Genomic DNA, 124,208 nt, shown 5'->3' on the forward strand with positions numbered 1-124,208 from the left:
AAAGTTTTGGCCATATCTAAGTAACGTATCTTATAAAACAAAATTAAGAGGGAAGGAATATGATGAGCTAATGAAATTGTTGTGTTTGCATCCAACTTCACACTTCAGGATCAGGACCTATCCTGTTCTTACAAACAAATAAGGAATATTTTCCCAATAACACTTCAGGAAGTGTTGCTATCCTAGATAATCACACTTCTGGGAGGGCTGATGACACTTGGTAATCGGCCTAATGATCTAAGGCAAGGGTGAGCAAACTTTGTATGTTGGCCCCACTTTTCAGTTAGCAGGACCCCTCTCCTCAACCTGTTTAATGTAATCCAAACTGACAGAAATTTCCATTATGTTCATATGAAAAAAAAAAAAACAACCCGACACTTTCGGCACACATAAGTCTGTAGAATGTAAAGACATTATTAATCAATAAATAAATATGAATATACACATAAAAACAGTAACATATTTCAATAGTTTTAATGATGTGGATAAGCCTCAGATCCAGCAGCCAGTTGTGCTGCACCCTTATGAAATGACATGGGGCCACCCCACTTTGTGTACCACTGCAGTAAAGCATATGCTGTTATCCAGAATAGCTGGATAACTTGTTTTATCATTGACATGCCATACACTAGGACGGCATGGAAATCTCTAATCTATGGGTAATGCATCTAGATGACAGTGTGACAAGCATATGTCTTTTTAAAATCTAGAGTGAAAAACACAATCGGAAGGGTCATCCCCCGTCCTGCTGCTGGGATTTCCATCTGGTGCCTGAGTGGGATTTCAGGCAGAGACAGTATTAAGAGTTGCCTTGTGTCCTCAGAGAGTTCACTGACACCAGCAGAAGAGACCCTCCTCAGATGAGCTGCAGACTCAAATGACAAAATGAGTGCAAATTTCCTTATGCATATTTAAAGCTGCAGTAAAGGTCATTAGTTACCATCAGCATCATAAGCACACCAGTATCCCAGGGAAAGGAACATCTGCCCCCTCAGGTTTTTGAACAAGGCCATTGAAAAAGTAGCAACAGCAAGGCCAGCTACATTTGCTTTTTGCTGTTGACCACATCTTGATCTCTCTTCTCCAATTTTATTTTTAAAAGATGTGATTTTTCCCCTTGCAGTCTTCTTGATCTTTAATTTTACATAGATACCCCCATGAAAAGCGTCACATAAAAACCTTGAGAGGGCATGCATAGAGAGAAAGGGGTGTAACAGTTCAAACCACTAGCAGATAATCAGAAACTAAAGAGGAAAAATATTATTTTGCCTTTGTTTTCATATATTATATATATTGTTTTGTATTATATTTCCTCCATTCGTTGCAGTTGAAAAAGTGAAAGGTACTGCTCTCTGTGCTAATGGTGCCCACAAACAATTCTGGAATGAAAATCTTATTTACAATTTTAGAGAGACAAGTTGCGTAAAGTGCTATATTTTTACAGGACCAACTTCTGTTGGTGCAAGAGGCAGCTCTTGGCTAGCGACACTATATCTCAACCAATGTTACAAAGGCCATCATGTGCCTCTCTCGCTCTCTCTATGCCATCATCATGCCCCTCTACTTTGTACATTGGACAAACTTAGCAAACATTTTGCCGAAGTGGGCACAGAGCAGACAATAGGAATCTTAATACCCATCTAACAAAGCGGGTCTTTGCCCACGAAAGTTTATGCTCCAAAATATCTGTTAGTCTTTAAGGTGCCACAGAACTTCTTGTTTTTGAAGATAGAGATTAACCTCTCTGACACCCATAAGCCTGTCAGTGAGCATTTGAATGGAGTGGGCCTTCTGTTAAAGACCTGAGAACGTGTTCTACCACAAAGAACTTTAACAGCAGATTACAAAGGGAAATGTGTGAACTGGGGTTCACACTCAAATTCCATACATTAACACTTGTTCTCAATAGAAACAGCAATTATCTCAGGCATTACAACGACTGTTTCCATTCCATTGGTATTGGCAATGATCTCACACAAGAGACTTGTATCTCCTAACCCTCACCCCACCCTTCAAGTTCCATGTATTTGACTGGTCAGTTTTTATTGCAGGTTTTGTGGACTCCTGGGCTACATCGTTGTCAGCCTGGACTGGAAATGCGATGGATCTGAAGACGTGGGTCTGTCCCACGAAAGCTCATCACCTAATACGTCAGTCATTACATGAGTGTTGAAAGTGCTCCTGGACTGCTGGTTTGTTTTGTCAGAATACAGACTAATCCGGCTACCTCTGTTACCAGTGACACTCTAGCGAGAGAGCAGCTGGCGCAGTGGGTGTGTGTAGGGGGGTCGCCTCATACCAAACCCCAACCTGCCAGGGCCTCCCTGGCCTGCTGCAGTTGTGCCCAGGGCAACCATAGGCGAGGTTCTCCCTCCTGCTCGTGCCCCAGTGCCGTGCATAGGGCGCAGAGCCTGAACACTGACCTGTCCCTCCCGCCAGCCCCCAAAGAGCTGCAACACGCCCCCCCAACCCCCAACGTTGGCCGCTTGGCTGCAGAGCGTGGGAGCTCCGCGCCCCCCGCCTTGCGGCAGAGAGAGGACCGGCTTGTCCCCCCCCGCCCCTCTCGCTCCCAGGCCCTCCCTCCGCTCTGGCGCTCCCGCCCCCTCGCTCCAGTGCCTTGTGACACGCTCGCGGGCCGGGCGAGCCAGCAGGGCTCTTCCCCGGGCTGAGTCTCCCCGCCGCCGCCGGCGCCGCACAGTCATGGCTGCTGACGGGGTGGACGAGCGCTCGCCGCTGCTCTCCGCGCCCAGCTCCGGCAATGTCACCCCCACCGCGCCGCCCTATTTGCCGGAGAGCAGCCCCAGAGGTGAGTGCCCCGCGCGGGGCGAGGCAGCGGCTGGCTGAGCAGGCGCCTCCCGCCGATTGGCCTGGCTGGGCCCCGCGGGGTTTCCCCTGCGTGCCCGGCGGCGGCAGCCCGATGCCTTTGCAGCCGGAACAGCAGCCATCGGTGCATTGTTACCGGCGAGTCCAACGCGCCTCGCTCCCCCGCTGCTGCTTGGCCTAGGCAGCGCCGGGGTCCTCTGCACACATTGTTCCCGTGTCCTTGAGAGGCTGTTGCTCAAAAGCAAACAAGGAAAGCCTCGCAGCCGGGCTTGTTCCTCGGTGACAGCCGCAGCCCCCCGCCCTCGCGCTAAGCTGGGGGCGCTCTGTGCTTAGTCAGTTTTGGCTCGCAGTTCGGATCTCAGGAATTATTGCGCTGATCATCAGGGGAAGCCCTGCCCGGTGGGCTCCTGCATGTTAATTAGCCTTCCTTTAAATCCCCACGCGCTCTTTGGTGCAGTTGGGGGAGGGGGGGTTGTACCCTTTAGCGAAAAGTGACACTAAACTTTTTGGGCGCTGAAAGTACCTTTTCCCTTTCCGTATCTTTTGACTTAAGAGGGAGCAGAGCTGGCGTTGTGAGGAGATCGCCTGTGATGGTGTGTGCCTGATTGCTGCTAGCTGCTTCTCATGGCACTACCTTGCCTCGAGGAGGGGGAAGGGTCGTTGCTGGGCCTTGAGACCAACAGGAGTGCGTTTAGTTTAGTGAACAATAGGATTGAGGGGGAAAGGATTAAATAACTGACAGCTTCTCAGGTGGCAAAAGTAGTCTCACTTTTTTCTTTATTGCATGGAAATGTGGGCTGCGAAGAGAAACAGTGGGTAATGCTTTTAAAAAAAGCAAGGGTGAGCATGTTTCTGACAAGGCATTCACGTTTGAGCTCTTTAAGCTGGGTGGTCACAGCTGCAGAGCAGTCTTGAACAGGTATAATAATTGCATAAAGTGCTGGATTTTAGTGCTCATGTTAATTGAAGTTGGGATTAAACCAAAAGATATTTTAACTATAAATAACTAAATGCAGTGTGGTGAACTGTAAGACACAGAATTGTACCTGCAAACATATCTTAAAGAATCAAACCATAACAAATGGGGGAAAAAAAGTAGAAATACCCCCCATTTAATTTCTAATTTCATCAAAGCAATAAATGCCAGGTAGTGGAATTCTAATCTGATGAGCAAACTGGTACTAGAGAGCAACTCTCTGTACAGTAGCATCTATACAGAATAAAGTGACTAACATAATTGCAAGGCATGCAGAAAAGGCAGGTTTGATATAATTAGTCAGTAACTTGTGAATGTGAGACCCAGATTAATGCTGTGTTAAACTCTTTTCTATAGGTGTATGAAAATTGGCCTGTTGGTAAAGGTTGTTTGTTTTATTCGAGGGTGTTAATTTTTACTTAAGTAACTTAGATTTCGAGGTAGGAATAGCAATAAATTTGGCCTAATAATAAAAATAACTTATGAATCTGTGATCTACAATACACATTGCAATAGATGCTCTTTTAAACTAGTTAAAACAGAATGTCAGAAACAGCTCAGACTGTCTAAACTAAATAAGATTAGTTAAGCTTTAGCAGCAGCTATGCAGATATGAAGTTCCAATCCTTCTCTGGCTGGCTTTTATAGGAGCAGCTTTGGGTCTCTATTTTCACTAGTCTTGTTATGAATTAGGATCTCTAGTTTTTATGCACAGACTAAACAATGTTTAAATCTAAACCAAAAAGAGATTTATGTGTGAATACACTGTGGATGGGAATATTAAAGATGAAAGACACATGCTATAGATGATGAGCCAATATATATTGTGTAATCTTTAAATTATCAGAAAATCAGGGTTGGGTGTGAAAATATAGCTCTCCTGTGTTCTTGGTTAACATTAACCAGGATCTGGAATTCTTAATTACACAAAGTAGTAACACAAGCCTCAAAACAGAGGTCATGGAAATTGGATTTTCCTTCTATAGGATCTAATTATACAGGACTGCCTTCACTCCTTATATTTATAACCTCTTTAGCTTTAACATATATTGGTTTCAGGCACTTTGAATTCTCATTTTTAGTTACTTTTTTCCTAGTAGTTATTGTTTTGTAACTGTTACTCTAGGTACACTAATGAATATTTTAAAAATGTGATGGTTAATTAAGTAATGAGAAAGAGACTCAGTGCAGTGACTTGGGTTTGACTTCAGATATAAGCCTATGTTGTAGCATTAGTCTGAAACCTAACTTTCCACGATAACTGATATTATTACTTAATAGTTTCTATGATGTCATCAATGAAAATTAGTGATGGAGCCTAGCACTTAAGTTTCATATTCAGCTGGAAGTAGGAAGTAACAAGCTTGAGTGATTTTTTTTGATGTGTAATATTTTATTAGCACACTTATATTAATCCCACTTAAAAGGTACAGAATCTATGTGTTAATAGGGTCCTTAAGCATTTTGTTATGCTAAATGTGTATGCCAGATGGCCAGTAAAAGTCACTTAAATGAAGGTGCATATGAAGCCATACTAGCAAAACAAAATTAAAGGAGTAGTGAAAATTTGCTGGCATACAGCATATAGGCTAAATTGCGGTACAGTCAACCCCCAAAATACGCAGCTTCATGTTGTGCTTAAGTCACTTTAATGTGAGTTAAGTGCAACTTGAAGCTGTTCTGTGGCTGTCTGCCTGCCAGGCTCTCCCAGCTGGGGGAGCCTTGTGGGTAGACAGACACACCACTGGGGGGAAGCTAGGGAGAAACAGCACCTAACTCCCAGAGTGGCAAGGAGCTAGGCTGCCACCTGGTTCCCCCTACCCTGCCACTCTGGGACCCAGGAAACTGACCAGCTGTGGTAGGTTGGTCAGTTCCCTGGCTCCTGCAAGCCCAGGGGAGAGGGGAACCAGTCTGCTGCCTGGTTCCTGTCTCCCTGACTTGTGTAAAAATTTGAGTAAGTGGTGTTGCAGGTACACAACCCCTGTGTAACTCCGGTCTTTAGTGTAGTTTTAGTTAATTACCTCTCCACCTCTGTTACTATTGAGAGAGGCAATTTTCTAGTTTAAAGATGTGTACTATATAGCTGTCGATTAATCTAATAAACACTGCATTGTAATGCATATCCACAAGGGGCAGAGTTAAGGTTGAAAATGCTGGAGTCTGAAACTGTTTAGTTATACACCACTAGATAGGCTGTCCCATAAATCTTTGGAAATCTTTTAGAGGAAACGCCCCTCTTTTACATCTTAGAGAGCTAGGGAAGCAGGAGGTCTTCAGTGGTAAGGTACCAAATGTAGATCAAAGGGACACACTCAGTGGATATTACCTGCTAGTTGAGTAAGCAAGAAAATCTATGGATCACTAGGACCTAGCAGGAAAGTGGGCAGTGGAAAGAAAGAGACGTTCCCATCTTCGGCTTGCACCCCATTTCACCTAGCACCTATTCTGAGAGCAGTGTCTGTGTCCCTGCCTGCCCTCGGTTCCAGTCTCAGGGATGTGCTGTGTCAAGGAGCAGTGGAGCTTGCTTTGATAGCCCCTTAGAGCAGTGTTTCCCCAGCCTCCAGAGCCAAGTGCAAGGCTGCACGGAAGTTTTTGGGAGGCAGAGGCAAAATCAGAAGCTGAAGCCCCACCCTGCCCACCCACCCACACACACATTGCACACATCCAGAACCCCTGAAGGGTGCAAAACAAAGAGGAAAAGCCTGGGTGGGGATGAGGCAGGGAGTAATTGATAGGTGCCACTCCAAATGGTACTCCATTTATCTTCCCTGTTGCATGGGAAGGGGCCCAGCTTCCTGCTCAGTGCATTGTAACTTTAATCACAGCATTTCAGTGCCACTCAGTTTGTTGGCCTTCTTAAACAGAGGGCTCTGGGCACTGCCACTTTTGCCGCTTGCTCCATGAGCCCTATCTGAGTACACTAAACGTTTGGACATGTATTAACTGAATAGTGTACCCAAAGGATAGCACACAGCTTATCCCATTAAGTTGGAAAAGATGTGGCTTGCAGTTGCAGCAGCACCTACCTTTTGGTAAGGAAACTACTGATTCTTTCCTATACCTTTTACTCCTGGGGGAATTCTGTGCCAAATCACGAAAAACTCTCCACCCAGTAGTTTAAAATCCTGCAAAATCTGCCATTTTATTTGTTAAAATAACATGGTATAACCATGCCAGTTTAAATGGTTTTGCCAACTTAGTTCAAAATACCTCTCAGCAATTATGTCTGTAACAACAAATGCACAAATTCCCCTAGGAGCAGAGAGTTAAAGAAACCACTACAAGAGAGGCGGGTAAGATGCGGCCCACCACACCACAGGATGGGGCCCGTGGACTTCCATGCTGGGATCTTCAGGCACACAGCAGGAAGCCATTTCAAGCACAATGGAGCAGCTTCTTGCTCCATGTAGCTCTCTGCTCCAGACTCCTGGAAGGAGGGGGAGGCTTCGGGTGCCACCTCTGACCCCAGCAAAAATCTCTCAACTCTCATTGGGTGGTTTCTGGCCAATAGTAGCTCAGAAATTTTGCTGGAGATCGGGAGCAGTACCTGACACCCTCCTGCTCCCCTTAGCATCTATAGGAGAGAGCTACATGGAGCAGGCTTGAGCTATCTGGAGCTGCAGCAGGAAGGGAGGCTGCCTCAGAGGGCTGCTGGCTGACAGCTGCCTAGGTGAGGGCCTCTTTAGCGAGAGCCTGCCCCTGGCAACCCAACTCCCTGTCCCAGTTCTCCACCCAAACCCTCTGCACGCCCCCTCCCCCATGTCACAACTCCCTGCCAGGCCCTGCAAACCCTCCTAGAGCCCTCCCCCAGGCTAGAAACCTCTCCTGCAACCATAGTCCCTCCAAGAGCCTGCCTCCCAAGTCTCTGCCCTAGTCCCAACCATTGTTCCCTTCAAGATAAGTGCTTGGGCAGCTGCCCAGAATACATTCAGGTGCCACCTAGTTGATTAGCAGAGCACCCACAGTGGGCAGCATGTGTTTCTATTGTTGGTAAACATCTGTACATTTCTTAGTGCACATAACAAATTTAGTCCACTCATAGAGGAGAAAAAAATAGAGGGAACACTGGGCACAACTCCCTTCTTCACCCAAAAACTCTCTCAAACCCCCAACTCTCTCCTGCATCCCATCACCTGCCCTGAGCTCCTTCCCACCCAATCTCTGTCTCAAGCCCTGCACGCCTCTGTAGAAAGGTATGACCCTTGGCCACTTTCCAAAATCTAGAAGTGGCGCCCATCAAAATTGTTGCCCACCCTTGCCCTACAACAACCTAGTTCCTGTGTTCCCCTTCCCACTAGAGACCAGTTACGGAGTGCTGTGGACCTCCCCAGCCCAGATATCCACACCCTCCTCCTTATCCTCCCAGAACCCAGGAACCAGAAGGAGAGAAAACTTGATGCTCATTCCTGGGCTTGTATGGAGTTGCCAGATTCCTGCACGCTGCCTCCTTCCTTCAAGGTATGCTGAGAACAGCAGCTCCCAGGAAACCCCCAGCTTTCCTCCCTCTCCTGGCAGTGTCTTCTATTTGTGAGTAGGACTCTACTGGCTCCCGTGGCCCATACAGATGGCCTGCAGCATGTATCTGGGGGCAGCAGAAGGAAATTTTGCATGCACAACGTTCATTTCTGCTCAAATTCGGCATGCACAGCAGCACAGAATTTCCTCACAAATAACATTTTCTCCTGTTGGGTTCCAGCAACCAACATATTTTACATTTAGGCTTAGTTTTGAGGCTAGTAGTTATGGGGTGCACTTTCCAAGTGATGGGAATGTTATAGCTGTGTTCTTATTTATGAAATCTTCTAGAGAATAACTGCCTTTTAACCACTGAGGGGTACGTATCTGGGAACACAGCTCCACAGCTCAATACGATGCATTGAAATACCCACTTATGTACGGAGAATATTCTCCTCACACAAGCAGCACTCTCTCAAAAGCACACAGGAGTGTGGTAGGGATTGTAATATCCCAGAAGGGCTTGTTGAGTTACAGAGCTGTAAGTGGCTAACCCACAGGCATACGCACTGTGGTGAGCAGACAGTAGACATGCATATTCCTACTGTGGCCTAGTCTACGCTAGGGACAGACGATCCCAATATGCAATTCTAGCTACATCCCTTATTCCATGTGTCAGTGTGGAGTTCCAGGGTTGATGGGCAAGCCCAAAGAGATCGATTTTGTTGCGTCTTCAGACACACGGCGAAATTGATACCTGGAAGATCAATTGTGGCGTACTGACCTCCCTCCCACCCCACGTAAGTATAGACATACCCTGTGAGGAGCAGTAGAATATACTCCAGAAAAACAGGCATGCGACTGGACTATCACAGAGGACTCATTGGGCTGAGGTGCTGCTGGCCAGGGCAGGATTTATGTTATTACCTCTGAATGACAGGAGCTAGTTTGTTTGTAGTACTCTGGTCATCTAGCTTTGTCATTCTGCAGAGCACATGGAGGGGGACCTTCTTCTGGACTTCCTCCCTGCTCAGTCACTAGCCACTTTCCTGTCTTATTTTGTGAAGCATCATCCATTGTTTTGTGGGCCACTGGATGACTGTGGACTGTAGTTTTATAGCTGCTGATGTAGAGCAATAATGTCCTTTTCTCAAAGTATTCTTCATTACTTCCATTTACCTTACCCATTTCATGCCCCTATTAGTCTTCAACTCACAGTACCTGTGTGTAAGGAAACCTGGATGCAGAGTCCTTTAGAGAGAGTCTCTGTCTTTATGAATATCAGGCAGGGGAAGATTTTCAGAGTAATGTGAAATATGGCTTCCGAGGAAGGCAGTGTATTACTCCATCCACAGCATTCCTGTCCTAGGGAGGAGGGGCCCCATCCTAGCTTGACAGCAGAATTGCACTGCTACGCAGAGTGTCTGAGTTCACTGCTGTTCTGATGTGGCCCTTGTTTTTCTTTTGTTGTAAGTAACATTGATAATGTAGCTATAAACCATAAAGTCAATAGCAGAAATCCGATTTCTTGTCGTGTGCTCTAACAGGATCTATGGCTTGCTGAAAATGGCTGGCTATCAGACATACTAGGTCTATGTATATGAGTTATTTTATTGCTGTACGTTTATTTTGTTTTACAAATGCCACTAATAATTTAGTCTGAAAATCAGGCTGTTTTAAAAAAGCCCTGTGTACATACTACATTAATGTATTTTGAAAGCTGTCTGCATTTCTATTAAGAGTTAATGACTGCTGAAATTAAATTCCTGGTGCTGATTTGTTTTTGGAACCCCTTTACATACATTATTGTAAGCATGCAAATGACAGTCCCAGTATTTCCTTCATTTTTGAGGGATATTTTTGCCAAGTTCACAATCAGGTTTGTTGTTTCAGCTCAGATGTGAAATCAGGTCCAGCCCCATTCTAGAAGTTAATTAAAATTTCTCCTGAGGTATCTTGCTACATCAGCTTCTTCCAATACTAATCACTGTTAGAGCCAAACAGCTCTAATAAGGGGCCATCGTAATGATTCTTTCCTTTATAAGTCTTATTAGACCAGTCTCAGTTCTCCACCAGACTTCTGCTGCAGTGGAGGATTGGCAGTGATGCCTGAATGAACCTCACACAAGCAGCAATATTAAAAAGGGCATTAAAGGACAGTCCTCTAGGCCAGCAGCAGTTCTGTGGGCTGGGAGGCTCCTACGCACTGGGATCTCCAATACGTCTTCTGTTGAGCATCAGGACTTAAAGCAGGGGTGAAGGATCTTTTTGTCTATCATGGCCACTGAGTTAAAGGGAAAAAAAATCATTCCTGAGCAACACACAGCCCCATGCTGGGGAGGCACAGGGCTCACTCTGGCAGTGGGATGAGCTGGTGCTCAGTGCTCCAGCCCTGCTGGGTGGGGGAGGTGGGGAGGCCCAGAGGGATCAGAAATGAGGAGTTCAGATGTGGGAGGGGGCTCCGGCTGGGGCAGAGGTGGTGGTGTGGAAGGAAGAGAGAGCTCTAGATGGGGTTGTTCTCTGAGGTAGGGCTAAAGGTGAGAGGCTTGAGGTGAAGGAGGGGTTTCCAGCCTGGGGCCAAGGCGGGTGGGCTGCAGGATTGGGCTCAGGGGTAGAGCAGGGGGTTTGTGTGGCATCTGGAAGGGAGTTTGGGTGCCTTGGTTCTGTGCTGCTCTTGAAAGCAGTGGTATGTCCAGCCTTTAGACGAGGGCTCAGCAACCCCCGGCACGCATGCCAAGAGTGGCATGTGAGCCAGTTTTCATCAGCGCATGAGGTGGGAGCAGAGCCCCACCCCTCCTCCCTCATGTAGCCAGGAGCTTGGTCAAAGCCGGGGTATCCAACCCGTGGCCTGTGGGCCAGAATCCGGCCCATGAAGCCTTTTTATCTGGCCCACTGAGCTGGCAGCAATGTCGTTTTGGAGAGAGGCGACTGGGAGGCTCTGATATTAGAAACAGCAAACCGCTGGAGCCGCCCCAGCCACCTTTTGTTGCCAGTGATAGGTGGGCGCGTAGCACAAGAGAAGCCTGCAGGGGGCGCAGCAGCGGGAGGTGGGGAAGCTGGGGCAGGACAGCTGCCATCACGGCCCAGAGTCCATCTCCTCCTGCCACCCTGGGAGCCTGGGGCTCACATTAGGTCACACTGCCACCCACAGTTCCCTACCTCGTTGTTGTTCTCCATTTGAGGGGAGGGGCGTGAGGGAGAGAGAAGCTGATTGAAAGGTAAAAAAGCCCCGGGGGTTGCAGGGAGTGGATGGCACCGCCCCCCCCGCCGGGCTCCTCCCCCATTGAAAACCAGGAGGGATTTACCTGCTGCTCTGGGAAGCTGCCACCTGCATCTCCCCTTCGCGCTGCCAGGGCAGTGCTGGGCCAAGTCACAGCACAGCCGGTTTGGGGGTCGGGGTGGGGTTGGAGCTGGGAGGTGGTTTGGGGTGGAGGGATAGCGGATGGTTGGGACCTTGTGTTCAGCCCCTGGAACATGTAAAAAAAAACAAAAACGCTGCCATGTGGCCCCCCTATGGAAACAGGTTGGGGGCTCCTGGTCAAGGCCAGGCTGCCTGTGGACTAACAAAAGACTGGCTAATGCTACCAACCACCACCTAAATGGTAAAGCTCTGCATTTTTCTTCCTTTATTAATGAAGCCGGTGTAAGCAGGACTGTCAGTAACTTTAGAAAGTATCACCAGCCCTGGACTGTACGTAGAACAATCTGCCTCGGAAAAGTTGCTGACCCCTGCTCTAAGCAGGGACTGGCGGCTCTGTGTGGTGTGCACTGCCTGTGCCTGCAGGCACCCTTGTCCACGGCACCCAGCCAATGGGAGCTGCAGAGCTAGCACTGTGGGGGTGAGGGCAGCACTTTTCTGATTTCCCTGCACCTGAGGACCGCCGTGGCATGCCTGGGCTTCCAGCTGGTTGTGCAATTTGCTGTGGGTCAAATGAAATTAAACAGTGAGCCAGATGTGGCCTGCAGGTTCCCCACCCCTGCCTTAAAGCATTTGGATAAGCAGTTGTCACAACACAATGGCTGGCAAGCATTGGCAGCCTCTTTTATGGAAGGGGAAAAAGAGGCAAATTCTGCGGCCTACCAATGAATTGCTGTTGGGACTAGCATTAGAAAGGAGGAGTCTCTTGTAGCTCTTCCCAGTAGCACCAGGATTGTAAGAAGTGTTCCTTCTGTTCCCACTGCTGAGTGGAATGAGTTTTCTTATGTGCACCAATGTGGAGGTGAAGTGTGACATATCACCTTAATACTGGTGCATATAACTAAATTCATGTGCAGGAGTGGTTCCAAGGGGGTCTGAGTGTGGGAGAGGGCTCCAGGTTTGGGCAGGGCCTCTGGCCTGGGTGTTGAGGTGCTGGAGGGCGTACAGGCTCTGGCCTGGGGGTGTGAGCTTTTGGGTGGGTCTGGAGATTAGGGCTTTGGGGTGCAGAAGGGAGCTCAGGGCTGTGGGGAGGAGAGCCTCAAAGTGGGGCACAAGATTGGGCCTTAGACTTACCTGGGTCGCTTGCTGCTGGGGTTGGTGAGGCAGGCCTTCCCCTCCACATGCCCTGATAATTTCAGGGCTCAGAGGCCATGATCTTTCCCCCTACAGCCCTGAGCCCCTGCACTGGGCTTAATTGGGAACTGGGCAGCTGCATGGTTTTGGGGCAGGGGTTGGCAACCAAAATAGGAAGAACCATTCTTTTTAAATTCAGTAAAAAACTCAATAATACAAAAGCTGCAATGCACATGAAAATGAGACAGTCCTTAAGAAATAAGGCCAAACCATACTTTCTGTAACCCCTATTTTAAGAGCAAGCACGCACACAATGATTTGTAATGTGATACATGTTTACTGCAGGATACACACCATTTATCAAAAATAATCAGGAGGGTTTCTTTTTGCTTTGCAATTATAGTGTCAGGAACCACAAAAGTCCTTCAATTAATGCATGTGGCTCTGGACCCATAGGGTGTAGACTCCTGCTTTGGGGGAACTTAGATTACCACCACTCGCCCTTCTCATGAAGAAGCCTTTTCTGTATGTACCAAGGGCCAACTACCAGTCACAGACAACATCTGCACACCCTTTTCAGCATCTGTGGGCTCTGTTCTCCTTGATGTAGGCTAACAGTAGGCACGCTCCAACCCCTGAGGCCTACAGGCTTACCCCCTCGTGCAGCCCCCAACCACTGGACGCCCAGGGCTTGTTTACACTGTTTTTGTTTTTGTTTGTTTTGAAAAAAAACTTTTTTTCTGAAAAGCAAACACCAAAATGTTCACACAGCCAAGCAGGGTAATTCAAAATAAGGCTTTTTTCCCCTGGAAATAATTACTCCAGCTCTGCAAAAGACTTTTGCCAAACCTCACCCTGCTTCTAAGGTCCAAAAGGAGTGCGTGTGCCCAAACCACAGCTATTATCGGCTCATCTAAGGCTCCTTTTGCAACGCTGTGGCTGTAAATGAGGTGCTCCATTTCCCAATGCTGTGGCTGTGTGAACGTGATTTTCCCACATTACTTATTTAGACATTAGAACACCAAAATAAGTGATATTAAAAAAAGAAAAAAAATCCTGCATTGTAGATACAGATCCACTCTTCCGAAAGGAACAGTACACAGTGACCCCTTACAACGCTGCTTTGCCTAACACATAGCATTCAAACAGGTTTAGCGAGACAGCGGTTATAGCAAAGAACAGATTTAAGTGATAGCGAACAGAAATGTTGGAAAGAAAGGATTACATGTAAAATACAATCAGAATGTGTGTTGCAGAAACTAAGCTTAGCTAACCGGGTGCCCTCTTATCTAACAAGGTACTGCTTATGCTCACACAGCGTTATTCCACCAGGATAGCTGAGATCTCCCTTTCATGGGACCAACCATACTGGCAGCTTTCCTTATCATGGATGCCCTGGCTTCTTTCTGCACCCCTAGACAGATTAGTTCTTTTTTTCCTCATCTGTCTACAGCTACCACCCCCAGCTGTTCAACACTTCCTATTAATACCTTCTCGTGAAATCCCCCACATCTTCATTAGCATTTAACTCAGTATGCAAATAGAAACCCATTTGTAAGGCACATAATACACAATGGTTAGTGAGGTAGAAGAGTGTCTTCCACTTTCTGTTTTGTGGAGCCTGCATTAAGGCACGCCCCCTGTGGGTGACATGCCTTTAATCGCAATGGCCTAAGAAGGTAATTTGCAACGTATGTGCATATCTTCCATCGTATTATCTGTACACGTATTTTACAAAGATAACAACTTCAGTAGAAACCTTACATGACCCTTATCAAAGGAGACTGATGAGAGAGGCTCCAGGGGGCATCGTCCTCATGCTCCCTCTCCCCAGCTCAGGGAAAGGCTGGAATAACACGCCTCTGCTCCAAGCCCCGTCATTCTTCCTCCGCCCCGGCTTGCCTCCTGCCTGCCCTTGCTCCACCCTGGTTCTTCCCTGCCCCTACCCACCTCTTCTTCTGCAAGTGCCACACCATGTCAGGTGAGTTCAGGGAGTTCTTCCACCCTTCCCCTGGAATGGTGCAGCCTGAGAGCAGCATGAGCTAGAGTAAGCTCGGGCTGCACCACTCTGGGAGAGGGGCAAGACCATCCCCCAGACTCACTGGAAGCAGCACAGTGGTGCTGGAGAAAGAGATGGGGTGTGGGTGGTCCTGCCCCTCTCCCAGAATGGCACATCCTGAGAGTAGTGTGAGCGAGAGCAGTGCAGCTCTAGCTTACACTGTTCCCGGGCTGTACCACTTGCAGGAACAGGACTGTCCCTTGCACTCACCAGAAAGGCGAGTGCATGTGGTCACTCATGCACTCCCTAGACATCTCCCCTGAATCTTGTGACAGGCTCAGTCACAGAGATCCCCTTGAGGCTGTCACTTGATGGGCTGAAGTACCTCTGAGCCCACCTGCCTTCTGGGGAGCCCCACCACCTTATCTACTGAGCCAGACCCTTCTGTCTCCTCCAGGATGGACACAGAGATGGGTCACAGCCTATAGCAGAGGAGTACAGACGCTGAGATCAGCTCAGCTCTGGGAAGGCTCAATTAAAGAGACTTGACAAAGGACCCAGGTGCACAGCCCCAATGGGACCAGAACCTCAGATAAATCCATCTTATTCTGTGTAAAGTTTTATATAAAGCGAGCTCATAAATTGTTCACCTCACTATCAGTGAAAGAGAGAGATGCATAGCTGTTTTCCGCAGCAGTAACAGTTATTTACATTGGGTTTATTAACAAACAAAAGTGATTTCATTGGGTGTGTCTACAGTAGCCACTACTTTGAAGTAGCTGGCACAACGTCGAAATAGCATGCGTCATATCTACACACGCTGTGTGCTATTTAGACGTTGAAATTGACGTTAGGTGGCTAGACATCGAAATCGCTGTTCCCATCCAAAGATGGGAATAGCGCCCTACTTCGACATTCAACATCGAAGTAGGGCATGTGTAGACGATCTGCATCCCACTACTTTGAAATAGCGGGGTCCTCCATGGCGGCCATCAGCTGAGGGGTTGAGAGACGCTCTGTCCAGCCCCTGCGGGGCTCTATGGTCACCTCAGGCAGCAGCCCTTAGCCCAGGGCTTCTGGCTGCTGCTGGTGCAGCTAGGGGTCCATATTGTGTGCACAGGGTCTGCAACTGGTTGTCGGCTTTGTGGATCTCATGCTGTGCAGGGCAAGTGTGTCTGGCAGGGGCCCTTTAAGGGAGTGGTTTGGGGCTTTGCTGGCCCCTTATTTCGACAGGGAGCACTTATGTGTGTGGATGCTCCACATTTCCTTCTGGGGCGGCTCCTTTCGATGTTCCCCGTTGCTACTTTGACATGGAACATCAATGGCACCAGCCCTGGAGGACGTGTAGACGATACACGTTGAAGTAGCCTATTTCGATGTCCTTACTTTGAAATAGGCTACTTCGACGTAGTGTGCTAGTGTAGACGTAGCCATTAAGTATAGAAAGTAGGATTTAAGTGATTGCAAGTGATAGCAGACAGACCTAAGTTACTAAGCAAAATAAAACAAAATGCACCAGATGAGCCTAATACTTGTTACATGCAATTTCTTATCCTAACAGCAGTTCTAATAATCTTTGCTCATAAGTTTGAAAGACTCCCAACTTGGGCCTGATTCTTCCCCTTTGCAGTCTTAGATGTTTCCAGCAGTCATTTTGGATGGTTAGGTGAAGTGTCTTGGCATCTGGCAGTTGTCCTATTGTTTGGTTTCCCACCTTTATATCTCTTCTGCCAAAGGCAGGAGTCCTTTGTGTTCAGTTTAAAATTTTCACACTTCCAGTGGAAATGTACAGCGTCCAAAATGGGCTCCAGCATCGGGTGACCACATATCTTGATAGGACCAGGCATAGTCTAGGGTTACAGCAGAAAAAACCAAAACCAAAACCAAAAACCAAAAACAAAAATGAAAACAAAAACAAAAACAAAAAAACCCAAGCCTATTCAGAGATTATTGTCCCGAGTACTGGGCCGTTAAGTTCCTTGAGTACTACTAATGGCCCTCACTCTGGCACATGTAGATTAGTAAACAGGTGTATACTTAATATTTCTAAGTTCAGTTACAGGAATGATACATGCACAGAAATAGAATGTACCCATGCAGCAGACTATAACTTTTTAAATAATGTGCTACAGGATGTATTTTGCTTAAAGTATCTTTTTAGTAGGCACCCTTCAGTCTATGTAGACTATGGATCGCGCCCTTCGTAGTTCCATTTGGGATCATCATTTGCAGCGAGGACTGTGACTGTGAAGGCCCACACAAGAGTGACAGTCCTTGCTGCATCTGTTGCATGTGTAACGGGTGTCTAGCAGGTCCTTACTGTGCTTTCTGTGGGATCGCTTCTCCTCTGCTAGCTGTCTGATCCTCATCTCACCCTTCTGAAGGCCCTTGTGTAGTTCCTGCCTCCATCTGCTGCGATCGTCTGCCAGCTCCTCCCAGCTGTCCGGCTCAATGTCTACCTCCCTGAGGTCCCTCTTGCAAACATCTTTGTAGCACAATTGGGGGCATCCGGGAGTTCTTTTGCCAGAGGCTAGCTCGCCATACAGGATGTCTTTTGGGATCCTTCCATCATTCATCCTGTGGACGTGGCCAAGCCAGCGGAGCTGACGCTGCCTGAGGAGGGTGTGCATGGCTGGGATTCCAGCTTGCTCAAGGATGGCGGTGTTGGACGCTCTCTCCTTCCACGATATTCCAAGGATGCGCCTGAGGCAGCACAAGTGGAAGACGTTCACCCTCTTTTCCTGGCGGGTGTACAGGGTCCAAGACTCGCTGCCGTAAAGGAGGGTGCTGAGGATGCAGGCTCTGTAGACTTGCATTTTGGTGTGGGTGTACAACTTGATGTTATTCCACACTCTCTTGCTGAGTCTGGACAGAGTTGTGGCTGCTTTTCTGATGCTCCTATTTAGCTCAGTCTCCAATGACAGGGTGTCAGTGATGGTGGACCTGAGGTAAACGAACTCGTGGACGACCTCTAACGTTTAGTTGTCAATGCTGATTGATGGAGGGTCAGCAACATCCTGACCAAGTACGTTTGTCTTCTTTAGGCTGATGGAAAGCCCGAAGTCCTTGCATGCTTTGGAGAACTGATCCAGCAGTTTCTGAAGCTGGTCTTCCATGAGTGACACTACAGCAGCGTCATCTGTGAACAGCATATCTCTGATGAGGACTTCCTGCACCTTAGATTTAGCTTTCAGCCTTGCAAGATTAAACAGTTTCCCAAAAGTATCTTTTAGTTATGCAAAATCATATTCATAAACATATTTCCATAAAGAATATGGGTTACAGTGTCACAATCCTCTTTGGTGAATTAGAATGCGAATACCAGACCCTTGGGGTCTCTGTAGCCTAGTGGTTCTCAATTTTTTGTACTGTCACATTGTGCGCCTTTTTGTGTGATCCCTCTACCGCACTTATACATTTATTTTAAAAAAGCACTTTAAAATATTCAACACCCTTATAAATGCTGGCAGCAAAGTGGTATTTGGGGTGGAGGGTAACTGCTTGCAACCTTCCCTACCGTATAGTAGCCTCATGACCCCCTGAGGGATCCTGACCCCCAGTTTGAGAACCTCTGTACTTGCCTTTTTGTATTTTTTTTTTCTGCTAATTGGCACCCAGATGGCCTTGGGGTTTTCCCCTTTGTTCTTAATTCTCTTCTTAGCTTGTGAGATGTGATGCCTTTTATGTTACTGAGCTATAGCCCTTCTTTGGTTAGAACTCACTGCTCAAGATGGGAGCTAGGTCTGCTGTAGGCAGCTTGCTCGATACTGGAAAGGTGTTTATGGGAGTACGAGCAGTAACAGCCCAGGCACCACCATCTGCCTAATTATTTTTGCAACTTTCAGTCACCTATTTTATGTTGTTTTTGTTTTGTTTTGTTTTGTTTTTAATTACACGGATCTGTTTAAAATGCACATGCAGTAGAAAATATTGCTGGTCTCCTGACTCTGAAAACATCAAGTTTGGATTCTTGTGGATTACAGTGTCTCCTTCCACTTCTAGTAGTGGATACCCTTGCACTGAGAAAGTGGACAACTTTTCTTGCATCTCTAAATAGAGACATGCCCAGGCATTAATCCAGATGGCATTGCAGGTCTTCAGAAAACAACTAAACACCAAAATATTCTGAAGTTATTCCAAAGGTCTGCAAGTGTGCATTGGCTTCTGCAAAGGCTGATGGCAAGGCTGATGGTATGTCTTCACTATGCAGAAGATCGACCAGGTCAGCGTTGATTTTCTGGGGTTTGATTTTTACACATATAGGAGGGATGCATGAAATAAAACTGTTGGAGTTGGCAGTTGACCCCTGTACTCCTCACTATCGCAAGGTGTAAGGAAAGTTGATTGGAAAGTTTCTGTGAGGATGACCAGATAAGTGTTCTCAGCTGTTCTGGTGTAGCTCCATATATGCCAGTGGGTCACTCCAGTATTTTGCCAGTGTGGTAGCAGACTTGAGTCTGAATTATTTTTTTTTTCAGCTAGACATTTAACATGCATGCACCCAAAAATGCAAACAAATTGAAGGTCTCTGGTAGCTTGTGTGCACACTACGTAGCAAAGTAACAGACTTTAACATACTCTTGGATGCGTGTGATTTCTCATCATTGGGAAATACATTGTAGGTTTTTTTATGTAGGTCTGTACCATACCTGTTCACAGGAATCAGGGGTGCCAAGTGTGTCATATTTAAAAACCAGATGCTTCAGCAGGAGTGCTGGACCCTTCCTGACCCACCTCTTCTCTCTAAGACCCCCTCTGCCCCCCACCCTGTTTGCTCCTTCACCCCACCATCTACCCCCAGATCAGGAGGGACTTGCCTGTGTAGCATGGGCTGGGAGCTTCAGGCATCTAGTGCAGCTAGGAGGCAGTCCTGGCTGAATGCAGACTGGTGCAGGTGATGCCCCATGCCTCCCTATTTCCCCTGCCTGCAATAACTACAATTCTGGTAGGTGTGACCAGGTTTTCCATTCAAAAAATGGAATGCCTGGGTACTCAGCATAGTGTTTCTGCAAGCTTAAACAAGTCTTATAGGACTGAAATTGGGCCTGCCAGCTCTAATAGTAGCCCTTTAATTCTTTCCAGCACTGCTTTTTCCTAGGAGTATGATGTGAGTCTTGGTTTCTTTGAAACATTTCTTGATAGTCTAGCTGTGGGCTACTACATAGTTTAGTCAGCTACTCTTGGCTCCAGGCTTTTTAATTTATGCTCTTTTCAGGCCTTGAGCTTCAGTATTTTTATCTCCTTCTCACAAATGCACATATTTAGTACTTTTTAGGTAAATTAGTCCCTGGAAATATAAGTGACTAAAATAGACTCAAGCTGTTTATTCCACCTTATTTGGACTGCCATGTATTCTAATGAATTTGGTAGTGTTACTGTAATGTGTTAGACTGTATTTTTTTTATTGCCTACTGCAATTTCCTGTTTAAGAACACCGGTATAAACTGTAGTGGGGACCTAGTCCTTTGTTTCCTTCCCAGCTTCTTACAGACACTGAGGTGAAGACTGGGAAATCTGGTAGTTCAAAAGGACAGAAAGGCTTTGTTTCCTCATCATGCTAAGCTGCTGTTTTTAAATGACTAAAATTTCTTTTTAGTCTATTACCTAAACTGCATATTCATTTACACTTCCAGTCAACAGAATGTCTTCCCCCAAAGCCCCAACAGTCTGTGTGACGGTTGAAAGTTGGAGTCTCAAGGTTGGTCAGTGTAGCCCATTACTTTTAGATTTATTAGGCTAACTACTTCACATCTGCTGTGGCCAAAAGCAGAATTTTTTCCCACAAATTTCCATTAAGCGACATTCTTAAAGGGCCTGGTCCTGCGACGTACCAAGTATTTTCCACTTCCTTTGTCTTTGGTGGATGTTGAGGGCTCTCAGAACCTTCAGGACCTTGCATGATTGATCCTGCAGAAATCACTCTAGGGGAGCTATTTTTGGGTCAGCCAAAATTTCCTTTCTTTTAATTTTATCTGATTTCTTCTAGCATTTCACAACTCATAGAGCTGGAAAGGACCTCAGGAGGTCACTGGGTCCAGTCCCCTGCCCTTTTGGTAGGGCCAAGCACCATCCCTTTTTTACTCTGTTTGCTCCAGATCCCTACACAGCCCCCTCAAGGACTGAGCTCACAACTCTGGGTTTAGCAGGCCAATGCTCAAACCACTAAGCTATCCCTCCTCCTTTTTATGTGCCACCCTGAATATATCTGTCCCTATCTTGCATCCTCTTCAGCTAACATAAAGGCTAGCCAGGAATCACAGTTACCCAGGCTATGAATATTTTATTTGTTTCTTTTCATATTTCTCTCCAAAAGTCAGTCTTTCTCTCCCTTTATCCTGGTTTTTGTCTCTCTGAGTTCTTTGGAATTTGGTCATGTATTTTTGGCATTTAAGTGCCTGGACACGAAGGCTGTTTCTACACAGGCCACTTCCTTTGAAAGTGGCATAGTAATACGTGGCCCAAAATATGCTAATGAGGTGTGGATGCAAATTCCCCGTGCCTCATTAGCATACGGTCACGTGATTTGGAGTCCGGAAGACCGTTCTTCCGGACTCCAAAATACCGTTTAGAAGCTCGGCCCCCGGGGGGTCTTCTGGAAGGAAGTCCTTCTTCCGGAGGCCCCTTCTTCCCAAAAATTTTCAGGAAGAAGGAGCCTCTGGAAGAAGGATTTCCTTCCGGAAGCTCCCCTGGGGCCACATTTCTACACGGCGTTTTGGAGTCTGGAAGAATGGTCTTCCGGACTCCAAATCACGTGACCGTATGCTAATGAGGCACGGGGAGTTTGCATGCGTGCCTCATTAGCATATTTCAGGCCATGTATTACCATGTCACTTCTGCGAAAGTGGCCTATGTAGAAACAGCCAAATAGAATATTCCAGAGGTGAATTTGCCTTCTAAATGTGTGATACGATGCTTCTGTTTTGTCAGTATTCTATAGCATAGTTATAGAACTAGGGCTAAGGTATCAATACTGAATATTGGGGAAGACTGTTTATAGTGTTACAGTCACTCTATATAAATAATAACACTAACCAACAACTTTCTGATTCTGAATCTTTAGTTGCTCTGAGCACAAGAAATACTTCCTGCAATAGAGTGATCCTGAACCCCTGGTTGGTTTGGCTGTTGAACTGTTTAATCCTTTCTTTGCAGCAGAACTTCCCCCGCCATATACCGCCATTGCAAGTCCGGATGCCAGTGGTGTTCCTGTAATAAACTGCCGGGTGTGCCAATCACTAATCAATTTGGATGGCAAGCTTCACCAGCATGTTGTTAAGTGCACAGTTTGCAATGAAGCTACGGTAAATGATTTTTTTAAAATTTGTCTTGAGTGTGGTTGATATCCTGTCTACATAACGTGGAACTGAGAGAGTATATGTCTATATTACTCATCAGCTAGCATGCTTATGAAAGGATTATTGACCCCAGGGGAACATGGCTATCTGTTAGCAATGCAAATGTACAAAACAATAAAGTTTTCAGGCTCTTAAGCTTGCTTATTTCAGGTGGAATGCATCTCACTTTCTCTCTTATTTTTAGCAAGTGGGAGTTCAAAGGGTTAAGAAAGAGTTATCAGTTCAAGCAGAAGTTACAAGCTCATGCTCTAGGAAGAGATCAGACAGCATGAGATGATAGGTAGATACAATCTGAAGATTTTTAACATTTTGGATACCGTTACACTAGTGAGTTTTGCTGACAAAACCAGTGGAACATCCTTAAACACAAAGCAGTTTGATGAGAAGACTCAGCATTCTTCCTCTCAGCTGTGAAGCGTAACACTGCCCTCAATATGTTCTGTCAACAAAAAAGCTGTGTGGATGCTCTGGTGAGGTGAGGCCGCCTCTTGACAGACAGGGCATCCAGAACAATGGGCAACCCTGTCTGCTGTGCTTCTGGAGGCCTGTTTTGTCGCAAGAGCATCTGGGGCAGTCCAGCCACTCTGTCGACAGAGTCGAGCATTCTTCTGATTGTCTTTTTGTGTGTGGCCACACTGTCAACAAAAGTTTTGTCAGGAAATCTCTTCTGGCAGTGATTTCTGTTTATAGATCGCTCTACTGTAACTGTAGCCTTTGGGGAGGCAAGGCAGTATTTCCAGATCTGTCAGGAAAAAAAAAAGGTGCCTTAATGTTAGGTGTAAAGTAAGGAACACAGTACCTAATATACCCATTAGAAGACACACATTCAGCAATGTACACATACACACAATTATGCTAAATAATACTCTAGCGACTTTAGTTTTTAGTATTGTTTTGAAAGATTTGTGCTGTATGCTCTACCTCTTCCCCTCTTATTTAAAAAGAATGTGTTTTCTCAGGACCTGAAAATCTATAATGCCCCCTTGACATACTTACAGTTAATTGGTTTTATAAGTATGGCTTTCAATGAATATGTGCCTCATATCCAAGTGTGCAGTGTTATATAGTGACAGACAAATGTGCCATTGTATTGAGGAAGCAAGATTTTTTTGATCCTAAATGGAATTCCCCAACTGAATAGAAATCACTTCCATACTCTTTAGAAGTGTTTGTCTGAGCTGAGAAGATTGGAAGGGCAGTGGAGGGTGGTTCCAAATAGAATAATTTCCCCCAGCTCCTCAAAGCTGCGTCTACACGTGCACGCTACTTCGAAGTAGCAGCACCAACTTCGAAATAGCGCCCGTCGCGTCTACACGCGTCGGGCGCTATTTTGAAGTTAACTTCGACGTTAGGCGGCGAGACGTCGAAGTCGCTAACCTCATGAGGAGATAGGAATAGCGCCCTACTTCGACGTTCAACGTCGAAGTAGGGACCGTGTAGACGATCCGCGTCCCGCAACGTCGAAATTGCTGGGTCCTCCATAGCGGCCATCAGCTGAGGGGTTGAGAGACGCTCTCTCTCCAGCCCCTGCGGGGCTCTATGGTCACCGTGGGCAGCAGCCCTTAGCCCAGGGCTTCTGGCTGCTTCTGCGGCAGCTGGGGATCTATGCTGCAGGCACAGGGTCTGCAACCAGTTCTCAGCTCTGTGTATCTTGTGTTGTTTAGTGCAACTGTGTCTGGGAGGGACCCTTTAAGGGAGCGGCTTGCTGTTGAGTCCACCCTGTGACCCTGTCTGCAGCTGTGCCTGGCATCCCTATTTCGATGTGTGCTACTTTGACGTGTAGACGTTCCCTCGCTGCGCCTATTTCGATGTTGGGCTGAGCAACGTCGAAGTTGAACATGGACGTTGCTGGCCCTGGAGGACGTGTAGACGTTATTCATCGAAATAGACTATTTCGATGTCGCAACATCGAAATAAGCTATTTCGATGTTGGCTGCACGTGTAGACGTAGCCCAAGTCAGGTTAATCAGCAATATATTAGGGGGTAGCTGTCCCTGTGCTTCGTTTATCCCTGTTATCCACACCTGGAGACTGTGGCTCACTGACAGCACAGAGCTGTTGAGACTCAGGAACCCTGGATTGATTCTGCATTTTCTACATACTGCTGCTCTGTCCCAGCCTTTTGTCTGCCTTGTCCCACTCCACGTCTCCTCACTCAGCCAGTCCCAGTCTTACTCTACCAGTTTGTATCCTACTCCAGCTCCTCAGTTCTTGTGCCACAGTGGTTCCTGCCATCTGAAACAAAGTCAGGGAAAGGCCACCGCAGCCCTGAATGGGAGCATACCTAATATAGATGGAATTTTTTGCAGAATTTAGCTACCAAACTGTACTCGGACTATAGGCATGTGTTAGCTCTGACCAATGTTCCTGCTAATCTTTTCCATCCATGTGCAGAATAGCTTTTATGTGCACCTAAGCATGTGCAAATGTGTCCCACCGGTAAAAACAAAAGACCAGGCTCTAGGTGCTCTGCTAATCAGCTGTGCAGCATTTGAATCTTTCCTGAGTGACCATGCTAGTGCACAACTTACAGGGAACACTGGCGCTGGCTGTGTTTGTCAGGGGCTTAAAGCTTGGCTAACTCTGAATAACTTCCCATGGGAACAACCTAAGGCGGATCACTGACGTTGAGCTTAACTTCCCATCATTTCCAAGCCCTTATGCTAAAGCTAAAACACTAGAGACGCTACAGTAGCTTGCCAAAATGTCTGTGATTTTTTTTTTTAACTTTTACTACTTTGCCTATTTCCCTAACTTCGTTTTCAGAAATGGCTGAACCAAGTTTTGCTGAAATTGTTTAGCTGGAGGTAGTCACCTGACATGAAAAATGTCGGCTCCAAAAATTAAAGTTTGGTAGAGTAACTGAAAACAGTGTCTTGTATTGGGAAGTGTTGAGCAACCTTAACTATAAGTGTGAGTTACCAGCTTCTGCCTGTCATAAAACTTTTCCATCACAAATATGTCAATTAATGTATGAACACACAAGAGGAAACTGATATTTCATTGCTTCATAGGCCAGGAAGGAAAACTATGATCTAGTTTCACCTTTTGGATAATACAGAAAAAAATAAGATAACTTAAAATATACCTTTAAGACCTTTTTAATTTGTTGAAAAGGGAAGAGGTATCAGAGTTGTTGTAGGAGTAAAAATGTACTTCATGTATCACCACTGATGGCAGGATCTCCGGAGATGATAAATTCAGTCTTGGCTTTAGGTGTGTATAATTATCTCATGGAGAACGAATAAGAAACCCGTTTCTCTTACTATCTTTGATCAATTTGTATTGCCATAGCACCTAGGAGTCCTGTCATGTACTCGGACTTTATTGCATTAGGCTCTATACAAACATAGGCAGGAATTTCAGATATTTTGTTCTAAATTATGTTGTAACTTCAGTCTGTCCTTTCTGTTAATTTTTTTGTCCAGATTCTCAAAGGTATTTAGGCCCATAATACCATAAGGGTCTCACCCTTTTTGACAGATTTTGCTCCCTTACATTTGTGAGTAAACATGCTGCAGTCAGCAGGATTAAGTCTGAGTAAGACAGGTAGGCTTTGTCTCATAAGCAGCAGTATTTGTTTAGAAAACAGTTCAGTTACTGTTGAATAAAACTACAAGATTGTAGGTTTTGAACTTCGTATTTCAAATATGTGAACTGAACACTTTGTCCGCCATGCTACAAAATCATTTTAATTTATAGGTATAAAATAATCTCAGTAGAGACTGTATATTACACAAGTGAAGCTGTGTATAGTAATGAGACCGTAGATAGAGCGAGAGAATAATGAGGTTATAAGTTTGTTAGAGATGGAGATATTTAAGCATTCCAGTGGCAGTGTCTTAAATGCTAATATTCTGAGGATTCATTTTATAAAACAAACATGAGGTTCTACATATTTTAAACAATATGCATTCACAAATTCATGTAAACATTGCATGGAACTGGTATTTAATTTAATGTTTTTGCTGCTTCAGCAAAAACTGAGGCACAAGAACTTTCCGAATGGTTACGCTAAAGTGAAGGTGCCAGTCAATAACCTTTTTGGTAATATTTGAGCCCTGCGTCCTGTGAAGTTCTGTCCTGTATAGAAACTGTACTTCCCTTTTCTTAACGTGGATTCTTATTGCATCAGTTACTCTGTTTGAGATACTTAAGAAATTAGCCCCAAAAATTAGCCGCAAAACCATACCCCACCCCCAAAAGTAATTTACTATGTTTTGATATTTCTGATTTTTTTTTTTGTGTAGCCAATCAAAAACCCTCCTTCAGGAAAGAAGTATGTTAGATGTCCATGTAATTGTCTTCTTATCTGTAAGGATACATCTCGGCGAATAGGATGTCCAAGACCCAACTGGTAAGACCTAAAGGTTATTAGTGACAGATACCAGGGTGATATGAATGTTACAAATATTGTAATGTCATTGTTAGTCATTCATTTATCAGTGTGTTCACTTTTATTCACACAGCATACATATTTGTCCACAGCTCTGTGTCGACCTAAATTTATTGCATTTGTTCGGTTAACGTTCAAAGAAGAAAAGAATATTACTTCCACCGTAATAACTGTTTCTGTAACATATTTGATATCTGTTTCAAGAACGTTTTTCATATATGTAATATGGAATAGTATATTGTGTAAATTGTATGAGAGTCACATGAAGTGAACAGTATACAATACAGTGGGGAAACAAAAGTTCTGGAAAATGTTGTGCATAGTATCTTACAAGGTCAGCTTTGTGGTAAATCCATGGGAAAGTAGTGAATGCACAACTTGCATTATAGTATCAGAGGGGTAGCCGTGTTAGTCTGGATCTGTAACAGCAACGAAGGGTCCTGTGGCACCTTATAGACTAACAGAAAAGTTTTGAGCATGAGCTTTCGTGAGCACAGACTCACTTCTTCAGATGCTGGTCTTGGAAATCTGCAGGGCCAGGTATAAATAAGCCAGAGCAAGGGTGGGGATAACAAGGTTAGCTCAGTCAGCAAGGGTGAGGCTTACTACCAGCAGTTGATCTGGAGGTGTGAACACCAAGGGAGGGGAAGCTGCTTCTGTATTTAGCCAGCCATTCGCAGTCTTTGTTTAAGCCAGAGCTGAGGGCGTCGAATTTGCAGATGAATTGTAGCTCAGAAATTTCTCTTTGGAGTCTGGTCCTGAAATTTCTTTGCTGTAGGATAGCTACTTTTAAGTCTGCTACTGTGTGTCCTGGGAGATTGAAGTGTTCTCCTGCGGGTTTTTGTATATTGCCATTTTTGATATCTGATTTGTGTGTGTTTATTCTTTTACGTAGAGACTTAGTAACTCTATTGCTTAATATTAGTGAATAACTTGACACTCTTGTAATCTTTTATTACAGAAATTCCTCCTACTCCCTTCTTAAAAATAATTAGCTCAGGAACGTATCTGCTCTTTGTTTAGAGAAACTAGTCAGCATAAGGTGACCTGAGGTTTATGCTAATCTTCAGAATTCTAAATTAAGAAAGAGGCATAAGACACACCAAATGCCACTGCATATGTTAATGCAGTAAGTGAAATTTTGGTCCCAATGAAGTAATGGACTTCATCCAATAAATTTAAGCAGGAATCTGTAATACATAATAATGTACTAGATAACCAGGAAACACAAAAATAAACCAGTTTTTCTAACTTTGTTAAAACATCAGCCTCAATAGCATGTGCTTCTTTAGCAGCTCTCCTTGAAGGACAGCAAAATTGGGGAAGTGTGTTCGGTAGGAAAGGGCCTCTTACGGAGAATGCTCTCTCCTGACACACCATGTCATGTGCATCAGGTGTGAGCAGGCAATTTCAGCCCAGCAGGATCCCAGTGTGTTTCAAATTGATTTTTTATGAAATGGGCTATATAGGACTATCTTAATGCTAACAGACTTAGTATACAGAACAAGTGTTCTTTGAAGTAGAATTTGCTCTTAAGTAGGCTTAACTGTACTGGATTCCTGATATTTTCTAATCTTAATTTGAATGACACTATGGGCTTGTCTACACTACCACCTTCCCTCGAAGGAAGGATGGTAATTAGGGTGTTGGGAGTTTACTAATGAAGTGCTGCCGTGCGTAGGCAGCACTTCGTTAAGTAGATTCCCCCCCCGTGGCAACTCCGAAGTTTTAAACTTCGAAGTACCAGCATGTGTCTAGCCGCGGCACACCTGCCGGTGCTTTGAAGTGTTGGGGCAACTTCGAAGTCCCCTTACTCTTCAAAGTTGCCCCAGCACTTCGAAGTACCGGCAGGTGCGCCGCAGCTAGATGCATGTTGGGACTTCGAAGTTTAAAACTTCAGAGTTGCTGTGGGGGGGCGGGGGTGGTGGTGGAGGAATTTGCTTAAGGAAGTGCTGCCTATGCATGGCAGCACTTCATTAGTAAACTCCCAACACCCTAATTACCATCCTTCCTTCGAAGGAAGGTGGTAGTGTAGGCGCAGCGTTATGTCAGCTCTTAATCCCATTGCTAACTCAAGGGTCGATGAAAAGGATGGCTAATGTCTTCTGAGTAACTGTTCAAGCCTCATGCTGTGGTGTTTACAAAATCTGGTGTTTTCTGCCATTGTGTGTGTATGTGAGAGAGACTTTGTAAATTGGGCATGTTCTCACTGCTTGCCAAAGCTGCCAGCTGAGCAGCCTTGGGTGAGTGTTTGACATCACCTTTGTGGGCAGAGACTTTGGAGGCAGTAGAGACAAGGAGGCTGCCTGGCCTGTCTTGGCTTGGAGTGTGTGGGAAAGAGGAAGAGAGTCATGTGGGAAGAAGAAATCTGCTTGGAGAAGGGGCGAGGAGGGATGCCTGATTTTGAAGGGAAAGGAGGATTGGCTCTCTTGGCCTTCAAGATGCTGGTAGGAAGTCCAAGAGAGAGCAAGTCCCACTCCTGCTGTGTGTTTCCCCAGCCATTGCCATGTATGTCTGTTCACAAGCCTGTATATCTGGCCATCTCACCCAGATTTTCTCTTCTTCACTCTCAGTACTTCCCTGTTCATGAGGGACAGTGTCCCAAGCTGGACTCTGCCGTTTGCTGGCTAGGCCTCTGTTCTTGGAACTACCGCCATTTACGTGGATCCTTATGTAATGACCTTTTAGTAAAGAAAATGGTGTCTTTGTTACCCGTTTGGAAAACACTAATGAGAGAGATCTAAATTTGATACATCTATAATAAGAAGTGGATTCCACTTTAGTAGTAAATTATCAGGTAACATCTTGCAGAGCTAATAACCTGAATGCATTATTCCTTTCTCTCGTTAGTTTAATGATATGCCATATGTATCTAATGTTCCTACCACAGTAGACGCATCATTAACCTTGGTCCAGTGATGTTGATCCCAGAAGAGCAGCCAGCTCAGCCTGCCTTGCCAGTTCAGCCAGAAGGAACTCGGGTGGTGTGCGGACACTGTGGAAACACATTCCTTGTAAGTAACCAGTGTGTATTATAGTGTAAGGGTTTATATGTACACTTGATTGGTAATTCCCAGCTCAGTGAGATGTGTCTGTGCTAACGCAAGCAAGTGTGCTAAAAATAGCAATGTAGTATAGGTAGCAGCTCAAGGCCAATTGCCTAGGTACGTGTCCCGACCCCTGGGGCTTGTGTTCAGATGGGTAGCCTGAGCTGTTGCCTGTACACTCCTGGCTATGCAGCCTGAGTATGTCTATGTCAGCTGGGAGTCCATGCCCCAGCTCTTAGTGTAGATGTAGCCAAAGGGCTAAATTCTCTTGTGTTACATGGGTGTAATACCACTCAAATCAATGGAGCTCCTTTCAAGAGCAGATCCCATTGATACATGGTGATGTGGAACCACTTCCCTTTGTGAGTTGACTAAAACACATATCACCTTGGATACGCAGTTTGTATTGGGGTATTTTCGTGCATTTCTTCAAGAAAATCCCCTAGTGTTTGCTCCATCTAGGAAAGTGTCAGGCTCATAATTAATATATTACTGTTCGAAAATTATAGTTAAAGGCTCTGTGGTTGTTATAATCCAGTGCATATTATAATCTGCAAAAGTTAAATTTACATAATTGTTTCTATTATGAGTATCTGAAAAGTGACTTATAACTTTCTGAAATTTTCACTCCTTGATAACATTCTCCATGTTTGGGCTCCAGTTTTGCAGACTTAAGCACTTCCATAAATTATATCATTTAAGTAGTCCTTTTTGAGCTATGGGGCCATGTAAATCTATGTAGCATTGGACCTTTACTTTGAGGATTAGAGCTAAAAGTTCGGCTGTTTTAGAATAAGAGGATTGGGGAAAATATTTTTCTTACTGTAAAAACATTTTTTCAACCACTTAGGACTAACTTGGTTGTCATAATGCTTGTATGTTGAAATTTAGTATAGAAATAGCTGTTGTAAAGATGCAGTGCCTAATTCTGGAGGAAGTTAACTTTGATTTTGCCAGCATCTTAGTGTTTGTAAATAATTTTGTAAATATGCATAGTAGGCTATGCATAAAATGTTATAATGATAAAGCAACATAAGAAATAATTTCTGCAGTTTAACTTGGCTACCTTATAATCCTCACAATATCTAAACAGTTAAACATAAGTAAAGAAAACAAAATCTAAACAGGAAAAGAGAAAAAGAGTGACAAGAAACTCAAGAGTTTCCCAACATGCAGGCGGAGTTCGCTTGAGTCTCTGCTGCTGTTGCTGATCAGCACAATCTTTACATTCTGCTGAGTCTAAAGAACTGCAACATCATCTTCTTTCCTCTTGCTTTTAGAAACTTCTAACTGGAATCCATGCGGATTCTTCCTCCTTTGCTGAAGCCCTCGGCTCCCCAAATATTCAGTTTAAGCTTTTTAAAAACCTTTAAAAAAATAACCTCAACGACCCTTTTACAAGAAATAGATAGAACTGAGAACAGCAAAATATAAACAACCCTCTCCCTTCTTCCCCCCCCGCCCCGCCCCGCCTTCGATTTCAGTTGGAGAAGAGTTGATGAGTCATAATAGTTGAGACAATATAACTAAAACTGTTTGGTTGAAATCATGCAACATTCCAAGTTTACAATTAAAATTAATTATTTCACCCCTGCAATTTTCCATTGATGTGGATTAATTAACACTGCCAGAGCTTCTCCATTGGAGGATTAACAATATCATTAACCTGCTGCAAAATGCTTCAGAGTTACGGAAAACTAGCCTGTTTTATGCTCTGTGGCTGAACTTCTCCCAGCCTGCACAGGACCGTGCTTTTTGTAAAGTCCTCCCAGAATCCCTGGACACATGGATAGTCTAGCTACAGCTAGCCTAGTGGAGTATGCTCAAAACTACAAAATTCATTTCCAGAAATTTCTGAGTGTGGAATTTTAATTGTGCATGTACCTAGCAAACAGTGACCCTGACATAACTCATTCCTGCCTACCACCTGTTTTGCTATAGGTATTTTAAGGAGTTATCTCACCATATTAGCCTTGTCGGTTACACTGGCACTTCTGCAAGTGTCACAGATGAAACCAGACAGATACAGTAAATTCTTTCTTATCCAGCATTCTGTCATCCAGGACTCTGAAATACCCAGCATTTTAACCATAACTAACTTTTAGTTACATTTTCCATAAGTACAGTACAGTGAAAGTAAATACAAATAAATACAGCCAATACAGTATGTTTACAGTGTACAGTACTACTGTTGGTGGTAAATGAAGTGCTCTGCATCCACTTTTGTTTGTTTCTTAATATCTAATCTTGTTCACTGCTAGGGATACCTCCCTGTTTTCTACAATGTTTGAATATCTGGCAAACTCTCGGTCCTTGGGCTGCCAGATATGGAAGAGTTTGCTGTATCTTGTAGGAGGATCCTTTATATGTGTAAATGATGCCTAAGCCCTCTACTTACCTCCTGGAGACCCAGTAAATGCTTCTTGAGGTCCAGTCTCTTGAGTAGTACCTGCTGTAAATCTTATTAATCAGAAATTTTCACTACAACTGGTTTAGTTCCACCAATACATGTCTACAGTCACGTAATTAATTAGCCAGATGTTGCAGTCAGTGTGTCCACTTGACTTTCTTTTAGACAACATGATAGACACACACGCCAGAAATGGCAGGAGTCTTTGTGTGCTAGTGCTGAGGCTGGTAGCTTGGGGAAGTAGGAGTCAAAGCTGGAAATCTGTGATCTCCTACTGTGCTCCCAGAGCAAGTACCATTTGAAATATTGTAAGTATTTCTTTTAATGTAGTAGTGGGAGATTACTTTATTTACAGCAGGTTAAACATGGCCCAGAGCTTTTTCTGTGAAATTAAAGGAAACTTTCAGCTTGATATTCTTGAAACTGACTAATTTAAATTTAAGTTTCTTACAGAATAAGCTTAACTAAAAATATAAAATTAAAGAAAATTGGGACATGGTATTTCAAGCTTGTGAAAGGATTTTTTCCCATGTAGGGATGTTTGAGGGTTCTTTCTGCAGCGAGAAATATAACTTTACCTAAAATTTATCAAATGCTTTAAGTAAACTAGAAAGGTTATAACATACCTTTTTCTTCTTTCAGTGATAGTTATCTTAGGTATTACTTTACTATACTGGATAAAAAGTTTTCTAGGCAAATGTGGTTTTTATGTTGGCTAAGCCCCTGTACTAATTTCCTCACAGATGTTTTTTTTTTCTTTAACATACATCATCTTTAATTGAAATAAATGTTCGTTGGAGTTCTTTTATAGTCCCTTTAGAATTGCAGTACATTCATTCAGTGAATGGGACTGTTGTCTCAGAACAAGTTTCTATTTTAAGGAGACAGATGGTATTTCCCAGCAGGAGACCAAATCTCATGAGGCAAATTATGGCTTAAAAGACCCAGGTTTTAATTGAATCTTGGAACAAACACTGTTTCAGTGTTGTTTTAAGGAAGAGTGTGATTTAAACAGTAAGCTTAACTATCTGCTGAAATGTCCAGTACACACGATGTTCCCTCTAATTTTTCCTCTGTGTGCAGAATAAATTTTGTTGTGCTCACCAAGGCCTATATAGATGTGCACCACTAGAAATACATTGCTGCCAGCTGTAAGTATTCTGCTAATCAGTTGTGTGGCATTTGACTCTCTCTTGGGTGGGCCATTCAAGTGCACAACTTGCAGGGAACACTGGCCACACTAATGTTAGAATTTACTTTAAAATAACCTCTCTGCATTCTCATTCCTCCATTCATTGGCTGCTAAGAATTTTGCAGTCTGAATCTTTCTCATGTCAGGATGTCATTTTTGTTTGATTTTAAAGTTACTGCAAACACCTTTTTGTAGCGGGCATTGACTGAAAAACTTATCCACAATTTTTCTTCAGTTTTCCACTTCCCACACGCTCAACTAAAATTCAGAAATGTGTGTTGTTTCCTTCTTATTTCTAACCAAACTGGAATAGCTGAACTATCGGATGGGAACTATCAGTTCTCATCATATGCTTAGGATAATGAGGTTTTGTTTTTAACTAATCTGATGTAAAACTGAAACCCAGTTTACTAGTAGGTGGCTCTATGACACGTATCTAAATGCAATGTGAAGAGGATAGTGCTGGGGAGGGAATGAAAATGTAAATAGCAAGAACTTTTCTTGAAAACAAAGGCAATCTTGTCAACATTTTTATGCCATCACAATACCTTGTAGGCTACAGTAATGATTTAAAATGGTATAAAAACATTGTTTTGTGCAAAAGAACCAAACATTACATTTCTTCATTAATTTCACCTTTTTTAAGCAGGCTTCTTCTCATTGGTGTGTTTCCAAGGGAAGTTTGTGTTAGCCATTCATAGTTGTCACTTTTGAAGAAGGTGTTTATCCAGTGGGCAAGTTTCACAACATATCCTAATGGTGGCAAGACCCAGGTCTTCTAGTCTGTAAAAATTAAGCTAAAAACCTTATGAGACTATCTGCATTGCAACTTTGGGTTCCAGCTGGAAAAACTCCCAAGAGCTGCCTTTTCTGGATAATATTTGGCACTTGCATTTCTGGTCTCTGAAGGAAAGTGGGTAGAGAGAGAGGCAAGTATGCGAATAAATTGGAAGTCCAAGTTTTTTTTTATTTAAAAAAAAAAAGCCATCTCCGCCCCAATGGATAAAAATTGAGGGAACATCACGTGTTCTTGTTTTATCCACACTCATGATCAAGTCTTCTGTATCTTTCACACTGCCTTGAGTCTTCTGCACCCTCATGGGAACCCTGAGAATCTCTTTGTCACAACCTATTCTCCTGACTTCTACTCCACTGCTGGATGCTGTTGAGGACTACTTCGTGGAATTCCATTAAAGGTCCAGCTGTACCATGGCTGAATCTGTCACAAGGACTGCTGTTCATGATGTTAGGCTTTGTCTACACTATATAGGGTTTAGCAACACAGCCATGTTGATGCAGCTATATTGCTAAGAGTTGGACAGAGTAGCCATGGGTTGGTTCTTTCACCAACAAAATACTTCCACCACCAGTGAGCAGCATTCGTGTAAGCAGGAGAGCGCTGTTCACACATGCTGCAGCAAAACTTTTCTCTCAGGTTTCTTTTCAGCTTCTCTGAATGAGAATTTTTTGTTATGTTGCATAGTGTAGGCATAGCATTAGATTAGTCTGTTTCTTCTTTGAGTGTTTGCTCTTATCTATTCAAATTAGGTGTGCACATGGCCTGTCAGAAAGTTTTACCCTAGCTGCTGCCTGCTGGGTTGGCTGTGGAGCCCCATGGTGGTGCAGAGCCCCATATACGAATCTGCCAACCCGACCACCCCTCGTTTTCTTCTTACCACCAGTGTAGACTGTTGGGTCTGAAGTGGACTACTTTTTGCTTCATCATATCTCCCTAGCTCTTTACTGTGTAAACAGCTGTAAATAGTTCTCTTAGCATAGTTAGTTAGTGTTAGGCAGTCATGGGGTGGAGAAGGATCTCTCTTCTCCTGCTGTGTTTACTCCAGGGACTGGGGCATGAAAAAGTCCCAGAGCTTCAAGCAGTGTAAATCCTGCTTGAAGTCTATACCAACGAGTGACCCATCAAGGTCTGTAGATGAAAAGTATTGTAGATATACAAGGGATTTGTATATTCTCAGCTTCCCTCCCCTCACCCTTCCAGAGACATTCCCCTGAGAGGGGAGACCCAAGACTAAGGCGGGTTCTCACAGCAAAACCCATTGACTGGACTGTGATGGAAGTAGCTCTGTTGGCTGTGACCCTTGCCTCCAGAAAAGGAGAGAGGATATGGTGAGAGTCACAGTGAACCTCGGAGGCAAATCTTAACTGCCCAGAAGCACAGGACCCCTGAGGCAAAAGCCAGAGCTCTGCCACTGATACATATCTGTTTAGACTTGCTGGATATGCTTGAAATGGAAGGATCAAGTGTTTTACATCTTCCCTGACTAATGTGCACAAGAATTTTTTTGATCTGATGAGGATGCTGATAAAACAATGCTGTAACACAGCAGACTCTTGCCATGGTGTTCGCGAGTACTAACATAGTTCACAGAAAAACAATTCCTATTTCCGCTTGCTGGAACCAGTCTAGTGGTTACAATTGCATCTGGGCATAGAATGGCATTGTAATTTCTGTTTCAGATCGAATATGTGAGATCTTGCTTATGTTATAGTTGAAACCACACTAGAAACAGCTATGTAAAAATTGTTTTCCTTGTGAGGGGTTGCAAATAGGATGTTGCTTGTATTTTCTGTGTGGAGCATTCTGAATGTACAGTGTGCTTCTCTTGGTAGTATAAAACCCATTTTTAAAAAATGGTCTCTATTAGGTCAGAGTTGGAGTTTATTTTCTCTCTCTTCAGAATGAGTCAGTTCTATTTATTTTCCTTTACTGTATCACTGCGTGCAAAAATATTGAAGCTGATAATCAAGAAAATAGGCTAAGAAAAAAATGGGGGAAGGGAAACTTCATTAGAACCTACGTGAATAACATCTTGGACAGAGGGATGTTCCAAATAAAAATACACTCGTTCTGGCTCAGAGAGTGCTCGTAGTCTTAGGATTGGGAGAAATGAGGTGATTAATTTTACTGCATTTGCCGCTGTTGTAAATGGAGCCCGTGCTACGTCAAACAAACTTGTAATGGTTCGGCAAGTCATGGGAAATGATCTAACATGGAAATCCCAATCCAAGAAGTGCAACGTTGTTGCTGGCAAAAGGGCATCCCATTTACGAAATTAAGCAAGAAACAAGTCTGGTTAAAGCATGAGAAGCAAAATGTTTTTACAGTGTTCCCCAGTGACATTTAACATGAAGTAAAATAAACACTTTCTCAGGCTAGAGGAGTTTTTAACTTTTTTTTCTTTCTTTCTCTTCTACAGTGGATGGAACTGAGGTTTAACACATTGGCAAAATGCCCACACTGCAAAAAAATGTAAGTTTCTTAAAAATGTTAAAATTGTTGAAGAGATGTTAGAAACAAATATAAAGTAGTTAAACTTATGCCAAATACTGTTGATGGAGAACAGACTGATATGCAAATATTTTGCTTTCTGCACCTTAGAATGTCAACACTAAAGACCATGATGTATTTCTTACAAGACAGTAACTGTTAAACATATGCAAGTTTGATGAGTAACTGCTTAAATTTGATTGTCATTGTCATTTGCTTTGATAAAGTATTTAGTATTTTCCCTCTGTTCCTGAATCAAGGGTTTAATCCATGTTAAGTGTCTTATTGCAATAGCTTGTTTTAGTATTCACAGTCTAACTATGGAATAATTTCTTACTTGTCTGTATGTGGTAAAGAATGAGAAATTTCATCAAGCCTAAACTTTGAGAAGGAAAGTTAGAGAACCAAACCACATTTGAAATGCATATGAGAAAGTAAATAGAACTTTTCAAACAATTCACTGGGCATCGTAATAATTTCCTTTAAATAGCACTAAAAATGGCGGATCTCAGTGTAGCCTAGAATGCGGGTGTGTGCAGCTACATGATTGCAATAAAGTGCACAAAATGGGAGGTGAAAATATTACTCTTGCATACTTATTTGCTAATGTTATTCAGAGGATCCTGTTTTCCCTTGATATATTTATATTTACTTCCAGCAATGGGAGTAGTATACATTGTTTTGAGAAAGGGAAATTCCACCCATACATCATATGAAAGAACAGGCAGATTCCTAGGGCAGTGGAGAGCTTTGGTCAAGACTTTCACATTTAGATACCTATATAAGTGGTTTGCAGAGTTCCCTGTAAGATGAGCTCTTGGGTGGCCACTGAGGGGAGATTTAGATGTTTCCCAGCTGATTAGCAGAGCGTCCAGAGCCAGCAGCATGTTTCTACAGGTGGTGCACATCTGCAGATTCCTCGGTGCACAAAAATTTATTCTGCCCATGCATGGAAAAAATGGAGGAAACATTGGTTGGTTTTTAAATTGTATATCAAATTGTAATAAAATAAATTGTGCCCACAGAATGTAAACACTTCTGAGTATTTTAAGAGAGTGTATATGATAACAGAACTAAAATAGTTAGGCTTCATAAATTGGAAGAAACAAAGCAAGCAGTTAAATTGGATTTATACACAGCATCTTCACAATACAGATGGTACTAGCTTTATATGTCTGGATATTGGGAAAACATGGGGGTATAAAAGTTTCCTCCTCTTTTCTTCTGAAGTCACAAGTTTTAACATTCTGTGGTTTCATTAGTACTTCAAATAGAGCAGCGTGAGGGGACCCAGTTACAACACAGTTTTGCTTTCTAGTGTGAATTGAACCTGCAAAGAGGTGTAAATGGGTATTACCTTTTCTTTTTGTTTCTATTGAGTGTGTTTTTTTTAAAAAAAAAAAGGCTGAAAGTTGGTTTTTTGTTTTTTTTTTTTTAATTTATTTATTAAGCTCCAGTCTGGGGAAGAAGTGTGTGTTTGTGAGGAAATGAACTTTCCTCTCCCTGTTTTTTTTTTAACATTATAAAACCCATGGTTGTCTAACCTCTTCTTCCTGGAAAACTCTCTGGACGCCTTGAGAAATAATGGGATTATGAGCTCAGATTTACCAAGGAAGAAGTAGGATTAGATAGAAGTTTTTTATTCAGATTACTTAAAACCCTTTAGTGGTGGATTTTGGCCCCTTGTAAAACCTGCTTAATCATGCACCTGAAGAATAGATCTTTGATTAAATCTTCTAAACTCTTGTCTCTTCACCTAACGACTCGGAATTTGCTTCTTTTGGAACTCCATCAAGAATGCCAGCAAAAATAGGGAAGACAGTTTTGAGACTCCTGCTATTTTGAAGTTGAAAACCAGATTAAAAATGAAACTAAGGCTGGTTTTGTCTATACTGAATCTCAAGCCTTCATAAAACAGAATACAGGTCTCCACCTTTTCTCTATCCTGAGCTGCTCTTTGCATGTCCTCCATCATTAAATCCCATAAATGTTCCTTCTCTAAATACCATTCAATAGAGGGAGTCTCTCAAAGATCCTTTTTGCATGTTCTCCAAACAGCCAATGGCATGACTGCCATGGCAAATGGTCTGGATTGATTAGTGACATGAATTAATATTTCCATCTTGTTTTCTAGCTAATGTTTGGACCTTGTTAGTTGTCTATAGGAAAACAACAGTATTTAACTGTTGTAAACTAGTCATGGGACAACTGTGAGGGAACTGATTTCTTCCAAAATTGTTGTGCATGCTGTGCTAATAGATAAGGGATTAAGTCAGCATTTTTAAATAACTTTTCAAAAAGTGTTATGAAATTGCTACTATTCACTTGGATCTGTAATTTGGAATATGTCAGTGTGTTTAATTTTCCTACATTTAATGCTTTCTAAGAAGCTCAGGAAAAAAACTTCTGTTTATTTAGGTGTTATAACTGAGTGGATAGGGCTATGTACTGGGAGTCAAGATAACCTGTATTTTTATTCCCATTGCTGGAATAGATTTGTGTATGACTTTCGACAAGTTGATTAACTTCTCTGAGCCTCATGTTTTCCTGGAAAAAAGAGCATGATGGTTATTCTTTATTTTCAATGGTGTAGAAAGATGTTCGGTTTTTTTTCCTCTGAAATATTGTATATGGTACTTACAGCCTTACCTCTTCTCCTCACTTCTTATTTTATTGGGTGGGAGGTGTGGGTCCGGGGGTGAGAGGCAAAAGCCCAACAACAATGGAAAACAAAAGGCAAAAGACCAAGGGTTGTTTCAGTGTTAAGTTTGTAAAATCAAACACAGAAGTCAGGAAAGGTTAAAAGTAAGGTTTTCTGCCACAGCATGAACGTAGAGTGTGAGTACATATTATGCAAGTGACTATTCAGTATCATCTGTTCCTGCCTTTTTGTTAACAAGAACTTTCATTTATTGTAGATAGTTGTTAATGGGTTAATTATGAAATATATAGAATCTACAGTGTGGCTGAGCCAATGTAAGAAAAAGTTTAATTCTTTTAGGGGGTTTCTGACTCTTGAATACCTGAACTTGTCAACTTATATTTCCTTGTCTAATGTTTTTGCCTTTATATAGGGGTTTGGTTTAGTTTGTTTTGAATGAAGTGCAGAAGTGTCTTTTATATGGAAGAAACCTTCCTATCATTACTACTTTCACACTGAGAAGAAAGCATAACCTAGCACAGGGATTGGCAAACAAAACAGCGAGAAGAGCTATTTTTTCAAATTGAGTTATAAAATCAATACTGCAAGAGCTGCAATACATGTGAATATGAGACAGTCCTAGTAAGTAACGTCAGACCTTACTTTCTGTCACTCCTATTTTAAGACCAGTGCACACACAATGATTTGTACTAGTTAGAAAATTTGTTACTTTCACCCCTGGGTTGGAGAGCAAATGAGGACAAGGAGAATGCTGTGCCTGGGGATAGTCTCTTAAGCAGGAGGGAGCAATGTTCACATCAAGCCTCCATGCCTCCCGTCCCCCCCATTCCCAGGCTCTATCCCCCTTTAGCCTGCAAACCTGTGCCTCATTTCCAGGCTTTACCCCACATCCTGCAAACCCTCCCCCCATCCCAGGATTTATGCCTCTCGGCCTCAAACCAGCCCCCCCATTCCCAGGATTAACCCCTTTCAGCCCGGAACATGCCCCCTCACAATTCCCAGTATTAACCCTCATCAGCTGACAAACTCCTCCAGCTGCGTGCACTGCTGCTCTTCCTCTGTGGCTGCCGCTGCCTCAGTGAGGCTGCGCTGCTCCAGCAAGGACAGCCTTGGCTGTCTTCCCCACCTGCAGTACGGGCAGCTTCCTGCCCTGCCGCTGCTGAAATAATTGAACTAAATGTAAGTAGCGTCATGGCCAGATTGCTCTTTCTGCTCTCCCGGCAGTTAAACCAATTAAATTGAGTTGCGTTATTTCAGCGGTGGCAGGTCAGGGAGCCACAAGAGGAGTCAGCGGCAGCAGTATTTGGAGCCGCAACTGACATCCTTAAAGAGCTGCATGCGGCTCTGGAGCCACAGGTTGCTGACCTCTGAGCTAGTATTTACTGTAATTTAAGATACTCTTCTGGGGCTCAGGAGACTCAGGTTCAATTTCCTTGTGGCTCACAGAATTGTGTGTGTGTGTGTGTGTGTGTGTGTGTGTGTGTGTGAGAGAGAGAGAGAGAGAGAGAGAGAGAGAGAGAGAGGCCCTAGGTCTTATCTTAAAAATTACTTAGAACAACCAAACCAATGCTTTGCACCCTGAGGTGTAGTGTTAGACTTACCTTTACTCTGGTTCTTAACACAGTTTTCTTTAGATGAAGCTTCTAGAGATGAAACATTCTTTCTGGAACAGCTAGGCTACGTCTACACTAGGACACTACATCGAAGTAGCCTATTTTGAAGTAGCAACATCAAAATAAGCTACTTTGATGCGTATCGTCCACACATCCTCCAGGGCTGATGCCATCAACGCTCAACATCCAAGTAGCGATGGGGATGAGCTCCCCCGGAACGAAATGCGGAGCATCCACACACACAAGAGCTCCCCATCGAAATAAGGGACCAGGAAAGCCTGCAGACGGGGTTACAGGCTGGACTAGCCCTTCCAGGGCAATAGCAAGCCACTCCTTTAAAGGACCCCTCCCAGACACACCCGGCCTGCACAGCTCGAGGTCTGCAGAGCGTTAGCCACGCTCTCGCAGTCCGATTCACAGCAGCTGTGGACCCCCAGCAGCAGCAGCAGCAGTAGCACTTGGAAGCCTTCTAGGTAGTCACCCAGGGAGCAAGCACCCTGCTAGGTGCTGCACGGGAGGCTGCCCAGCAGCTCCTGGTGGGGGGCCCCCCCAGGGGGCAGATGGGGACACCCCTGACCACCAGGCTCCTCTGTTCCTCCCCCGCCGGGTGCTCCGCTGACTCTGGAGCTACCCCACCGGCTCCGAGTGGTGGGAGCAGCTGGTCATGCGGGAGTGGGATGATGACCAGTGGCTGTGTCACTTCTGCATGTGCTGGCAGACCTTCATGGAGCTCTGCCAGTGGCTCACCCCTGCACTGAGGCACCAGGACACACGGATGCAGCGTGCCCTTCCTGTGGAGAAGAGGGTCACAATACCTGTCTGGAAGCTGGCCACTCCAGACAGCTGCAGCTCCGTGTGACACCAGTTCTGAGTGGGAAAGGCCACGCTTGGGGCCGTCGTCATGGAGGTAAGGAGGCCTGGACACGCACCCTCTGGGGGGTCAGGGGGGCCGGGGAGGGGGCCAGGTGTGGGGCTGGGGAGGGAGGGGTGCTGGAGAGGGAGGGGGCTGAGTGTGGAGCCAGGGAGGGAGGGGAGAGGGGGCTGGGTGTGGGGCCGGGGAGGGAGGGACTGGGCGGGGGTGGGGTAGCTGGGAAGGTGCCCGGGAGGGGGCCTGAGGGGAGGGGCCTGGGACACCCTGCACACCCTCCTGGGCACCTGTGTTCCCTCCCCACAGGTGGTCCGTGCGCTCAATGCCATGCTGCTCCAGAGGGTCGTCCGAGTCAGGGACCTGGATGCAGCCATCACCGGAGTTGCTGCCATGGGGTTCTTGAACTGCTTCGGGACCCTGGACGGGACCCACATCCCCATTCGTGCCCCGGACCACAGCGGGGGAAGATACATCAACCGCAGGGGCTACCACTCCATTGTCCTGCAGGCCATGGTGGACAGCCGGAGCTGCTTCCAGGATGTCTACATGGACTGGCCCAGTGGTACACACGACACCCATGTCTTCCGGAACTTGGGCCTCTGCCACCGGCTGGAGGCGGGGACCTACATCCCCCAGAGGGAGAGCCCTCTGGGGGACACCACTGTGTCCCTCTGCCTCGTGGCGGACGCAGCCTACCCCCTCCAGCCCTGGCTCATGCGCCCATACACCAGCCACCTCACCACCAGCCAGGAGCCGTTCAACACCCAGCTGAACCACGCCCACCAGGTGGTGGAGAGGACCTTCGGCTGCCTGAAGGGCCGCTGGCGGTGCCTCCTTGACCACCTGAACATTGGCCTCGAGAACGTCCCCCAAGTTGTGGGCGCATGCTGCACGCTCCACAACATTGTGGAGAGCAAGGGGAAGGCCTTTGTCCAGAGGTGGGCAGTTGACGCCGGCATGGGATTCTCCTAGCCAGCTACCACACCCAGTTGACAGGCCCACCGCGAGGGGGTATGGGTCTGCAAGGCTCTGTGGGCCCGTTTTGATGAGGGAGACCCCTGAGCACCTCCCCGTCCTTCCCTGGAGGGCTCCCCGCACACCACCCCCACTGCCCGCACACCATCCCCACAACAAGCACATGTCTCAGGTTCTTTGGAAAGTAAACCGTGGATATTGAAAACCAGTAAACTGAGTTATGTTCACAACAAAAACTGGAACCAATGTGCAAAGGAGGACAACTATATATAAGGGGGACAACTATGTACAAATGGGGGACCAGTGCATGGCTCGGCCGTCGGCCCATCAATCTGGGGTGGGTGTAGATGGGCGCAACCCCTGGCGGGTATGGGTCACGGGTCCCCCCTTGTCCGCAGTCCCCAGCACAGCTGGCTGGGGGCTGGGAGGACTGGCAGGTACAGCTGGGATGCCTCCACCGGCCGGTCTTCAGCCCCAGTGGGCTGTGGTCCTGGGGGGCTGGCAGGTGGCATGGCAGGTGGTGCAGCAGGTGGGGCGGCAGGAGGTGAGGCAAGCTGCACGGCAGGCAGGGTGGCAGGCTGTGACAAAGCCAGCATGGTGGGGGGGCTGCAGGGGGCGAGGCAGGTGAGGCGGCAGGGGGGGCATCGGGTGGAGTGGCAGGGAGGGTGGCGGGGGGCGTCGGGGGGGCAGCAGGGGGCAGGAGCCGGGTGATAGCCTCCCAGATCGACCTGGCTATATCCTGGAATACACCCATGAACTCCTGCCACACCGCCCAGCACCAGGTGGACTCCTCCCGGTCAAAGCAGAGCCTCTTCTCGGCCACCTCTGAAGGAGAGCCGCCAGGAGCTGGGAGTTCATGGGGGCCGTCCCCTGGGTCCGGTGGTGGTGTGCCAGTCCCGCTGGCCTTGGAGGTGCCTGACCATCCCCGGGGCGCTGGTGGTGCCTGACCTCCGGCGGGCTCTTGGGGACGACGGAGGGTGCCTGGTTGCCTGGGGCCTCAGATGGTGCACTTGCAGAGAGGGAGGAAGGGAGGGGAAGGCTGTTAGTACTGTGCCCTGGCCCGTGGCCCATTCCCCCGTCCCCCCCCCTTGGGTGCTCGGTCTCTGTCCCCATCTGTGGGTGTGATGTCCGTGTTGGGTGTCCCCATTGCATGGTCCTGTGCCGCCGCCCCCCCCCCCCGGGGTTAGGGCACAGTGCTGTCCATGGGTGTGGGTGCTGCTGATGGCCATGCTGCCGTCCTGGGACCATGCTGTGGCTTGGCAGTTGCAGATCAGGGTCCACTGCGGGTGTGTGGGGCTCCCAGTCGTGTCTGGTGCCCCTGCACTGTGGTCTGGAGGTGTGTGCCCTGTGGGGTACGTACCTGATCATCCGCTGCCGCAGTTGGGGGAACCCTGGTGAGTGGACACTTGGCTGGTGCTCCGGGAGGGGAGGTCTATGAGGAGCCCACACTCCTCACTGCTGGACCCCTCCTGCGCCGTACCGAGGGGTGGCTCCTCGGGTGGGCCCCGGGGTGAGGGGCTGGCCTCTGGGCTGAACCATGGCTCTGAGGCCTCCTGGGGCTCGTCGGCCGTGGTGTCAATGGTGGCCAGGGAGGACGAGGTGTCCCGGGGCCCAGGATGGCCCTGAGCTCCCTGTACTAGGGGCAAGTGGTGGGGGTAGCCCCAGAGCGGCTGGCCAAGTCCCAGGCCCGGGTGTAAGCCTGCCGCAACTCCTTCACCTTGCTCTGGATGTGATCCCGCTTGCTGCCCGGGGTCACCCTGCCCCCCAGGTCCTCGGCCAGCTGAGCAAACGCTTCTGCATTCTGCCACTTGCTTCCCATTGCGTGGAGCACCTCCTCCTCGCCCCAGAGCCCCAGCAGCTCGGCCTCCAACCAGGAGGGGCCCCGCCTCTTTTTGGCCCCGAATTTGGCTGCCGGGGGTGCCTGGGTCCCCTTGGGGGGGAGCCCCAGGGGCGCTCTGGGGGCTGGCTGGCTGCTGTGGGTGGTGGTTCGGGGCCTCTGGAGGGTGTGCAGGGCTAGCATGTGCATGTGCTGCTGCCCGCACGTTCTCAGCTTCCTGCCAGAGGAAATCTGGGTCCGTGGTGCTTTAAGGGCTGCTGCGCGTATGGACTATAGAGCCCCGCAGGGTCTAGACAGAGCGTCTCAACCCCTCAGCTGATGGCCACCATGGAGGACCCCGCTATTTCGAAGTAGCGGGACGCGGATCGTCTACACACAGCCTACTTCGACGTTGAATATTGAAGTAGGGTGCTATTCCCATCTTTGGATAGGAATAGCAATTTTGACATCTCGCTGCCTAACGTCAATTTCAACATCGAAATAGCGCACAGGTTGTGTAGACATGATGCGTGCTATTTCGATGTTGTGCAGGCTACTTCAAAGTAGCTGGCTAGTGGAGACACACCCCTTGTGTGTCAAGAGTAGGTCTATTTGATGGAGGAAGAACCATTAGCAGATGGTTTGCTACTGGTTAAACCTGTAGCTTCAGCCCAGGCATATTGATATGAGGCTAAAATTGCTTGGATCCCAAACAGTGCTTTAGCTTTAGGAGGCTTTTCCTTGTACTCAGAACATTTGGAAATTCTTTGTGGGTAAATACAAGTGCAGTAAAGCAGCTTAAACCAATTCATTTGACAACTTCCCAAGAATGCTGTTTAAAAAAATCTGGTCACATGCTACGTATGTGAGGCTTTGTTGGGTTTTTAATTAACTGTAGCTGGGAAGCCGCTGGTTTGTCCTGTGACAGTCTATTAACTATTTAACTTTTCTTTTTCTTGTTGTACATTTCTGTTGGGAATTTATATAGGTATAACAATATCCAGAGGAAGCCTCATTTTTCAGCTTCAGACACTTCATTATCACAAAATCTGTTCTGAAGTTTAACTCTTGTTCTTCTAGTGGGGAACGCTACCAGGTTTAGTAGGTGCTTAATTGAGGGTGCTATCATATATGCACATCATCCATAGTTGTGAGGGTCAGTCCATATGCTCTAGTAAAATATTTATCGTTCTTCCTTTCTGGTCCTCTTTGTTCTCCAAGTTCACTTTCACCGCCACACCCTCTGCCCTGTACCTCTTCAGGGACTCTTCTCATGAGCATCTGCCCGGGCAGGAGGTTGTTGAACTGGTCCTCACAGAGTTTTGGGGCAGGGGGTTTTACTCCATCTACTTTCTCACTCAGAATAAAAATGGCTGCTTTATGGCTCCAGAATGCCAAAACCTTATCTCCTGAGGGTGTAAAGAACATTTTTTTCAATAGCTGACGGGAATCTCCCACAAATCTTACAAGTGGCAATAGTTCTCCCGCTGGGAAAATGCTCATCATTCCATGCCTCCTCATGCTGCGTCCCTCCCTGTTCTCCAGAACTACTCCACCTACGTGAGTTGGGCTTAAGTCTTAGTACAGTCCTGCATACACACTGCAGCACTGGAGGCATTCCACCAGACAGCAGTTGGATACTCATTCCTCATCCATCCCATTAACAAATGTTTTTTGACAGGCGTCCGGAACACCTTTCCATCCATTTGTTCCCTGCTTCCTGTTTTTGACATGAGAACGGGCCTACTGGGTCAAGACCAAAGGTCCATCCAGCCCAGTAGCCTGCCTGCTGACAGCGGCCAGCGCCATGTGCCCCAGAGGACGTGGACCGAACACAATGATCAAGCGATTTTTCTCCTGCCATCCATCTCCAGCCTCTGACAAACAGAGGCCAGGGACACCATTCCTACCCTTGGCTAATAGCCTTCTATGGACCTAATATCCATGAATTTATCTAGCTCTTTCTTAAATTCTGTTTAGTCCTAGCCTTCACAGTCTCCTCTGGCAAGGAGTTCCACAGGTTAACTATGCGCTGAGTGAAGAAGAACTTTCTTTTATTAGTTTTAAACCTGCTACCTATTAATTTCATTTGGTGTCCTCTAGCTCTTGTATTATGGGCACAAGTAAATAACTTCTCCTTATTCACCCTCTCCACACCTGTCATAATTTTATATACCTCTATCATGTCCCCCTTCAGTCTCCTCTTTTCTAAACTGAAAAGTCACAGTCTTTTTAGCCTCTCCTCATATGGGACCTGTTCCAAGCCCCTAATCATTTTAGTTACCCTTTTCTGAACCTTTTCCAGTGCCAGGATATCTTTTTTTTAAGTGAGGAGACCACATCTGTACACAGTATTCAAGATGTGGGCATATCATAGATTTATATAGAGGCAGCAAGATACTCCTTGTCTTATTTTCTATCCCTTTTTAAATAATACCTAACATGCTATTTGCCTCTTGACTGCCTCTGCACACTGCATGGATGTTTTCAAGGAACTATCCACGATAACTCCAAGATCTCTTTTCTGATTAGTTATAGCTAAATTAGCCCCTATCACATTGTAAGTATAGTTGGGGTTATTTCTTCCAATGTGCATTACCTTACACTTATCCACATTAAATTTAATTTGCCATTTGTTGCCCAGTCACTCAGTTTGCTGAGATCTTTTTGAAGTTCTTCACACTCTGCCTTTGTCTTGACTATCTTGAACAGTTTAGTGTCATCTGCAAACTTTGCCACCTCACTGCTCACTCTCTTCTCCAGATCATTTATGGATAAATTGAACAGGATTGGTCCTAGGAGTGACCCTTGGAGGACATTACTTGTTATCCCTCTCCATTCAGAAAATTTACCATTTATGCCTCCCCTTTGCTTCCTGCCTTTTAACCAGTTCTCAGTCCATGAAAGGACCTTCCCTCTTATCCCATGACAACTTAATTAACATAAGAGCCTTTGATGAAGTACCTTGTCAAAGGCTTTGTGGAAATCTAAGTATACTGTATTCACTGGATCTCCGTTGTCTGCATGTTTGTTAACCCCTTCAAAGAACTCTAACAGATTAGTGAGACATGATTTCCCTCTGCAGAAACCATGTTGACTTCTGCCCATCAAATTATGTTCTTCTATGTGCCTGACAATTTTATTCTTTACTATAGTTTCAACTAATTTGACCGGAACTGACATTAGACTTACTGGTCTGCAATTGCCAGGGTCACCTCTAGAGCCCTTTTTAAATATTGGTGTCATATGAGCTGTCTTCCAGTCATTAGGTACGGAAGCTGATCCAAAGGACAGGTTACAAACTAGTGTTAATAGTTCTGCAATTTCCCATTTGAGATCTTTCAGAACCCTTGGATGAATGCCATCCAGTCCTGGTGATTTGTTGACATTACATTTATTTATTTGTTCCAAAACCTCCTCTAATGACACTTCAATCCGGGACAGTTCCTCAGTTTCATTTTCCACAAAAAATGGTGCAGGTTTGGGAATCTTCCCAAAATCCTCAGCCGTGAAGACTGAAGCAAAGAAATCATTTAGGTTCTCTGCATTGACTTTATCGTCCTTGATTGCTCCTGTTGTATTTGTATCATCTAGGGGCCCCCCTGGTTTTTTAGCAGGCTTCCTGCTTCTCATGTATTTAAAAACATTTTATTAATACTTTTTGAGCTTTTGGCTAGCTGTTCCTCAAAATCTTTTTTGGCTTTCCTTATTACGGTTTTACACTTAATTTGGTAGTGTTTATGTTCCTTTCTATTTACCTCACTAGGATTTGCTTTCCACCATTTGAAAGATGCCTTTTTATCCCTCGCTGCTTGTTTTACATGGGTGTTAACCCAAGGTGGCTCATTTTTCAGTCTCTTAGTATGTTTTTTAATTTGGGGTATACATTTAAGTTGGGCATCTATTATAGTGTCTTTGAGAAGCTTCCATGCAGCTTGCACAGTTTTTGTTCTAGTCACTCTGGCTTTTAATTTCTGTTTAACTAACTTCCTCATGTGTGCATAATTCCCCTTTTTGAAATTAAATGCTGGAGTGTTGGACTGCTGAGATGTTGTTCCCACCACAGTAATATTAAATGTTATTACATTACATTCTTAGTAGAGCTTGGAATTACTATCTGTAGTGATTCTAGGGAACATTTTGATTCATTTAAAATTCTAATTTCATTTGATTCTATGATATCTTTCACATACAGTGCCAGTCTGCCACCCGCACAGCCCATCCTATCCTTCCGATATATTTTATATCCTGGTACGATTGTGTCCCATACATTGTCTTCATTCCACCAGGTTTCCGTGATGCCTATTATGTCAATTTCCTCCTTTAATACAAGGCACTCTAGTTCACCCGTCTTACTAGTCCAAGTTCTAGCATTTGTGCAGAAGCATTTTAAAGATTTGCCTCTGCTTATTTGTCTTCCCATCCCAGATGTGTTAGACTCTTTTATACATGATTGTTTGTCTGATCTAGCCCATTATTTGATATCTCCCCTCCTCTCTTTTTTTTTTACTAAAGCCTAGAGTATCTCTATCGATGGATTCTCCTCTAAGAGGAGTTTCTGTCTGATCCACATGCTCCTCCGCACCAATTGGCTTTCCCCCATGTCTTAGTTTAAAAACTGCTCTACGACCTTCTTAATGTTTAGTGCCAGCAGTCTGGATCCCCTTTGATTTAGGTGGAGCCCATCCTTCCTATATAGGCTCCCCCTCTCCCAAAAGTGTCCCCAGTTCCTAATAAATCTAAATCCCCGCTCCCTACACCATCTTCTCATCCATGCATTGAGACTCTGAAGTTCTGCTTGCCTGCCTGGCCCTGCGTGTGGAACAGGAAGCATTTCTGAGAATGCCACCTTAGAGGGCCTGGATTTCAGTCTCTTTCCTAGCAACCTAAATTTGGCCTCCAGGACATCTCTCCTACCCTTTCCCATGTTGTTGGTACCAACATGTACCATGACCACCGGCTCCTCCCCACCACTACACATTAGTCTATCTAGATGCCTCGAGAGATCCACAACCTTTGCACGAGGCAACCAAGTCACCATACAGTTCTCCTGGTCATCACAAACCCAGCTATCTATGTTTCTAACAATTGAATCACCCACTACTAACACATGCCTTTTCCTAACAACTGGCGTTCCCTCCCCCGGAGAGGTATCCTTGGTGCGAGAGGATACCGTAACATCCTTAGGAAGGAGGGTCCCAACTATGGGATGGTTTCCCTGAGCTTCCAATGGCTGCTCTCTTCCCCTGAGCCTTTCATCCTCCTTAAGAGCACTGGGGCTCTCAGACTGGAGGTGGGATAGTACTACAGTGTCCTGGAAAGCCTCATCCACATACCTCTCCACCTCCCTGAGTTCCTGTAGTTCAGCCACCCTGGCCTCCAAAGCTCGAACTTGGTCTCTGAGGGTCAGGAGCTCCTTGCAACGAGCGCACACATACGCTACCCGTCCACAGGGCAGGTAGTCGTACATGTTACACTCTACACAATAAACAGGATAGCCCCCACTCTGCTGCTGGGCTTCTGCCTGAATTTTCTCTGTTGAATAATCTGAATATAAATGGTTTTTTATTTAAAAGCTTGGGATATATGTTATATGTCAGAAGGCAATGACACCTTCTAACCTCCCCCCTCTAAACTCACCTCTCAAAACTCCCTCTTGTTTGCAATCGCCCTGGTCGCTATCTAGCTGGGTTAATAAAGTTCTGGCCTTCCTGATAGTCCTGCCCTCTGGCTACAGCTTGACCAATGAAAAGAGAGTTTTAGATTTCAATCCCAATTATGACTCTCAGCTTCTAACTGCCACTTTGAGCACATGGCCTTTCAAACAAGCAGTTCAGCACTCAAATACCTCCAAACAGACAAACACAAGGCCAGAGCCCGCAAGCACAAAACACCCACACACTCCAGACAGCCGCTTCCCTCGCGGTTCCGGAAATCGCCCCTCCTTCACCATGAGAGCCCATCTCAAAACTCCCTCCTATTTGCAGTCGCCCTGTTGACCGTAACCATATACTTCATTGCCTTATGAAACAGCCTTTTGAACCCTTGGCAACATGCTCTTGGCTGCATATGTCTATGAAGGTCTCATTTCGAGTGACTGTGATGTCAGACAGGAGGGTTGGGGAGCTTGCCACCCTTATAGCGGAGCCCCCCTACACTATTTTTACCAAGGGTGGAGTTTCCCTTCAGCCTCATCTCAGGTTTCTCCCAAGGGCCTCTTCCTCATTCCCCATCAGTGAACCAATCCACTTACCAATGTTTTTCCCAAAGCTACTTTCTGACCCTGCGTATGCAGTGTGGCACTCCTTGGATGTCCATCGGGCCATGGCTTTCTACAGTGGCTGTATGAAGCCTTGGCACAACTCTCTGAGACTTTTTCTGTCCTTCATGGAGTGATCTAAGGGACTGCCTGTATCCTCTCAATGGCTCTCCAGTTGGATTTTTTCTTGTATCCACATCTGTTACATGATTCACTGCGAGGAACGCCTGGGAGTGGTCACCACCCACTCAACTCGAGCTATGTCCTCTACCATGGCTTTCCTCAAAAACATGCCCCTTACAGACATTTGCAAGGAGGCCACAAGGTCTTACAGTAATATGTTTGCGAGACATTATGCTCTTTTGTCTACCATTGCTTCCTCTATCCAAGTAGAACAAGCGGCGTGGTCTACTGTGGTTGTTTCTGAGCTCCAAACCCACCTCCATTCTGTGACTACTGCTTTATAGTCACCCAGAATGGCGCACCCATGGGAACACTAGTCAAAGAAGGAGAGGAAGTTAGTCACCTTGTGCGGTAACAATGGTTCTTTGAGATGTGTGTCCATGTGGGTGCTCCACTTCCCTCCCTCCTTCCCCTGCTTTGGAGAGTCCTGCTCTAAGTGTCAGGTAGAGAAGGAATGGAGGAGCCCATGCCATGCGCACACCTAATAGCATGAGGAGGTGCTACGGCACATGTGCAGCACAGGAAACCATAGTCACAGAAGAATTTCTGAGCGCCAGTGCAAGGACGCACCGACACACCCAGAGTGGAGCACCTACCGGGGATACACATCTCAAAGAACCATAAATACTGCACAAGGTGAGTGATTTCTTCTTTTGTTTTTGAACCTGCTGCCTGTTAATTTTATTGGATAACTGCAGGTTCTTGTGTTACATGAAGGAGTAGATAACACTTCCTTATTCACTTTCTCCAAGTCATTCATGATTTTATGGCTTTCTATTATACATGCCTTTGTTATGTTTTTTCTAAGCTGCTCCATACTCCTAATCACTTTTGTTGTCCTTCTCTGTACATTTTCCATTTATAATGCATCTTTTTTTAAATGGGTCAACCAGAAATCCATGTAGCATTCAATCTGTGGGCATAATGGATCTATATTATGGCATTATGATATTTTCAGTCTTTTTAGCTATTCCTTTCTTAGTGGTTCCTAACATTGTTAGGTTTTTTTCTTACTTCAGCTGTACATTTGACTGATCCATAATGACTCTTTATTTGAGCAGTAACAGCAAATTTAGAAACCACCATTTTGTATGTACAGTTGGGTTTAGGTTTTCTAATATACATAACTTTGCTGTTATGTTTTTTCTAAGCTGCTCCATACTCCTAATCACTTTTGTTGTCCTTCTCTGTACATTTTCCATTTATAATGCATCTTTTTTTAAATGGGTCAACCAGAAATCCATGTAGCATTCAATCTGTGGGCATAATGGATCTATATTATGGCATTATGATATTTTCAGTCTTTTTAGCTATTCCTTTCTTAGTGGTTCCTAACATTGTTAGGTTTTTTTCTTACTTCAGCTGTACATTTGACTGATCCATAATGACTCTTTATTTGAGCAGTAACAGCAAATTTAGAAACCACCATTTTGTATGTACAGTTAGGTTTAGGTTTTCTAATATACATAACTTTGCATTTATTAGCATTGCATTTCATCTGTCATTTTGTTGCCCACTCACCCAGTTACATGAGATTTATTAGTAACTCTTCACAGTCTGCTTTGGTCTTACTTACCTTGTACAGTTTTGTGTCATCTGCAGATTTAGCTTTTTTTTTCCAGATTATTTATAATTGAATTGAATTGAATAGTACTATCTCCATTTTGAAAACTGACCTTTTATTCTTGCCCTTTGTTTCTTATGGTGTAATCAGTTATTGATGTAAGAGAGGACCTTCCCTCTTATCCCATGACAGCTTACTTTGCTTAAGAGCCTTTGATAAGAGATCTGGTCAAAGGCTTTCTGAAAGACCAGTTACACTATATCCACTGGATCATCCTTGTTCGCATGTTTGTTTGACCCATCAGAGAATTCTAATAGATTAGTGAAGTATGATTTCCATTTACACAAGCTGTGTGTGTTGACTTTTCCCCCCAAAATTATATTCATGTGTGTGTCTGATAATTCTATTACATACTGTCCTCTTTCCACCATCTTTTCAATAAGAACACATCACCAGGAGAGTGGTAATGTCAGTTTCAGTTTATTCTTATATTACACATATTACATTGATCCCCGTTGGTTTGATTTCAGGCTGGGGTACAGTCCAGAATCAGTATTATTAGTGGGGTTGGATGTCCCTCTGGTAATGGTCAAGGGTAATCTTTGCATATTAATATTGTTAGATCTCTCAACAGTCTCTGATACTTTAAACCAGAAAGTATTGTTAATCAGCTTCCAGGATGGAGGGAGGGATTCTTATATTTGGTTTTAGTTTGCGGGTTTTGTTTGGCAGGTTTATGTTTAGCCTTACTTTTTAAAATACAGCTGTTAAGACGACAACTGTGGAGTGGTTCTCAAATACTACTGCCTGACACAGGAAAACTTTTTCATTTTTTGTCCGGTGACTATCAGCAACAATGCTAACTAGAAATCATTTAAACTAAATATTAAGTATGTTAAGTTTGTACAAATTACTCTTCTTTTTTCTAATCAGATTTGGCCTGTATCTTGGCTAGAGGAATCTTGGAAGTAAAATTTCAAATTTAGCAGCCCCAAGCTGATACTTTTAGGGTCTCAGATAGGGTCTCTAAGTTACTGATAGGTAATAATAGCAAACCGCCATAAGCTTATTTTGGATAATACACCAAACAGTTCAGATGCTGTCCAAATTTTTGAGGTCTCTCCTCTTACACTAACCTTAAAACTGTTGTGGTATCTTGGGTGCATCCCTATGCCTAATGTAGAGCACCTTTGTTTATGTCTTAATGGAAAGTAAACAGTTCTCCACCTGCTCCCCAAATCCATTTTCACCTGATCAGGAAAAGGAGAAAATCATGGAGCTCATGTTAGCGCACCTGCCATTTAAATTTTACTGTCCAGTTAAAGCAAACTGTCTTTTTTTCCCCAATCATGAATGCTACAGTGGGCTCAACTATATTGTCAACATTTGGAGCTTCTTTCCAACATCCAACACTTCATCTGAGGGCTTGGTGAAAACCTGTATTTCTTTGTTGAACCTGTAGATGAAGAAATAATTACATAGAAAACATGTGAGCAGAAAAATGTCCGTCCCTGTAATGTATCTACTTGGTGCTTTAGTAGAGCTAGTTTCACAAAGTTGAAAACACTTACGAACCAAGTAATCTGAGTGGAAGAATTGAGGCTTGGTCCACACTAGACGATTAGGTGGATTTTAGGTGACTTACATTAAATTTCTAAGGAATCAGTGCACACTACAGAGTCCATTCCACTGACTTAAGGGCTCATAAGGTAGTCTTTTGTACTCCTGCTTTTCACAAGGAGTAATACCAAATTTGACCTTGTATGGTTGACCTTAGGTCATGTAGATGGTATCCCACAGTGCCCCAGTGTGACCACTCTGGCCACCAGTTTAAGCTCCGCTATTCTTCACGTGATGTAGTTCATTGTATAATATTCTTTCTGTTCTGTTATCATCTCAAGAGGATATTAAACAGAAGCTCCTGAAGTCAGACATTTTTAAATCAGCAGGGACACATAGCTTGTATCCATATGTTTTGAAAATCCTGACTGAGGACCTCGCTGGACTGTTACAGTTGATTTAAAAAAATAATGCTTTGAGGACTGCTGAAGCTTCAAAAGACTGAAAGAAAACTAATTTGCCATTTTTTGAGAAAGGATATATAAAGTGATTGGGTAATTATAGGCCTATCAGCTGAATATTGATTCCAGGCAAGACGATGGAGCAGCCTATCTGGGACTTGCGTAGTAGTGAACTACAGCAGGATAATGTAACTAATTCAGATCACCATGGGTTTATGGAAAGGAAAGCCTGTCAAATTAACTCAGTATCCTTTTTTGGGTCAGATTACAAGTTTGGTTGATAGAGATTATAGCATTGACATAATACATGTAGTTTTCCGTAAAATGTGTGATTTGGGACCACACAACAATTTGTTTGAAAATCTGAAATTATATAAGATTGATATGGCACAAATTAAATGGTTTAAAAACTGGCTGATAGGTTTCAAAACCTGATTACCAACAGGAATCGTCATCAAGCAGCTCTGTTTCCAATGGGATCCTTTATCTATACTGTACAGCTACCCCTTGTTAATTTTTGTCTGCATCTAATCGAACTAACCTTTTATTTCTAGTTCCTCAGTTGGAAGTGCACTCCCACGAAGACGCTGCTGTGCATACATCACCATTGGAATGATATGCATCTTCATTGGAGTTGGATTAACTGTGAGTAATGCACTTTAACAGTAATTTGGAGTGGGGATCCTCCCACTTGCAGCATTTAAGTCCGGATGGGGAATGTTTTTGGGTTGGGGGACACTGAACCACAGAAAAATCCATCAGGAGCAAGTGAGAAGCCAGGGGAGGGGAGGGAGGAGGCAAACCTAGTACATTTTGTAGATCTCTGTAGGCACTGGGGTGGGGCCAAACCTGAGGGGGCTGCCAGGAAGTGGGCTTCAGGTGTGGTGTCTCGGTGAGAAGGAGGGTTCTGGAGTGGGGTATAGGAGCGGGCTGTGGGTGGGCCTGGCCAGGAGTGGTGCAGGGGCAGGGTGGGGGTGAGAGGAAGGGTGCACGAGGGTTTACATTGTGGAGTCTAGGAGGGAGGGGGCAGGAGCTGGATGGGGATGGGGAGTTGGGTGGGAGGGAGTGTTGGGGTAGGAGAGTGCAGGAGTGGTCTAGGGATGCAGGGTGGGTGACTGGGAGGCATGTACCTGTGAAGCACTCTGGGACGCACATGGCTTTGCACCCACACCCTGTCCAGGCAGAGCCCTCTGCTGCTCTGATTGGCTGGAATTCCAGCCAGTCAGAGTGGTGGGATAAAGCTGCCAGGCAGTGCTGCTGCTCCCCCTCCCCTTTCCCTGGCTGGGGGAATGGCAGCACATGGCAGCGGCACCGCTCTGAGCCACTTTCCGGCCCCCCTGCCCCTTGTTCACTGGCAGAGCTTGTGGGTTGGATCTGTCTGTGGCTTGCCTGACTGCAGCTTGTGAGGCTCTGGGACCCCGCTGTGGGCCAGATGCTGGGGATGGAATCCCTGAGGCTCACAGTCCAGATCCAGGTCTGGACCACGGTCTGGGGGTTCCCACCCCCATTTAAGCAGAATTTTTGCAGTTTCTACCTTCAGTATTACCTGTCACCATCCTATCAATCACCTGCTTATGCTCTTATGTGCAGCTTTGAAAAGACCGATGGGCTTTTTGCAAGTTGTGATTCCTGCTGCCTGTGAAATTGTGTCTCGGTTCCATGAGAAACTGAGGTTTTGGGGAAAAAGTACTGATTAGGGATGAAAAAAAAAAGTTGAGGTTTTGGGTTTTTTTTTTTTGTTTTTTTTGCAGAACTGAAATATCATAAAGCTTAATTTCAGAAACTCTGAGGCATTCCCCCAACGGGAACATTTTAATGTTTCTAAAACAAGAAATGAATCCTGAACCCCTTTCAGGTGAGGAGCTGAGAACCCTGAGCTCCTCAGAAGCCTGCTAGATAGAAAGGAAATTAGCCTTCCTATGTCTAGTTTCCATCAGCAGTTTCATTGAATTGACGGTTCAAATAGAAAGTTTCATTTCACAAATCAGCATTTTCCAAAAGAACATTTGTGGCCAGCTCTAGTTGTCCTATTGATCTTGCTTCAAGAGGCAGACAAGAAGCCAAGTAGGCTAAGCCTTCCTGTCCCGGAGGGAAGAGCGTATGATCCCTAGAAATCTTTTGATAGAGTACTATGCACACTACCAGAGTTAGGTTTACTAAGTACTTTTGATGCCCCAGCGTACAATTCAGACTGACAAGCACTTGGCACCGCTACCCTGCAGGCTTGCCTTACTGGAGTAGTTCTGACCTGAGCCACTCACAAACATGCAACCCACACTTTGAGTGTGTGTACGTGCAGCCTGCCCTCCGTGTTTGGGTTACAGTCTGGTTCTCATCTGCCTTAACTACCCTGGAAGATGACCCTAACACACACTCAGTCGTAGATTTTTGTCCAAGAAACACATGTCCTATACTGCCCAGCTCCCTCCTCAACAATATAAATTGTATGAAGTCAGTTATTCCTTTTAGAGACTGATATGCACACAACTTGTCACTCCAGATAGTTACGCAGACATTTCAATTTGAACACCCTGAATTAGCTAAAACAATTAAGTGTAGTAACTGCAAAGAGAGAGGTTTTAAGTGAATACAAGTAATGAGGCATAAAAATTAGAAATGGTTACAAGAAAAAATAAGGGTAAGGTGTCTAGTAATACTTAACCTAACAAACTATATCAGATTCAAGCAAAGTCTCTCACTACATGCTTTCGGCAGTCTTAGGATGTGTCTACACAGCAAAGTTATTTCAAAATAATGGCTCCTATTTCAATATAACTTTGTGAGCGTCTATGCAATGCAACAGCTATTTCAAAATATAGTCTGTCCCCCAACCCCCTGGCTTGCACAAAAGTATGAGTTACGTGGGGGGTTGCAGGAACGCAGCTCTCACGTAACTCGAGGGTCCACTACATTGCCATTCACCTGTGGTGTCAGATGCTCATGTCTTCTTAGGTTCCTTCAAGTTCAGATGCAGCACAGGTGACCTGCAGTCACCTGCCCATCTTTTTGGATCCTTTCTTTTTGTATTTTGAGTCTGCAAAGGCTTTTCTAAACAATCACTGTTGTATTTCTTCTGCAGCAGTAACCTGCCAACCTGTGCAGACAACTCAGCAGTCTCACTCTGCTAGCTTTGGTGGCGTCTGCCATTGAGAAGCAGCAGAATAGCTGGTACAGCTTGAGTGGGAACTAGCAGCATAACATAATTCAATCCTGCTCCCCTGGCAACTGATGGACAGGACAGGGGAGAATTTTGAGTCCAGGGATCTTTTTTGGTTTTGTTTCTTTTGCATCTAGAGAGTCACACAGGGTGTATTCTGACCCCAAGAGAGTCATGTCAGAGAGGACTCAGGGTAGGATGTGGCAGTGATCTGTGAAGAGGTTAAGTAGGAAGAGAAACAGTTTTCAGCTCGAGGGGCTGGGACCAGGAGGTTTCAGAGCAGTGGGGGGTGAGGAAGGGGAGTGTTTGAAGAGAGTTCAGGAAGATTGAATCAGGAGGGGGATAGCAAGTTTGAGAACAGGGTAAAATGGGGCTGGTCTGTATGTGGAAGGGTAAGAGCTAAATGTTGGGAGAGTTAATAGTATGAGACAACAATGTGATCACAGAAATAATGTCTTCTCCCATGCTTCTGTCTTCTATAACATTTCCAGAGCTTCATCCTGATACAGAGATGTGCATTTTTGTTTCCATTTCCTTACCTACTTCTCACTGGCTGTGTCTACACTAACAAGGTCTTTTGAAAGATTTTTTTGAAAGAAGGGGGCTCTTTCGAAAGATCCCGCAGAGCATGTACACATACAAAGCATTCTTTCGAGAGTAAATCAAAAGACTGTAGCGCTCCTTTCAGCAGTGCTCTTCCACTCCCGTTTCAGGAACAGCACCTTTTGAAAGCTTCTTCAGAAAGAAAAGGTGTGTAGGTGTTCCTCAGGGCCCTTTTTTCGAAAGAGCAGTCGTCATAGCACCTGATTTTTTTGATCCCTGGCCCATTCTTTCGAAAGAGCGGGGGCTGTGTGGACGCTCTCTTTCGAAAGAACAGATCACTCTTTTTATCTGTTTTTTTTGTATGTGGATGTGCTCCTTTGAAAGAAGAGCTTCTGGAAGAGATCTTCTGGAAGATCATGTTTTGAAAGATCACTTTAGTGTAGATGCGGTCACTCTGATGCTTTCCTTCAATACCCCAATTTATATGTCCCAGTTTTTCTCCTTGAATATCTGACCCACATGTTGGGATAAAGGGATATAGATTGATACCATAGCCCCACCACTTTCTGTGAGTGTCAACCACCATTACTTTTCAATCAGAACCCCCCCCATCCCCACCTTAAGTGTTGGCCCAAATCTTGGGTCCACAAATTAAAACATTAATTTTGTAAACTAGGCCAGAAATCATAATCCAGATTCCCCTTTCTATCTGAGGTCCAGGGCCATAAGTAGTTTCTCTTTGCCATTTCAGCCTCAACACAGGAAGGATTTCTTCCTTTGTCTCCAATTTAGAAGGCCTCCTCTCAGAAACATGGGTTCTGTTTCTTGTGTCCTGTAGCAAAGTAACAAATTTCTGTAGCATTTTTCTCCTTCCCACATTAATTTCCTGTGGCTTACTCTAACAGCCTTAAGCCTATACCGGGGGCTATGTCTACAATAGGCAAAGTAAGTCAACCACAGATATGGAATTCTAACTATGGCAGTTGTGTAGCTAAAATCCACATATTTGCGCTCAGCTAACTTGGCAGTCTATGCTGGGGAAGGTTAATGGGAGAGTTTCTCCCTTCAACCTCCCTTGCTCCTCACATCTCACGAGGCATATGGGGTTGACTGCGACCCCTTGAGAAATCAGTTTCTTGTGCCTGTACTAAACCCATGAAATCAAATCCAGAAGATAGACCCTGAGAGGGTGGATCTTCCGGGGTAGTTTAGATATAGTCCACACGCAATACCTGTCTTCCCCCGACCACCTATTTACTCTCCATTCTTTCAAGCTGAACACAAATACCTGACATGCTACAATTCATAGTGTCACCAATGAAATGGAAAGGCTTCTCCAATGCTTTGCCAATAGAGGGTGATAGTTCTATATTGTATCTCTGTAAATTGCCCAGTTTTCTAGGGGAGAATGCAACCTGTTCCCTCTAAGGCTAAGGAGAGTGCCTTAGCAGTCAAACTGCCGCATTTACATTGCTTGGGTTGGAAATGGGGTTGGGAACATAAAGGAACAGTAGTGGAACCTTTGTAGTCACTCTGTAGTCACTTACAGTGACAGCAGCCCCCACAGCTGCATAATGGGATGCAAGGAGTCTCCTGCACAGGAATTGAGTTTTGTCTTTGGGTATGTCTACACAGCAGCCTTATTGCAAAATAAGCTATTCCAGAAGAGAGATTCCAGGTTAGTTTGTTTTGAAATAGTGCTGCTACACACTAAATGCATTTTGAAATACAGCCATTAAACACATGGGCTATGTCTATACTTGCCCCCTTCTTTGAAGGGGGTGTGTTAATCAGCCTTATCGGAGAGTACCAATGAAGTGCTGCAATGAATATGCTTCACTTCATTAGGCTAATTCTTGCCACGGCGACTTTGAAGTGTCAAACTTCAGAGTGCCGGCATGCCGTGTAGCCAAAATGGGCACTATTCCTCATGCAATGAGGTTTACCTATTTTGAAGTAAACCAACTGCTGTTTCAACATTATTTTGAAATAGCAGTTGCATTGTGTAGGTGCTAGGAAAGTTATTTTGAAATGATGATTGTTTTTTCAAAATAATTGTACTGTGTAGACATACCCTTTATGAGCTTGCTGACATCCTTAACTTGCGCAGTGGAACTGCCTGGTCCTCCTCCTTCCACCCCTTTGAGTAGTTGAGGAATTGCCAGTAATGGGATGAATGAAAGTATTGAAAAAAATATGTAGCCTTTAAAGCAATTTCTTTGAATTTTGGTATGTTTTTTAAATACTGGCATCATTCATTTAAAATAAAAAGCCTCTTCATGGGACTTAAGAAAACAAAAAGGTCTTGTGACCCTTGACAGTGCCTGTTAAGTTTAATATTTTTTTTTTAAAGAAGCACTTTTTTTCCCCTTTTGGAGTGTTCAGATTGTGTTGCTGACATGTGTTTTTCTTTTTTAGGTTGGTACACAAGATTTTGCCAGGCGTTTCCATGCAACATATGTTTCTTGGGCTATTGCTTATCTCTTAGGCTTGATCTGCCTTATTCGAGCCTGTTACTGGGGAGCCATAAAAGTTAGTTATCCAGAGCACAGTTTTGCATAGACTTATAAAGGTAGATTGTAGCAGGTAAAAAAGTGTATTGATTCTGGATGCTACATGTTGGACATTTTTTAACCTTTTCCTCTAAGGATTCCATTCTGTTACAAGTAGTTTTAAGACTGGGGATCTTTTAAGAACAAATGTTCATTGCACTACATTATATGCAAATAGTTTGTTTTGCTGCTAGATTCCCAAGCTCTGAATACTAAAGCTTTGTTTACATATTCATGCACCTGTCTTAAAAGGTATTGTTGAATTTAATTCCAACAAACAGTATTACATTTTATGTTTTCTTTTTATCATGTAAAAGCAGTTTGTGTCATTCTTTGGGTGGTCAGTAAGTACTCAAAGCAACAGGTGTTTATAAGTGTTTCTAAAGTAGCTACACATTTGTACTTACGTTTCCATTAAAACTGTATTAAAGTGGCTTGCTTTAAAATCTAAGCAATAAGCAATTTGCTTGAACTGCTTACTGTAACTTTTACCTAAGATCATAGTGACCTTATTCAGGAAGTGAAATTTATGAACGTACTCTTGAAGACTGACACTGTTGCTATAGATGACATTTGCAAACACTGTATGCTTTAAGGTTTTCGGGTAGAGAGATGCAATATTTTGGTAATCCAGTTGGAAACAGAAATTTCAGTTTATCCAGTGTTGTAATTCAGCTTTGGATAAATGTTTTTTTAAGGATACTTGGACTTATTGTTTCTTTTTTACAGGCAAATCCTAAAAGCCATGTTTGGATTTATGGAACTTTTTCTCTGGTTGTTTGTATGAATTCCTTTACAGGGTTGAAGGGAAGTGTTTCATAGGACTTGTTTTATAACACTAGGGTGTCATTTAGCTGAAGATAGGGTGATGGTGGGTTACCTCTTACTTTTTCCTCTGATCATCGTAAACTTTTCCTATTGGGAGAATTTTGCACTGGTCACTGCAAAAGGAGATAATGTTCTAATATGAAAATGAGTAAACTGTTACTCTGATCATTCCATCAAAATACAACTGGTCAATTTAACATTGGTAATTTGTTCAAGACAATACAGAAGCTGAAACAAATTGAATTTTTAATGATCTATTCACAAAGGATGAAGGGACCAGTTCTTGCACTGCCCATCTTTACAGTTTTAAACTAGTTTTTTGCTAACTTCAGAAGGAATGTCCTGAGCTCTTTAGAAGAAAGTAGTCTGTAGAAAATGGGGTTGGGGTAAATTAATGTGGAAGTTCCAGGGATACGTATATTATTTTAAACTATCTATGTTCTTATTAGGACAAAGTGACATTCAGATGAGGATTTGGAGCACAATAAATGTATTCTTTAAATTGTAAATGACGTGTCTGATGATAAATGTACAAAAGCAGTAGCTCAGGATTGCAATGTACCTTTTAAAATAAACTAATAAAGATTATTATTCAAAGTTAATGCCCTTTCCTTCTACGAAAAGGATGCATAAGCTCCGAATTAGAAGAGTCTGGCTAGATGGAATGAGAGCAGTGCAATTACCTTGTACAGGAAACATGTGGTTACTCTTTTACCTGAGGCTATGTCTACACTGTGAGATAAATTTGAATTTATGAAATTCCAATTTGTAACACTGGGTTTTATACACTCAAATTTGATTACTCTCACCTCCCCACAAATTCAAGTTAGTGCTGCCACACCAAATCATCAAAGATCAACTGTTGCAGCAGTGCATTAAGGGAACCTATTCCACAGTTCCCTCAGCCCCGTAGCATTCTGGGTTTTTTTTGTTGCTTGTGCAGTATGGGGAAAAAATGCCCCACAAGTGGTTGTGGATATGTGATATCATCTTCCCACATTGCAGCTGCCAACATCTTTGCCCTGGGGGGAAGGACCTCAACAGCCAACCCCCCCCCCCCGCTCTGTGTGTGTGTGTGTGTGTGTGTGGGGAGACTGGTCAGAAGGAAAATGAATTCACATTCCTGATACCATTCAAATGTGCAGGCTTATTGTTACCTGCACACCTAGAGAGCATCAGAGATGCAAACATCTAGAGGGGACAACTGCGAAGCATTTTGGGATACATGTGGCACTCCTTTGGAGGCTAAAACCAGTTTAAATGGAAGCTGTTTCCACACTACCATTAATCTGAATGCTTACATTCGAACTTCCTGTTAATCCCACTCAGGTTTTTGGAGTAAGAATATCAGCACGCCCTAAATTCGAAATAATGGTATCTGATGCATGAACAGTCAGAGTTTAAAGTCTAGCCAAGTGCCTTAGAGTTGAATTTATGCTGTAGTACAGACATAGCCTGAGAGTGCGAGTCTCAAAGAAGAGAGGATCAGTCCTCTAAAGGAATTGGTACAAGCAAGCTAGGAAACTATTCAGGTGAGAAGGGAGTGGCTATTGTTGTGGAGCCAGGTAGAAGACAAGTCTGCTTACGTCTGATAGATCACTTAGTGTCACTACCCATTTGACACAACTATCAAAACCTCCTGTACCTTCCTATGACAAGTCCCATCCCATCTCACAAAACTTCCCCACAAACTGCCCTTTGACCATAATGTGTATCATTAAGTAAATTATAAACTATTAGCCCCTGTGTGGATACGCTAATATGATCAAAATACATTTTGTTTGGTATTTTTCTCTTGTGATATTTGGAATTAATGAGTAACTTTTCCTATTTAGCTCAGTGTCCAACGACAGGGTGTCAGTGATGGTGGACCCTAGGTAAACGAACTCGTGGACAACCTCTAACATATAGTTGTCAATGTTGATTGATGGGGATTCAGCAACATCCTGACCGAGTACGTTTGTCTTCTTTAGGCTGATGGTAAGCCCAAAGTCCTTGCACGCTTTGGAGAACCTATCCAGCAGTTTTTGAAGCTGGTCTTCTGTGTGAGACACTACAGCAGCATCGTCTGCGAACAGCATGTCTCTGATGAGGACTTCTCGCACCTTAGACTTAGCTTTCAGCCTTGCAAGGTTAAACAGTTTCCCATTGGATCTTGTGTGCAGCAAGATGCCCTCTGTTGAAGATCCAAAGGCATGTTTCAGGAGGAGTGTGAAGAAGATCCCGAACAATGTCGGAGCAAGCACGCATCCTTGTTTGACACCGCTCCTGATTCTGAAAGCATCCGATAATGCGCTGTCATATTGGATGGTTCCTCTCATGTTTTCATGGAACGACTGGATCATCTTCAGTAACCGTGGAGGACAGCCTATCTTGTGGAGCAGTTTGAACAGACCATCCCTGCTGACCAAGTCAAAAGCCTTGGTCAAGTTGATGAAGGCTATGTAGAGTGGCTTTCTCTGCTCCCTGCACTTCTCCTGCAGCTGCCTTAGAGAGAAGACCATATCAACGGTAGACCTCTCTGCGCGGAATCTGCACTGCGATTCGGGGTACGCCCTGTCAGCAATCTTCTGGAGTCTGCCAAGGATGACGCGAGCGAACAGTTTACCAGTGACGCTTAGGAGGGAGATTCCATGGTAGTTGTTGCAGTCGCTTCTGTTTCCTTTGTTCTTATACAACGTTACAATGTTAGTGTCGCGCATATCCTGTGGAACCTCTCCCTCTTTCCAGCACAGGCACAGTAGCTCATGCAGGGGTTCCAGGAGTGTGTCCGCGGCACATTTGATTACCTCTGGTGGTATACCATCCTGACCAGGGGCCTTTCCAGCTGCAATGCTGTTGATGGCTGTCTTCATTTCATCCACAGTCGGTTCTTGGTCCAGTTCGTCCATTACTGGTAGGAGCTCGACGGCATCAAGGGCTGCGTCAACCACAACATTCTCGCGTGAGTACAGCTCGGAGTAGTGCTCAACCCAGCGCTCCATCTGTTTGGCTTTGTCAGCGATGACTTCACCAGATTTGGATTTCAGAGGTGCCATCTTGTTCTGGGTGGGTCCTAATACCTTCTTCATACCCTCATACATTCCTCTGAGACACTGAGCTAAATAGGAGGATCGGAAAAGCGGCCACAACTCTGTCCAGACTCAGCAAGAGAGTGTGGAATAACAACAAGCTGTACACTCACACCAAAATGCAAGTCTACAGAGCCTGCATCTTCAGCACCCTCCTTTATGGCAGCGAGACTTGGACCCTGTATGCCCGCCAGGAAAAGAGGCTGAACGTCTTCCACTTGCGCTGCCTCAGGCGCATCCTTGGAATATCATGGAAGGACAGAGTGACCAACACTGCCATGCTCGAGCAAGCTGGAATCCCAACCATGCACACCCTCCTCAGGCAGTGTCGACTCCGCTGGCTTGGCCACGTCCACAGGATGAACGATGGAAGGATTCCAAAAGACATCCTGTATGGTGAGCTAGCCTCTGACCTCCCTGACGCCCCCAGTTGCGTTACAAAGATGTCTGCAAGAGAGACCTCAGAGAGGTAGACATCGAGCTGGACAACTGGGAAGATCTAGCAGACGACCGCAGCAGATGGAGGCAGGGGTTACACAAGAGCCTTCAGAAGGGCGAGTTGAAGATCAGACAGCTAGCAGAGGAGAAGCGAGCGCACAGAAAGCACAATAAGGACTTGCCAGACACCCGCTACATCTGCAAGAGATTCAGCAAGGACTGTCACTCTCGTGTGGGTCTTTATAGTCACAACAGACGCTGTAAATGAAGTCCTCAATTGAAACTTTAAAGGGCGCGATCCATAGTCTATTCAGACTGAAGGATGCCTACTACTACTACTGAGTAACTTTGAAAAATATCTTGCAATCAGGCGAATTTTTCTTTTTCTAAACTTCGTAATAGAACACTAGTGGTCAGCTCTCTAGCAGTCTGACTGATTTCCCAGTATTTGTTTTGGTGTATTTTGGGATAAATTAAATTAAATCAAAGCTGATGGGAGTTTCTCCAAAAGAAGCTTGATAAGGCCTCAGTGTAACATATTTCTATAAAAGTAAATAATGAGTGAATGGTCTATTTTATTCAATATTAATGCACTTTTACTAACAAAACTTGGTCGCTGTATCTGTTTGCTTCAAAGTTCCTGGGAAATCCTGCCCTAAATATACATATAATTTAGCAGAAGAACTTTTTGTCAGGTTTTATTTTTTTAGTGATTGACATCTTTCTTTCTTTTTAACTCTGCTCCATGAGGTGCACCTCATGTAGCCTATTGTGCATAACAATAAGGGACGTTTCTAATTCACAGCAATATGTTCTTTCTGAACAGAGCACATGTGTTTTGCCCACACATGAAAAATGTGACACTTCTCCCACTAGTAACGGAGAGAAATGTTGATCTGAATGGGCATCCAAAATTTTCCAACTCTTAGCTTCTTGAACCTTTTTACAGTGATTGAAAACTGTTAATATGTTAAATTGTGATATTTGTCCAAAATGAATTTCAGTGGGAGGGATTCCCCCTCCATATTGTCTTGGACTAGTCTATATTTAAATAAAAAAGGGAACCTTTCTAGAAACCTGGGCACTTGATTGACTGAAAGTATCTTTGTTGCCACAAGGTCAGAGATTCACTTTCCATTTGCTTTCTTTTTATGTAAGGTGATGGTTTAGCAATCAGTTTATGACAGTTGAACTCTGGCTTATAAAAGATGGATATTAACCCTAAGGAAACAGGCACAGTTTCTGTTTTCTACAGAACATAGCTGTTTGCCTTTTCCATAGCTTGGGCTGCCATGAGAGCCTTAGACCAGTGTTAGTCTTTTCTCTTGCTGCTGTTAGTTTCTAATCCCAGTTTAAGCACTTGGTCGTAATATTCAAAACAATTAACAGGTCATGTCCCAGGTGTATTAAAGACTGAATTTTGATATGAGTTACCATGACAACTGTGCTCTGCTGGGCCTCTCCAGAGCACAAAGGCCAGGGTGAAAAGTGGGAGATAAAATCTTGTTCCTTGAGGGGATCCAGTAATGGAACACATTTCCAGAGGAGATGAGCTAAATCTGGGGTCTGACCACCTTTAGGAAATTCTGCAAAACTTTCCCCTTCAAAAAAGCCTTTCCACCATAAGAATGGCAGCACTGATATCCATTTCTAGCCTACAACCCTACTGAAAAAGGTAAAATCTAAACAACTCTACCCCAGTAGAGGTTTTCCCCTCAGAAGGCAAAAGTACCAGAGGTTCTCTCAGGATGTCACTCTGGCCAATAATGCTATATGGAGCCTGTAAGCAGGTAAATAAAAACCGTAGGACTAGAGAGAGGCTGAGAGTTTCCATTTTCCGTATTCTTATTCTCTTCCTGCTCATTGCTTTTAAGCATAAGTACCTACTATTGTTTGAAGGCACAGTAAACCAGTTCCACACATTCATTATTTGTATGCGTTGTGTTCAACTCATTCTTAGCTAGGAGAGTCTGAGGTCTTGGAACTCTTCTTTCACTGTTCATGGAGCATTGGACACTATCACTACATTACATTTTTTTACCATTTTAATACTGCTGTGTGCTTTTTGCTTCATCTTTTCTCTGAGCTGAGACATTTGCACATTTTTTTTAATTATTATTATTTTTACAGGGCCCTGTCTAAGAATGACAGGAGTTGCTATTCTTCTAAAGTTTTATATGTAAGGTAAGGTTAAGATTGAGGGTAATTGGCACAATTTACCAAAGGTCATGATGGATTCTCCATCACAGGCAATTTTCAAATCACTATTGGATTTTTTCAAAGAGATGTGCTCTGTGAATTATTTTGGGAAGTTCTCTGGCCTGTGATATACAGCAGGTCAGACTACATAATCATAATAATAATCCCTTTTGGCCTTGAAATCTAGGACTCTGTGAACCATCTCCATGCTCTGCTGCTGCTGCTAGGTGCACAATCCATAGGAGGTGTCAGTAACTTTTCTAAGCTGGAGTGCCAAATTTCACACTTTGACCTCTATGTATGATCCGCATGCCAGTGATGCTTTTCTAAATCGCTATGGCTACGTCTACACTGGCACACTACTAAGAACATCGAAATAGGCTACTTCGCCATGTATCGTCTACACGTTGTCCAGGGCTGGTGCCCTTGACGTTCAACGTCGAAGTAGCAACGGAGAACGTCAAAAGGAGCCACCCCGGAAGGAAATGTGGAGCGTCCACACGCACAAGCGCTCCCTGTCGAAATAAGGGGCTAGCAAAGCCCCAAGCCGCTCCCTTAAATGGCCCCTCCCAGACACGCTCAGCCTGCACAGCGCGAGATCTACAGAGCCGAGAACTGGTTGCAGACCCTGTGAATGCAGCATGGACCCCCAGCTGCAGCAGCAGCCAGAAGCCCTGGGATAAGGGCTGCTGCGCGCAGTGACCATAGAGCCCCTCAGGGGCTGGACAGAGCATCTCTCAACCCCTCAGCTGATGGCCACCATGGAGGACCCCGCTATTTCGAAGTAGCGGGATGCGGATCAGCTACACACGCCCTACTTTGATGTAATGAGATGAAGCCAATAGTGCTGTGCCCCCCCTTATGAAATTTCATGCCCCCCACTTTGTGCATCTGTGCCCAGAAGACTGGCAGGGGTTGCAAAGGCACAAAGAAGGGGAATACAGTGCTAGTCAATTCCCTCTCTCCCCCATGAAGACAGGTAGTGAGTCTTCACCTGAGGGAGGGAAGGGGGCCCCTTGCTCTCCTCCTCACCTGTGTATGTGTGGAGAGAGGGGCAAGACGTCTTAGCCCCAGGCTGCCGCCATGCATGTTACAGGGAAAGGTGACATGCCCAGCCCTGCCCCAGCTGCTTCCCATCTCTCTGTGGGGGAAAGAGAGGACAAAGGGATATGAGACATCCCAAACCCCATCTGTCCATGTAGGGGGCAGGAAGAATGTGAGACACACCTGCCCGTCTGCCTCTGGGAATGGGGGTGCAGGCCCAGCGCCCAGGTTCAGCCAGTCCCTGTCCCCAGTCCCTCCACCCCCACCCACACTCACATTATTGTTTACTAACTGGACCGGGTCAATGACCAGTAGGGAAGTGTGAAATGTAGTGAACACTGTTGAAGAACAGGCTGAAAATTGCTGGTCCGGCAGCATCCCTCATCTGGCAGGACAATGCATGTTGCTGGATAAGGTTGCCAGGTGTCTGGTATTTGGGCTCTGTCCAGTTAAAAAAAAAACAAAGAATACCGGACACGTAAATGTCCAGTATTTTAATTTTATTATAAGTTCTCAGCCAGTGGAGGGGCTCTCCAACCAAGCCCCGGTGCACCTGCAGAACCAGCTCCAGCAAAGCCCTGGCATCCCGCACCCCCTGGAGGCCAGGGACTCTCACCTGCGGTGGACAAGGCTTCCACGCTGCTTTCATTCACCTCAGTCTTCACCTTCTGTTGCGCCTGAGCCACGTACAGCAACTCCTCAGCTGGGGGTGGAGAGAGACGTGAGTGTGGGGCAGTGATCCCAACCATGGCACACGTGCCGGGGTGCCCAGCACCTGCGCTAAGTGATTCCTGCTGCACATTTTGGGATTAGATAAACAAGTGAGTTAAAACCAGCCGAAGCTGAACACTGTGTTCCTTTACAGATATCACTCTGTCTTGCACTTTCCTATGAGTGATTTTATAGATTGTGCAAAACAAATATTTTTACACCCTGTCATTTAAGTATGAAATATTGGTGGCTAAAAAAGTCTGGGGAATTCAGAGTCAGAGCAATATAAACCATGGGTAAAGTCCTGTCCTCTATAGCCTAAAGACAGTGGCAAAGCCCTTGTATATTTCAAAGTGGGCAGGACTTAAAAAACTCCACACTCAGGAGGCAAATGGACCTCCTTCCCATGAGTGTACCACCAACTGATAACATAGGTGACAGAAATGTACAGGGGATATATTAGACAATGGAATTCAGTTCTGCAAGATAAGCATATGGCGGTAGAAGTGTTTATTAGAAGCAAAATGGCTTTGGCTGATTTGGACCATTATAGTTTGTACCAGTTGAATTACACTGGGTCAATGAGTAATGGTGTAGTATTCCATTGTAGATACAATCTCAGTGACATCACAGGTTGCAATGGAATTTCTGGTAGCTGCTGTGACTGCAAAGTGTCTTCTGGGATTTCTTTAGTGAAGCAGGAAGTGCTCCTGAATATCCAAGAGGCTACACAAAGTTTTTAAAAATAAGGTTAGTTACACTTTTGCTGCTTAATGCCCACTAGAGTCTAGTCACTAGTTCACAAATCTGGGATATTAATTTACTTTTCAGGTTAGGTTTTGCAGCTCATCGATGCCAACCTCAGGTCTTGAAAAATCATGAGACAAGCACCCAAACATGATTTATTTTAAAATCACATGATTTTAAAGCCATATAATTTAGATTCTATTTACCATATGGTATTTGAGCCCTTAAAGTTCACTTGGGTCACATTTCTCAAGCTTTTTTACACAACCACAAGGACTATAAACTTACTTGATCAACAACAACAAAAATGTTGAGTCTCATGAAATTACGTGATTGCAAGAAAAAAGGCTTCAACTGTCACAATACTCTTAATAAAATGGTGAGAGATGGACTCATTGAAAATGGCTCAGTCTTAAGAAATAGAGATTTTTTTCTGCATCTACCATCGTATGGGGCAGGTGGCTGGTCCTGGAAGTGCAAGTGTTGGGTGGCCAGTGGGCGGGCGGCTGGCCCTAGCGGCAGGTGGGCGGGCGTGTGCCTGGCCCTGGGGGCGTGGGGCTCGGCTGGGCAGTTCTAGCAGCGCAGGTCTCAGGCGGATGGGTGGCTGGCATGGGCAGCTCTGGCAGCTGGTATGGGGCTCAGGCAGCTGGCCAGCTGGGGCTGCACCAGGCATCCGCAAGGGGTGAAGAAAAACTATTTGTGCTTATTTTTAATTTTAAATTTATATATCAAGTTTTTGTGTTTATTTTAAAATACAAATTGAACTTTTTGTTAAAAGGGGGGTCAGATGATGGTAAAGAAGAGGTTGTGGGGCATGATATAAGGTCCTCTAGGAAGGCATCATCAAGCTATTGAGAGATTTTTGAAAAAAGAAGGAGCATAAGTCTCCCTCACATGCAAAAGGTCAGTTCCTAGCCCACACATTCCATGCTAACCACGATCTTTCACTTACTTCTTTGACTTCTTTTCTGGCCACTTCATTCTCTGGTAATTACTGCAAGCCGCAGTTGCCTTCTTCCATGGGGTGGACAGCAAGAGGCCATCTAGCTTGTCGAGCTGCCTGGAGAGTCTTTGGGTTTGGGGGTCAGGTTCCGGTGTATCCATCAGCAGCTGGGCCAAAGGGCTCCCCATGGCTACTGCCTCCTCCTCCTCCTTGAATCTGTCACTGATGTAGCATGTTTTTCTCAGGTGGTTAAAGGCCCTCAGCACATAAACAAAGTCCAAACTTCTCATCGGGGTGGTGAAGGAGTCTATGTTTCCTCTCAGCTCTTCCATGATTTTCTGAAACACTCACTCTTGGAACAAGATGACCTCTTTTATGCGGCACTAGAACTTCTGGTAAAGTGCTACTCTCTGATTGGTATAGAGTGGTGGAGGAAGCTCTTAGAGGGTTCCCATGCCCTACTTCTGGGTGGGTCAACCTGCCTCCCAGAACTGCCCCCTGATTGGTCCTACTGGGGAAAAGTCATTCTGATTGGCAGAGGATGGTGGGAGGAGGTCTTAGAGGGGTCACATTACCCACTTATGGGTGGATCAAACTACCCCCAAACTTCCCCCTCATTGGTAAATCCACTTTTGGGGAGCTCCTGTGGAGGCAAAACCCCTCCCAGTCAGTAGAGGGTGGTGGGACAAGTCCTTAGAGGGGTCACACAACCCACTTCTGCGAGGGTCAGTCCCCCTGGAACTGCCTCTCATTGGTTAAATCCACTCTCAGGGCATTCCTGTGGAGACAAAACCCCTCCTGGTTGGTAGAGGGTGGCGGGGTGAACCCTTAGGAGGTCAGATGATACCCTTTACTTCCAGTCATGTGTCCCTCAACCACAGAATTACTGTCCCCCAGTGTGGGTCTTCCAGTGATAGGGGGTTGGGCCTAAAGGGGATAATGTTGCTGGCAGACCACACCCCAGAAGTCCTGCTTCCAGGGGCGGGACTTCCAGTGACTGGTGGGCAGAGCTTGGGGTCAGTGCGTGGAGCTTAGGGGGTTAGTTGGTGGGCTAATGTTTGATTGATGGTAGGGCCCTATACTACTTGCTGCTCCTTGGCAGAAGCGATGCCATGATAGGGGATGTAAATGTTAGTGTGCATCATTACAGCTTGATATCATTTCACTACCTCATCCATAAATAAATTTGAGATGCTTCAATATCTTACAGGTTTAGTTTGCAGGGTGTTAGGTTACTGTCAAAATCAAAAAATTTGTAGGATGACAGCCATCTGTATGGATTGGTTCATTGGCTCTGCATCAAATACATCTAATATTTCTGTATTCTAATACATTTGCTAAATATTGTTAGTTGGTTTGGCAATTATTTAAATATGGAAGTTGGTAATGTTGGCTGTAGTTGTTCTACAAAGTAATCTTGGTATATTAGGTGATTGGGCTCAAGTGAAATATAACACAATGAAGTGTGAATTGATGCACATGAGAAATGAGTCCCGTATATAATTTAAATAGCATTAAGTTATTTATATAGTAGGGTAGGGGAAAAGCAGTTGTACAAAATCAATGTGCCAACTTTTTAAATGTTTGGTTTACTGTGCAGCTATAATACAGGAAACAATAACAGTATGTCGAGGGATATGTGAGAATATTGTTCTATCACTTCTTAATGTTAGTCCACATTTGAAGCATAGTGTCATGGTTTGGTGACCTTATCTAAAGAAAGATGTAATTCAGCTGAGAGAGTACAGCATGGAACTAGGATGCTTAATGGAATGACAAGATTTCCATATAAAAGAAACAGTCCTGGCCACCATGAAATAAAAGAAACATAAAAAACCAGACAAACTGGGATTATTCAGGCTTGTGACAAGATTATAAAGCAGTCACATAACTTTAAGTATTTAAACTAGAAAACTCTTATAAAACAAGTTGGGTTATTTATATGAGGTTGCTGAATAGTCTAGAAGTTTAAGAGGAAAGATTTTAAATTTGGAATACCCAGAAAAATGTAAGGGGGGACTGTTTAACAAAAACAGTGGCAAATACTCAAGATGGACTTCTTGAGGTGGTTTGGTCAAATAGCATTAAAGTACTTAAGCAAAAATTGGATAACTATCTAGAATTTAAGTTAATATCATAAAGCTTTGTCCTGTCCTTATTGGGAGTCAGTGGGGTTCTTCATATGTTCATCCCCAGTGTAAAAGTTTAAAATTGTTTAACTTAGAAGTATTCTAGACGGTCTAATTTCAAGATACGAGAAGCTCAAGTCCTATTTCTAGTCCCTTAACAACTATTTAAAAAGTATCTAATATTCACACTACAGTACTTGATTTTCTACAGCTATTTGTCAAGAGCTGTTTGATTGGCAGTTGCCAATTTAAATATTTTTGAGTCACACTTCTTTTTCAGTCACACTTTTCACTTCTTGATGAGTGACTCTTCAGCTGTTAATGGATGCTCCAGTATCTTCCCTATGGTGTAGAAGGATGGATGGTGTCAGAATTGAAATCTCCACCTAACAACAAGGAAAATAGGTTATTCATTTGTATTGGAAAATTACCTGTTCCTGACCTATTCCCAGCCTAAGCAACTGAAGAATACAACCTATGGGAAGCGTGACTGACATGAGGAAATAAAAACACATATCAAGGCTTAATGCCATACTGTTTGTAGATTCAGTCATTTTGGCTATGTCTGCACTACAGAGATCTTCTGAAAGAAGCCCTTCTGGAAGATCTCTTCCAAAACAACTTCTTTTGAAAGACAGTGTCCACACACAAAAAAGTGGATAAAAATGGTTTCTTTCAAAAGAAAGCATCCATACAGTCCCTGGTCTTTAGAAAATATAAGCCAGGGATTAAAAAATCAGGCCCCATGATTATTGCGCTTTCTAGCAAAACAAAGGGCCTACAGAGCATCTATGCATTTTCTTTTGAAAGAAACTTTCAAAAAGGGGGCGCTCTTCCTGAAATGGAAAGGAAGAGTGATTTTGAAAGGAGCACCACATTCTTTCGATTTACTTTTGAAAGAACACTTTTTTGTGTGTAGACGCTCCACCTGATCTTTCGAAAGAGCCCCCTTCTTTAGAAAAATCTGTCAGAAGAACTTGCTAGTGTAGATGCAGCCTTAATGACTGACTAGATGCCCTCTAGTGAATCTTGTAGTCAACTCACATCACTGAATTTGCTTTCCCTTATTTTTTTGGTTTTGTATTACTGTCCAGTGAATTGGGTATGTTATTTTCTGTTCAAAACCTACCTCTAAGCCCTCAAGACACTGACAGGAATATCTGAATAGGCTTTAAAAATCACATTTTTATGGCTCATGTAGTGCTAACTGGGAAGCAAAGGGAAGACCATCTCCGAGCTTGCCACTTATGTGAGAGGGGTGGCAGGACACCTTCATGGGAGCCCTAACAAGAGTTCAAGGGAGCATGTAGTGAAATGAGAACAAACACCTTCTTCATGCATATATATCTCTTCCTTCCTATAGAGGGTGAGGGTGGAAGAAACTTTCCTCTCTAGGCATCATTTTTAGGCTTTCTCTGTAGGGTTGCAGTCTCAGTTCTGCAACACAGTTCTTGTGATATTGGTGACTTTTTTGCAGACCCAAGATTGCATGAGAATCCTTGTTCACATTTAAAACTCTTCTTAGTTTTCTTCATGGTTGCAAAGAAGAGCTTGAACTGAGCATGGCCGTAGAAGAGCAGCAATGGCAGGGCAAAGAATATCCATTCTGCACTCATTTATGTTTTTGTTTTGTTTCCTTTTTTTTACAAATCTAATGATGATTGGCCTATGTCGTTATTGTTACAGACAGATGGCCAGCACAACTGCAAACTTCCCATCTCAGGAGGGAAGATGTTGCGTTGTGAATCTCCTACTCTGGCCTTGGAAAGTCTATTCCCTAATCCACGCATTGGCCAATTGCCACCCCTATTACAGGCAGAAAGGGGCAGCAGCTGCTTGGGACGTAGCATCCCCTAGGCATGTGCGGGGAGGGACAAACACACAACACACATAGCCTAACCCGCGCATTCCCCTTTCCCCGTTCGGGAGCTGGAGAGAATATGTCCTGCACAAGGGGTGGGGCAGGCGTAGCGTGGGGAGAGCAGCTGGCAGACAAGGGACACAGCAGGAGTGGGGCAGCACTAGCCCGACGGTGGCGGGAGAAGCAAGTGGTAGGCTGATGGGGGCAGGGCAGAGCGGGCAGCCGGCGGGACAGGTGCCGGGCAAACAACTGGAAAGTCTGGTCAAAAAGGGGACCTGCGCGTATCTGGTCACGTGTACTGACTGGACACCCGAAGTCCAGTTATTGCAGGGGGGGGGTACCAGTCATCCCCTGGGCCACCGCCCCCGTCACACGGAGGCTGGCAGGAAGAAGGGGCAGAGCAGGGCGCAATAGGCTAAGGCCTGGGGGCGGGGCGCTAGGCTGAGGAGGGGGTGGATGAGGGTGGGCTGGTTCCTGGCTGACGCGCCCCTCCCCCTCCGGCTCTGGCCATGCAGCGGTTGAGCGGTTAACGAGGAGGCCCCGCCCTGCCCTGAATGCCGGGGGCGGAGGCCAAGTGCGAGGTGAGCGGTGCGCCGCTGTCTGCTGCCTCCGGCGCTGGGTTTGCGGCGGCGGTGGAGGTGGAGGTGCGGCGCGACAGGGCAGGGCAGGGCAGGGCAAGCGAGCCGGCCGAGGCGAGGCGGGGCAGTGGGGGCGATGGGGAAGTGGGGCAGCAGGTGGGGGCGATGGGGGAGGGACGGGCGCTTAGCTGGCCCAGCCCCGCCCCGCCCCGCCCCGCCCCGGCGAGGGCTGGACTAGCTGCATGAGAGCCGCTGGAAGTTTGTGGCAGGTGTGGATGCTCAACGTGACCTGCAGAGCGGGCGAAGCGACTCTGCTCACTCGGGTCTGTTGTGTTCCCGGGCAGTGTCTGGGGCGGGGACGTAGCTGTGTAAGCGAAACCGCTCTTGTTTTGGGACAGGAGCGGCCACGCGGGGAGTGCTGCTGTTACACCTCCGGAGTTAAAACCCAGTAGAGCTTTTCAGGGCTGCTTCATTTAGCTGTGGCCGGGGAAAGGCACAAAATCATTTTCACTTAGTGTAAACTGAGGAGGATTTTTAAAAAGTTAAGACTTTTCACTCACACGCCGCGAACTGCAATAGAGTAACAGTACCGGCTTCTGTCTTGAGACAGTTTACCATAGAGACAGTATTAGGAAGGTCATCTGATGGTGAGAGTGCCAAGCTTTCCACCTGTAGAGTTCTTCTTTAACCCTTGTTCACAACAGGAAATTGAACTGTTGCTTTAAAACCTTTGTCAGCAACACTTCTCCCTAAATCGCTTAGGCTGTGTCTAGACTGGGGAACTGTGGGCAAAAGGTATGCAAATTGTGCACTGCAGTTTGCATATCATTTTGCCAACAGTTCTGTCAGGAGAAGCTTTTCAAACTTTTGGCTGTTCGCATGAGTCCAAATGTTGGAAAAACCTCCTCTGTCGAGATACCCCTCTTCCTTGTCGCTGTGTCTAGATTTTGGTATTGTCTGCAAAAGATGTACAAATAGTGCAACATGTTTGCCTGTCTGTTGGCAACAGGTGTGTTGGGAGAGGCTTTTCTGACATTTGGTCTAGCTGCACGGCTATGTCTAGATTTGCAGGCTTCTATCTGGAGCTTGGAGGTCTCCTGACAGAAGTCTACTGCTCCGGGAGCCTTCTGTCAATCTCAGGGATGTGTCAGTAGAGGGGGGGTGGGGGGGGCTGTTCCAGACATTTGGCCCTGAGTGGATGGGCCAAATGTCTGGAAAGCTTCTCCTGACAGAATTGTTAAAAGGAGATATGCCAATGCATTGAGCAATTTGCATATCTTTTGCCGACAACTCTCGGCAGTTTAGACCTAGCCTAAGTGTCAGTGCAGACTGGAGAAATCATTTAATACTAATTTAGGGGAAAATGGTAATTTTAAGTTTTTCAGCTGTGGTTGATCATGTCATTTAAAGGGCACTGTCATCTTGAAGCTCATTTTAAGATCACTAAACTGAAAAACAATCACGTCTTTCTAGTCTGTTAACTTTGCACATGTGACAGAATTTGAGGGCTAGTCTGTTCTAGTGCTGTCAGTTTTGATGTTTCTTTCGCAGGAATATGATGTCATTGTTACTAAGCACAGATATGCTGGTCAGTAACAGCCAAGGAACTGCTGTTTTGAGATTGAGGCTAAGGTGTATCTCCTTCCCTCAGTGTCTGCAGAAAAGCTGGGTGGGGAAGGGAGACAGATGGCATCAGACAGGAGCAGGCACCCTTCCTCCTATTGTTCTTTAGGAATTCTGCCCTCGAAAATAAGAGGCAGACTTCCTTGGAGTGGAAGGTAGCAGACATGCTTTATAGGACTTAGGAAGGTAATGGATACTGGTACAATAATCTGAAGGAGTCCACAATAAGCCCCCACCACATGTATCTGCTGGAAATAAATTGGGAAGGTACTCTCCTTTACACTTTTGTCCAAGGAGTGGGGTGGTATTCTCTATCCTACTACTTCAGCAGAAGCATCTTGGAGGGTGCAGTGAGATCAGTGACATTCCATAGTTCTCTCTTTTTGTAGCTGGAAAAAATGCTGCCTTCCCATCAGCTAATGGACAGCTGAATGGCCTTCAGACTGATAGAGCAGTGGAAATCCTAGACCTGTTCTACTTTTTCTTGGGGTCTGGTTTGAAGGAGCACCTGGTTGAATAATAGCCTCCACCCAGATAGGCTCCTTACATGGGCACCAAGGACAGAGGCTGGCAGAGGTCATGGGGAGTCCTTGTCCTGGCTAGGTAGGATTCTGGATATCTCTGAGGTAGATAGAACCAGAGGGGACTATTTCACTGGACAGAATACAGAGAAGTTGTGATGGGGCTCATTCCTGGTCCCCAAGAGTTCTGCAAACAATACAGAATAGAAGTGAATTTAAATATACGCAGTGTATCAGAGTCACATTATTTAAGTGCTGTATGGGTAAAACAAACTTTAAAAAATTATCTGACTTCAGCAAACTCAAGTGGAATGTTTCAATATGAACTGCACTGCACGTGTGTTTCAAAATCAGCTGAAGGGAATCTGTTAAGAGGGGGAAGATGATTATACTTTTTTAAAGTTTTTGAAGTAAAAAAGATTATTGTTGTTGACCTAAGTAACCTACAAAGTGTACATGGTCTAATAAAATCAGTAGTATTATTGTGCTGCATTCTCTTCTGCCAGTCCCTCTCTAATACTATTTGTTTTACCCACCATTTTACAAGTTGCTTCTCCTTTGTCTGGGAGAAAAGAGATGCTGTGATTCAGTTTCAGGTTTGAATTTTTCTACTAGCGCCTATTGGCTCTTTGCCACCTTCTCCCAAGCCTCCTCCCTCAGAGACAGGCTAGCTTAACCCTTTCCTAGCTCTCCAGGTAAGTTCAGGCTTTCCTTTGCAGCTCCCATTCATAATCATGTGCTATTCAGATTGTGTCTTTGCTATCCAGTTCAACTGGCATAGTGGGAAAGACATATCTAAGAACATTATTGCCATGGTTTGCCAAAAGGTGTGATATTAAAGTGATGCAACTTGGTGTGTAGATAAGATGTGAGATAGGTGTTATTTGAGGTAATTAAAAAGGCAGTTCTTAGATTTATCACTAGAATGACTTTATGGAATACTCATTTTGAAATTGATTGATTGATTAGATATTTAAACTGTTTTGTATAGTATACTTTTTTTTTTTTTTTTGCATTACAATGCAGCTTGGTATAGTCAACAAACCACGAAGACCTTCTTGAAAAGCAGATTACACTGTTGCACTTCTGCCTCGCTCAGTGTTTTATATGTATGTAATTCCTTTTTTTTTTAAAGAGTGGAGCCTCAAAATGTTAAAGACAATGGACACTAAAAAACTGATTGGTAAATCCCTTCAGCCAGCAAGACCTGCACGACACCTGTCTTCACAGCATGGTGAGTGGCATGGCTAAAAATGGTTTATTTAACAAGGATTTACAGCTCACTTTAAAGGACATTTAAGATTATGTGCTGACTGTCTTGAATAGGTATCTTCTTAAGGTACACATTTAAAAACTAGCTGTGGGGGATGTAGATAGAGCCATACTGGCTCAGATAGAAGAATGGCTAAACTAGACCAGTCCAAAGTTCTATCTAATCCAGTATCCTATCAGTATTATAGTCTTGTCCTTTGTAACGTCTTCTGGCAAAGAGTTTGACAGGTTGTGTGTGTTATGTGAAGAAACATTTCCTTTTTTATACTTTAAAGCTGCCGCCTGTTAATTTTATTTGGTAAGCCCTAGTTCTTGTGTTATGAGAACCAGTAAATAACACATCCTTGTTTACATTATCCACACCACTCATGAATTTGTAGACCTGTGTCATATCCCCTGTATTTATGTCTTTTCTAAGATGAAAAGTCCCATATGGGAAATTTCTCCTCCAATGGAAGCTGTTCCATATTCCTAATATTTTTTTCTTGCCCTTTTCTGAACCTTTTTCAATTCTAATATATTTTGGGTGACCACATTTGCATGCAGTATTCAAGATGTGAGTGTATCATGGATTATGTAGAGAGAATATATTTTCTGTCTTATCTATCACTTTCTTAAGGATTGCCATCATTCTGTTTACTTTGACTGTTGCTGCACATTGAGCAGAGGTTTTCCGAGAACTATCCACAGTGAGGCCAAGATTTCTTTCTTGAATGGTGACAGCTAATTTAGACCCCAGCATTTTGTATGTGTAGATGGGATTATGTTTTCCCATGTGTATTACTTTGCATTTCTCAACATTGAATTTCACGTGCCCTTTTTTTGCCCACTCAGTTTTGTGAAGTACTTCATAACACTTCAGTCTGTTTTGGACTTAACTGTCTTGAGTAGTTTTGTGTCATCTGTGAATTTGGGCATCTCATTCTGTATCTCTTTTTTCAGATCATTTATGAATATTTGAACAGTATTGTCTGTGGTATAGACCCCTGAGGACACCACTATTTACTTCTCTCCATTCTGAAATCAGACTGTTTGTTTATTTCTACTCTTTGTTTCATATCTTTAGCCAGTTATGGATCCATAAGAGGACCTTCCCTCTAATCCCATGACACCTTATTTTGCTTAAGAACCTTTGGTGCGGAACCTCGTTTAACAACTTATGAACCTCAAAGTACAACAATATACAGTGCCACAAAAACATATTGACACTTCCCCAACACAGTGTGTTCATCTATGTCTCTGACAGTTCTGTTCTTTATGATAGCTTCAACCAGTTAGCCTGGTCCTGAAGTTGGGTGTCTCTTCTGTAGCCCTTTAAAAAATTGGTTTCACATTATCTGACTTTCAGTCACTTGGTACAGAAAAGCTGGGTCTGCATTACAAAGTTCGGTCTACAGAAGTCACTGTTGACAGAGTTTTGCCAACCTCTGTCTACAGAACATGTCTACCCCTAATATGGTCTCCCTCTGTCAACCGAGAGTGGCCAGAGAGCCCAGCCTTCTGTTGAGAGAACAGCTAACCAGAAGTTCTGGAAACAGAGCTGTCAGGTGGACTGGAAGCCCTCTCTGTTGACAGAGGGCCCCCTGGAGCATCCATGCTACGTTTCTGTCTACAGAATCTCTACGGAGGTGCCCTGACTCAAACTTTCAAGACATAATTCTGCCAGGGAAAAGGTGTTCTGTTGATAGATTCTATACAGAATGCATTTGTAATGTGGATGCTCCCTAGTTTTGTTAACAGAAGGCCTCTTCTGTAGACAAGACTTTGTGGCGTAGACACAGCTAAACTGATTTAAAGGACAGTTTACAAAATCAAGAGGAGAAAGTGGGGATGGCTAGGCCACTCTCAGAAAACCATCATCCAGCATAGTCCTTCAAACTTTCATGGGGAAGTCACAAGGAAAACACAAAAGAGGAAGACCTTGGACATTGCGGAGGTCTACTAATATTGAAAGACGACAACTGGGATTTTTCTGGTGCCAGATAGAAGTTTTGTCCCAAGACAGAGTGAAGTGGAGGAGACTTGTAGATGACCTGTGCACCACACAGAGTACAAGGATTAAGTAGTAGTAGTAGTAGTTACAAATCCTAATTAGTTCTGTGAAGTCACATTTGAGATCCTTCAGAACTCTTGGTGAATACCATCTGATCCTGGTGACTTATTGCTTAATTTTCAATTTGTTCAAAAACTTTATCTAATGACCTCAATCTCGGACAGATCCTAAAATTTGTCACCCAGAACAAATGGCTCAGGTTTTGGAACATCTCTGCATTCATCTGCAGGACTGCATGACAAAGAGTTCATTTAGTTCTGTGCAGTGACCTTAAGTACTCTTTGAACATCTCATTTGTTCTGTGGTTAATGTAGCTCAATATCCCTTCTTTGTTAGTGACTGGTGCCAGATACTTCAGAGGGAATGAACAGAACAGGGCAATTGACTGACTGATCTATTTCCAGTAGTCCATTCACTGCTTCTGGAAACTTTGGCCTTTGCTTCCAGCTGTGCAAAAATATATTCTTAGAGCTCAAATAGTGTCACAACAGATTGATTAAGTGCTAATGAAAACTGTAGAACCATAGTTTGGATTAGGCTTGTTGAAAGGCTGGCAACATTTTATGAACTTGGCCTGAACTCAGTTTGGAATGCTGCAGCAGGAAATGGTGCAATACCCAGTAACTTTTTCACGAGTAGTGATGCACTGAATTCTGGGATAGTGCTTGGAATTCTGGGATACCAACATGAAACACCCACAAACAATTGGGGTGAAGGCACCGTGGGATAGGCACCACAATGCAGTGCCCACGCTGTCAAACTTGCAGGGAGCAATGGGAACGTGGAGATTTGACATGGAAAAAAGGTAGGTCGAATTTCATGAAGCTTTGTGGACACTTTATTCGAATTCATAATATTGAGAATAAGAATTTGAATTTATTATATATTGATTTTATCTTGTAGTGTAGACGCAGTCTGAGTTAGTAAGGCTTGGAGCTCATTTTGCCTAAGCTGTGTCTCAGCACAAATTGCTGTGACTTAAACGCGCACGCGTGTGTGTAAAACTGACTGTGGTCACACAAGTTCAAATTCCTGTGTGAAAACCCTTAAATAATGTTAAATCTCTACTAATTTACATGAAATCAGTAGTCAGATTATAACCAGGTTTAAACTAATCAAGACTGTCTGCACTAGGTATTGAGGTCCTGTTCCTCAGATGATGCTTGAGGTCTTGGGTCTGTTCATGTCTCTGAGGCTGTGTCTATACGGCTGAGCTATTTTGCAATCATCATCATCAATAACCGTGGGCCCGTTTGGTGTCTGATGCCTCTCTCACTATTTCCTTCCATCTTTTGCTGTCCAGTGCAGAGTGGCTTAGTTTCTGTAGACTAGCTCCGCACCAATCTACTATATCATCTATCCATTCTCTGTGGGTTCTGCCTCTCCTAGTCAAACCATCCACTATGCTGAATACCAGGGTCTTGATTTTTATTTGTTTGTCGTTCATTCTGCAAATATATGCCCAAATAGTTGTAGCTTCCATTTTATAACCTTTTGCAGCAGGTTCTCTTTCAGCTATATCTTTCTATATAATTCCTCATTGGTGACCTTCTGCATCCATCCTATTCTCAGAATCTTTCTGTAACAACTCCTTTTTGTCGTGATTATAACATCTAAGGACATTATCGTCCCCATGGACCAGGGAGTACACGCCTTTGTCGGTGTAAAATCAGAGCAGGCACATGAAAAATCTAAATTGTCACAGGCTGCCATTTAGCAGCCTTACCAACGGTCACTTTTTGTCAGTTAGCTCCCCTGGTAACCTGAACTCATGAATTATTCATGATTAGGTGTTTGAATTCTAGGCCTCTGACTGGGCGGAGGTGAGAACTTCTAGCACCTTCCAAGCCCCAGAGGACCTAATTGAGAACTGCAGGTACAATCATGAATATTCATTTAGAATCATGAATCATGCATGAACTCTCTGCATATAAGCAGGTGCCTCAGGCCATTCTGTGGCCCTGGAGGACACAGACTTGCTTCTGCTACTCCACATAGGGAGGCGCGGCTGCATCTGCAGCGTCCGCCGAGCCCTTAGGCCAGCCTAGAGCGGTGAAGATCAGCTGAAATCACCATCTTTGAGCTGAATCACTTCAGCGCCGCCACTACACCTACAGCGTTGACTGGACTCGAGCGGCGCCTGCGCCCTCAAGCAGCAGCTCCTCTCCCAAGTGGCGGCAAGCGGTCTCTGCGGGGCGGCAGCTAGGTGTCGAACTGGCCCGCCGTCAGGCGTGTACTGCGCTCCTGGCTGCCAAACCCAGAGGCCGCCATCTTTAACACCTCCTCGCCCACCTCACCGGCACCGCCATCTTGACTACCGGCTTTTCACTCTACCTGGATACGACCTATTCTACCAGACTGGACTTCTATCTACTGGACACGTAACTTGCTTACCTGAACTGATACTTCAAATACATATACTTACTTGGGACATCGGGGCCTCCAGCGGGGGAGTAGGGGTCGCGCCCCTACGGTGTGCCGGCCTGACAGGATCGGTACAGGACCCGAGGGCCTGACCCTCAGGGCCGGGCCTACAAGCCCAGGCAATATATATATTCAAACACAGCACATTTAATTAACAGTCATTGTTATAAGTTAGTATTATTATTATTATTGTAATTGTTCTTAAGGTTATTTAGTATATCAAAAGATAAGTTTATTATTCTGTAGGGAAGGTTTATCCCCTTGCCCTTTCCTCACATACCTATATTTTTCCAAGCATAGTTGTGGGTGAAGGCGTCAGCCTCCCCACTTCCCATATTCCGTTGACCCTCTGTGTCCCGTGTAGAGCCTAGGCCTCTCGGGAACACATTGTTATTGGACCCCGAAAGGAGTTACGGGAGGCCTCCCACAAATTAAGAGGGGTTACCTCGACTGGCTCCGGCTCCAATCCTTTGGGGCAGGCCAGCACCCTGCCCCTGGTTGGAAGCAGGGAGTAGCACCCCCGCTCCACCTATAAAGTCAATGGAAGGGATTTAAAAAACCCTTGCCCTTTTCTACTGTACCCTTTCTAATAACTAATAATTTTTACCTTCCGGCAAAATAAAAATTATATATTTTCATCCAGGAACTACTACAACAATGCTTATAGTAAGTCTGTAAACATTATAGTTAGTTTGTTATTTTGTTAGTTTGTTATTCTCAATAGTGTATTTTCAATAAACTAGTTACTTTTGTTTTTACCTATTACTGCTCTGTCCTTGGTCTCGCTCTGCCATGTCAGCCACTTCCCGCTAGGAGGCTTGGGCGGGGTCTAGTGCACACTGGGGTGGGGCTCTCCTGCCTGGGTTTGTAGCAGGGAGCTGATCGGATCCTGGGATCTGTGCTAAGGAGGCTTTGATCTCCTTGTAAGGGCTTCTTCAACTTACCATCTGTCCAAGAAAAAAGCCCAGCACTTTTGAACGCCAATATTCTTCTTTTTGAATCTTTCATTATCACCCTTGTCTCACATGTACAACATGCCACTGAATACACATGGTTTCAAGATGCTCAGCTTCATTCCTAAGCTAATCGCTTCGCTTTTCCAGATCTTATCCATCTCCTTCAAACTCGCTCTTGCTTTCGCTATTCTAGTTGCTATTTCCTTCTTACGGTCTAGATCGTATGTTATGTTGCTCCCCAGATATGTGAACTTCTCCACATCTTCTAGTTCAATACTGTCGACACTTATGTTCTTTCCTATTTCCTTACCTCCAAATACCATTGTTTTTGTTTTATCGATATTCAAAATCAGTCCATTCCGCCTCCCTTCTTCATTTAGTACCTTCACCATTTTTGCTAACTTCTTCCCATTTTCCTCAATGATAGCTGTATCATCAGTCAACCTCAAGTTGTTAATTCTTTTCCCATGCACAGATACCTTCTCTACCTCTTCCTTGCTATTGTCCATCGCACACTCCAGATGTGTGATGAAGATACTTGGTGATTATTGGATCTCCTTGTCTCATACCTCTAGTTGTTTTAAACCAACTTCCCAACTCTGCGTATGTTCTCACTGCTGCCTCCACGTGGTCATTGATATCCTTCAACATCTCTATCAGTCTGCTATCCGCTTTGTATTACTCCAACACTACCCAAGTCACTTTCTGATCTATACTGTCAAATGCTTTTGAAAACAGGTGAAGCAAATGTATACATTCCGGTTCTTTCATCAAGCTTCCTCCGCTATCAGTCTTAGTGCCAATAGCTGCTGTATGGTCCTTCTGTCTTTTCTGAACCCTGCTTGCTCATCTGCTATATGTTCTTCTGTCTGCGATCTTAGTCTCTCCATCAGCACCATCATAAGCACCTTGCCTAGATGACTCGTGAGGGCAAGCGTTCTGTAGTTCTTGAACTCCAATATACTTCCTTTCTTGCGTATTTTCACTAGCACAGATCTTGTCCATTGCTTAGGTGCCTTCCCTTCTTTCCATGCTATATTACATGGTGTGTTTCCTGACTCGTGCTTTGTCCACCATATTTGATCATCTCTCCCATGATTTTATCATTTCCAGGGCTCTTGTTTTTGTTTTAGTCATTTCACTGCTTTTTTTACTTCCTCCTTTTGAAATATCGGTCTTTGCTCTCGATGCTCGGTGGAGATATTTCTATCAGGTCTTCAGTTAGTCTCTCTGAGACACTCTGGTTCAACTGTGCTTTGTATAAATGGGTGCAGTATCTTATACATCGCTGCACAATCTTCTCCTTGTTCATGAGCACTTCTTCATTCTCATCTTTGATGGCAACTGAAGCAGATGGCAATTTCCTATGAATATTCCTAATTGTTTTATACACCTCTCTGGTCTTGCATTTGCCGTAATACCTCTCTATATCTTCACATTGCTCCTCTAACCATTTCTCCTTTATGGCTGCTTTTCTCACCTCATTGCATTTCACCTGATATTACTGTTCTGACAACTCAGAAACATCTCCTTTGACCTTCAGCACTCTTCTCTGGAACCAAGTTCAGTGTCTTCTGGGTAATCCACTTCTTATTGATCTTTTCTTCTTCTGGAACAGTCTGCTCAATTGCCTCTTCTATAGCGATGGCTATCCCTGAGATTCTCTAATCTAGGTCTTTGTGGCGACAGTCTTAATCTTCTCTTCGAGTGCTGCTCTGTATGCATTCCCTCTTTCTTCCTCACTTAGCCTCACCCCTTCTCTTCTTTTCTTAAACTGTGTCTTACACTTTCTTTTGAGCTTCATCTTGATGTTTGCGATCACTAGATTGTGGTCTGAGTCTATATCTGCTCCTTGGAAAGTTCAGCACTGCTGTACTGATAGTATCCATCTTCTTATCAAAATCATAGCTATTTGTGTTCTTGGACTTCCCATCATTTGATTGCCATGTCCACTTCCTACAGTCCTTTTCTTGGAATCTCATGTTGCAGATCACCATCTCATGCTCTGTAGCAAAGTCTGGTAGTTTCTCACCTCGTTTGTTTCTTTCTCCATATCCAAACCTTCCCATGACTCTCTCCCCTCCTTCATTATCATTTCCAACCTTTGCATTCCAATCTCCTCTGATGATCAACACATCTTTCTTTGGTATCTCCTCCACTGTCTTTGTCAAAGTCTCTATAGAATAGCCCAATCTCTTCCTCCGTACTGTCCAATGTGGGTGCATATACCTGAATGACTGAGATGTTGAACGCTTTTGCTTCGAATCTCGCTACCATCATTCTTGCACTTACTGGTTTGTATCCTAATAATGCTCTTCTAGATGTTTTGCTAAGAAGGAATCTGACTCCTGCTTCGTGCTTTGTTTCATTTCCTGACCAAATGACTTTGCAACTGCATATCTCTCCTGATACCATCCAACTCACCTCTGCCAGTCCAAGTATATCACATTGGTATCACTCCATCTCCTTCTGAAACAGCTCTAATTTTCCAGTTGCCCACAGTGTTCAGATGTTTCATGTTCCGATGGATAGCGTTATGTGTTAGCTGTAATTTTCTTTCAGTAGCCAATTTATTGACCGAACCCCAATTGCTAGATTGGTATTGCGGACCTTGTTTACCTGGGCGACGTCCGAGCCGGCATCTTTTATCATTTAGTTGTACTGGCAGCAGACTTCATTCATATTGTTGTCGTCTGACCAACCCTCCTCCTTCATCCAGGCTTGGGACTGGCATGGAGGTCATAGAGGTTCATGGCAGAGTTGAGTTATTTTGGAATACCTCAGTATCCTGAAATATCTACGCTACATCTTTGAAACATGCCCATTATTTCGAAATAATAGGCACACTATTTTGGCATCCCTTTACTCCCTGTTGCAAGAGTAACAAATTGCATACCTTTTTCTGAGTTTAGGGTGCGGTGTAGATGTAGCCTGACAGACCCTGGTTAGCACCTGCTCCCTTGTTCCTTGTGCTAATTTTATTTTTTTTCCCTTAAATAGTACCTGAATTGCTCTTACCAGACAGTTGATTTCATGCTTTTCTTCCCCAAAGCTTTCAAGTTGCCTGTGCTTTGTCAGTAGAGCTTTATTCCTATTCAGATAGGACTAAGGGATTTAGGAATCTCCTCTCAGTGTATCGTACCCTTTTTGATACCAGGAACTAGCTTGCTGCTTTCCTAAACTGTTAGGGAAATCTCGGGGATTGTCATTCATGGGGATGAGTATGAGGGGAGGTTCCATCTTGACGCAGTCTCTTATGTGGGTTAGGTTATGTTCTATAACTTGTTACACTTCAGCTAAAGTACCAGCTCCTGATGGAACTAAAGTTCACTCTGCTAGGACAAAAGCCAGATAGAGCACTTGCCTTTACAACTTCACTGTTCTGGAAATCTGTGAGGATGAGTTTTATCCTAACCCTTACTTAGTATTATGCTCGTAGGCTGGCTTCGGAGGCTAATGCTTCTTTTTGGAGGGCAATCTGTCATAGGACTTGCACAGTTTGCCAATCTCCCACAATGAGAATAGGCAGAGGGCATCATAAGGAAGGTCACCCCACTCTGAGCTTTACAACTGCATGCTTAATACTACTTATCTGCCATTATCCCTTCTATGGATTTCTATTCCAAAGCATTGAATTCTGAGGTTCAGTGAAAGGAAGTCAGTTGGATAAGGAGGGGAAATGGGGGACTGTGGTCTTTCAGGGGTTCTGAAGCTTTGCATTCCCAGGGTATCAATTTGTAATTGCCTGTTACGGTAGGTGACCTTTTCTTCATGGTCTTTTGAAACTTTTCTCATTTAAAATTTTGCTGTTACTTCCAACAAGCTGTGTAGTAGAGCAATAAAGATCTTGTCTACACTTGTGGCGATGTGTAGTGTATGTGGAACTAGAGGCCACAGTGAAAGGCGCTGGATGGGAAAGGAAGTGGGGGAAAAGCTTTGGCAATGGGGAGGTAACAGGACACTATATTATTAAAAATAGCAGTGTAGCTGTGAGAGTCGCTGCTTAGGTAAGTAGAGAGCTGTATAAAATATATAAACTAGAGTTCAGGTGCATAGGGTACTCTGCTCACCTGAACAGAGCCTGTCCAGCTATGCTGGTTTTTAGACCCACATTTGTTGAAAATGGACTGTTTTTACTCTTCACATTGTCACAATTGCACAAATTAATCAGAGCTGTTGCTGTAAAAGTTTCACAAATAATTGTGACGCCACTAAAGATTCTCTTGCTGGCAAGTGGCTGGGCCATCAGCTATCCTGGCCTACTGTTGGGGGCAGGGAGCATGTGTTCCCACAAAACTCTGTTGTCCTCCTAAAGGCCCTGGGCCCCACTTTTAAAGAGAGGACAGGGAAGGATTCTTTTCCTGTAAATAATTGTTTTGCTGTCCTCTCATCCGAAGGGGTTGGGGAGCAGCAGCCCAGCTCTGCTGCATTGACCTCTGGCTCTCCTGGACACCTCAGAGGGTTGGGACAGCCCTGCAGCATCCAGTGGCAGGGTCCTGGCTGTGTCTGGAAGTGCTGAGGGGCTAGCAGGAGGGGACCTCCCCTAGTCTGGCAAATTCCCTCATTTGGGACTGGTCTGGTCCTGAGAGTTCGGACCAGGGAGGTCCAACCTGTAACTCAAGGGTGTCCAACCTTTTGGCTTGCCTGGGCCGCATTGAGTGAAGAGGAATTGTCTTGGGCCGCATATAAAATATATAATATAGTTAATGTACAGAAATCACATAATAATGTTAAAAGTTTACGATCTTGTGGGGCCGCATTACTAGCTGTCCGGGGCCGCATGCGGCCCATGGGCCGCGGGTTGGACATGCCTGCTGTAACTGAAAAATGTCAGTTTGTTACCAGATGCTTGGAAAACTGTTATAACTGTAGATTAACATACATTTCATTTTAGAGGGAAATGTTTCACATTTGTGGTGTGAGCATGAGAATATTTTTATCATTCTTTCTATTATTAAGCATTTATGAAGACTCATGGAAAGGCTGCAGAAATTGCAAAGTATTACAGAAATTTGCAGGGATTGGGAATAAATGCAACCATGCTACTGTGGACAGCAGCCAAATAACACAAATTTTAAAAATATGCTAAGTGTTACACTGTTAAGATCCTGCAAAAGATGGGGCAATAAGAATAACTACTTGAATGTTTTGAGTATGCTGCTCTATGGCACAAACCATTCATTTCTCTATCATGATCCTCAAATAGTGTATAAAATCCTGATGTCAGTTATCTCAAGATATGTTCTGAATGGTGTTCTGGTTTTGCTTATTTTTACTCTTGTTCCAACAGCCTCAGCAGTTACCTTTAACTTCCAGGCTGAATTTCCATGCAGCACACAAGTATATTTACATAGCGAAGTTACCTGGGTAAGCATTTAAGTGAATTGAATCAAGTGGCCAGTGAAATACACTGGATGGCTAAATCTATAAATGAATGTCATGAAGTATGATAAATTGTCAATCAGTCCATCTTTTAATGCAGTACAGGGTGAATCTCTCTAGTTCAGCATCCTTGGAACCTAACTGTTGCCAAACCAAAGAATTTGCCAAACCGTGGGAGGTCTATATTGTCTAGCAACTTGCTGGACTCTTAGAAGACATTTAGGGATAAATTGTAGCTAAATAACAGCACAGAAAACTGAGAGCTGGGACTGGTGGCTATGAACAGATTTCATGGGGCCATGGGTAACTTGGCTACATCCATAGTAAGTGAACATCTGACGGACGAAAATCACGCTGGATCATGAATGCCACCAGACTAGAGAGGTTCAACCTGTAGATACCTCTTTTGTCAGTGAGATATGTTTTAGAATTGCATACTAAGCAGTGGAGTCCTGTAAATGTTTGTTTAGTTTGAACTAGAAATACTCTTCACTCACATATGCACTACAACATGGAAGTTGGGTCTCCGTACATGACAATGTGGACTTGCAGATTTGGCTTCTCTGCAAACTTCTTTGAATTAGAAATTTATCTCTGGGAGCTTCTTTCGTTAGTCTAGATTTGTAGGTAGCCACTTTTTCCCCCTACTGCTTTTACCATGTTTGGTTATACGTATTAAGTGATCGCAGGAATTCTTGTATTCCCTTTTATGTGAAAATACATACAATACATTTGACACAGCAAACTTCATGGGATTTAGATTAAAACTTTTCTCCAGATATGAACCTTAAATGCATATTAGGAGAACTTTGCTATCTTTCTAGTGTTTAGAACAAACTATGGTATTTATTGTATAATTCTGCTCAGCTCATTCTGAAGGCCAGATTAGAGAGAGCAGCAAAATGTGCTTGTTCTTTGTATTCTCAGTGTCTGTTTTGTTGTGACTTTGCATCAGCTTTTCCAATACTGATTCATGTTGACAGCCTACACAAGCAATAAGCATTAACACCATATCACAAAACTTGTACTAACATAGGTATAAAGATACACCTTGTAAGAATACAAAAATATTTTTTTCTAAAACTTAACTGTTGCTGTCTGTGTCTGTTGAAATGTATCCTATCCAATCTTATTTGGTACCTACCATTGTTGGTTGTTGTTGTTGTTGTTTTTATATGACCGGGGAAGATTTCAGTAATCTTTTTCAAGAATCTCAAGTATCTGGACACCACTTTTTTGCATGCATTAGGTTAGGTTAATCTCCACTTTCTTTTCTCCCCATTCCCCCTCTGCCCCCACACACTTTCAAAGACAACATGTTGACAAGCATCTGTGGATTATTCATTTGTGCTCCAGTAATGCCTAGAGGCAAAATAAGAAAGGTTTGACACCTACTTTCATGTGCTGGACACAAAAAATGAGAAGACAATCTCACCCTAAAAATCTTGGGAGCCAGACTCACTCCTTGTTCTAGTCAACTTCCCTGGGAATGACTTGAGTATTGCTTAGATCTGCAGACCATTTTCTCTTTCAAGCCATCCCCATAGCCCAAATATGAGATGACCCATATTTGGACTGTTGCATCCAATCTTACTAGAGCAACTTTACCATAGCAGTTGGTCTGTTGGAGCCTTCACTTCTGCACACGTCACTGTAAATATATGGTAATTTATAATAGCAAATGGGCATGACTTGGAGATACGTGTGGGAGCACGAGCACCTGGTGGCCGGGCCTCACTCGCAAGGCAGAATGACCATACACTCCATCTTGGAATGCTATCATACAGCGGCGGGAAGGTCTGAAGTCAGGCCAGGAGAAAGAAATCAGAAAGTTGACAAGTAGTTGGAGAGTCCCCAAAGAGAACATCCTGACAAGCAGATAGTAAGCCCCCAAAGAGAACAGCTGGGGCTAGTAGCTGGAAGCCCCCCCAAAGAGAACATCTTGGTTGTACAACATCAGAGGGTCCCAGGGGAGGTTCAGAAAAAGACCAAGGACAGAGGAAATCTTGTAACATGTTCTGACAGGCCAGGAGGATAGAAAGCCCAAATTAGGTAACAAACGCTTTAATTGGCCAGGTATCGAACCCCCAAGTAAGAAACAGTATAAAAGGTGATTTAGCAGGAATAAGGGTGTGGGCTCCTGGACACAAGGCGGAGGCTAGCAACTTCCAGTCCAGACAGCAGACCCCGGCCTGATCACCCGGACGTCACCACCACGAAAGGTCCCAACCAAGCCGTATCTCTGACTTGAAGGGCCGCTGTAACGTAGTTATTGGTGAGATGTGGGAGCATTGGATGTTATTGGTAAGTCACATGTAATTATATATAGTTATATGTAACCTAGTATTTAGCTTATGCCAAATAAATAACTATCTATCTATCTATATATATATATATAACAAGTGTTAAGTAATTGTAGTTACAAATAAATGAATAAATCACTATTGGTAAATACCACTAGCTGGTCTAGCTGGGTCTGTATAGAGAATTATTGGGACTTAGAACAGCCACAGGGCATTGTGGTGTTCACAATCGGAGTGTTATTGTTTCTGGTACTCATAATACTGTGGAAACCTAGGTTTTAAAGTGAATACACTGAATCACATATTGCTGCTACACTATATCAGGCTGCTATAAAGGTGGGGTGGTTGGTCCTGGGCCACCCGACTCCCCCCGCTGTATCACACCCCACGCGCACCCACGGGACCCGGAGTAGGTCGGCACATCGTCATGGCGTCACTGACAGGAGGTCAAGGGTCTTATCCCTTGGGACGTGGATGCCCGTGGGAGTCAACAGGGAGGGAGTCAAAGCCTGAGGAGTTATTTTATCATGCTCAGTTCCATAAATTGGAAACCGAGCAGGGCGGAGAAGAGGGACTTGATGTATGTCTGTTTGATAAGGGGGATGACAGAAAGTATACTATGAGAGTGTCAGTTGAGGGACTGGCTTGTGTCTTAAGAAAACACCCAGGGTCGAGGTTTTATCCCAGGGAGGAAAAGAAGCAGTTGCAGTTGGAAGGGATACAGAAACCGCTGGATCCCAAGCAGAATCAGATGCATGCTTATAAAGTGTTTTTAGGATGTGTAGAGAGAGCTACAAAAGAAAAGAACCCGTGGTTTCCGAAATATGCCTTGGAAGACGGGGGACAAGCACATAGGTTGCTGGTAGAGACAGCTGAGGAGTGCTGGGAAGCGCGAATAGCTCATAAAGTAAAAGCAGATGATCATGACCTAAGGCGATTGTTAAAAATCGTGGCAGAGAAATTTGTTAAGTTATTATGCACCCTAGACACGTTAGAAGGATTGGCTAGGTCGTTGGTCAGGGAACAGGAAAAGGCATCTGCTCTGGAGAAAAAACCAGGAGGACTAGGGGAAGTAGAGAAGGGGGGCACCCAGCTTGGGGAGTCAGCTCCTCTGAGAGAGCCACCCCCCCCATATCCCCCAGAGGTGATTGAGTCAGCGGTCCCCTCAGCCCCGACGTTGTATCCAGATTTCAGGCAGCTGAAGGAAAAGGGGGAAGGACCGAGTAGCATAGGAAAAGGGGAACGTGAGCAGACTATGGCTGAAGGGACAGGAGTAGTACAAGCATTTCCTATAGCAGTCACACGAACAGAGCATGATCAAACCGGGGGAACAACTACTAAGATTGTGTTACGGACCCGTACCCTGGGGGAACGGAAAGAGTTATTAGACAGCACTAGCAGAAAACCCGGTGAACCGTTGCCTCAGTGGTTAGGTCGGTTAGTATTACAGTTTGGATCAGATCTAGTAGATAAAGAAGAGGCTAGATATTTAGTGCGAAACTCTCGATGGTCAGGGGGTGTTGCGAATAGCCGGGAGATAGAGGATAACACCCAATGGCCCGTCACTGTCCCAGCTGTCGTCTCCTTGATGACAGAAGGCACGTTACAAATGTTTAACATACCGTTGGGATCAATTAGGACTGAGGAGGAGCTGATAAATACCATTGCTGGCATGTCATTTATCATGTGGCAAGCTCGCCAACACCCCTTAGGACTAACAGCAGCTCAGGCTAACAATCCCCGTCCTTATTTGTTTTTGGCAGACCCGTCTCAAGTACCCGTTAGTGCAGTAGCTGTTGAAGGGGCTGGTGAGGCAGCAGGGGTTACAGCAGGAGATCTCATGTGGCTGCAGACAGTAGTCGGACGTCCTTTGGGTACTTTGTTTACGGTCACAGGCAAACTCAAGTTTCCAACAAGCGTAGGGGAAACAAAAGTCCTAGCAGCAAGCGAGAGCAGGCAGAACCGAAAGCAAGGAGAGGGAGAGCAAAAGTTTTCCCCCCTTGAAAGGGCAGTATTTGGGTTCTTGCTGAATAACAGCAATCTTACAAGAAGTGAACTGAGAAAATTGAGTCCGGAGGAGCAATTCACCTTGGCAAAATCGAAGGGTTTTGTCCCTTACGGAGACAGTGAGAAGGGGAAGAATGGGGCAGACGACAAGGCAAAAAACGATTAGGGGTTGCTTCAGACAGGGCCGTATCTGAAGTAACCGAGCTTAATCAAGACACAAGGCCCTACACTAAAATACATATAGAAGGGGAAGTAATCAGATTTTTGTTAGACACGGGTGCACAGGTTTCAGTAATTAAGCCATCTGTCCCACACACTAAATTAGGGAAAAAATTATGGGTCCAGGGACTGCACGAAGTAAAAGCCGCAGAAATGGCTATGGTTAAGGTTAAAAGGGGTAATAAATTTTATAAGATTAGAGCTATTATAGGGCATGAAAATTTACTAGGGGTAAATGAGATTCGACGACTGGGCCTGAAGACATTAATATGGCAGGCCTTACCAGTAAAATTAGAAAGTGCTTCAGTGCATAGTCCAAAAGTAGTTAACGGGAGTCCGTGGAAGTTCAAACTAATTCCTACCCCAGAGGAAGGGAAAGGGCATATAAGAACTTTATTAAAGAAATTGCTGTCAGAACAAAAAATAGAGTTAGTACCAGAGTCAAGGTTTCTGTCTCCCGGGTGGGGAATAAGGAAGCCAAGTGGAGATGGGTACCGGCTGGTGGTGGATTACAGACAGGCTAATGCACGAGTAGAAAGGGTACAATTTACAACACCATACACCTTACCGGAACTCTGGAAGATGTTACAGTCTAAGAAACTGAGATATGGGGCGAGTATTGATCTTAAGGACATGTTTTTTCAAGTCCCCCTAAGGGATGATCAGGGCATCTTAAACTTTTCAGTGTTAGGGAAATTATATAAATGGAAAGTTTGCCCTCAAGGCTATGTTAACTCCCTAGCAGTGTGCAGTTTAAAGTTGACGGAGACTTTAAGTAAGATAAAGGAGGAACCGGGAACGGTTGTGTTAAATTATGTAGATGACATTTTAGTTGCCGGAGAGGAGAGGGAAACCACACAAAGGCTTCTAAATAAGGTATATCAACAGTTAAAACTGAATGGATGGCAGGTCAGTGAAGATAAGTCGTCCAAGGTCGTGCAAACAGAGTTCTCTTTCCTGGGCCTGCAAATAGACTCTGATGGCATTAGGCCAAGGGAAGGAAAAGACAGACGATTAAAGGAGTGGGAAAATAAGCATCCTGAGAATAAACAACAAGTACAACAAATCTTAGGAGAATTAAACTATATTCGACAGTTTCTCCCCCTAGAAATTAATTGGGCAATTAGGCTATTGCAGAAAAAAGTCACTAAGAAACACCCATTTTATTGGACCACAGAGGATTCAGAGGCGTTGACAAAACTTATTGAAGTTAGTAACCAGCCGTTAACTCTATCCAGGGTGAAACAGGAGATTCCCATAACTATATGGCTGGCATGGACCGCAGACCATTTTTTAACCAGGATAACTCAAAGGGGCAAGATAATACATTTGGAGCAATGGAGCATAAATGGATCAGAACGAAACTATGGGCCGTTAGGGAAGCTGTTGTTGGGACTTGCACACTTGCAATTCTGGTCAAAGGGGACGTAGGAATTATAGAAGCTCCTTTAATAACTGCATTAAAATGGATTACACCGGACTGCCCTGCCCCGGATTTTTCCGGGACCCTGCGCACCTGGGCACAACTAACAACACAGGCCCAATATTTTTGGGGAAATTGGGAGCTTAAGGATCAGATTAATGAAATGGAGGATATAACTACCCGCCCTGTGTTTTGCGAAGCAGTAGGGCAACCGTGGATAGTTACAGATGGGAGCACAAAGGGAGGACAGGATAGAGCAGCAATGTACTGTGTAAAGTGTGAAGCCGTAAAGGTTAAAGCATTGCCTTTCAAGCACGGAGCTCAGCATGCAGAAGCTGAGGCATTCTTTATGGGTGTAGAACATGCATTGGAGAAGCATTCACCAAAGGAGGGGTTAATTATGGGAGTTGATGCACACTATATCATCCTTATAGCTACGGGTAAGGGAACTGCAGATTTAAATCGAGATAGGTGGGAAAAAATGTTACAAAGTGTTAGGGAAAGGTATCACCGAGCATATATAGTGCATATACGGTCCCATAGGCCAGATACCTACTGGGCTCATAAATTTGTGGACGAACAGGCACAACAGCCCATTGTAGTAGGGGTTAATAAGGTTCCAGAGGAGGAAGTGCAATGGTTAGCAAACTGGTTACATAATGAATGGGGACATTATGGGGCTAGAAAGAACTATCACCGATACCAGCGGGAGATAGTGGGGAAAACGGAGATACCGCTGAATATTTGGGAACATGCAGGACGGCAGTGTTTTGTGTGTCAATCAGAAAAATCCATGGGAACAATTGCCCATGACAAAGGTGCTTTTGCAGCTGAACAATTCAAACCGGGAACAGTTTGGCAGGTTGATCTAATGGGACCATTAGAAGGGGCCCGTCAATACCCCAAGGGGCTGGTAATAGTCAATCTGGGAAGCAGACAAACATGGGTCTTGCCCTTGCGAAGGACAACAGCCAAGGAGGTAATAAGAGGCCTTGAAAAGGCAGTGGCACATTGGGGAATACCCACAGAAATTCAAACGGATGGGGGACCACCATTCACTGCATGCCAACTAGAACAGTGGCTTACATTTTATAACATCAAACATCATGTTCATTTACAATACCATCCCCAAAGCAATGGTGTAGTAGAACGAAAAATAGGGGTACTGAAATTAGGAATTAAAACAGAAAACAAAGGAAAAGGTTATAAGGGATGGGATTTAATTTTGCCAAAGGTACTTATTAATTTAAACCAGCAAACATCAAGGTGGCCAGATTTGCAGCCCAAAATCCCAATGCCGTGGCAAGGAAAGTTTGCGGCAGAAGAGTCAGTATGGGTTCATATACCCCAATTGAAGGGATCAATCCCAGAGGAGGGAAAGATAATACGACAGGCCCAATACCCTAATACCTATTGGGTAACTCGCTTACAGCACAAAGGGGAAGTGCTGGTGCATCACAATTGGCTTAGCAGAAGATAATTTGTAACATATAATCTAACCATATGGCCAGGATAATTTTCTGAGCCTAATGTGTTTTATTACAGGTCAGCCTAATTCATGCTGGGAGCGGCAATCCCGTATGGAAATCGGCAGCACGAAACTCCACCAATACTGTTGAATTATGGGCAGCTGCATTCGCAGTTTTAGCCAATGCCACTGAATGTGTAGTTTGTACTAACAAAGTACCCTCTGCTAATGAGGCTCCATTTCGATTGGACCCTGTGTTTATGAACAGTTCTAATTTCAGTTCTACTAACCTCAGATATTTCCCCGATTATCAAGAAAGAAATTCCAGAGCAAGTACACTTATAACGTTGGCTATAACGGATACCCCTGCCCCAGAAGGAACTTTTTGTTGGAACTTTCCGCGTTTACATAAGACAATATATCAATGTATTGGAGAACAGCGAGAAGATTACAAGCCAATTTTTGTTGGGTTTCAACAAAACTGTAATTTGACGCTTTCGCTGTTTGAGTTATATAATCATTCAAATATAAATGTAACCGATAATTTTGTTAACAAGAATAATACCCATTGGTTATCGCTTGCAGATGTGTGTAATAATGATAAGTCGCATCCAGCATTTTTTGCAGCCAACGGGGTTTTTCGGCAATTGGATATGGTTGAACGGGGGTGTAATATTACCAAATACTCCACTAAGCACTTTAATGCTACCATCATAAACCCCATGACGTGTTTGGGTCACTCACCCAAAAGTAAGGCCAAAAATATGCAAAATCAGGGTGTGCTGGGCGGATGCCCATGGTGGCACAGGTTTAATAATACACGGCCACAGGCCAAAGTTCCTGACCACTTATTGGCACATAAGTGGATAAAACAAAACAGCTTACCCCCAGCCTGGTTTTGGATTTGTGGGAGTCAGGCTCATTCAACGTTGCCGAAGTACCCTATCGGTCGCTGTACTATAGGAAAACTAGCAATTTCTGGTGGCACCATTTATACCAGAAAGAATTCCGAATCACGATTTATAGGCCGGAAAAAGCGAGGTTGGACATCGGATGGTTGGGTTGCTTTTAAAACTTGGGTATCAAAAACAGCCCAAGCTATTGTTAGCTTTAATCCATTAGGTAACCTAGTTATGCAGGAGCAAATATTAGCTTTAGGCGTAAGTATAGAACATTTAGGGAATAGAACTGCAGAAGCATTAGGGTTAACAAATGATAAAATGGAAGAAATTCGTACCTATGTTATGAAAAATCGCTTGGCATTAGATTATTTACTTGCTAAAGAAAATGGGTTTTGTGAATGGCTAGGTAACAAGTATCCACAATTTAATGGACAATGTTGTTTTGAAATTAAGTCAATCAAGCAAAATGTAAGTGATATAATCCAGGATATAGAACAAATCGGTCAACAGGCCAGAGAGGCGGCATCTTGGTGGGACAAATGGTTTGGTGGTATCCCATCCATATTTGGATTGGGAGGGTTAAAACAATTATTTTGGTCTATTTGCATAATACTCATAGCATTATTACTTGTCGTTTCTTTGGGGTGTCAACTTACACGCAGGATAACCTCAGTAGGGACTCAGGTCAACTCTCTCGCCCTCCATGTAGATACTGAGCCGTTGTTAGCTGCTAATAGCAGTAGTGATGTGGAGGTATAGGTCCTGCTCGCTCGGCCACGGCCAAAGGGGCATGTGGGAGCACGAGCACCTGGTGGCCGGGCCTCACTCGCAAGGCAGAATGACCATACACTCCATCTTGGAATGCTATCATACAGCGGCGGGAAGGTCTGAAGTCAGGCCAGGAGAAAGAAATCAGAAAGTTGACAAGTAGTTGGAGAGTCCCCAAAGAGAACATCCTGACAAGCAGATAGTAAGCCCCCAAAGAGAACAGCTGGGGCTAGTAGCTGGAAGCCCCCCCAAAGAGAACATCTTGGTTGTACAACATCAGAGGGTCCCAGGGGAGGTTCAGAAAAAGACCAAGGACAGAGGAAATCTTGTAACATGTTCTGACAGGCCAGGAGGATAGAAAGCCCAAATTAGGTAACAAACGCTTTAATTGGCCAGGTATCGAACCCCCAAGTAAGAAACAGTATAAAAGGTGATTTAGCAGGAATAAGGGTGTGGGCTCCTGGACACAAGGCGGAGGCTAGCAACTTCCAGTCCAGACAGCAGACCCCGGCCTGATCACCCGGACGTCACCACCACGAAAGGTCCCAACCAAGCCGTATCTCTGACTTGAAGGGCCGCTGTAACGTAGTTATTGGTGAGATGTGGGAGCATTGGATGTTATTGGTAAGTCACATGTAATTATATATAGTTATATGTAACCTAGTATTTAGCTTATGCCAAATAAATAACTATCTATCTATATATATATATATAACAAGTGTTAAGTAATTGTAGTTACAAATAAATGAATAAATCACTATTGGTAAATACCACTAGCTGGTCTAGCTGGGTCTGTATAGAGAATTATTGGGACTTAGAACAGCCACAGGGCATTGTGGTGTTCACAATCGGAGTGTTATTGTTTCTGGTACTCATAATACTGTGGAAACCTAGGTTTTAAAGTGAATACACTGAATCACATATTGCTGCTACACTATATCAGGCTGCTATAAAGGTGGGGTGGTTGGTCCTGGGCCACCCGACTCCCCCCGCTGTATCACACCCCACGCGCACCCACGGGACCCGGAGTAGGTCGGCACATCGTCAATACGCAGTGCCTAGTTTGTGCCCATAAGCTTGAGCCTTAAATTCTAATTTTTTGACATCTGAATTTTCCACAGTGATAAATTCTTGGGGTTTTACCTTGGTGGTTTTATGCTCCTTTTTAGATTTAAGAAGTGTACCTCCTTTAAAGGGATGGGTATCCAAAAAATGTGGGGAGGAATAGTTTCAAAGAACTTTCAACTACCAGTCTTCTGTCCTTTTATTTCCAGTAGTTGAGTTCTTTGAGTGCTTGCTCATGTGGATTTCATTCTAGGTGTGCACGTGTCCATGTGTGCAGCTGTCAGATATTTCAGTTTGTGGTACCTGTAGGGCTGCCTATGGCACCCTATGGAGTGCTGTATTTGTGCCACAATAAATGAGATGTCAATGGCCCATGCCCTATCAGTTCCTCTTACTGCACATGGTGATCAGTTGGGGTGCTTCTCTTGCTTGACAAGAGGGAGCATGTTTTTTTTTAAATTCCCTTCGGCATCATGTCTTTGTGCTTCTGTACGTTGATAATGTTAAGTAGCTGTTAAATAACGTTAGTTAAGGTCCTAGTGGGGACATTGCTCAAGGCAGTGCATGTCTGGGTTCCCATGTTTAAGCCCAGCTCAGACTATGGCATGCCTGTGCTTGTAAATGAGCCATAGCAGCTCCCCTAAGTTTTGCTTGGGGGAATTACATGTCAGGAATCATTGACAGATCAGCAAGTAGCTCTGGTTCCACGCCCAAAACGTGATGTATATTTGCCTCAGGGCTCTTCTGATGTGGTCCTCTCTTCACCTGTGTTCCAAGCCTTCCATTTAGGCCATACAAGTACCGCAGCTTCAGTGTGCCACTGAAGAGCCACTTGGCTCTTTCCACCACTCTTTGCTATTGACTAGTCCTGAAGAAGAAGGCTAAAAAGTGATCTCAGGTACTAAGAAAGAGGGGATCATCCAGCAAAGGGCTTGGGCTTGCCTTCCAGCCTTCTCTGGAATGGCATGAACCTGCCTCCATGACTGTGGATCTTAGCCCCCTTAAACGTCTGCTACCATTTTCTATGAGCAGAATGGGACCCACAATCCTGGATGCACTGTCCTCATCCCAAGCCCACGTATAGCAAGAACAAATTCCGTCCCTCCCCCCCGCTCCTCTGATTTCTCAAGTGCTGGAGGACCAAGATAAGCCTCCTTGAGAGGGCAATCCCACTATTAACACCTTGTGGGTAAAGGGGAGCATCATTGGTCACCAGATTAAAAAAAAATGCCAATCTCATGTACGTAGGAAATCCACAGGCAGGTCTCAATCATGTTGTTGGTCATCTGAACTCTCCACCTGGTCTCCTAGGCATTACTCTCCAGCAGGGTAGATTCTCGCCATACTCTGACGGGCATAGTTCACTCACCTGCTGTTCTAGATACCTGTCTTAATTGTTGGCATCCATATATTTCTCTTCGTATTGCCAGTCTCCCCAAGACTAGTGCTTCCTGTACTGTTCCCTCACTGGTATAGTCCTGTTGGAATCCGAGTAGTGGGCAGGTGCAAGTCCAGCCACAGCTAAAAGATCCCCCACCCCCATGGGAGTGGAGGGGATCCTCAGGTCTCTGGAACCCAAAAGTAAACGGGAACAAGTGTGGAGATCATAGGGTCAAAATGAGGGAGCCAGAAGGGGACACCAAGCAGATAGCCCTTGACAACCCCACCAGTCCTTGAAGGTGTCAAGGGAGCTGATGGATGCCACCCAGAGGAACTCTGCCCAGATGCATGAATGGATATTTTTTAACAACTTGCTGAAAGACAGGCAAAAGGATTCTGCATTCTAGGTCAGTGCCCTAGCCACTAGACTGTCTCATAGCTGCAAACAGAACCTGTGCCCTGACTCCCAGTCCCTCCCCAAACCACTAGATGGCACTCCCTCCCTCCTTCCCTCGTATGGTGGCTAGTCAGATACACCTGCTCAGTAATAACTGGTAGCCGTGACCAGTAAACAGACTCAAGCATTTGTCACAAGAGGGTGCTGTTGCACAGTTGATCAGGCTAGCAACACTAACTAGAGACCAAAGAGAACTGTGAATTCCATTCTGCAGTAAAAGTTACTTTTAGTGCATGCAATTAAGGTAGCAGTTTAAAAACCATGTCTAAATTGAATAGTTAGCCCTTAGAAAGCAGGTCAAAAGTAATGTACAGCTTGAATGGTTAATGGTCTAATTCTTAACCCAATTTAGCATACACTCTCATAGGCACATTCACACACATCCTCACTTTCTGGGGCTGGCCAGAGTCCAGGTAATGTTAGTTAGATGGTTGAGGCGAGAGTCTGACATGCACGTCACCCCAATATACTGAATCAGTGGACTCTGACTTGTGTGGCAAACGCATCTGCTATTTATCTTCTTGGTAGGAGGCAGTCTGGAGTGAGTGATGTTCAATTCATTGGTCATACTGCTCAGTCGAGGTGCGGTGCCTGTCAATGACCAATTTTGGAACATTGTTTGCATTACCCAATTTTGCTTGGCTCAGCTGTGAGCTATGAGCAACAGAGTGTCCTTGGTGTTAGTCCCTTCCTTGTTAACTTTTTATCTGGGAACTTGCCTCCTTTTGTGCAATTCTGCTTTCTCAGCACATGCACACAGGCCTTTCTCAAAGTGGTAAATCCATAATCCACTGGGGCACTGGCTCATGGCCCCTCTCCAGCCAATTTACGGTTAATTTCACTCATGCTGATCACTTACTCTACCCATAATTTGTGACACATAAATGGCTCGTCCCTTGATACTGCAAGGTGGTTCCTCTAGTGTGGAGACTCAGTTCAGCCCATTGCTACAGTCTCAGTGACGGGATTGGGCCTGCTCCTTCATCTATGGCATCAAGGCCAGTGGTCATATTGGTAGAACCTGCAGATATCCATTTTTTTATCTGCCGGTGTCAGTGCAGATGTCTGTGGCTTATTTTTGCAGATATGGATGAGGATACAAATTTTGTATCCAGGCAGGGCTCTGCATATTGGGGAGCCTGGGGCATTCTGCTGATGAAGATGCTTTCTTTGTATTACTCCTTGATGTCTACAATGGAGCAATAATCACTAGTCCCACTGGCCATTCTCAGTACCAGACGCCTGCTCCAAGGTTGGCATGGACTATTCAGTACTACCCCAAGCTTGCCTTTTCAGCAGTGATTGAACCCTCAGCACCTTCACCAGCAGTCAAACCCTCTTCCATTTTTCCTGGACAAGGGAGTCACATGACTTTTCTTGGCCAGCCTCTCTCTCTCCCCTGCCAAATAACTTCAGCGAGCGTTCAAGCCTGTCTCTGTTGTGTAGCCTAAAACTTGTGGCACAAGGTCCAGGAGATGAAGGAGCAGCAGGACATCCTTTTAAATGTCATTTCGGCCTCCATGCTTACCTAGGTTGCTGTCACAACAGGGCCCTCAGGATTGCTAAAATATGGTGGCAGACCCCATTCTCCATTCTGCACATCCTGAAACAAGGGAAAACACTGTTTTGCCCAAAGATTTTGATATCTTTATATCCCCCTAGCCCTAGATGCTCCTGCTTTTTTTTCATCCAATGAAAAGGACAAGCAGGTCCCCACTGCTTTTGCTCCCAAGAATAAAGAAGCTAAATTTATTTGGCAGAAAAAAATTACTCGACAACCCACCTATAATTCCAGGTGGCAAACCATCAGATCCTCATGGACAGATTACAGTTGTGATCTCTGGAACAGTCTTAAAAGGTTCCTGGATTTCTTTCCTCAGGATCAGGCTCAAGAGTGTGGCACCCTAATTGAGGAAAATACTGCGACAGCCAGATGCTCTCTGCAAATGGCCTGGGATGCAGTGGACTTGGTGGCAAGAATGGTTGCATCAGCTGGAATCACATGGTGTAGTTCCTTTGATGGAGTTGGACTGTTCTTCTAACAGGTGGAACCTAGGCTACATAGGTTGAAGGACCCTAAAGCCACCCTTCACTTGTTGTGCATGCATACTCTGTAGTCAGCCAGAAGGCTGTTCTGGCTTCCACCTTCACGAAGGACTTGGTGGGGCTGTCAGGGACCTTCAAGACAAATCCATGGGTTTAGCTGTCACAACCTTTCCTCTCTTTCCTCTCTTACCAGAACTTCCTGGACCTGTTCAACAGCCAGGGAGGCAAAAATCATGATTTCGAGGGTGGCTTGGAATGATGTTCTAGTCACCCAGTTAGATCCTACTCATCGTTCCCTCAGCTACTGTTCTCCATACCACTCTGCCTGGTTGCAGGTTATGTTGGACTGCTAAGTCCTGGACATAGGAATTTGAGACTATACTCTGCAATTTTTGGATACCCTTCCTTCCTGCCCCCTTGCTTTCCTGTCCCTCTTCATGGACCCCTCTCACAAGCAACTTCTGATAACAGAAGTTATGAGGGGCATAGAAGAATTTCCTCGGGACAGGGAAGAAGCGTTTACTTTCAGTACTTGTTCATCCTTGAAGTCCAACGGGGACCTCAGACTCGACCTGGACCTGCATGTCTTCAAGTGTCTCAAGATTTGATGTTCTGCATGGTTCCCCTGGCCTCTATTATCCCTTCCCTAGATTGGGAGGTTAGTACATCATTCTTGTTTTAAAGAATTCTTTCTTCCATGTCTCCATATTCCTAGGCCATAGACACTTCCTGCATTTCTTAATGTCTGTGCCACTTCCAGTTCACCATTCTACCCTTTTGTCTGTCCTCAGCCCCTGGAATGTTCATGAAATCTGTGATGCTGATAGCAGCTTACCTCAGGTTTCAGGGTGTCCTCAACTTTCTGTATCTTGACAACTGGCTCAGTAAGGAGAGCTCCCCAGAGCAGGTGCAGAGAAGCCTCAGATTGGTGTGCTCCACTTGCAGCAACCTGGGCCTGATGAATACACACAGAAAAGTCCACATTAACTTTGGTCCAGCACATGGTTTATTAGAGCAGTTCTCAACTCTGTGTAAGCCAAGGAAGATCTTATTGATCATGGAAAGAGGCGTCTAGTCACCATGGCCCGTGCTCAGCTGGGTTGATAGCCCACATAGCAACATCCACATACATGGCTGGACATGCCTGGCTTCCTCTGCCAGCACAGCAGACATAGCTAGCAATGGTCTATGTTTCCAACAAGCACCCTCTAGCCTGGGTGGTCACAGTACTGTGACCATGTCCTCTCACCCATGATTCGGTGGCTAGATCGTTAGTCAGTGGTGCAAGGAGTTCCATTTGTGTCCCCATCTCTCACCCTGGTCTTGGAGGCATCAGACCTGGGCTCTGGGGCCCACCTGGGCAAGCTCAATACCCAGCATTGCTGGCTGCAGCATGATCTAGCCCTGTGTATCATTGTCAGGGAACTCAAAGTGGTGTAGGTGGATTGCCAAACATATCTGCCCCACCTGGAAGACAAGGTGATGCAATTCCTCATAGACAACATGGCTGCAAGGTATTACATAAACAGGCAGGACAGTAGGTCCTCAGCCCTGTGTCAGGAAGCACTTAGCCTCTGGAATTTTTGCATGCAGCACACTATCCACCTGGGGGCTGTTCATCTATCTGGAAGCAAGAATGTACGGCATATCTCATTGACAGGATCTTCTCTCCCCATAAATGATTACTCCATCTGGAGGTGGTCAGCCTTATCTTCTGGAGGTGGGGGCTCCCAAGTGGACTTGTTTTGCATCCAGACAGAACAGGAAGTGTCAGTGTTTTATTTCCTGTGCCTCAGGGACAAGGGTCTTAGTCAGACAACTTCCCAATCCTGTGGGCAGGAGTGCTGATGTAAGCCTTTATGCCTGTGCTGCTTGCTAAAGTTGACGCAAGACAGTGTTGATCATTCTCACAGGCTTGCATTGGTTGAGCATGCTGCAGAATCTTTTGATGAGCGAGCTCCTGCAGTTACCTATCCGATCAGATCTGCTGTCCCAGAACCATAGCAACCTGCTGCGCCTGACAGTATGGCTGCTCCATTGCTAAGTACAGGTGAGCTAGAGTGCTCCATAGTAGTCAAACAGGTCTTTCTGGGCAGCAGGGAGCCTTCCACCAGTGTTGTGTATGTGGCAAAATGGAAGCAGTTTGCTTGCCAGGCCTTGGACAAGTACATTTGCCCAGAGCAGGCCTCATTTGAAGGACATCCTGGACCATCTGCTGCAGCTTAAGATCCAGGGCATGTCTTTAGTCAATGCGCAGCTGTGAAACTTCATACAAATGGCATAATGAAATGAGAACTTAAATGTTTAGTATTTCTGGGACAGAGTCTTGGATATACAATGCCCATCTCTGAAAAATTATGTGCAAAATATACTGTCATTTTTTGTCAGTACGTATGCCTGCAAATCTACATCTTCTGCAGTGAATATTGTGAAAAGAAACCAAAGGAATAAATTGACCAATGAACATTTTGGATTGCCTTATTAAGATTGCAGTGACATTACAAATACTGCATGAACAAAGTCAAGGAGGAGCAGACACCTTTTCACTGATCTGTTTTTTAAAGTAAGCTTTTCATTATTCTTCTCTTACAAAGTTTGCTTGCATAGGTATCTTTTAAATTCCATATATTTTCCTGGTTATTATTTTGTAAAGAGGAGTATCATTTTACTGTACAAGTAGACTTTTTGTTTTTATTATGAGTGCTTAAAACATTTAACTCATTAAGGAGTAGAGAAAAATCATTAATTTAGTAATTGATATGACTCTCACATTGAAGGTTTTTGTTTTTTTGTTTTTTTGTTTTTTTTTTGTCAAAGTGGCTCCCACTTCAAAAATAGTAAAGAGTGCTGGTGTAGGAGATGTGAAACGTCAGTGTTCTGCTGAACTCATTGCGTGCAGGCAGGTATGGTACAAGAAAGGTGGCTTCCATTATTAGCTGACCTCTTAATGACCTAGCTATTCTGAACTGTGCTTAGGCTTCTTTGGAATAAGCTACTCCAGCACTGTAACAGAGTCAAACAGTCCTTTTTCACAGAAATTGAAATTAAATGGGGGTGTTACAAAAAGAAAACTACAGGGAGATATGATGGAGGTCTACACATTCTTGGCTGGTGTAAAGAAAATGAAAAAGTAATTATATATTTAATCCTTCATATAACACAAGAACTAGAGGTCACACAATGAAATTTAATAAACAGCACATTTTAAAAAATAAGTATTTCTGCACACAACATGCACTCATCCCATAGAACTCTTTGCCAGGGGATGATGTCAAAGCCAAAAAGCCAGGATGGGCAGGGTTGCAACATTTTGCTCTGTTTATCAGAAGTTGGGACTAGATGACAAGGAGGAATCCCTGGATCATGGCCTGTTCATTCCCTTTCTCTCTGGAGCACCTGGCATTGGCCACTGTTGGAGGACAGGATACTGGGCTAGATGGACCAGTTAGTCTGACCTAGTATAGTGTACATAAAAATTAATCGTAATAAATGTCTTTAGTACAGAAAGTGCCTAAAATAATGACTTCTCATGATAGCAACAGTGTGAGATGATTATCTTGACAAATAATGCATTTTAAAAATCTTGGGGAACTAGAAAATATGTATGTATATAAACTGCCAAGCCATAAATCTAGCATCCTGAAGCAAAGTCACTAAAACATAGTAATAAAGAGATGTTCCTTTTTCATTCCTCTTACTTCTCCCTCCACCACTTCCCACTTACTGTTTTCCTTGGTCAGTGGAGACTCAGAACTGCTTTCATATGAGTTCACCTTCCAGAAGGGACTGTGGGGAAGGCACCTTGTTTGTTCCTCCAACTGCTCACAACTCACCCTTGTCACTGTTCTTCATAGTACCACTATGCACATCGTCATTCTGATGCTGGTGGTTCTGCATCGGTGCTGTCACCACATTGCTGTTGTGCTTTTAAGAAGCACACGGAATCTTTTTAGGGGAAAAGGACGTGTTTATTGAGAATACAAATTAAAAGGCATATGCATTCATTCACAGACACACATCCCTTTCCTGCCAATGTTTTTATGGTTACTAATTTGCTACTCACATTAATATAGTAGCCAGTTAGGCTGAGCGTAAGGGAGGAGGCGTTGGCTCTGTCTGTTTGGACGAATGCTCCAGATCTTGGCAGGATGGAAAGCAAAGCTTCATGGAAAAGCACCCCATTTTTTGAAGTAATCCCTTATGTGAATCTATGGATTTTGCTGCATTATCTGGTAATATTGCCCCACTGCCTTGTGGGTTATCCTGGGAAGGAGCAAGGCTGAGGGAGTAAACCCTGACGGAAAATCCAGAGGGGAGTCCTAAGGCGGTTCTGTGCCCACTTCTGGCATTGACCTGGCAACTCCTGCAGCTTAGCTGGTACCTGATGTAGAGGTTATCCTCTCCTTTGGACTACATCAGTAAAGCCGAGAGGGGAACACTGGCATCTGGGCAGCCCAGAGTCCCAAAAAAGTTGCCCAGGCTCGTGGCTGGAGAGGTACTCCAGCATCGCTTAACAGCGTTGAACCAACACGGGAGGTGACAGATACCGGTTATAAGCACTTGCTCGACTGGCGTAGAGAACGAGTGCCAGGGGTTGCCTTCGATGGTGGGAGAGATCGTCGCATCTCACTGGACAGTCACTGCCCGCCTCAAGCTGGGCAGCCCCCAGCCAGAAGGGTACTGTCCAGCCACAGTTCACCTGCCTCACTGGGTGCGTGAGGCTTAAGGTTCCCAAACCTGCCAAGTGACTGAAATTTGAGCACCCGGCAAACCAATAAAACAATCAACAAGAAAAGGAAACCATCAAAGTTTTAAGCTTGCTTGCTGGAATGTGCAGACCATGTTGACCGGTTTGACTGAAGACCTTCAGAACGTCAGCAACGCCCGAAAAACTGCTGTCATCAATGAGGAACTGAAGAGGCTCCAAGTTGACATTGCTGCTCTGCAAGAGACACAATTCGCAGATTTGGGATCTCTAAAGGAAAAGGACTACACCTTTTTCTGGCAGGGTAAAGCCCAAGAAGAACCCAGGGAGCATGGTGTTGGGTTTGCCATCAGAAACACCCTTCTACAAATGATGGGATTAGTCATGGGCGGATCAGAAAGACTCCTTCAGGTCATACTTCAAACTTGCACCAGTCCTGTCCACCTGATCAGCGCTTATGCTCCAACCCTGTACGCTGCACCGGAAGTAAAAGGCAAGTTCTATGACGTGCTTTGTGCTATGGCAGCACTAATACCTGCTCGCGAACAACTGTATATTTTGGGTGACTTCAGTGCAAGAGTTGGAGCCGATCGTGACACGTGGCTTTCCTGCTTAGGCCACTCGGTGTGGGAAAAATGAATGCAGACAGACGGCTTCTTCTCGAACTTTGCATGTACCACAATCTGTGCATCACAAACACATTTTTCCAAACCAAGCCACAGCACAGAGTGTCATGGAGACCCCCACGCTCGAAACACTGGCATCAACTAGACATGGTCATTGCTAGATGTGATAAACTCAAAAATGTCCTTCTGACACGCAGCTATCATAGTGCTGACTGCGATACAGATCACTCGCTAGTTTGCTCTAAACTCAAGGTGATTCCCAAGAAATTGTACCACTCTAAACCAACTGGAAGGCCCTGCATTGATGACAGAAAGACGGCAAACTCAGAGAGAGGCGAAAAGTTCAGAGAGACCCTTGAGGAGAACCTGCGCAGCAGCCCTGGGGGTGCCGATGTGATATCCAGATGGCAGCATCTGAGGGATACAATTTACAACACGGCCTTGTCGGTGTTTGGAAGAAGAGCCAGAAACACAAATGACTGGTTCGAAGCTAACTCTGATGAGAGGATTCCAGCCATCGAAAAGAAGCACGCTGCATTCGTGGAGTACAAATGCTCACTGAGCCAAAGTATCCTGCAAGCACTCAGAGCATCCAGAAAAACAGTACAGCAGACGGCCATGCGCTGTGCCAACAGCTACTGGCTCGAGCTATGCAGCAGCATCCAGACCAGTGCTGACTTTGGTAATCTCAGGGGAATGTACGAGGGCATTAAGAAGGCATTAGGACCCACCCAGAATAAGATGGCACCTCTGAAATCCAAATCTGGTGAAGTCATCGCTGACAAAGCCAAACAGATGGAGCACTGGGTCGAGCACTAATCCAAGCTATACTCACGTGAGAACATTGTGGTTGATACAGCCCTCGATGCCGTCGAGCTCCTACCAGTAATGGACAAACTGGACCAGGAACCAACTGTGGATGAACTGAAGAAAGCCATCGACAGCATTGCAGTAGGAAAGGCCCCAGGCCAGGATGGTATATCACCAGAGGTAATCAAGTGTGCCACAGATGCTCTCCTGGAACCCCTACATGAACTACTGTGCCTGTGCTGGAGAGAGGGAGAGGTTCCACAGGATATGCGCGACGCTAACTTCGTAACCTTGTATAAGAACAAAGGAGACAGAAGCGACTGCAACAATTACTGTGGAATCTCCCTCCTAAGCATCACTGGTAAACTGTTCGCTCGCGTCATCCTTGGCAGACTCCAGAAGATTGCTGAGAGGGTGTGTCCCGAATCACAGTGCGGATTCTGCGCAGAGAGATCCACCGTTGACATGGTCTTCTCTCTGAGGCACCTGCAGGAGAAATGCAGGGAGCAGAGGAAGCCACTGTGTATTGCCTTCATCGACCTGACCAAGGCCTTTGACATGGTCAGCAGGGATGGACTGTTCAAACCGCTCCACATGGTTACTCAAGGTGATCCAGTCTTTCCACGAAGACATGAGAGGAACCATTCATTATGACGGCACATTATCGGATGTTTTCAGCGTCAGGAGCGGTGTCAAACAAGGATGTGTCCTTGCTCCGACATTGTTCGAGATCTTCTTCACACTCCTCCTGAAGCATGCCTTTGGATCTTCAACAGAGGGCATCTTTTTGCATATGAGATCTGATGGGAAACTGTTTAATCTTGCAAGGCTGAAAGCTAAATCCAAGGTGTGGGAAGTCCTCATCAGAGACTTGCTGTTCGCAGCTGACGCTGCTGTAGTGTCACACACAGAAGACCAGCTTCAGAAACTGCTGGATCAGTTCTCCAAAGCATGCAAGGACTTCGGGCTTTCCATCAGCCTAAAGAAGACAAATGTACTTGCTCAGGATGTTGCTGAACCTCCATCAATCAGCATTGACAACTATTCATTAGAGGTCCATCCACGAGTTCATTTACCTCGGGTCCACCATCACTGACACCCTGTCATTGGAGTCTGAGCTAAATAGGAGGATCAGAAAAGCAGCCACAACTCTGTCCAGACTGAGCGAGAGAGTGTGGAATAACATCAAGTTGTACACCCACACCAAAATCCAAGTGTGTAGAGCCTGCAACCTCCTTTATGGCCTTGAGTCTTGGACCCTGTACTCCCGCCAGGAAAAGAGGCTGAATGTCTTCCACTTGCGCTGCCTCAGGCGCGTCTTTGGAATATGATGGAAGGAGAGAGTGTCCAACACCTCTGTCCTTGAGCAAGCTGGAATCCCAACCATGCACACCCTCCTCTGGCAGCGTCGGCTCCGATGGCTTGGCCACGTCCACAGGATGAATGATGGAGGGATCCCAAAAGACATCCTGTATGGCAAGCTAGCCTCTGGCAAAAGACCTCCCGTATGCCCCCAGTTGCGCTACAGAGATGTTTGCAAGAGGGACCTCAGGGAGGTAGACACCGAGCCGGACAGTTGGGAGGAGCTGGCAGACGATTGCAGCAGATGGAGGCAGGAACTACACAAGGGCCTTCAGAAGGGTGAGATGAGGATCAGACAGCTAGCAGAGGAGAAGCAATCCCACAGAAAGTACAGTAAGGACCTGCCAGACACCCATTACACATGCAACAGATGCAGCAAGGACTGCAGCAAGGACTGTCACTCTCGTGTGGGCCTCCACAGTCAGTCGACGCTGCAAATGATGATTGCAAATGGAACTATGAAGGGCATGATGCATAGTCTACATAGACTGAAGGATGCTGCTGCTGCTGCTGCTGCTACGACTATTACTAATACTATCTGGTAATAAGTCATTTTGCAACATGCGTTTAGTTGGAGATTGTTTTTATTGTTTAACATCAAGCTACAGATGATTTCTTTGGGTGTTGTCTCACTGGTTTCTGTGGAATTTGTTATCTTTACATGTTGACTGTGTGTGCTTCTAACTTGAGGATCCTCAGTTTGCTCCTCCTCAGTCATTAAATACAGCAAATACAATTTGATAATTACTTGTCACTCTCTTGTGTCTCCAGCCTGCTCCTCTGGCCATCTGGACACCATATTGGCCTGAAGATATTTTTTTTAAATGTTCTTTGCTCACAAAACCAAAAAAGTGCAAAATATTCTAAAATTAGAATAACTAATACTATGGCAGTTTTTCATAATACAAAAGCATTCTTGCACTTTTAAATAAAAAAATCCTAAAAATAAAAAACCATAATCACAAAACCCTTCTAATCTGTTCCTGCCTTAACATTAAAAACAGCCTACCTAATGCATCTTTATGAACAGCACTAAGTTGCTCCTATCCATTAATAAAAAATAAAAAATCCTAGTAAAATGCATGAAAGGACATTACCTTACAAAAAGCTACATTTTAGCTGCATAGCTATACTGTGACCTCTGCCAGTTGGCCTCTTTTGAGGCTCCAGCCCTCGGTGAGGGAACCTCACTGTTAGTGCAGGCAAGGCTATGTCTTCCATAGAAACACTGTCCCACAGCCTGTCTCAACGCTTAGATCTGATCATCAGTGATTTCAGCTCTAGTGTTCATTTAACAACAGACTCTCTGTGGAGCCTAATCAGCCCTGTCTTTAAATAGTGGCGTGTGATAGGTCAAATAGTGCTTGTGATTCTTAAGCAGGCTATCCAGCAAAACATGTTATGCACTCTCTCCACAGGGATCTGGCATCAGGACCCAGTGCTTAGCCAGTGTATTTTGATTGAAGGAGATGCCCTCAGGAGAGGCATACAGTTCTGCTGTCCTTTACTCGTATAACCAGGATAACAGCATTTTATTATCTAGGTGTTCAAATGACTTGTGATACAGTACCAGCCAAAACTATATCACTGTGTTGCCTAAGTGATCAACTAGTTGGCAAGTGTGTGGGGGGTGTTGCGTGGAAATTCAGTGGTGCTATATGCCCTACCTAGAGTGGCCTGTTGAAATCCCTGTCCACTATAATAAGACAGAAGGCTGTACAGGCAGCAACTGTGCCTTATAAGTCTCACTATTGCCCCACCCAAAAATACGGCCGGGGGGGAAGTAGGACAGTTGTTTGCAAAGCCATTGGGGGCTTGAGATCCAGCAGTTTCTGGGAGGGTGAGGTAGTCTCCTACACACACACACACACACACACACACACACACACACACACACACACACACACACACACACACACACACACACACACACACACACACACACACACTCTCTCTCTCTCTCTCTCTCTCTCTCTCTCTCTCTCTCTCTCTCTCTCTCTCTCTCTCTCTCTCTCTCTCTCCAAGGATATTGCAGCTGGAGATGTCCAGTTTTAGACTGAAGTTCTGCACGAGGTATTCTAGGTATAGACATCCTTGCTGGGAGGAAGGACTTTAAATCTACATCTCAGTGATTTTAGATCTAAACATAGGACTTCCTGTCCTCCCTTTTTAGGAAAAAAAAACAAAAACTTTCCTTCTTCCCCATCTTCTTTTCTCTGACCTTCCATCTCTAGCTGCCCTCCTGAAAAATGCTGTTAATTGTAGTTCTTATTATCTGAAAGGTAATTCTAAAATGGAACTAGAGGATTCCATCTTCGTGTCTAAATGTCTGCTCTCAAATGTGCTCAGTTTCCAAGGAAATATTTCTTCTCCCACACTGGAATTTATAGAACTGAAAGTTTGAAGAATAAAGCTGTCTTACAGACTACTAGACATGTAAGGGACTTCAAGAGGTGATCGAGTCCATACCCCTGCACTCGCAGCAGGAGCCAGCACCATCTTAGATTACCCACAACCAAAAGTTATCTAACATGCCCTTAACTCCAGTGATGGAGATTCCACAACCTCCCCAGGCAATTTATTCCAGTGTTTTACCACCTTGACAGTTTGGAAGTTTTTTCAATTTTCCACCATAAACTTCTCTTGTTGCAATTTAAGCCTGTTGCTTCTTGTCTTAGTCTCAGGTTAGAGAATATTTTTTCTCCCTTCTCTTTGTAATAACATTTTAGGTGCTTGAAAGTTGTTATCCTGCCCCACCTAATGTCCAACCTAAACCTTCCTTGCTCCAGTTTAAACCCATTGCTTCTTGTTCTAGCCTCAGAGGCCAAGAAGAACAGGTTTTCTCCCTCTTCCTTATGACACCCTTTTAGATACCTGAAAACCACTATCATGTCCTCCCTCAATCTTCTCTTTTCCAAACTAAACAAGCTCAATTTTTTCATCCTTCCTTCATAGGTCATGTTCTTCTTGGTCTTTTTTGGACCCTTTCCAGTTTCTCCACATATTTCTTGAAATGCAGTGCCCAGAACTGGACACAATACTCCAGCTGAGGCCTACCCAGCACAGAGTAGAGAAGAACGACGATTTCTTGTGTCTTGCTCACAACACACCTGTTAATGCATCCCAGAATCATATTTGCTTTTTTGCAACAGCATCACACTGTTGACTCATATTTAGCTTGTAGTCCACTATAACCCCTCAATCCCTTTCTGCCATACTCCCTTCTAGACAGTTGCTTTCCATTCTGTATGTGCGAAACTGATTGTTCCTTCCCAAGTGGAGCACTTTGCATTTGTCTTTATTAAACTTCATCCTGTTTACCTCAGACCATTTCTCCAATTTGTCCAGATTATTTTGAATTATGGCCCTATCCTCCAAAGCAGTTGGAGCCCCTCCCAGCTGGTATCATCTGCAAACTTAGTTAGCATACTTTCGATGCTAATATCTAAATCGTTGATGAAGATATTGAACAGAACCAGCCCCAAAACAGACTGCTGTGGAACGCCACTTGTTATACCTTTCCAGCAGGATTGAGAACCCATTAATAACTACTCTCTGAGTATGGTTATCCAGCCCGTTTGCACCCACCTTATAGTAGCCTCATCTAAGTTGTATTTGCCTAGTTTATTGAAGCTTATCAAAAAAGCTATTAGACTGGTTTGACAAAGCTTGTTCTTTACAATTCCATCCTGATTTTTACTGATCATCTTATCTTTCAGATGTTTGCAAATGGATTCCTTTATTATTTGTTCATTATTTTTCCTGTTACAGAAGTTAAACTGACTGATCTGAAGTTTCCTGTGTGGTCCTCATTTCCCCTTTTATAAATGGACACTATATTTGCTGTTCTTCAGTGTCTCAAATCTCTCCCGTCTTCCATAATTTTTTCATAGATTATAAGTAACGGCTCAGACACCTCCTCAATCAGCTTCTTGAGTATTTATGATGTATTTCTTCAGGCCCTGGTGACTTACAGATATCTGGCTTTTTTAAGTAATTTTAACTTGTACTTTTCCTATTTTAACTGTTGAGCCTACTTACTTTCTCCAGCATTCTCTATGCTAAACATCCAGTCACCACCAACCTTGTTGGTGAAAGCTAAAACAAGTCATTCAGCATCTCTGCCCTTTTCCCCATATTGGTTTTTCCCTCTTAATTGAGTTTTGGGCCTATCTGTCCTTGGTCTTCTGTTAGGTTCTAATTATATTTGTAGAATGTTTTTCTTGCTACCCTTTGACTCTAGCTAGTTTGAACTCACTTTTGCCATGGCTCTTCTGATTTTGTCCCTCATACTTGTGGTGTTTGTGTATATTCATCCTTTGTGGTTTGACCTAATTTCCACTTTTTGCAGAACTCCCTTTTGATTTTAGATCATTCAAGATCTTCTGGTTAAGCCAGGGTGATCTCTTGCCATATGTCCTATCTTTTCTATCCAATGGAATAGTTTGCTCTGATGATATCTTTTTAAAAATTGCCTACTATCTTCAATTGTTTTTCCTCTTAGTCCTGCTTTCCATGGGAACTCTCTACCAGCTTCCTGAGTTTGCTGGTTTGCCTTCTTAAACTCCCATTTATTTTTATTTTGCTGTTCTCCCTCCTGCCATTCCTTAGGATCTTGAACTCTATACTGTCATGATGACTTTCATCCAAGGTGCCTTTCCCTTTCAAATTCTCAGCAAGTTCCTCTCTATTAAAATCAAATCTAGAAGAACCTCCACCCAGTATCTTTCTCCATCTTCTGAAATTAAAAAAAAAAAGTTTCCAATGCATTGCAAGAAATTGTTGGATAACCTGTGCCCCACTATGTTACTATCTTGGCAAATGTCTAGATAGTTGAAGTCCCCACCAAAGTCCTGTGCTTGGCAGATTTTGTTTGTGTTTTTTTTCTTTTTTTGTTTTGTTTTGTTTTAAACCCTTATCCACCTTGTCTTCCTGGTTAGATGGTCTGTAGTACATTTCTTACTGTGACATCACCCTTGTTTTTCACTCCCTTTGTCCTTACTCAGAGAGACTCAAAAAGTCTGTCTTCTATGTCCATCTCAATCTCAGTCTATCATTTTTTTAATATATAAGGCAACTTATAGGTTACTTTTTCGCAGCCTGTCGTTCCTGAGCAAGCTGTAGCCTTTTATATCAGTATTCCAGTCGTCCGTGTTATCCCACCAAGTTTTTGTGATACCAAATAAATATAATAGTTGTGTATATTTACTAGCATTTCAAGTTCTTCCTACTTACTCCCCATACTACTTGCACTAGTATACAGACAACTAATACACTGATTTGAATTTGCCTGCCCCATTTCTGTCTTGTTCCTCTTTGATCCCAGCTAATACAGAGTATGCCTCCCCTTTAATTTCTGACCCATCTCCCAGGTTTGCATGTTTTTGACTTACCTGTGGGCTTTGGTCATGTGCCCTTGTTGAACTTAGTTTCAAACCCTCCTCACAAGGTTAGCCAAACTGTCCAAATATTCTTCCCCTTCCTTGATAGGTGGACCCCATCTCTGCTTAGCAGTCATTCCTAGAACAGCAGCCTATTATGTTACTGTGTATAATCACTAACTCTAGTGGTAAAAGGTCTTCAGGCTCTTGAGGCTGGTCTGCTTGTTGACTGTAACTTGCCAGCAATGCAGCTCCTGCTCAGTTATGTCTGTGCTATAGCATACACTACTGAAAGAAATGGTGGCACTGTGCTAGCTTTCAATGGTGGTGACAAAATTGGCCAGCATACATGCTGTCTCAGTTATACTTTTGCAGTCTTGTCTTTCAAACTGTACCTATTGGCCTCTTCATGAGGCCTGCATAGGTGTCACTGACTGAAGTGGATTTAAAAATGAACAATGGTTAGAAGAAGCCCATTTTCTGTATATTGCATTTGCTGTGAAGAACTAGTGGGGAATGTACTCAATAGGGAAGAATACTCATCCCCCCCCCCCCAAAATCTATTTTGTTGACAATGGAACAAATCCCAGAATCACATAGTGCTGTGGATTGTCCATGAACTTCATAACTATAAAATAAAACTTAAAACTAATTGCTGCAGTTTATGTAAAACAATGTAACTCTGCTCTTCTAGCTGATCATTTAAATTTGTCAGAAGGAAATTCCAAGGTTTGATGATGCATTTTTGGGAATGTTTATGAAGTGTGAATAAATTGCATGTTCTTTCCTTGTTTTAGGGGTGTAAGACAACTGGAATGCAGGTCTTAAATCAAAGTGTGACCCCTGCTCAACCAGAGTGGCAGGATTCTGAAAGCAAGAAAGGTAAGTTTTGTTTCAGTCCTGGTGGAATTTTGCAGCACTGTGCATGAGTAGAATTTGTCCCTGACAGATTTCTTTACTTCCCTTTAGAAAAGTGACTTTCTGATGGGGAAGCACAGGGAAGCCACAAGAGTGGTTATGTGACCCTCTTCAGCAGTATGTTTTGGGTGCCCAGGGCAGCCAGCACAGAGAGAAATCACTGTGAGCTATGGGTTGGGACTGGGAAAGACCCAGCTGGTAGCTCCTATCCTGTGTCAGGGTTCAGCAGGTAGTCTCAGCTGGGATGGGAATGATGGAACTTTGGAACTTCCTCTTTCCCTGGATGGCATCCAGGGTTGGGTCAGCCCCATCTCCAGATTTCTCCCCCAGCTGTAGAAGCTTGGCAAACTCCTCTTCCCTTCTTTCCACCACCATTTGTTTAAGTGCAGGAAGGACTGATCCCTGTATGAGAGCTGGTCCCCCATGCATCCAGACCCTCTCACACCCATGCACTCTTGCCAAGATTTGCCCCCCTCCCGTGAGCCTGACTTCTCCAGCATTACTGAGTCCCCTCCACCTAGATTCCCTATTTCACTGAGCCCCAGCCGGCTGCAATTGATGCCCTCCCCACTGAATCCCACTCCCCTACCATCCTGACCATCCATGCCCAGACTCATCTGCTGAGCCCCAACCACCTTCATCTGGACCCCATTGCAGAGTCCCATTACCATTGCACCCAGACCGACCCCAAAGGTCTGTAGGCATCCTGATCCCCTGTTTTTGCTACACCCAGATCCCCAACTGAGCTGCCCATATCCAGGTTGCCCCACACAGATCACTCTCAGCCCAGACTTGGGTCCTCCCCCCACCACTAAGCCTCTCTACACTTTAATCCTGCCTTGCTCAGCCTGCTTGCCCATACATTGTGCTCTTGGCACTAAGGGGAGGGGCCTGGTGCGTGTGCTGTGTCAGGGTTGGATTCAGCCTCAGTACTGAGTCTGTACTGGGGGAAGCTGCACCGTGATCGCTCACCTACATGCAGTCAGTGGCCTGTGTTCCCAATGCCATGCTGGAGCATCCACGTTTATTTGACAAAATGTGCAGAATTTTAAAATACTGTGCACAGAATTTTTAATTTTTGGTGCAGATTGGTGTATTAGTTTGAATTACCTGTCTTCAAGATAAGAGGGGAAAATAGGAACTTTGAAGTCTACATATGCTTGTTACAAATATTAGTCATTACTTAGAAGTGCTCCTTTCATATGTGGTTTGGGCTTTGTGAAGGAGCCAGGTCCCTGGACCTTGTACTACTTCTACATCAAAGTAGCAAATAAATGTATAACTCTGGCAAGGTCGTGACACTACCATAACTATAGAAATACTCCATTAGAAGGTATGCTTGGGATAAAGGGATTGTGTGGTATGGCTATATTGATATAGTTGCATTGGTGCAATAGTCAACCGGAGAATATGGGGTAGGTTGGCACCAATGAAGCTACTAAGTGTAGCCATAACAGTACAAAATAAAATCCCATTGTAGACAAGCTCTAAGCATAGATATCAAGATTTGTGCAACGGTGTATATCATGCTTATGTGAACTAGTTCATTATGCTTGCAATGTTCATATAAGTTGATCTCTTAAATTCATAAGGCGGGGTGTGCAAACTTTTTACGCTGGGTGCTGCTTGTCAGTCCTGCAGTTAGGCCGGCAGCACTCACTCCACTCCAGCATCTTGTGGAGGGGGGGTCAGTTTGTCATGGGCTGCAGAGGTCAATGCTGTTGCCTTATTGAGTTGGGCACTCACTGGCTGCTTCTGCCACTTGGTTCAGAGCCTCTGGACATTCTGATTGGCCCAGTGGCGGGGGAGCATGGGGGAGGAAGCTGAGGGCTGAGAAAGTTGTGGAAGCTGCGGGGGTGGTGATTACACTCTGTCCCCCTTACAAAATGTTGTGCGCTCCTAGTTTAAGGTATCAGGTTGGTTCCTTTGACAAATGTAGTCATCAGTTTATCTGCAGGGGAAACTTACGACATATGTTGCCCTGAGAGCGTGTCTTTACTCTGACCTGGAGGAATTTCCCTTAGTAGGTGGATCAGTCTCCCTGGCTAGTTTTGGGTGTCTCTGCACAGTATGCTAGTTATTTCAAATTATGAGATGGGAGTTTGTGGTCTAAGATTATTTTGTCGAGGAACCCAGTAACATCCATTTTAGCAGTAATAGCAATCTCTCCTGAGTTGTGTTGGATTCACTAGCAATGACCTGAAACAGTTAGTCTTTTCAAAACTGCTTTCTTTTAAAATGTTTATATTGCACTTGCACACAAAGTTCATGCTTTTCATATAACGAGCTCTTACAAGAAAAGCCGGACACTCATAAATTAGAAAACACTAGCATTTTACGCTGCTTTGCAAACATCTCTGTTCAGTAAATTTATAATAATCTGTTTGTGTAATCCTGTGTTTGCAGAAAGAATTAAATACAGCAGAGATTTCCTCTTAAAGCTTTCAAGTGTTTCACTCTCTCAAAAGAAGCCAGATTTTCTTCCCGATCATCCTGTTGTACTTGAAAAACCGGTAAGTGTACTCTTGCAATTTCAACCAAGGAGTAAAAAGCAGTCTTGCAGGTTGTCAACTGGCAGTTTGAGAAAAGTGTAACTTTTAAAAAAAAATCCATTTGCAGAGGTACATGATGACATTATAACATACAAGTGTAATTGGATTGGCATCTTATTGTGGCAGAATAACTATCATGCCCCTTAGCTGTCAGTTCCTTTGTTGCCTCTCAGCAATGGATGTGGTCTTAACCTTGTTGAAATTTTCTGTGCTTGGCTTCATAACCATGCTGCTTCAGCTTTCCTTTCTACTAGCTATAAACTATATCTTCTAGGTGTGGTATGTGTTACCTAATCTCTGTTTGCAGTTGGCAACTTTTTAAAATACTCTTAAACACGCAGGGCATAGGTTTGATGTAATGAAGTGTTGTGGTTTGGAGATTACTCAGCTCCCAAATTTGAAGATATTTTTCTGTAGTCATCATTTACTCAAACTGAATATTTCTCGTTTCATTTCTGGCAGAGAGCAAACTTTCCATTTCAGATGCCTTCCCCATCTACAATGAATTCCTCTTGTTTGTGTGTAAACTTCATGACTGTCATGGCTGTTGTATTTGCATCATATCTATGGCCATTTAAGTTCATAGCTTAAGAACGCAAACTTTGTTATACTGAGAGAACTTGTTCAAAAGCCAACTTAATCTGATATGAAAGGCATTCTAATAGGAAGTATTGTGTGGTAAAACACACACCCGCACCCACCCACGCGGGAAAGCCCGTATTTGTCAAGGTGTCCAACATCTTTAAAAAATATTACAGTAAACTCTCTGGTTTATCTCGTATTCAAACAACTGGAATTCTGAATCAACCAGCATTGCATCCTGCCCCACTCATCCTGTTCTTACCCTGCTAGCGTGTGTGTGTGTGTCCGTCCGTCCGTCCGTCCGTCCAGCAGCTTGCCTGCTGCCCACCCAATGCCTGCTGCCCAGAGTGGCTCCCTGCATGGCTCAGCTGTGCCTGAGTCCCTCACACGGCCCTCTGCTGTCCCCACCGACAAGGTAACAGGGCAGTGGTTAAGCGGGTGTCAATGCTGGGGGCTTGGGAGTGCTGGAGTCTGAACTACCTTATCCAGCATATTTAAACATCTGATGACCTCCTGGTCCTGGGGCTGCCGGATATGAAACTGTTTACTGTAACAGTATTACGTAGCTCTCGTGAAGCCTTAAGAGCCTTAATATACTACATTGTTGGTGTGTTAGCAAGTACGCATTCTGTTTGCATTAAATCCATGGATTAACTCCTAGTCTGCTCTGACAATATTCATGCGTAAATCTAGCCCATTCTGTGCCCATTGAGTAAGGAGTGAATGGTGAGAAGGACATCGGGGAGTGCCACCTTGTCACCAAGATTTGGGGAAACTCTCTGAATGACAAATGAATTTGTGCTACAGTAAAGGAGGATTTTTCACATCCTCCCTAGAGAATGCTGTAGCCATTCTGGTTAAGAAACCATGCAGTAGTATAATGGGGTATTTTTAAAGAATCTGGAAAGGACTGCTTTTGTGTTTCAGATGCGAGTACTAATCATCTTCAAGTCAGTAAAGAACACGCAACAATTTCAGCATACTGGCAAGAGACAGACTGATAATTTCCAGAGTCCAAGCTCTTAACAGTTGGCTTCTTGGAGGGGTTTTTTTATGACAGTTGGTGGTAGAGGCTTTTATAGTGGAGCAAGACTTCTCTGGACACAGTTCAACATCACCTAATTGTGTAGTTGTGGATTTTCTTCCAAGGAAACCTATCTGCAGTGCTGTATTGAATTTGTGTCTCACCAAACGAAAGCTCTCAAGTTGTAGAGGCGGCCTGCATATGCCTTGTCTATTTCTGAAGATATTGGTTATTTTAGGAGCTTTCTCTGTATGGAGATAGTATTGGCTGGATGCTAGGCTGCCTTTATTGATGTTACAGTAAGATAATATGCAGCCTGACACATTTGACTGTGAGCCCTCGCCTGAAGGTACATTAGAATCTACTGGCTCTGTCTGTGGGGCATTGTGATAGGGAACTGAGTTTTTGCCAGTATTACTCAAGAATTGGCAAACTTCTGTCAACAAATCTAGAACTTTGTTTTCACCCACAACTATTTCTGATTTGGGGTCAGTTTATACCACCAGATCAATAACACTGCTGTGGGCACCCACATGGCCCCACCGTATGCTAATATTTTTATGGCTGGCTTAGAACATTTCCTTGGCTTTCGTCCCCTATGATGCCTCCTTTACTTATGCTAGATTGATGATATCTTTATCATTTGGATCCATGGTAAAGAGACTCCTGAAGAATTCCACAGGTATTTTAATAACCTGCACCCCATTGTCAATCCCAGCCTTGACCATTCCACGTGAGAAATCAGTTTTCTGGACACCACATTGCAAATCATTGATGGCCACATCAATACCACTCTGCTGGAAACCTACTGACCGCCATGCTTACCTATGTGCGTCCAGCTTCCATCGGGGTGCATCACGCGATCCATTGTTTATAGTCAAGTCCTTAGATATAACTACTGACAGAGACCAAAAACTTCAAGATCTGTACCAGGCATTTCTAAAATTTATTACCCACCAGGAGAAGTTAAAAAACAACAAAGCAAAACAAAACCAACAACGCCTCATCCCACCATAAATAAATAAATAAATAAATAAATAGATTGCCAGGGTTGGACAAATACACAGAAACCAGCTACTTCTAGATAGGCCAAAGAAGGTTATTAACAGAACACCACTTGTCATCATCTGTAGCCCCCAACTCAAAACCCTCTAGCACATTATCAACAACCAAGAGGCTGTGGGTGAGAGGCCTGTGCTGTCCTATAGACAACCACCTAATCTCAGGAAAATTCTCACTTGCAGCCACATGCCATGCCAAAGAAATGCTAATCCTGGAACTTTTCCTTGCAACAAACCCCATTTCCAGCTTTGTCCACATATTTACTTCAGAGACAATATCACTAGACCTAACCATGTCACTTACATGAGCAGGGGCTCATATTCCTATAATGCACTCATGTGCAAGCAATGCCCCTCTGCTATGTATATTGGACAGAATGAACAGTCACTTCACCAAAGAATGAATGGACACAAATGAGACATTAGGAATCTGAATACATATAAACCCATCAGTGAGCATTTCAGTGAAGTCGGCCATAGTATTAAAAACCTGAGCATCTACGTCCTAAAACAAAGAGACTTTAACACCATATTACAAAAGGAGACATCTTAACTGGAATATATTCTCAAATTCAACACTTTGTGGCTTGGTCTTAATAGATATAGCACTTACCTTACACATTACAAAGACAGATTCTCCATATTTGATATTTGTAGTAATCTCAGACAGGTCACTTAATAGACTCTTGAAGAAAGTAATTTTCTTCCCCTCTTCCCTACCCTTCACCTGTCCTATTTAGCTGATTTGTAAGTTTTAATTTAATTTTTTTCTGTCTCTGTTATATATTTGTCGTGCCAGTTTACTTTCAGCACTATTTCCAGATCTAAGGAAGTTGGCCTACCCCATGAAAGCTCATCACCTGAAAATTATTTTGTTAGTCTTTAAAGTGCTACATGACTGCTTTTTTGTTTTGTGAACATTTCTACCAGTGTTTCTTCCTGCTAATGTCATTAGAGAATAAAGTTTATGAAGGTTCCTTGTAATCGGGTGTGAAAAAGTCAGTCAAGTTGCTTGGAATGAGTTTTCCAAAATTGTGCAGTAGTCTGTGCTCTGCAAGAATATTCTCCATTCATTTACAAGCAAACTGCTTGCCTTTCTTTAATAACTGAGTATATTAGACGCTCTCTAAAAGTATAGTTGGTAGCTGTTTTGGGTTTTGGTCTATTTAGGTATACCAGTTTCTAACCAACACTTAGATTTTTGCAGGACTTGAAGCTGTATTTTATGAGATTTGTAGTCCTGGCAGAATGACGGGAGGGTTCTCCTCTTTATGGGAACATAAAGATCTTTCATGTGGATGCTTTCTGGTGGTGAGAGCAAATGTTTACTGTAGTGATTACATATCCCTGAGAGAATTTTTTTTAAATAGATTTCTTCAATTGTTATAGAACTGTCTCTTATTTTACTTTGTTCACATGCTTAGGTCCATGAAATCCCCCTGGAACTTTTCTTCTGAAAGCAGTATTCACTGGGCTGGGCTTTTTTATCTAAGAAAATGTGGTTTAAATGACTGTACGGGTTGAAACTCCTAAATCTGACATTTTCTGGTCTGGCAACATCCCTCGTCTGGCTGGACGGGGGATGTCACTGGACCAGAGAGCGAGGCAGCAGGGTGCAGCCCGTGTCCTCTGGCAGCCCTGGTGGCTGGAGGTGCGGGGAGGGGCATCTGCAGTTGAGTCTGCATCCCTCCAGCATCCCCTGTGGGAGGGCAGGTGCGCAGG

The 124,208-nt window shown here is 44.3% G+C and overlaps 2 protein-coding genes across 4 annotated transcripts; both read left to right on the forward strand.

The window, feature by feature from the left end:
* The first annotated feature begins 2,639 nt into the window (after positions 1 to 2,639).
* PIP4P2 (phosphatidylinositol-4,5-bisphosphate 4-phosphatase 2) lies at positions 2,640 to 62,051 on the forward strand. Of its 3 annotated transcripts, XM_074986964.1 has the most exons (8): positions 2,678 to 2,806; positions 17,790 to 18,967; positions 21,901 to 22,046; positions 26,351 to 26,457; positions 29,387 to 29,510; positions 36,364 to 36,416; positions 54,950 to 55,040; positions 60,514 to 62,051. In XM_074986964.1, exons 2-8 carry the CDS (start codon positions 18,922 to 18,924, stop codon positions 60,655 to 60,657), a joined length of 711 nt encoding a protein of 236 aa, XP_074843065.1. In that variant the 5' UTR covers positions 2,678 to 2,806; positions 17,790 to 18,921; the 3' UTR covers positions 60,658 to 62,051. The 3 variants fall into 3 exon arrangements, with proteins under 3 accessions (XP_074843063.1, XP_074843064.1, XP_074843065.1); XM_074986962.1 differs by lacking the exon at positions 17,790 to 18,967 and having other exon boundaries at positions 2,640 to 2,806; positions 21,898 to 22,046; XM_074986963.1 differs by lacking the exon at positions 17,790 to 18,967 and having other exon boundaries at positions 2,640 to 2,806.
* A 13,087-nt stretch (positions 62,052 to 75,138) lies between these two features.
* Positions 75,139 to 121,427, forward strand: C2H8orf88 (chromosome 2 C8orf88 homolog). Its single transcript, XM_074985439.1, has 6 exons — positions 75,139 to 75,199; positions 78,476 to 78,574; positions 89,336 to 89,412; positions 117,147 to 117,231; positions 119,674 to 119,780; positions 121,329 to 121,427. The coding sequence occupies exons 2-6, from the start codon at positions 78,490 to 78,492 to the stop codon at positions 121,425 to 121,427; spliced, it is 453 nt and encodes a 150-aa protein (XP_074841540.1). The 5' UTR covers positions 75,139 to 75,199; positions 78,476 to 78,489.
* The last annotated feature ends 2,781 nt before the right edge of the window (positions 121,428 to 124,208 follow it).

The sequence above is a fragment of the Carettochelys insculpta genome, chromosome 2 (genome assembly GCF_033958435.1).
Source record: "Carettochelys insculpta isolate YL-2023 chromosome 2, ASM3395843v1, whole genome shotgun sequence".
Taxonomy (NCBI): Eukaryota; Metazoa; Chordata; order Testudines; family Carettochelyidae; genus Carettochelys; species Carettochelys insculpta.

Excerpts from the sequence above, each read along its gene's own strand:
- PIP4P2 (XM_074986962.1), top strand. The coding sequence starts at position 2,701 with ATGGCTGCTGACGGGGTGGACGAGCGCTCGCCGCTGCTCTCCGCGCCC. Across the intron at positions 26,458-29,386 it reads GGATGTCCAAGACCCAACTG|TAGACGCATCATTAACCTTG; the intron begins GTAAGACCTAAA and ends TTCCTACCACAG. Across the intron at positions 55,041-60,513 it reads TCATTGGAGTTGGATTAACT|GTTGGTACACAAGATTTTGC; the intron begins GTGAGTAATGCA and ends TTTCTTTTTTAG.
- C2H8orf88 (XM_074985439.1), top strand. The coding sequence starts at position 78,490 with ATGTTAAAGACAATGGACACTAAAAAACTGATTGGTAAATCCCTTCAG. Across the intron at positions 78,575-89,335 it reads ACACCTGTCTTCACAGCATG|CCTCAGCAGTTACCTTTAAC; the intron begins GTGAGTGGCATG and ends TTGTTCCAACAG. Across the intron at positions 119,781-121,328 it reads CTGTTGTACTTGAAAAACCG|ATGCGAGTACTAATCATCTT; the intron begins GTAAGTGTACTC and ends TTTGTGTTTCAG.